Consider the following 141729-nt stretch of genomic DNA (forward strand, 5'->3'; position numbering starts at 1 on the left):
CTCATTAGCTCTAAGCATTATAAATGATGAGTAGGCATACATCAGAAAAAAAAAATCTTTCAGGTTCATTGTGATCAAAATTGATACTACAACATTTAGTTATACTTTTGCAGCATGGCTCTGTGGTGGAGTGCACTGGCCTTCCAGTGGGGCAAAAGGTGGGGTAGACACTGGTCAGATCACCACTCTATCGCAGGGCCCCCAATACTTAGGAATTAGTGATAAACTACACAGATGCATGAAGTAGCCTCAATATTCAACCAATATTCGGGGACCACAGGATCTCATCTCTGCTTTTTGCAGATGATGTCCTGTTGGCTCCTTCGAGCCAGAATCTCCACCGTGCGCTGGGGCGGTTTGCAACCGAGTGTGAAGTGGCTGGGATGAGAATCAGCACCTCCAAGTCCGAGGCCATGGTACTCAACTGGAAAAAGGTGGCTTGCCATCTCCAGGCCAGGGGAAAGATCCTGCCTCAGGTGGAGGAGTTTAAGTATCCTGGGGTCTTGTTCACAAGTGAGGGAAGGACGGAACGTAAGATTGACAGACGGATTGGGGGCATCGGAAGCAATAATGCGGCCAGTGTACCGGTCCATTGTGGTGAAGAAGGAGCTAAGCCGGAAAGCGACGCTCTCGATTTACCGGTCAATCTACGTTCCTACTCTCACCAATGGTCATGGGTCATGACCGAAAGGACAGGACTGCGGATACAAGCGGCTGAAATGAGCTTCCTCCGCAGGGTGGTCGGGCGCTCCCTTTGAGATAGGGTGAGGAGCTCGGAGTAGAGCCGCTGCTCCTCCACATCGAGAGGAGTCAGTTGAAGTGGCTCGGGCATCTGTTTCAGACACCTCCTGGGCGCCTCCCTGGGGAGGTGTTCCGGGCATGTCCCACCGGGAGGAGTCCCCGGGGAAGACCCAGGACACGCTGGAGGAACTATGTCTCCCGGCTGGCCTGGGAACGCCTCGGTGTCCCCCCGGAAGAGCTGGAGGAAGTGTCCAGGGAGAAGGAAGTCTGGGTATTGTTAAATACACACATGATTTACCCAGGTCCGTTGATGAGGAAGTACACAGAGGCGGCTGGAGTGGTTCAGCTGATTACAGGTTTTATTTAAACTATACAGAGCGCTCTGGAGCTCAACCCTCATGGGACACACGGAGAGATCTGAGCTATAGGCGGAATCTATACAATGTATATAACTGTTGGCCACCGCCCAACCATACCAGTACTTTTCCACCAAAAGGAATTTAGTCTATTACCATATATGGAGTTGTTATTCCCTTATGTCTCCCCTATAGTAAAGAGAAGTGACTCTGTCACGTGTCTAAGCCTATAGGATTACACTTTACACACTATGCTCCGATACTAGTCACACAAAGTGTGTCTGCATTCCCACAATTCCCCCTTTTGGGCTCTCCTAAGAGCCCACCCCTAATATGTAAGTATCAAAATTTGATATCCGCCTTTTGATCTCCCCTAGGAGATCACATATCAATAGGCCTTAGTATGGCATCACCACCGTGTACATCATCAGGATCAGTAGCCAATAAAGGCATGAGGACCTTCAGGTCCTGCTTCTCTATGGTGGATGAAATTAGCCGGAGTGCCAGGGATCTCATACAGGGAATGCAGCAACACCCACATGTGACCAGTATGCCTACAAAAACAGAAATTGAACCAAAATCCAAACACCTCCTTTTTATCTCCCCACTTGTTAACTAAACTATCTGGCAATGGCTAAGCATACACTATAGACTAAATAGATCAACAGCTAAAACTACCACTCAAAATCACAACCAACAATCCCTCGACGTTGCCTCCCTCTGCGCTCTGATTCGTCGGCTGGAGGCTTGGCACACCTCTTGTTCGAGAGGGGCGCTGCTTTCACCCCCTCCCTTTAGGCCCGTGTCGGCCGCTGCTCCTCTTATCTTCGGACTGAGGGTAGACTACCTCAGTACCTAGACCCAAACCTCGGGGATTATTCTGCCCCTTCGTGAGGAGGGTCCTTCTCTGTCTCAACTGAGTCAGAGGTATATTCTTGCAGGTCCTTCTGTACCTGGGTCAGTGATCTGGATGGTGGGTCCCCTGGAACACACTGTGACCAGTGATACCAGGTATCGCCTTTTCCCTGCAGCCTCACTGTGTGTGATGTTCTCTCCGTGACCTTATAGGGTCCTGTCCAACGTGGTTCGGACCACTTCCTTTTGATGACCTTCAGAAGCACCCAGTCGGCTTCTGGGACTGTCTGTTGTCCGGAGACCCCCTTGTTTGAGAAAAAGCTGAAACGAGACCTTGCAAAAAATTAAAATAGGCTTTAGCTGACAGACTTTCTCCGCTATCACCTTCCACTGGGCTAGTAGTGTGTGGCACAGGGAAAGCTCTACCTGTCTGAAGTTCAAAGGGAGTAAAGCCTGTAGATTGATTAACTGAACACCTAACTGACATTAAGGCAAGTGGTAATGCATCCACCCAATTCATTTTTGTCTGTGCACAGATTTTAGCCAATTTGGTTTTCACTGTCCTATTCATTCTTTCTACCTTTCCCTGTGACTGAGGATGGTAGACTGTACCAAACCCATGCTTCAATCCCAGAATTGCTTCTACCTTCTGTAGGTCCTGATTTCTGAAGTGAGTCCCATTATCTGATCTGATTTTCTCAGGAAACCCATGTGCAGGAATGTATTGATTAATTAGACACTTAATCACAGTATTACTATCTTCCTTTTTAGCCGGCCAGGCTTCTGGCCACCCTGTGAAAGCATCCACACACATCAACACCTACCTATATCCACGTATCGTGGTCCCCATATCCGTGAAATCAATCACAATCTCTTTCCCTGGTTTAATGACCAAGGGATACTTACCCATTTCTGGTCGCGTTGTGGGTCTTGGGTTGAACTGTGAACAAATGTCACAACCCCTTACCAGTTCCTTCGCCATATCTTGTAAGTAGGGATGCCACCATTGTCCTAAATTTCTCATCATCTGGCTTGCTCCCACATGTCCCAGTCCATGTGCTTCCTGGAGAGCTGGGAGAGCTCCCTCCAGGTCGCCCAATTCCTGGAGGGAGAATTGGGCGACCATCCGGTCCCCTCCATAGGCCGTCTACTTCTGTAGCGCCTCTCTCTCTCCAGAGGGTCCTCTCCTGTGGGGATGCCCCCTTTTGGAGTTTCTTAAGCTCTTCCAGGTTGAGTCGCTGTCTAACTTCTTGTTCCACGTCCAATAACAGAAGTTTGGTCTGATACCCTGCCGCTGCCTTAGCTGCTTGGTCTGCGGCCTGGTTTCCCTTTGCCGTGGTGCTGCTGGACGAGTCGTGTCCTTTACGCTTAATCACTGCCACGGCCAGTGGTTCGAGCAGCGCTTCAGCCAACTCATTCATTTCCGCCTCATGTTTGATGGGCTGATTAGAGGCAGTGACAAATCCAGCTCGAAGCCATTGTCCTAATTCCACATGCACTGCCCCTGCTGCATAGGCGGAATCAGTGTAGATGTTGACTCTTTGTCCCTTTCCTAGTTTCAGGGCTGCTATTATTGCCATCACCTCGGCTCTCTGGGCCGACTGTTGTCCCTCCAGTCTCTCGGCCACTCTTATTTCCAAGCCGTCCCCTGTGTCCTCCACCACCGAGTATGCTGCCTTCAGTCCTTCCTTCTCGTCTCTATAACAGCAGCCATCCGTATAGAGATCTCGGGCCTCCGACAGGGGGGTCGCTTGTAGGTCTGGTCGCACCCTCTCCTCCTTCAGGACCTTTTCCACACACTGATGTGGTTGCCCTGTTCCAAGTCTGTCTGCCATATTGATCCCCTCATGGGTGTACGAAATATGTGGTTCCTCCAGAACCTTGCTCAACCATTGTTGCCTGAGTGGCGACAGAGTGAATGTTTGAGAATTCACGTGAGGACTCGAAGTGCGTGTCCCATCACGATGTGAGCATTTTTTTGGATAATCTTTGCCACCACAGCTGCTGCGTGTTGTGTACAGGTGTGGTGTCTCTTTTCCATTGTATCCAGCATTACACTGATATCAAACGCCCCAGAAAGGAGACTTGTCTTCTGCAGGTTTGGAGTTTCTCTTTACTAACCTTAAAACCCCTCTCTGCCAGAAGCATCAAGACTGTCTTAGTGGCCTGTATGCAGGCAGTTGCAGATGGCGCCGCCAGCAAGAGATCGTCTACATACTGAATAAGGGTGGTCTGGTCCGGCAATTGACAAGTGGAGAGCGCCTGCTTCAGTACCTGATTAAATATGCCGGGTGAGAGAGCAAAGCCCTGAGGTAATCTGGTATACCGCAACTGGGCTCCCTGACACGTGAAGGAAAAGATATCCCTACAACTCTCTGCCAATGGCAGACAAAAGAATGCATTGGCCAGGTCAATTCAGGTGAACCAATTCTGTGCTGGGTTGAGACTGGCCAGAGCAATGTAAGGGTTGGGCACAGGCACCGTAGGTGTGAGCAGAATATCATTTATTGCTCTCAAGTCGTGGGCCATGCGATATTTACCGGTACCTTTCTTCTCAACCGGGAGAATGGGAGTATCCCAATTGGAATAAGAGGGTTCCAAAACACCTGCCTGTAAGAGGCCTTCAATGGTGTCCTGGATCCCCTCTGCTGCCTGCTGTTTATGGGGGTACTGGCGGACCCACAAAGGGGGCCCTTCCCGTACCTGAGAGGTGACTGGCGCACAATCTGTCAACCCCACATCCGTGGGCAACTGCGCCCAAAGTGAGTCCGGCAGAGTGGCAAGCATACTGGCAGCCAAATGGTGATCTGTTTTTTCTCTCCCGTGATACCTAGAAACCTCACAATGCTCCAAAATCGCCATGTCTGTAGTGGAAAGCTGGATGCAAAAAGTCTGTATAATGGGAGCATACAAGACCTGCGGTATTGAGGTGGGCTTCCAGTCAGAGTGAGCCAATGCCCTCTTAACGATACCTCCCAATTCTTTGGCCTCATGACTCGGGTGTAGTGCAAGAGACACATGGGGTGCAGAGTCCTCCTCCATTTGATACCACTGTTGTTGTGCCGGGAGCAGCTTCACCGCTGCTGCCACGCCTTCTGGTGCCACATAAATATTTTCCGTATCGATGCTCCAAGAATCTCCTATGACCTGATCGAACTCTTCCCTGTACCAATTGGTTTGGAGCCTGTCATAGAAGAGGGTGACATGGAGAGGGTTCTGGGGGAGGGACGTAGGGGTCGAGGAGCGAGATCCAGGGGCGCCACCTTTGATATGCTGACCAGATGCCTCCCTGGTCTGGTGGTTCAGGGCAAAGTTTAGCCCAGTAAATGTCTGCTCCCTCTTCCTCAGAGGGTCTAAGTAGGAACTGCGCACATTCCCCGGTAGAATACCAGGTGCAAGGCAAGCATGTGCCATCTGGTAGAGTCACACTCAGTCCTTCAACGGAGCAGAGAATAGTAGCCCCCAGTTTGATCAGTAAATCCCTTCCCAGGAGGTTGACAGGAGTGCCCGGAGAGTAGATGTAGGAGTGGCGGACGCACTGGTGGCCCACTTGTGTGAGTAGTGGCAGTGTCACCGGCAGAGTCTGTTTCTCCCCCGAGAAGCCCATAACTGTGGTAGTCTGCGTCGACAGCGTAGATTTTGAGGTGGTGTTCAACGTGGAGCATGTTGCCCCAGTGTCGACCAGAAACGACAACTTCATGTGATTGACCGTCACGAGCAGCAGTGGATCTGCCGTAGTTTTACTGCTGTCCGGGTCTCTTGGTGGGGTGTATCATCACTCTGTCACGTGTCTAAGCCTATAGGATTACACTTTACACACTATGCTCCGATACTAGTCACACAAAGTGTGTCTGCATTCCCACAGTATCCCAGATTAGGCCACCGCGACCCAGCCCCGGATAAGCAGAAGAAGATGGATTGATGGTTGGAGAGCTAATAGAAAGCCTTAATGCCGAACGACCCACACCCTCATTAGCATTTTGTGCTACTAGTTAACTAGTGAGTATTTTCGCTTTCACTAGTTCAACTAGTGAACATTTTTAAACTTACTAGTTAATTAGTACAACTAGCGAGGTTAAAACCACACTAGTTGTAGTAGTGACAGACATTTTCATGTAACTAGTTAACTAGTATGTATTCATTAGCCTCACTAGTTAACTAGTAAGGCCTAGAGGTCGTAACTAGTTAACTAGTGCACATGTTGGCCCTCACTAGTTAACTAGTGAGGATTTAGTCTCTCACTAGTGAGCTAGTGCAGACAACTGCTGGTCACTAGTTCACTAGCGAGCCAAACTCATGTTTGTTCTTTCAGCACACTAGTTAACTAGTAAGACATTAAGCCTTACTAGTGTTGTCTAGAGGGCCATTAAAAAATTAGTGTTGAATGGAGAAGTACCATAGCACAGGTTTGAAAATTTCACTAAGTGCTGAATGGAGAAGCCCAGGATGTAACTACTATTTAACTACTGCCACTAGTGTGCTGCAGTAGTTAAATTTATCAAATTGAATCTCTGAAAGTAAAAAATGTTACATTTCACTGATAGCTCCTTTTTTATTTCTCACAAATACAGCTCAACTCAATAAGTTTTGTAATAAATACAATGAATTTGATTTTAAAATAACAGCAAACCTAATAACATTGATAGAGGAATATTGTTTTAAATTTACTTTGTGTATTAAATTTACTAATTAAATTGTCATTCCATAATAATACAAAATAAAATTATTCAAACACCTCCTGAAATTCGTTTAGCTAAATCTCAAGTTACTATTCAGAGCAGGGACTTTAACTAGTCAGGAGAACATCATTGTCACTACTCAACTACTTACTCCATCTGGACCTTACCAGCTAACTAGTAACAGATTGTGTGTTTAACTAGTTAACTAGTGGAAGACATTTTGTGTCAGTAGGGAAAGTCTGTATCAGACATGTTCAGACTATGACTGAACATGTCACTAGTGAAATAGTAAGAATTAATAAACCTTGAATTGTTAACTTGTCAGCATTTACGCCTTGACTGTTTAACATGTAAGCTGTGACAGGCATTCACTAGGTAACTAGGTGCAGTTCCTCAGGTCTGCATGTTAACTAGTACGCAACATGCAGATAAAGTGGTCGGGATAATGACAAAATCCTTCATTCTGATTTGTTAGCATTTTTAATTTTGGAATAGAGAGCTAATAGAAAGCCTTAATGCCCACCAGCCCACACCCTCATTAGCATTTTGTTCTACTAGTTAACTAGTGAGTATTTTGGCTTTCACTAGTTCAAGTAGTGAACATTTTGAAACTTACAAGTTAACTAGTTACATGAAAATGTCTGCCAGTATGTATTCTTTAGCCTCACTAGTTAACTAGTAAGGCCTAGAGACCTTAACTAGTTAACTAGTGCACATGTTGGCCCTCACTTACTCTCATATCTCATTTTATTTTGTATTAATTGATTTATTTTTAATGCACATTATTTAATGTTAATGCATTTCTTTGCCTCAGTAAAGCACTTAAAATTGCCTCTGTGTTTGAAATGTGGTATATAAATAAAGTTGTCTTGTCTTGCTGATAAAGAATAAGCTCACATTTTAGCCCAGCATCAATCTAGTGTAAGTGTAGATGGGGGGGATCCACATTTTTTCTTAATAGTCGATTCCAAAGTTTATTTGATGTTAATATGAATTAGTTAATCTGATCAAGAGGGTTCCATCTTTTCTTTGATAGGCAGAGTTTAAACCTGGACTTTGGTGCCTCTACAGTAACATGAAAAATTAATTTAGTTATTTCTACACTGCTACTCTGGAAGAGAGTCACCTGCTTGGTCAAAGTTAAACAGCTGAAGCTGCATATTATCTTTGGGTAAGCATCAGATACCAGTTCACTTCAAACCCACCAACACGCTGAGACAGAGACTGGTTCACCCTAAAGACTGCACACCTAAACAAAAGACGAGCAGTGTAGAAACCAAACAACCACTTAACAGAAGGATGGCCCAACACAGGAGGAGCAGCTCCTCAAGACCACAATCACCTCACTTATTTAACGACACTGATGTACATATTCTGGAAGATATGTGGTTTGAGAGAGGGGTCAGAGAATCTATATATGTTCAAGTGGAAAAACCCTCCCTTAATGGGGGTGGAGGACTCAGACATAACCTGTGTTCAGTCTAAAATGCTGCCCTTTCATCTGTTCCCAGGAAATTAAAGAACATATCAAATGTCTGCCAGGGAGGACACATTCTTGGTGAATCAGAGGGGTCACATGAGCCCACTATTCAGGCTAGGTATGAAGTGAAACCAACTCAGGAGTGTAAGTCCAACGACTCCCACCTCATTTACATAGCTCACCTAATGAGCCTATGGGACTAGAAGTGGAGTGAAACCAACCTGAAGGATAAATTTGAGATTCCATACCAGCTTTCTCTTAGACTGATGAAGCTACTCAGATGAGCAGTGAAAAATTTCAACTTAAAAACTAGAAGTCCAGTTGCCATCACTGAACCTTTAGATATCTTCAGACAAACGTTTTTGCATACTTTTGCACAGAATAAGGACTGTGGGTTTTGTCCCCCATCACTTACATTGTAAGCACATTAGAGAGGAATCTCTGAATGGTCAGTATGAACAGGACAAGTGGTTACAATAAACACATTTCTTATTTGTCCACCAGATGGACCTGTTGTACTGTCAGAAGGCTGGCCTGTGAGCTGGACCAGCTATGGCCAGAGTCCAACATAACTCATAATAGATCACAACAATATTGCCTAAAGCCAGTAGAAGTAGCTCAAAATCTATCTTCATATCTATATTTCTTCTGAACTCAATTTGCCCAACTGCAGAGATCCTGTGCAGCTTTATTCAGGTGGGTCCCTGCTACAGTCCAACAGAGACAGAAACCACCAAGACAGCTGACTGTGAAGAAATGTGACAAATTAGCTCTCTGTTTTTGACCATCTCTCTCCCAAAAGTCCAAACATTCAACCCACAGCTTGTGCCACCCTAATCAGCATAACGAATTCCTCCAGCATGTCGGCCTTAATGGAATCAATTACTTGCAGAAGATGGAAAACATCAGGCAAGAAAACAACCATCCCAGATTTATTTACTTTAAAGATTACAGAGAAAACATTAAGGCAAGCTCATGTAGCATCAAGCAGATCTGTTTGAGTATGTGTACAGAGGAACTATCATTTGCTTGCTTTTTTATTAGAATGAACGACAGCAGTAAGTGACAGAAGAGAGTGGAGGTAAAAGAAGAGCATAATGAAGTGATGTGACAGACCCATCTGTGTTCTGTTCATGTGTGTGCATTTGCATGTGTGTGCAAGCTTTGAATCGTATTTCCCTTCCCTGCACATGTGTATTTATGTGTGTATATTTCTACATTAATGATCAGACTGGAGATTTTCATTAAGGGCCCATTAGTACCTTCTTTTTCCCTCTGGGCCCCATCTCACCACTGTGCTCTTTCTCTTTCCTCTGATGCAATAACCACATAGAGGCACACAGGGACTGGCAGCAGACATAGCTCACTGTCACAGGAATTCGGTGAACTGCTATATAGCTGGCACTACTTTTAGAATAATGTGGCTCTTTTGAACTCAACCAATAAATGAGGATTTTCAGGGTTTTTTGAAAGAAAGGGATCAGCTTGAAATGAGACAGAAAAGCAAAGCGCTGAGAAATAAACTATGAAATATGATTGTTCATGCCCTATGATGGACTGGTGACCTGTCCAGGTTGTACCCCTGCCTTTCACTCAAAGGGAGCTGAGATAGGCTCCAGCAGATCCCTGTGACCCTATATAGGAATAAGCATGTATAGATAATGGATGGATGTTCATTCAATAAACATTTATGTGTTCAGCATTTCAAGTTTATAGCTAAATGTCTGAATTATCCAGAACTAACATAACACCAAATATACATCATATGGGAATGATCCCTTGCTGAAAGGTTTTCTTGACTGGCATACTGTATGTGTAGTAGCTTGGCTATCACTGACACACTGCTGACAAGCATGGCTGGGCAAACCTTTCAAAACCTTTCAAACAGGCATGCTATCAAAGTAGAGCACTCTTCAAACTGTGGAAGTGCAACAACTCTCAAACAAGTCAACTGGCAGCAGATTTTATCTTGGGAAGTATGTTTTCAGTCTTGGGCTTTCCAATTCAGTGCGCATCTCAGACAGAGATGAGCAGTTTGAAAAATTTGGCTGGTATATAAAATCTTTCTTTTGAAGATCACTTCAACACTCCCTGCCATGTGTTTCATCACAAGGGGGTTACAGCTAAGAGTGGAAGTTGCTGTGCTTTCATAACAAAACATTAGAGGGCAGTGGCTTTACATAAAGCACCAAAGCAGATCTAAATCCACCAGAGTACATTGGAGAGATGGACTTAGTAGGTAATGTTAATGACTCTACTGTGTGTCTTACCCTCATGCTGCCCTGACCTTGTTTGGTGCATAATTTTCTCTACTCATCATATGCTCACATACTGCTGAAAACTCTGGGAGAGATTAGAAAATGCAAACAGTATTTCTCTCATGCACTGAGAGTTAAAGAGCAAAGGGAAGATGGACAGGATTTTTCGTATTGTGCAGACTGTTCAAAGTAAAAAGGTCCTTCCCCTCTGCACTGAAGGAGCGGAAACAGTGCATCCACCCAAATAGCAGTGTAGAAATGTCAGTGTTGGTTGACAGATTGTAATGGTGTATTAAGTATCGTTTGAAACAGAATGATGTCTGTTAACATGAAACTGAACACGACACAAAGTTGACCCCAAGGATGTTTGTCATGAAGTACAGTACTTAGTCACACAGCACAAACCCAAATGCCACATCATTAACTAGGATGGAAGGAATCCTGCTGGTTTTCTGTAAACACAAAAAATAAATTGTCTCGGGAATTGGTCTAGACATGGCTTACATTTCGATCAGTGGCTGCTTTCTGTTTAAATTCATCTTCGGTATGAGGATTAAAATAAATCCTGCCACTGGATTTGCATTGTTGTGCATCCGCATTACAGCGTGCCCAAATTCCTGCTGATTCTTGCCGCGTGATGACAGAAAAAATACAAAAGGAAAAAAAATGATAGGATGTGTTTTTAAATCAATTCATTGTTGCCATTTACAGAACATCCTGTGCATGACAGCGATCTGACATGTTAAGGATAATTTAGTTTATTTTGACATGACATAGCCTACTGTATGTCCCAAAAATGTGGCTATTAAAGGGTTGTGCTAACATTGCCCCTATGACCTCCTTTGTAGAGAGCCAGGGAAATGGATCAGCTTTTAGCTTTTTAAATAAAAGTTTTTTTTTATATTAATCATTTCAAACATTCTGAAAAAGTAAAAATTGTCACCTCGAACTGTTAACTGATTATTGTCATGTATATATGGATCTACATGGGCATCTTGTCAGCATTCACACATGCTAGTTTGTTTAATACTAATGAGGCTGATTAAATGAAATCATAATGGCACTTTAAAAATATTCTATGCTGTAGCAGATTGTTTTTCACATTTTGTCTGCTCTTTTTGGTATTAATACTATTATACATTTCAGTAATTCATTAATAATTAATAATTAATAGCGTGCATCTGTTCCAGCACTTTTCTGAAAGGTCAGTGGCCATATGGGCCTATCAGTAAATGGGATTTTCAACAATTTGGCAACCCAAAAGTTATCTTATTAACTTATTACTGGAACGCAATATAAAATATTAATAAATGAATTAAATTAATTGCCCCATAAAGCATTAGTTGGCATAAAGCTTTCAGCTACAACATACAAAGTAAGTTAATACTTTCACTTGCCACTTTAGTCTTTTCTCAGCTGCTTGTAGTACATTTAAAAAGACACTGAGATGTGGGCAAAGCCACTCACACACTATACACCAAAGTCTGTTAGGTCACTTTCTATACTACGACAAACTCTACGGTAGCAGGACACAGTGTGGTGGTTTATCACTCTTTGAGAGCATGGCACTTAGGTGCCAGAAGGGTGAGAGAACACACTCAGAAAAAGGCATGCTAAGTGGCCATGACAGATGAGCTCTCTCAGAGCGCATTCTTCTCTGTCTAGTTTAGACCAATTGAGTGCAGCGCATGTGTGTGCGAACACTACAATGCATAACAACATACATACAAAAAGTTAATTTGTGAATTAGACTTTTAGACTCTTTATAGCAGAGCAGTCATACAATGTGGAACCCATAAAAATACAAAACTAACAAACAAAAAAAACAAAACATTAAGCCACTGGGGTAGAAGAACTCATCCCATGACAAATTATCACACTAGGTCTGAGATCAAAGGTACTGAATCCACTTTGGCTGCTTGACCTCCAGCTGTCAGCTATTGAGAGCCTTTGGAAGGAAAGAGTTATGTGTGTGTTCATGTCTGTAGTTGTCAAACATTTGGACACATTCCGTGTTTTTTCTCAGCAATAGAGAAAAAAGGAAAATCTGTTTTAAATTTCAGATTCTTCAAGAATAAAAAACTGTGTCTAAATATATTAAGCCATACTGTGCATGGGGTAAACAAGGACACGCACGCTCATTAATGTGAAGCACCTGCCTACAAAGTATTGCACAACTAAACAGCAGCAAATCCACAGCTGCCATTTGGAGCTGAGATTTCGGTAAAACCTGGGCCACCTGTCGGCATGAAAAGTAACAGCAGCAGCAATTTGAAAGTGCAGGCCGACGTGAGTAAAATGTCTGACAAACAGCTGCCTCAGTGGAAAGTCTGCTGCCTGCTAATTATGAATTAATGAGTGTTTGAATGACTTCCACATCCAGGTCCACATAATGCTTCTCGTTTCAAAAAAAAAAAAAAAAGAAGTTACAATCTCTATATACTATCACTGAGGGACACCACGCAAAGATATTTTTACAATTCTACAGAAAGCGTTAGCAAACCCACCACCCAGACAGTTCACACTTTAGAAAACTGAAATATGCTAATACATTTTATAGAGTTGAGTGGGTGATAATTTTCTGTGCATTTAACACTGACCTCTACCACATTACACAATCACTGTTAATATAAAAACCTCCATTAGTGGGGTTGTAAATAAACCTATGAGATGAACAATATAAATATTTTAGGCACACCTGCAAAGTGTGCAGCTGAATTTATGTGGATGTAGATGAAAACATAGCACAGCAGTAATACCCAATTATGTACTTAGTGTGTCTGAAAATATACCTGCCAGATTTTTTTCTAAAGTAGTCTTAATTGAATAATATGAATTAGTCTCATCTATGTGGGAAGTTCTCAAAACAGATTATCTGAGTTCCCTGTTATCCATGTCCACATCAGTAGATACTGACTGACAAAGCAAGTGAAGGGCAGTGAAGAGGGCAGTGGCTGATGAAAGGAAATGTCTCTTGAACTGCAGATGAACATACAGGAAGATGCAGAAAAGTAAAATGAGATATTTCTACTAACATGAATTTCAGATGTTTATATAAATCAATGCATTTCTTATGCACTTATTTCAGACTAAATATACCAAAACATAAGAAAGTGGAAAAACCTTGATAATATCATCAGAGAAATCAATCTGTGTACGTGTATGTGTGTGTGTGTGTGTGTGTGTGAGTGTGGACAGTATGGAGACTCACCATAAATATAAAAAGCACACACATAAAGCCACATAAAGCTGGTCTCCACAGGGTAAACCACTGCATATTATTGCTGAACTTTGGTGGTTTGTGATTATATTTATGGTAGTCTATATCTCAAAGAAGTGAATGTAAGTAAATTCAGTGACCTCTCAAGTCAAGGAAACAATTTTGTATGTGTATGTGCTTATAACAACAACATCTTTCATATTGCAAATGCTTCCCATGTTTACACTTAACTAATGTTTTATCACTTAGCCTTGCACACCAAGTAACATGAATTACTGAAATGACTGCAAAGAGCAATAATACACTACCAGTATCATGGACTTACAAAGAACAATGAAACACTGTAGCTATTGTAATGGAATTGCTTTGGACACACTGAAGACATTATTTTACTCCATCCAATTCCCCCTCACTTGCAAAATCAAATAAAAAAAAAAAAAAAAACATCCTGCACTCTGTGTGCCAGTCATGGAATATTGGATAAGCTGGCACTTTTAACTATTTGCCTCTTTTTATCTCGTTTGCTGTCTTCTCTGTTCCTCCCTTTGCTGCCTCATGACTGACACAAGCCTCAGCCTGAAAGCCCCTTTGAGTGACTGAAGTGAGGTTATTATTGTGTGTGTAGCGTATGTTAGTCCTTACCTGTGTGGCTGTGTTTGTGTGGTTGTGTACTTCCGTGCCGAACTGTATGCGAATGTGTGTTTTAGTGCGCTGACAGCAGACTTTGAGCAGAGCTGGGCAGCCCGTCTGTTGCTGATAGGAGAGTTACTCCCCTGACTGTTCCTGAAGGGAGGTGCTGATAGAGCGACCCATTTCAGTGACCTTGATCCAAACCAAAGAACCCTCATACCTTAATTCATCTGAAGACAAAAAAAATACAAAACTCCAACAAAAATACATCTATTGACTTTAATCTCATTAAAGATAACCCTGAAATTATGAAAGACTCGTTTTGCGGAACAGTTTAGTAGTTTTAATGGTGTCTAGGAAGGTGACGTTAAGTGATGAAAGTTTTTTTTTTCTCACTAAATCTTAATGAATCTAATGCCATGGTGCAAATGTTTACCACTACTGTAACTGAATACTGATTCAGTGTGCATGTTGCTATTTGATGCATGATTCTAAATGTGTAACAGGGTTTGTCAAGGGTTTGTTTACTGAAAATTACTTTAAGACCACAAAAGCAATGCAAAGTGCATGTGTTTTGCATAATGGTGTCTGTGTTTGCACAAGTGCTCCTATTCTTGCAACAAAACCTGTTTAAGACCTGTGTCACCCCAGGCACAACGCAATTAAAATCCAATACTCTCCAGGAGTTCATAACATGCTGGGTTTACTGACAGCAAACAGAGCTCAATTGGCCGACAGAAAAGGGTCGAGAGGTTTTATTCAAAGAGTACAGAGGCAGGAAATGAAGGAAAATATGATGACAGAGATTACACTGCAGGCAAATGTGAACATCGTGTGGATGCACTGACAGGCAGCTGCTGTGAAAACTGCTGTCAGCTCAGCTTCACAGATATTCAAACGATATGCACAGAAATAGATGGATTGCCTGAACACAATCTAGCGCTGTTAATAGTGACATCAAGTGGTCTTATCCCTTGCTTCCGCTGAAATGAGGTCATTTATTCTCTGCAGTGATGTACTCCTCCTACTATACTGTTTGCTTTCTTCTCACTTTAATGTGAACTTTCACATTTTAGACCCTACATCCTCAGTTTGCAGAGTTAATTGCTTATACAGGAGTGACCCCGTGGTGAACTTTGGTGTTCAACATTAAAGAAGGCAAAATGAATGTAACGAAGCGGTGGCAAAAAGAAGAAAAAAGTTTTTTATGGGGGTTAGATAGTGAGCCATTTTACTGTACTTAAAACGTGCATAGGTTAATAAACCACTAATGGGATAGAGATACACTGATCATAGAGGAGACAGGGTTTTACTGCAGAAGAACTAAAACCAACATACTGATGGCCTTAAACGCTCACAGTGACAATTGTCTTGGTCTATGGTGTAAATGGAAAAACTAGATGAACACTGATAATGTGGAAGATGCTTTTATGCATGTGCACATGTATTCCAGTGTGAAGCACGACCTGTGGAAAACACAACCTTCCCAACCCTGTTGACACTTAAATAGACATTTAAGAAGAACAAATTGTTCTGCACGTTTGGCTACTTTTATTGTATTGTATTGCATTTGTCAGTTTGTTCACACACCCTGATCATGTTTTTTATGGAGTTGACATGTAAAATATGCATCAACATTGTTGTAGTCAGCATAGCCACTTGATTTACACATAGATCATACAATAAAACAGTGTGTGTGCTTCAATCAGTGATTAAATTGTTAAATGATATAAAATCCCAAGGGGAGGCTAGAAACTCATAGATCCCCACTATAAAAAATAAGCACTTTTATTACTGAGGTACAAATGATCCGTTTTTTTTAAGCTATATTTTACTCACCTTTGACAATAATTTCCCCTATAAAGTCCACTCTTACAAAGTTTACAAATTTTAGGTTTCTACCGCAGATATATGTTGAATATGATTTATAACCACCACTTCTTCAAACGGTCCACCTGAACCTGCGCCCAGGAGCTATTTAGGCACCACTGACAAGTGCCGATGACAGGGTCACTTCGAAACGCCGCCCTGACGTAGGAAGCAACGAGTCAGTGTAGGTGGAACTTCAGAAAGGCTACTCCACTGCCTCACTTTATGCCACCAATTCATTATAGGCTATCTTTATACTTACAGTGCAGTCAATATATATATATATATAGATATATATACATATATGGGATCTTTTTTGTGGATGACACGCTTGATCTATTGCGCCAGGGTGCAAGTCTGACGGATCATTTAAAATATCAACCATCTCTGGATAGATGTGGTACAGTAGCAGAAGGTAGTTGGTGTGTGCATGTGTTTGTGTGAATGTGCACTCCTAGAATAGACAGCCAAAGGAGAGAAGAAGAAGGAGAAGTAGAGAGGCGGGATCGGATCATGCCTTGTTGAAATCAAGGGTAAGCAAATAGATCATTTGGAACAGATCGATCAGCACTTCGCGCTCCGCTCGTGGATTTGATGGATGTTTGATCAGTGGATGTGATGCCCATATATGTCATTGACCGAAAATATCCCGACACATCTGGTAAGTCGCTCACGCACTCCGAGCACTTCTTATAACGCAGTGCCATCTGTGTGCATCTCGGCCTGCGTTTGTGCGCGCATTTGTGTGTGTGCGTGTGTTTGTGCGCGCGCATGTGCGTTATTTCATGTGTGCGTGTGTGCGCGCGTACGGGCTGGGTGACACGGGGCAACGTGCACCAGTTGATTATTCCAAACCGCTTGGAGTTCCCGACGTGCAACAGGAGATGAGGAGCTGGGACGCATTTAGCTGCGTCTTGCTCGGTTGCGAATCACCGCGTGTGCTGCAGCTTAATATTTTTGTCACAGGAGTTAAGATGCATTTCCTATCAGAAAACACTTTAATCCTTTGTCATAGTATTTTTCTTGACTATCCCGTAACGTTACACTTTCTTTTTGGTTTTTTGGTTTTTTGGTTTTTTCGTTCGCTGTATTTAAAGTCATGTTTTACGTTTTGGCGTTATATGCCTTTAAAAGTTATGTTTTATTCTAGTCATACTGCTTCCAAAAAAAAAAAAACATTAGGAAAAGAATTTAAAAGGTAGATTTCATTTCAGCTACAGTAACCTTGGGTATCTAGTCTTATCTCTTCAAAATTAGTTTTAAGTCATTTTAGTCTTCTGTGTGCACCTATAGGCCCAGAGCTAAAAATCATAACCCAGAGAAAGTGCAGTATTTTTAAGTTGAAGTAGGACACATTCCTGTACGTTTCCAAACTCAGGTACATGACATGTTCATGCTCACATGGATGCAGGTTGTAGTAAAGTGACTCTGAGAAAGTTGTCTTTTAATGACTTTCTATGTGTGTGTGTCTGTGTGTGTGTGTGTGTGTGTGTGTGTGTACAGGCGCATGGGTGCTTTCAGGTGTCTCAGTGAGTGATGGGTTTAATTTTGAAGGTAGTTTGTGCAATGTCACAAGAGATGGGGATTGTTAATGCTTTATATATATATATATCCATCCATTTTCTATACCCGGTTATTCCTTTAACCAGGGTCACAGGGATCTGCTGGAGCCTACCCCAGCTCTCTTTCAGGTGGCAGGCAGGGGTACAACCTGGACAGGACACCAGTCCATCACAGGGCCACATACAGTATATATATATATATATATAGATATAGATATATCTATATATATATATATGATGGCTGACACACAAACAGAGGGTTCTGAGTTTTAGGATCCTAGAACCTGCTGTCTAAATGCATTCATGAATAACATCAGAGCGAAAAAACAGTGACTGCATCCTGCAACACCAGCAGAAGGAATGGCAGCTACCTTCCAAATAACATTTTGTTGTCCACAGAGCAAACATGTCAGTGTCATTCAAATGATATGGCGACAGGTTCTTAAACAACCCAGAGGCAATGTTAATGAGTGTTTGAGAATTACCTGACTGTGTAATTCATTATTCCTACTCAGTCTTGTGAAGAAACGCAGCTTTAAACACAGCCTGATATTATGTGAAAGGGACATACAGTAAGAGCTCCTTGAGATTCAAACATCTCAGCGCACTGACAGTGAGTAATTTAAATATGATTTAGGATTTCTTTGCTGCCCCACTCTGTTTCAAGTGTCACTTTCCACCCTTCGGCCTATCTGGCTTTTTTCCGCCTTTACTCTACCTTTATGTCCCTTTTCCTTTTGTGTAGGCATGCAATGTGTGCCGTGGATTAGACGCTCCCTCTACATGCACACGTGATTTTGTAGAAGACCAGATGCATAGTTTTTGTCCCCTACTGCAGCAAGAGAGAGAGTGGAAGGAAGTCCAAATTAACTTGTCAGCTTGTGTTATCCTACTGTCTCATCTCTCCTTTTTACATCATTAGTCACTCATTTCTCTCCCATATTTTCACTTCACTTTAGGTTTTAGAATCTGGTAGCCAGTCGTTTGTTGTAAATCTTATGACCCATAGTGAAGTCATGCATGCTTTAATGTTGCAGCCTGTTGGGAACTGAATGGCCAATTACCAGTCTGGATAATGACTTTAACCTGTGGTGTTTACATTGGTTTATTGCTTAATCATGAAGAGGAATGCTAGGGGATTTGACATTCAGCAGGAGAACTGTGGTTAGGTGTGATACCTGTGGGTTTGTGTGAGTGTATACAGTAGGTGATGCTGTGTGTCTGTCTGTCAACTTGTTCAAAGGAAGCTAAAAGACTTTGTCCTTTAGTCATGCAGTGCTCTCATCTCAGCCTGCATGCAGAGAGACCCACCCATCTGCACAGGCGCCTCATGACACCAGCTTGTAAGAGTGTGTGTGTGTGTGAGCAGGGCTGTAGACGAGTGTGCATGTGTGAAGTCAGTAAGGAATTAAGGATTAATTACCATCTGGGATAGACTTGTTATGTGACTTTATAAAGTTCTCACTAAGCCCCACAGTGGAAAACACTGCTGTTCCATTATATAGTGAATACCAGAGGAAAAGTCTCTCTTGTTTTTTGTTTTCTAGTAGTGTGTTTCTTTCCTTTTTTTTTTTTTGTTTGCTGTGCACTGCCACTACAGGGTAAGGACTTCCATTTTTTCATCTTTTACTCCAAGATTCAGGCTTTTTCATTGATTTTCTGCCATATGTCTTTTATCTCCCTTTTACTCTTTTAATTTCCTGCTGGTCCTCACAGAAACATTTAACATAAAATTTGCTCCCTTAATGTCAAAATACATATAGTGTGATTGAAAATACTGTGCTAAAGTCATTTTTTGCCACCAGCATTTTCACTTGATGATGTCAGAGATTAATTGATTATCAGATTTGGAGCTGTAAGTTATAATAGTATATATAGAATGTGTGTTCAAGACAAATACGTGGATGAATTGCAAATACACATTTTTTTTTTTTTTTTTACAGATTCTCCACAGATTTTTTAGTTCATTGTTGATTTATATATGAATAATACTTTGGATTGCATGTTTTGTCAACAGTCCAAAGCCGAATATTATTTAATGTAACATTTTAACCAGAGAAAAGTTGCTCATCCCTATATCAAATAATCCATCAATTGGTGTGTTTTTTTGATTGAAATTTATTAGCAGCATTGATGCAAATTCATTTACTGACTATAGACCAGTTCAGTTCAGTGCAGCTTCTGTGCTTTAACTCTCTCTCCTCAGGTGAGTTGACAGAGGCAGCAGCTAAAGGAGAAGACTTGATAATGACAGAGAGCAACCCCCCCAAGTCGGTTAAGAAGCCCCGCTGGACCTCTCTCGAGATCAGCCTCATTACCATTGTCTCTTTGCTCTTCATCGTCATTGTCGCCCTCGTCATCCTCTTTGCCACACAGAGGACTGGTGAGTGCAGCATATGAGGGTAGATCACATTTGAGAAAAATCTGAAACCTCGAGTGGCTCTTGGAAAATGAGTTTCACCAGGCTCACACTGATGAAAGTTTGGCAAGCCTGACTGAACCAGTGTGAGCAAAACAAGTGTAACATAATTAATAAAATATTTTTTTTGTCACCACAACATCAAGCGAACCTTTCAGAACTCTTCATGATTGCCTCTTTTTAAACTGTGTACCTGCACCGACCATCATTTGAGTTCATGGTTAATGGTAAGCACGAAATAGCCTGCTGAAGAGCGAGTTTGTATTCAGGAGATACTCAAGCTGTGTGCTTTTAAAGCATAGAGCTAAAGTACAATCACTGAGCCAGAAGAATGCAATGTGCAAAGGTCCTCTGAAGAGTTTCTTTTCACAGGCATTTTTTTATGCATCAGTGTACCTCAAAACATTGTGTCACTTCACATTTCAGACTTTTGTGTAAATGGATGAAGATTCGATTTCTGTAAGGTTTAGTTTACTGTAAATGTCATCAATTCATGTTATGAGAAATGGGTTATTTAAAATGGACACAGTGGAATCGAATGCCTCTGACAACCCAAGTCTCCTTCCGATGCCAGGAAAAAACCAATGGAACCTGCTTCAGATTACTTAGTTTTCTTCTGTTTAATATCCTGATTGTTGCTTTGTTTGCATTTTGTAGTCATTAAACATCTATTAAATATTACAGCCTTTCTTACATAATAGTGAAGTGATGTCTTATTCAGATTAACAACGGTAATTACCAGTGTATTTTTAGATTTTTACATATTAATGATTGACAAATGTAGCAGGTACAGAATGCAAAATCCTGACAGAGAGGTTAGTCTAATTAAGTTTGGTTATGCATAAAACAGTTTGAGTTGCCATAGCATGTGTTGAGGGCTTGGTTTTTACAGTCTTGTGCTTGATAAATATGTAAGCTGCCATGTCAGGGAAATGAGGAGGTTAATGATTTCATGAGTATTTGTCTATGGAGTCACCCATGTGCAGAGGAGATGCATTCACACATAGCACATAACGCAGTGTCTTTAAGGTCATATGTCAGTCTGCTGGTGTGTCAGTACATGTCAGACTTAATTTGACTGACAGTTTAACACCTAAATTATTCATTGCAGAATGAAGGCACATCTTCCAAGTTTAGCATTATATGCATGAGGAGGTTGACAATGAGATAAAAGGAGAGGAGGAGGGAGAGAATGAACATTTGACACAATGACCGATGACTGCAAAACCCACTGAATGATGATTTGTTTTGCATTTTCCTGTAGATGAAATCTGCATCACAGCTGACTGCACGCAGTCAGGTAAGTGTGTGTGTTTGTTTGTGCGTTCTATTTATTGTTTCACTCCAAAGGCTTTGATTTTTCTCCAAGGAGGACAGAATGCAAAAATATAGACTCATGCTAAGGCTTAAGGTTTTCAGATATAGCAAAAATGTTTGTAATGCTTGTAAAACTAAACAGTGATCAAACAGATAGAAACAGACCTGGTTAGCAGAAACCTGTTACTAAAGACTATTTTCATTAGATCACATCTGTGTAAATACTAAGCATAGACACGCAGGTTAAGCCAATCCATTAAGCTATATTATATGTATGTAACACGTCCAGAGGTAATTGAGCATATCCGCATTTTCAAAAAGGCTCCTTAATTAATTTTCTCACTTCAGTAAAAACAGCTTTCATATCCTAACAGGTTTACTTTTCATGAAAGAGCTGCCATAGTAAATTAAATATTTATAACGCTACATCTAGTTTCTAGCACCAGACACCAATTCATTTTTGGAGAACTAATGTCCCAATTCAGTCAGATTTGACAGACAGCAAGATTTCTCTCCTGTTTTCTGTAATTTAATTGTTGTTCAAAAAAGTTAAAACAATTCCAGTACCGAAACAATTTAATACCATTACATTGTTTTGCTTTTGGAAATGTAATGCAATATTATGATTTTTTTTCACAGATAGATATGAATAGATAGATAGACAGAATTGATAGATATGAATTTAGATAGATATGAATTTACATTTACATGAGATGTAAATGTGTTTTTGTGTACCTGCATAAAATGGTATTTCCTGCCATGAGCATGAAACATTATGGCCAGCATCCAAAGGTTGACTTGTTTGATAATCTCACTTGTGCCTCTGCACAGATTGTTCAAAATGCAAACACAGCCCTGAGTATTATTCCCATATCTTCATGTTCTGCCCATATCTGCAAAGGAATATTTCAACATTTTCATTGTTTTGGGAACCTTATTTGCTTTCTTACCTATAGTTATCTGAGAGGATCAATTCCGCTCTCATATCTGTCCATTCATTATGAGGTCAGCTTAGCTTAATTAGCATTAATGCCGGAATCAGGGGGAACTATTGGTCTGGCGTGGCTAGCCTGGTAACAAAAGCTAAAGCTCACTATTCAACATATTATTTATTTCGTTCATTAAAAAAGGGAGGGGTATGTACTCAACTGCCTTTAGCCGGCTGCAGTGACCTCAAGTGGCTTGGGGTCTCTTCTGGTTGCGTATGATAACAAAGCTACCTTTAGCCAAGTAATAGTGCAGCACATGAAGTTTTACATTCATAAAAGCGAGTTACATATAATGTGCTATCAGACTGGTTTTGTTTCCTTCAGACAGCTGGCCAGCTGTTTCCCTCTGTTTCAGTGTTTAAGTTCAGGTTACAAGGCCTTACATTGGACAGGTACATATGCAATTGGCATTGATCTTCTTATCTTATCGACACAAGAAAGGTGTTTGATATTGTTTGTGTCAGTTGATCTCCCATCACGCTGCTGTATCCTAGTAAGTATTTCCTCCAGTTCTTAGGCATTGTTTCCTCTGTACATACAGCATCTCGTCTGATTGAGAGCATGGATGCTACCATTGACCCTTGTGAGGACTTCTTCCAGTTTGCCTGTGGAGGATGGCTTAAAAAGCATGTCATCCCGGAGACCAGCTCTGTATACACCACCTTTGACATCTTACGAGATGAACTGGAGATCATCCTCAAAGGTCAGACATCCCTACCTGAGAAATGTAGTGCCTGCTTTTATTAAAGTAATAACACTGTATTTAACCTATGAGTAAGAGTGGAAATACACCCTAGAACAGCAAGTCTTTTTTGATCTACTGGCTTTGGAGGAAGACTGATAATCTCTTGATTCAGTTGCTTGAGAATACAAGCTAAAGAGGACTCTCCTTCAGGGACTGCAGCTCTATAGATATCACAGATGCCATGGGAGTTTGGCTTCAAGTGCAGCCTACCATGTGAGCTGAGAGTTTGTCAACACAGTTGGTATTAGGAGTGTGTGTGGACATGTGTTCAGGCTCTACTTAAGCATGGGCACATGGGAGTTAAAAAAAAAACAAATGCAAGTGTGTGTGTGTGTGTGTGTGTGTGTGCATGCGTGCGTGTGTGTGTTTGTGTGTCAGGTATTTTGGCAGCATTTGGAGAAACATTAGAGTTATGTCCGTGTCCTTGTGGCAGGGTTGCTACAGAGAGGGTCAAGTTACCCCGTGAATGTGTGTGTGTGTGTGTGTGTGTGTGTGCGCGCATGCACATGTGCACTCGTATCTGCATGTCTACAAAGGCTCATACTTCAAGTTTTCTGCGAGAAGGCCGGTCGATTCCAGAGGAGCAGGTGCTAAATCTTCAAGGGGCACAAACTTTCCATGGACAACCAAAATGCTTCATCTACCATAAATTTACAATTTATATGCCAGTACTTTCCACTATAATAAAGACAGTACAGATTGGCTGCAAGAGGGGTGAGAAAGATTGATCCTTAGTGGGAAAGGAAAACCAGGGTTTAAAGTGCTCTCTTGTGGACTCAAATAATTTGCACCAGCCTCGAGCAATTTATCTGTCCAATCTCAATGGAAAAACACATTGTTTTGTGTTTCAGAACATGTTTTTTTTTTTCTTGCAATCTGCACTTGAGTTGTGCTATTGATGACATGCAGACTATTTTTTTTATGAACACGACAAACCTGAGTGGTAATGGGCGAATTTTGTTATTTAATTTCTGCATGATGTTTTAGAGCAGTTGCTTATAACACATAATTATTGTTTGAAAGGGGCAGGCAATCTAGCATAATTCTTACCAACAAGCCAACGAAACAGGTGTTTGTGTGTGTCTTAAAAAATAAATATCTTAATAAATCTCATTCTTTATGTCCTGTCAGCTCTCACTGTTTTCACTTTCAATTTATTTCTTGACAAACGCATTTATAGATCAATATAACATTCATTATGGTTTAGAGATTGCTTGTAATATAGTCAGGTTTCATTTCTATCATTCATTTCTACTTTTTCTTCAGAGAGTGTCTGGAGTGGTACAGTATAAGTGCATCTTTATTCATTCTGTGAAGTGTAATAATAATAGTATGTTAATGAAATTCTGGGTAAAAAGATTTACTTGGACATGAAATTCTGTATGATTCAGAAATGCTGCTTAGATTGCAAACAAACTTAAACGACCACTAGAAAATGAAGGAAAAATAGGGCAACTTTTTTCAATCATACTTTGCTTTATTAAAATAGTGCAGCCCTTCTGTTCAGGTCTGCTCTGTTTTCCCTCTCTTCACCATTTAACACCCATAAAAATCACATATAGGTGGAAAAAAGGAAGGTAAACATTGCTCAACAAGGGCTCCATTTAGGCATTTTATTACTGCATTTTCATTCACGTACATAGCACATAGTACATATCCGGAAGTGACTAGCACCATTTCATTCTTTGTTCAAAGTTCAAAGAACTGATGTGTAGCAGTCATTGACTTCATTTTTCTTACAGAACTGGTCCTCATCAGTCAACAGCTTACATCCGCTTCATCATCAGCTTTGTGCTTTATAGCTTACCAGTCAGTTTGTAGACGGAGCTGGAATGTCTCAGACTGTACTGCATACACAGACGTCTTCATGTTTACTTTGTGTGTGTGTGTGTGTCAGTGTGAGTTTTAGAGAGAATGGATGCTATGTATTTAAGATTATACTGGATACAAATCGAGGCGTGTGTGCATTCTGTTTTGCACACGTACAGTACCAATTTGGACCACCTAGCTCTTAAGTTAAAGATATTCAGCATGAGGCTTCACTAGAGCTGTGACCTCTACTCTCAAAGGGCCAACAAACGGGTGACCTCTGATCCCTGGGCTGGCTGCTGCCGCCTGCTTAAATACCACCACTGATGGACAGATCCTTTTCCTGTCAACAGCTCCAGGGACCTGGGAACACCTGGACACTGCTGTGCTCTAGTCTGCCTGACAACAGAAAAAAAAAAAAAAACAAAACAATCTATGTGCTGGTGTTTGGGTGTTTGTGGTTGCTTGTAAATGCCTTGGATGTTTCTCAGCTCCTATCAAAAGCCCTAAACGATTCATGATGAGGATCTGTACACTGACTGTTAGGGAAGCAGTGTGTGTAGATATGTGTAAATATTTTTTTGTTGTTGTTGTTTTGTTTGTCCACGTATCCTCCTACTCAGGTGTTGTATACTATGCAACAATGTACCAAATGACCATGAGGATTATAATTTCTAACGGAGAAGAAAAATTTTCACCCAATTTTCACTGAGGTGAAAGAGAAAAGGAGGATGATTAAGAGATATACTGTACATAGCAGTGTGGGGCTTTGAGGCTAAGTGAGAGAAAGCCCTGAAGCCAGAGGATGATAGTATATTGAGGAAGGCTTTGAGGATAAGTCAGGAAATGTGAAGCAGCATGTGGTAGACATCTCCAAGCTAAGCTCTCTGTGCTGTCGTCCATCCGTGCATGAGTGCGTGTGTGTGACACTGCTGTTCTTCTGTACTGCAAGACTGAACCTTAGTGTACAGGATTCTAGCCAGCGGTGTGCAAGACACGAACTGGCTTGTGTTTCTTAGAATCTTAGAATTGGCATAGAGTGTCTGTGAGGTAGATTTGACGTCAGAGAAGTGCTCAGATGTGATGTTTCACATGCATGCTGTTATGATAAACAGTACCAAGGAGACCAAATGTCTGTGTTTTTCCTGCGATAACAATAATTGAAACAGAACTTAGGTTCAAAATACTGAACCACAAGAAAACTTTCAAGATAGCTTCTTGACATGACCTCCCTTATAGCGAAATTCCAGTCAGAGCCACACCATGAATATCATATTTCTTATAAACATATCAAATAAAGTTAGCATATCAAAGGTTTGTGTCCAAGTAAAATAATAAAAATAATAATCAACTAGTACCCGTCCAACAAAAATATAGTGAATAAAAATCTTGAATTCAATATGTTACAGTGCCAGCTACAGTGCCTATGAATAACACAAGCTTAGATCTCCACCAAGGTAATGATCTTCTCTGTTAGCTGCTTCACAGTCATGCTGCTTGGGAAGGCATTACATTCACTGACAATAGGCTTCTAAGTAAATGACGAAATTTATATTTGGTAGGTAGCACTAGTAGAACTGTATGGAGTCATCCAAATGAATGTTTTTCTACTCGTCTGGAGTATATACATTTTCTGTTAAAGAACATTATAAAGCTGGATCACTGTTAAGCAAATATTTATTTAAATATAATATATTTTAATAATATAATTTAAATATTATTCTCAGTTTTCTTCAAAATGGTCTAGTAAATAAGTTAATGATACCATAGGTGTAATTTTTCATCCTCATTTTTAAATTTAAATATAAATGTTTCTGGGGAGAACTGGTGACCTGTCACCCCAAGAGAGCAAATAGGAGTAAGCGGGTATAGATAATGAATGAATGGATGATTCTGGGGAATTTTAAAACTGGATTTCAGATGGCTCTGTCTATGCAGAAAACAGAACTTTTACTTCAGCAGCCATAAATACATCTAAATTGTTCCTCACATTTTGCATTTCCACAATAGCGTATATACAGAACTGCATCTTTAATACAACACCAATATGACTTCAGAATGAAATAAAGAATTAAATCTACAAATGTATTTCAAAGAAAATTTAATATTATAATAGTACCAGAAAATATAAGTATTACAATGAAGCCGTAAACAATTACAAGGAAGTGATAAATAATTTATAGCTTAATTAAGGCAGCTAAGGAAGTTTTAATGGGCTATTGCTGATTTGCATGAAATTTTAAAGGTGATCTATGCTCTTTTGTCAAATATGTTGCCTTGCAGTTAATTTATGGACCGTGCAATCGTTTAACACAATGATTATAGATAAATTAGTCTTAATGTGTTGTCATACCCCAGAAAGAACTATTATTGCTGATTGAGACTCATCAATGTCAAACAGTTTCATTTCAGTTCTCACTATGCAGCTTGTGCTTGTAATGTGTCCTAAATATAATTTTCATAATAAGCAAACTTCTCATTGAAAGCACAGTGCTGCATGGAACAAGAGGCAGTCAAGTATAAAATGGCAAAGCAGAGAAGAAAAACTCAAAATTTGGATTTTGCGTCATGCCGAGTGGTTTGGTTTAAATTGAGAAGATGGTCTCAAACAAGCATCGGGTGGCACAAAATCCATTCTCAAATAAATCCAAACGGGCACACACATGGGGTGGGAGAGAGAGAGTATGTGTGTGTATGTCAGAGGGAAAGTGAGAGGGTAAGCCTTTGCTGTGCTTAAACATTAGCACCAGGCAGTCAGTAATCCAGTCACACACACATGATCTGTGCCCTTTTGCAGGAAGCGCCCTGTGAAGGGTCCCTATCTCAGGATTTCATTAAGATTAAATGAGCACATAAATAGTGCACACATGATAATGAGAAAATGGGAGGATTAGAAAAATGAAAGGAGAGAATGAGGTTGAAGTGAAACGCAGTCATGCAAGACATGAAGCAAACAGAAGTATAGAGAAAGAAATTAATCAAGCACTGAACAAATGAAAATGATTGAAAATGATTTAATATTAAATGCAACTTAGGTTCTGCTAAATTGACAGTAACGCATATTGGATTTTCCATAAATTATGTAATAACAACACAAATGTTTATCAGACAGCTAATATGACATTGGACAAATAAAATTAGAGATTAAAGACAAGGTTAATAATCATGCTTTATGTACCCGTCTTTATTTTGAATGGTCTATCAATAAGTCCCAAAACTAGAGAGAAAGAAAAATAAATCTTTTTTTTTTCATCCTTATCTTGATCCCAATTCACTTTCACGAGTGATGAATCTGAGGAGAGTTTCCTGTCAGTTGCTTGTGTAACTAACCCGATCCATCGTCATTCCTGTATTGATCCTAAGGTTGCATTAGGATCAGTGCACTATATGTATGTGCTTTGTTTATATAAAACTACAAACAAACAGTAATGAGTAATGTATTTCCTATATCTTCATTTGAAAAGGATGTCAGGCAAACACATAAACAATACAATAATAAACATAATGATTATGATACACCTTGCACGTACAAATAATACAAACAACATGGTCTAAATGTACTGTAAATATACACAAATGTGTATATAACAAGCTTTTTGAAAATACTGAAAAAAATATGACCTTTTGTATATCATATAAACTGACTAAGTAATGCACTGGATCGCCTCAAAACAGTTTCTCCATCCATCCATCCATCCATTATCTATACCTGCTTATTCCTATTTAGGTTTACAGGGATCTGCTGGAGCCTATCACAGCTCTCTTCGGGTGAAAGGCAGGGGTACAACCCTGGACAGGTTACCAGTCCATCACAGGGTCACCAGTTTCTCCATACTTTAATAAATATGTGACCAAGTCAGGACTTGAGCTCCCATTTGCTGGTAGGACATGTACTCTGTGAAACGTTCTTTAAAAAATGGTTACCGAGTATTAAACTTTGTTATGTGAGTTTCAGACGCATGAGACCCTTGCAGTTATTGTATGTGGTGCAATAGTGCAGGCACAGTTACATTTTAAATGCTTGCTATTGAATGATAAACCATCAGCTGAAGTTGAGCTTAAGTTTGAGATACACATTGAGTGTGTATGTTCATGTTTCAACGGATGGAGGGCACTCACTGTTTAACACCATCACAAAAATACATTTTATTTCACTGGAGTAGTTTTTAGCAAACAACAAAGTTGCTGTGTGGGTGTTACATTGAACCTTGATGAGCTGAACTTTTGTTTAAGCCCAGTCTCATTTTCGATGCTGCTGAAAGCAACGCACGCCACATTGTGCCTCGAGGCAGCACAGGAAAAGTGTAGAGTGTTGGTCCTCTTCCCTTCCCCCTCAGTTGAACAAGTTTACATCCCAAAACTTTATCACTCATTTTGATTAGTTGTCTACCTAGAAACACTATCTAGCCTAAGGCTGAGTTGACTGGCATCCACATGCTCACAACAGGTGTTAAGGAGGCAATGAACACCGACAGTAAAACAGCAATGGTGTTCACTATTGTTTTCAAATGGTCTTTTACAACCATGTCTTTAGTGTTGCTGCTCTAGGATTTCTTTCTGCCTCTTTAGCCATGACTTTTCTGCAATGAGGTCACAAGCCTCTCCAGTTACCACTGCCGTGCTCAGAGACCAATTCATTGCAACCAGTGAATAAAATATACACTGCTTATTGACACTGTAATTTGTGGTTTATATGACAGTGTTGACCCAACAAACAATGTAAATAACCTTATTTACCAAAATGAAAAGATTAATTGTACCGCATTTAATTAATAGTTTAAATATTTATCCAGTCATTCAAAGCAATGCCATGCATAGCACAAGGGAACGTTTTGTGATTGTATATTGCATATTGATTAACCAATCAATGCAATGTTCCAGTGCATGCAGGGTTATATAAAATGTTTGATCTATTCAAAGTTTAGAAGTGGAGTCAACATGAGGCTACAAAATGATCAGAATAGTGAAAACTCACTAAAATGTGTTCAGAAGTGAGGGAAAGTCAGTGTTAAAGCTGTATTTGTTTTCTGCAAGCCTTTAATATCTTGACAGCAATACTCCATTCAAATACTGGCCATTTTTTATTAAATACAAACTTCATAACTGTTATCTGGAAAATTTACAATTCATCAGATTTTCCGGTAGCTACTGTACAATGTATAGCACTGTATAATGTAAAACAGATTTCATTCGAGAGGATTTGACATTTGTTTTCCATTAGCTTTATAGTTTTTTTTTTGGTTTTTTTTTTTACTGGATGACAGCTTTGAAGTTGATTTTGAGTCTCTTCCTTTTAAATGCATTCATACCATTTTCCTCATTTAAGCAAATTCGCACTGTCATTCTGTCACTGGTTATTCTGAACTGCTAGAATTTGAAGTCATTACTTTATGTTTGTTGGCACGCTGACACAGAAACAGACAACATGCCTTAATTAAATTGATTAAGTGCATCTGGACGACAGCTGGATTCTATTTTGAATCTACAAAGATAAAAAAAAAAAAACACTTCATTGTACCTGAGGTTATTTACACCCCTCTCTTGTTCCCCTTCCCCATGTCCTCATTACCACATGCAGTCTCTTTCCTCCTGTGTTTCCTTTCTTCATGCTTGCTTTGTTTCCCTACTCTATTTGCAGGTGTTCTTGAAAAAACAGTGGAGGGCGAAGCCACCGCTCTCACAAAGGCCAAGACCCTTTACAAGTCCTGCATCAACGAGAGTGCGTCAGAAGGCCTCAGTCATCCATGCAAACTATTTATTTTTTTATCTTCTACAATTAACTTTTTCCCTTATTATTTCTCATTTTGTTTATTGCACAAACTATGAAAGCTATCATAACGTTTCTTATTGTTAGTTTAAAATGAATAAAAGTAATGCAAATGTAAGAATTAGTCACCCAGCTCTACCAAATCAGCTTCTTCAAAAGCATTTTTGCTTTAATGTCCCCAGTTGCACCCAAAATTGCAAAGATAATTACACTTGATATGAAGTACAATATGAAAGTAATAAGAATGTCTCTTTTCTTTTTTTAATGACTTTGCTGAGTTTCGATGTATCTGTTATTAAAAGTAACTTTCCTTGTTTGTGTGTTCATTTAAGGTTTAATTGAGCTCAGGGGAGGGTTTCCTTTGCTCGACATTCTGCCCGATGTGTTTGAGTGGCCCATGGCTGTGGATGACTGGGAAATCAGCTACGGTAGAATATGCTTTTCGACACACAGTAGATGTACAGGCAATCCTGTCTTTACTACCCTTCCTTCCTTCTTTGTTCTTCAGGTAAAAAATGGAGGTTGGAGGATGTCCTTTCCAAGCTGAATGTGAGATATGGAACTGAGCCCTTTATTCACTTTTTTGTTGGCACTGATGACCGGAAATCCAATTCACACGTCATTCATGTAGGTGTACATCATACACATTACTGTTTTTTTGTTAAAACATTTTTAGTATTTCTGTGAGTATTATTGATGTGAGCCAATGCAATTAATATTCATTATAATGTGCGCTGTTTTGCGTATAGTTTGAATGACAATAAATATGTCTACATACATAGTCTATCATTTGGCCACAATCATACACTTATATATTGTATTCATATGTAGCCTGAAAATCACCCACTATCTTCTTTCACCCTGAACACCTCAGCTAATATTTTCTTGTCTTCTACTTTTTCTAGTTTGACCAGCAGTCAGGCCTCGGCCTATTGTCCAAAGCTCACTATTCCTGCACTGGACACTACTCAGAGGTAGGCTTTAAGTTTGCATGTAAACACATAAACACACACGCATACACACACACACACACGCACGCACACACACACACACACACACACACACACACACACACACACACACACACACGTCCTGTAATGCTTGTAATATAAGTAAGCAATTTCAACCAATGCATGCTTATTCGCCACAGGCTCAAATTAACTAATGTTTTCAGATGTGCCACTGAGTCTGGGTTTCAGGTCCCCTAGAGTTTACTCCAGGAAACTCGATGCCCAGCAGATAGTGAGGACATCTCCTAAAACATCAGAACCTAAATTAACTCTTTGTTTATTTATATGCTAACAAGCATTCGTGAGTGGGTGCATGCAGAATAATAATGCGCTCTGAGGCAGTCAGCGATAATTAAAATCAAAGAAGCAAAACAGAACAGAGTTCGTTGTGTCTCAGACCAAGCCAGATGTGTTTCATTAGTGCATCCTGTGCTCTGGTTTTACTTTACTGTTGTACCTTGGACTCTTGATTTATATGTAGAAAGTTGCACTTAACTGCTCCTTGCATGAGGCTGTCTGAGTGTGTGCATCTGTGAGTTAGTCCATGCTGTTAACTCTGGTTGTTGGTCATTGGTTAAATTAAAGTCAGTGACCGCCTGTCCTTCCTGTTGAAGTAAATTCAAGACGTCTGTTTTTGATAGACATGTCAGGCTTACAAGCAGTACATAAGTAACCTGGTTAAGCTGGTCCGCACTGACCGGGGACTGGCCAACAATGAAGCCCACATCACAGAGGAGGTGGCACGAATTATGGACCTGGAGGCTGACATTGCAAACGTAAGCATCATAAATTCATAACTGAGAATGCTCCAGATTAGGGTGCTCTTTCTGAGAACCCGACTGTTTTGCAGCAGTAATGCACGCCTTGTCTTTTGTTTCAGCATCACACAACAGGAGGATTTTGTGAGCAATCGACTTGTGACAATTGACCTCCCACTCCTCCATTTGCCGCCGAAACGTCTTTCTTCTCTGTGTGTTTGTGGCTCCAGACTGGAGCAGCTGCTGTGTAAAAACAAGCTGTTAACCATCCTGCTCGCTAAACAACAACTTTTCTCAGACATCAACAGGTTTTCACAGTTCGTGTTTGTCATTTCGTGCCACTCTCTGCTCACTGTCACGCTTCACTTCACCTCTACTCGACTGCTGGCTTTTACAAGGCAGTCACCTCATGCGAGCCCTGACATTTACAGACCTGAAAACTCCTGGGACTCCAAAGATATTTTCTGCTGATGGACCACTGACACAATTGTATATGTGTGTCGAGAAACAGAAAGGTTATGTTGTGACATGCTTGATTTTCACCCTCTCTGTCGGGTTCTCTCTAAGGCTACTGATACTCCTGAAGAGCGTAACAACCCAGTGTGGCTTTACAACAAGATGGAACTGGGTGATCTGAATGCCAATTTCAGCCTTGAGGTGGAGTCACAGGTGAGATAAAGTCTATGTCTGTTTGAAATAGCTGCTTCTTTTTATCACTGTTTCTCTTCCTAATGTCTCTTTCTCTTTTTTGTCTGTGCTTTCGGAGGTCTTTGATTGGAGTTACTTCACCGCTAAAATAATGGATTCAGTCAACCTCACTGTTACCGATACAGAGAAGGTTGTAAACTACGCCCCCAACTATTTCAGAAGACTCAAACTTGTCTTGGCCCGATACACCAAGAGGTCTGTGTGTGTGTGCTCATGTTTGATAGCCTGTTTGTCGGTGTGTGTTTGTGCAGCTCAATCATTACAGATATATTGTAGCTTTGTGTCAGTAAGAAAGTGTTTAAACCTCTTTCCGCTTTTTCACAGGGATCTGCAGAACTACATTGCGTGGCGTTTTGCTATGAGCATGGTCATGGGGCTGAGCAGACCTTACAGGGACACTGGGAAAGCCTTTCGCAAGGTGAATGGCCAGAACCCTCACACTGACCCTTGTCTGTGGATTAACACAAGAGGTCACAGATAATATTAGCCATGCTCACCAATTTAACACATTAGTTATTAGCACTTGATAATTAGCACTAAACATAGAAGTTGAGGATGATGGGAATGCTTAGGTGTGTAGTTGTGAGCATAATCTATTTAAAATATTTTCCCATCACTTTGGCAATGTGCAGTGCTGAGACCAGTTAATTTCGTTGATGAAATATTTTCGTTATAATTTTCGTCATCAACAAGTTTTCACTGACAAAAACGAGACGATAACTAAATAAAATATAAGTGATGATGACGAAAACTATAGATAAAATATAATGACGTTTTTGTTAACTAATAAAAACGAAAGACAAAAATGTTTTTGGTCTTTTATGGAAAAGCCATATTCCATATATTTAATGAACATTGTTCTTATTTAATTTTAATTTTGAATATTACAATAGTTGAACTAAATTACACTTAAATTAAACCAAATATATTTTAAAACTAAATTAAGATCTGTCAAAATTAACACTGGGTGGGACACCTTCTAGTAGCTGTATATTAAAGGTTTTGTTGACATTTTATTCATGTTTTAAAAAGTGAATCAGAAACACATCAAAAAAATAGTTAAGTCTAAAATCTCAGGTTTATTAAACAGAATGTAGTCAAACACAAGCAGGAAGTCAGAGGAGCAACCAGAACAGACAAGGTTTAGGCAAAGAATCAGAATCCAATATTTCCATTAACATGGTCAAAACTCCCAAACTTAGTGAAAAGGTACCAGCAAAGGAGGAGACAAAAACAGTAGTACAAAATACAGACAAGGACCATTCGTGAGAATTCACAAGAAAAACTTCTAGAGGGTGGAAATCTTGGCTGGAAGTACTTAGAGGACAGTCAGGCAACTAGGACATGAATAGCTGGGCGTTTATATACAGAGGTATGTAATTAACAGATGAGACACTGGTGGGAATGGAACAGTGGGCGGGAGTAAAACTGTCAGATACACAAAAACTTGACATCTATATGGGAATTGTTTGAATTCAATAAGGAAACCACATTTTACGGCAAAGAAAAATATGCATGGAAGATATTTTTTAGTTATGTATTTCAGTGCATACACAGAGTACATACACACGCTTCTACAGAGTCGAAAACAAATATTACTCTGACACTGTAGGTGCCGACTGTAATAGAGTCATTGCAGCCTTTTTAGCAAGAACTCATATTGTACTAGGTATTTAGTAGTATTTAGTCCCTCATCCACAGTTCGCTTAGCTTAGATGTCACATTTGTGCTCTTCAGCCTTTTCTCTCAGTCAAGTAACTCGGTCTTTGTGTCTGTTCTGACTTGTTGCATTCAGGACCCTTCAGGACAAGTCTCTGGAATGCTTTTGCTCCTCACTTGTTTCTTTTAACAGAATAACCCAAAGGCAGAAACAGACAGCTTTCTGCCTTGGAGCAGTAGTCAGGTTCTAAGATGCAGATGCTGGAGGAACAAATCAAAGAAGTCTGAAGGAAAATGGGAGCAAAAGCTGGACTGACTTGGAGACCTCACACATGCAGAAATATGATCCTAGTACAGTCAGACTGGGGTCTTAGCAGTTTTATTTTATGTACAGCTTCAGCCAACATAGAAGTAACAGCAGTACCAAGAACTAAATTTTCATGCTCAGTTCCATCATATTGTTCTTCCATTTTTGAAACTCTCTATAATCCTAACCATCTTTGTAATCTAATCATTTCCCTCCAGCCCTATTTCTTGTGGTCCTAAGTGTAATGGTAATACATAATGAAGGTGGAGATAAAGAACTGCCATGAGCCTATTTGACCAATGTGCTGAGTGGTTTATCCTGCATCTCTAATTGATCTGTGCCTCGTTACTTTCCCTGCAGGCTATGTTTGGCACGTCTTCTGAGTCAGCAGTGTGGCGACAGTGCACACATTACGTCAACAACAACATGAAAAGTGCTATGGGACGACTGTATGTGGAGGAGGCGTTTTCAGAAAAGAGCAAAGAGACGGTCAGTTATTCGATTGCATTTCAATGCAGATATCACAATGAGAAATTTCAAAGAGCGGATTCTGTGCCGTGCATAATACAATTCCATCTTTTCTTGTTTATTGACGCTTGTAACTGGGTATGAAATCACAGAAATGAATCTGCATGGCAAAAATAGCAAAAAGTCTTTATGTATTCAAATATTCAAACATGCACTGTGAGAATATGTCTCATGCACATCCCACTGAATGTATTTTTGTCTTACTCACCTGTGTTTTTGTCACCTTTGTGTCTTGTGTCTCCACCAGAATACTACATTTTTTTTGCTTACACCCATTGAAAGCAGCTGAACAAGGTGTCCTTGTTATCATGCCCACTCCACCCACACTGTAAATCTCATCTCTGTATGTTTTTGTATGTGTGCACTTGGGCACACAGCTGTTTGAGGATGAGTCAGATTGTGTGTGTGACTATGTAGCCCTGTCACAATGCTGAGTGTCTCACACAGTCTAAAGTCTCTGTCATCTTCTGGAGCTTTGCCTACGCTGCATGTGGATCTAACATCACACCCTGTGGAAAATATATGTGTGTGCTGACATGCAGGTGTACTGTGTATTGGCATGCAAGTACACATCAACACAGTATTAATACTCATCCATTTATCTTGGGAGATATTAGTAGATTGAAATATTCAACAGTAAGCTCTGCTTTGACCTGCTGCAATGGTAAAATGTCACTTACGGACATGCAATAGTAATAATAATGATCACAATATATACAGCACTATAAAACACTGAAGCTCACACGTGAACCATGTATTTTAGGTCTTTATCTATTTTGATAACAGAAACCAATCTTTAGTTAATTCTGCTAAACTCAATGATTCTGGAGGATTTAAAAGTAAAGGAGTTGAATTCATATGGACTGTAATGAATGATGCAAAATAACAATACAAACACAAGAAAAGATTAAACTGCTATAGACAAATTTTAAATCACCTGAGTATATTTCAGGCAGTGATTAAAAATGGACATGACTTTATTATTTTGAAGAATAAGGGATCAAGACTAAGTCATTAAATAGAGAAAAAAACTGTCCATAATGGGTCTAAAGCAAACTCTCTTGATATAATCACATTGAGTAGGCTTACATTTATATATATATATATGTGTATGTATATATTTTACCCATGTAAATGTTATTATAAGCTGTAATATTCAAACAAACAAACATGCAACCACAAACATATGCATCCACACAACACAAACTCACATGCGCACACCCATGCAGTATGCCAAAAGGGTTTGAGAAAAGCCTCATCAATATGGTCCCGCTGGTTTGTGGGGGACCACTGCATGCTGTCTGACTGGCAATGCGACGCGTTAGCCAGGGGTCTGCTGATGTAACGAGACATTGGAATGTTTCTTTGTCTCAGAGCACAACTGTGGTTACAGAGCTTTGGAAGGGTGATATTCCTTAGAACTGCAGTTTTTTTATGTTCTTTTATTGAATATCTTGTTTTTTTTTTTACTGTCTCATGACCATGATAAAGTTCATGGTTTGCACAGTATTATGCTATCAGTGTTCTGTTTCAGTGTGTACAGGTGCATGCATGTAAATAGAGCAATACATAATAGATATTTTAAATTTACACCAGGTTTTCCGACAAAAACATGAGCTTCTGATGTGGATCTTGGAGTACCTTGCTGTGTGACTTTGCATATAAAAGTAGAAAGTCTCATTATCTTGAGGCTACTACAGTTCTGCCAATACATTATGTGAAAACATATACTGACATAAAAATTTGATATATGGTTAAATATATTTTATTCAACCCAAAAACTGGTAGATGCATCTATAAGAAACTGTAAATACTGTGTGTAAAACGTAAATCTATAGCATTAACAATGCATCTACCATCAGTATGACAGACAACTACTTTAGAGAATTTTAATACAGTAACATAAGCTTTTTGCAAATAAATAGTAAGAACTTTTCAAAACTTTGAGTTGCTATTTTTAGTCACTAAGCGTGATGTATTTCTGGTTGTGACTGCCTCACTTCCTCACACATAGCACGTAAAAATAGTCGATTCCATATTAATCACACAAATATTGTCATACTGGTAATAATACCAAAGATCATAAGACGCCTATGCAGAGGGAGTGTAGCCCTGAGTTCTTCTACTTTGATATGTGGCTATGCAATGATGAGGCCTCATTCTGGGAAGTGTATTTTTATGACTTTACTGCACAGTATGTTTTAAGATGGTTGGGTGTGCTTTTCACAGCATTCTTTCTGCAGCTCTTAGGAGGAAAATCTCCCACAAAGGACAATTTGTACTGACTGACTGTTAGTTTGAAGTTTTTTCATGATATGCATTTAATAGTTATATATCAGTGACACATTTGTTACTGACATTGTCTGTGTGTGTTGGCATTAGATGTTAGAAATGATCAAAGAAATCCAGGATGTGTTCATTAGTACCCTTGATGAGCTGCCCTGGATGGATGCAGAGACCAAGAAAGCAGCTGAGGAGAAGGTATAGATTCTGAAATGTCTGCACGGTATTGTATTTTCTTTTTAAGGTACTTGCTGACTAAGATATCTTTGTCATATTTTCTCTTCTATTTTTCTGTAGGCCCTAGCTATTCTTAAACTCATCGGTTATCCTGACTACATCATGGATGATGAATATCTCAATGATGAGTACAAAGATGTGAGTGTCTGGAAAGATACGATTATGTGAATGTTTTTCTTCTTTGATCGAGTTCATGTAACAGGAATACAAAGTGGGAACATCGTGGCTACAAATCAGCCCTGTGAAAACATCCCAATGATTCTTGGCTTTTCTGAGCTTTCCTGCAGAATATATGAACGGGTGTTGATAGGTCTCATCATGGCTAATCCTCCTGTTTCTCTGGCTGTGTGTTGGCGTTAGCTGAGCTTCAGTGAAGAGGAGTACTTTGAAAACAACATACAGAACCTGGAGCATTTGCAAAAGAAACGCCTGAAGAAACTCAGAGTCAGAGTCAACAAAGAGGAGTAAGATTTCCCATGGGTTAGGGTTAGGGGGTTAAATCAATGCTCAGCAAAAAAATAAAAGATAAAAAAAATAACTAGATGTATAGTAAATAACTAATATTACATAGCTTATTTGTCAATGGTACATGTGATATGATACACAGTCTTGCATTTAGCACTGTGTATTCACCATCTCCCACATACTTATAAACTCCTACTAAGCCTTTCATTAAATAAAGCAGGAATGTTAACATTAGCTTTGCTATTTTTAACCATAGGTTAAATATTTTTTTACTGCGTTTCAATTGTGCTGGTCTCCTTACTCTACCATTCTTTAATTCTTTAGGTGGATAAGTGGAGCTGCTGTTGTCAATGCTTTCTACTCATCCACCAAAAACCGCATAGGTATTTCTACATGTGCAAACATACATGTGTGCAATTATTCTAAGGCACATTTTGTAAAGAAGTGTAAAGACTTAGGATTTGTGTGTGTGTGTGTTGTTCTCTTGTCAGTATTCCCTGCCGGCATCCTCCGGCCTCCTTTCTTCAGCAAAGGCCAGGCTAAATCTCTTAACTATGGTGGCATTGGCATGGTCATTGGTCACGAGATCACACATGGCTTTGATGACAATGGTATGATTTACCACACTGTTGTGCTGTGTTGCTCCCAGGCAGATTTTGGTAGATTATTGTTCTTTGAAAATATAGAAACCTTTCTGTAACTGGAAAAAAAAAACAAAGTTAGCACTAGCCTGCCATTAAAAATTATACTACACCTCAGTTTTAATGAGAGCCATATATTCCATTACGCAGCTGTGTGTATGCAACACTCTGCTTCCACTCCAGGCAGAGTGGGCATGTCAGCTGTTTTTTTTTTTTTTTTGACATCATCAAAATATTTTTTCTTTATTTTGGGTTTATTAAGTTGCATCTGTCATCTATAAATCCATTATTTTTTCTGATTGGTATAGTTTCAGTTTTGGATTGGTATCAAAGTCATAATTTTGGTGTCTGGATAACACTTTTTTTTTTTTTTTTTCTTTTCTTGATCAATTCTAACTTGCGTTTTCTCCATGCATCTGCCTTCTTTTTCAGGCCGTATCTATAATAAGGATGGTGACCTACAGGACTGGTGGACACTAGACTCCTCTCGGAGGTTCCTGGAGCTGTCAAAGTGCATTGTTGAACAGTATAGCAACTTCTCTTGGGACCTGGCAAATGGATATCATGTAAGTCCTGGTAGAAAATCTCTCTCCATTTGGTTTTATAATTTTTTTAAAATAGTTATTAATAGAAGTTACCCCAAAAATCTTCTCAAAATTATCCCAAAGCTTACTTTTTTCTTGCATATTTGCTTCCCGTTACCATGGTCAGCCTATTAATTTTTCTGTTTCCCTCAGTTTTTCCGCTTCATCTTTTCACTGCTTTAAGTGTCACATATCAATCCCAACTCCTTCCCTTTGTCTCTCCTCCAATGTCTTTTTGCTTTGTACAGTGCTTCTTTTATCCCCTGGGGAAATGATTTCCGGTATCCTGAAGAGTGATATTCATCATTTGCTGAAGTGCAGAGGAAATATACAGTCTCCGTCTGTCATCCTTTCCCTGACAATCTTTGTGTTCTCTCTCCATATGTCCCCTCTCCAGTTAAATGGTAACAACACCCTCGGGGAGAACATTGCTGACAATGGAGGGATACGACAAGCATATAAGGTAACAAGGCTAAAAAAAGGGAAGGTGCTAACAGGAGGGATCTTGGTTTAATAGCCCAGGTTTACAGATGAGAGAGGAACAGATTCAGCCTGTCGTCTGGTGCTGTTGTTGACAAACAGATATCTTAGTCAGCTAGTTTATCATTTATTGCTGAATAATAATGAGTCAGAAATACTATTATGTGGGGCATAAATGACATACAATAAATTAGAAGTATACTAAAGGATGATAACATTTTGTTTTTAAATCAGTACATATATGTGCATTACTATAGTTACATTTGTCTTTTTAATTACAAAGGCTTACAAGAACTATGTTAAGAAGCATGGAGAGGAGCCACCACTCCCTGGCATTGATCTTTCCCATGACCAAATCTTCTTCCTAAACTTTGCTCAGGTAGGCGATGTCTGAATAGATGGCAGGGTTTGCTATTTTTGGTCTAATGCCGCAGACTCAAATCTCTGTCCTTTCTTCCTAAATGTTGCTTATGTAGTGCATGGATGGATGGAAGACTGGATGGATAATTGGATAGATCAATTGTTATGGGAGGATTGGGTAGATGGGTAGAGGGATGAATAAATTGGAAACAATAGTTATTGGTATAATGTAGTTTGTGATAATCTCTTTTTCAGGTGTGGTGTGGAAAATACCGACCAGAGCAAGCTGTTAATTCAGTTAAAGTAAATGTACACAGTCCAGGAAAATTTAGGTAAATTCAAGTCTTGACAAAATGACTTTCTAGCCAGCAACTTTAAGCTTTAACAAATATCTTATCTGTATGTGTCACAGGGTACTGGGCACTCTTCAGAATTTTCCAGAATTTGCCAAAGCATTCAACTGCAACAAGAGCAGCTACATGGTCCCTGACCACATATGTCGCGTGTGGTGATCCACGGACCTCTGGAATGATGTGAGTTTCCCACACCGCCTCTCCCCTGTGACTGTTGGAGCACTCGCAGAGGGCTGCAGGGAAGCGAGCTCTTTACTGGATGGACCAGGGCTGGTGGACTGACACTGCAGTGTGCAGTTTCACAAAGGACAGCAGCATACTCAACCCTCACAGACAGACAGAGAACTGCCTGTCTGACTCTGATACTGTAGTGCATTCAATCAGCCTTATTATTCAGCTCCTCAATGGAAACAGTCACTCCCTTTGTTTTTCTCTTTATTTTCATTTAGTTTAACTCATCATTTCTGAGTCTGCTAATGTGTATGGGAGTGTTTGTGTGAGTGTGTTTCTGTCAAGAGAGGAGCAGACAGACAAATGCGCTCAAACCCACTGGCATATGAATATCCCACACACCCACTCACACTCATACACATGTAACAGGGCTGGACCACTGTGCTGTATGTGGACCTGAGCTGTATGCCTCTCATGAGATCTCAGCTGGTTTCAGCCTTCATCTGCACTCTACAATGAACCTGTAATGTACTCTTTGTTAATACATAGAATCAGATTAGTTAAAATATTATAGAAAATCAGATTTTTTTTTTTTTTGATAGACCAGTACGTATTTAAAAGTGATCATATATTACACACTACCGTCCTATATCTAATGTTAGTGATTTAACTGCAATTTACAGTTGGCTGCTGTTCAGGAGTATGTGAAATAAACCAAAATGAAGTTTCTGCCTTTAAGCTGACAGTTGGTCATAAATCACTGAACTGACAATCAACAGACACCCGATCCTTTTTATATGTTCACTCGACCTCTTGTACTTACTGTATGGATGTATGTCTCTATCTTTTTCACTCTCTGTAAGTCATCATGATCGATGCCTGTTGTTTGTCAAGAAAATTGGTATGCATTATAAGGTCTGTTGTGCTACTTTGTGTGAGAGTGTGTATGTGTAGTCACAGGAGAACAAAGCATAAGAACATTAATCATTAAAGAAATGGTTTAACTATCACAAAAACCATTTGCTCCTTGCTAATAGTAAGATGGGAAGATCAGTGTCTTGTATGTATAAGCCAGTACCCTGTTAGCTTGGCTTAGCATGAAGACTGCAAAACAACAAGCATGGTACTGTCTGAAGCAGGTAAAAATCAGGTGTGTTCAGCCAATCAGAAGCTGGAAGATGCCATCTCAGATGACTGTGGAGTTGGGGAAGACCAAGTGAATTGGAATCTTGCAGCTTTTGAGTGACTGAACATATCTGATCCAGGTAATCATCTGTGGGTAGGGCAGGGATAGTTAGAAAACAAGCAGGGCAGTGGGTTGCCCACTCCTGATCTAAAGAAAATTAATTAAACAAATCCACCAGCACCTCTAAAGCTTGGTCATGAGATTACCTTATTATTACATATTCATGTATTATAGATACCTAAATTTCCCTTTGGTAAACAGTAAAATATATGTAATCTATCTGTTCAGACATGAAAAAATACATTACATTTTTATTGTTCAATCAGTTAAAAAAAAACAGATGTGCAAAAACAAATTTATGGCATATATGTGACAACAAGACTCCAGGACTTGTCTTTACACATCTGACCTTGTATGGATTAAACAAATAAAATATAATGTATTAATTACTGACCTTTAAATATGATGGTGGGTATGTTTTGTTTTTCCTGTGGCAGAGCCAGGCTAGCTGTTTACTAGTGTTTCCAATGTTTATGCCAAATTAAGCTACTGGCTATAGTCTTATAATTAATGGCTACAAGGTTTATTACTATGAGCTTGGTTTAATGCCATGAGGTTTGCTGCATTACCCATTTTCTATTAGGGACTCTTTAACACTTTGAAGCAACAGCCAACCAGACATGTAATAATATCATTAAGCTTCCGAAAGAATGTTAATTTAAAACTAAATAATAATTTAAAACTGAGTTGTTGCTGGAGCCCAATGAAGTTTTCAAAAGTGCATGCATTTTTCTGTCAGAGGTTCGCTATTCTCTGTTTTCTATAGTTTTGTGTTCTGTGTTAAAATGTAGGTGAGGCACTGTCCTTTGCTTTATACAATGTTGTTTTCCCGTCTCTCTATTACTCTCATTCACTGACTCAGGCTTTCTGTGTCTCTCTCACACTCCACCTGTACAAAGACAGATATACCTCAGCTGCCTGTATTTACACATTTTATAATAATGACTAATAATTAACCCGAGAAGCGTTTTTTTTTTTTTTCTTTCAAAATAAATCTTTAAATAACAGGTTGAGTCTGCAGGTGAGTTATTTGCAGGTTTGTGTACTTATTTGTGTGTGTGTAAAGTATTTGTTGTTTTATTATCAGGCTATATAAAACTATATAAAATGTATATTTAAATGTAAGCTCTGATTCAAAGAAAGCTTACCTCGTGTATTTTTGGCAGAGCCTCAAAATGAGAATAGAAATTTAGAAGAATTTCTTATACATAAAGGTTAGAGTATAGAGATATTCCCGAATTTCCTTTCAGTTAACTCATACATTATTCTGGACTTAAGGCGAAGTATTAGGAATATAGGGGTTTTGTTTAATTTTATAATTTCCATAGAGAGGGAAAACAAGTTCTTTTAAATGCAGCATTAGGCCAAACCCTTTTTCCCAACTAATTGGAATATAAGAATTGGGGGAGTAGAGACTAATGTGTTACTCAAAGGTAGGATGCAAACAAATGAATGTGCAATATCTTTATGGCAGCTCCCAAGCTTCCTACTGGTAAATATACCCCATACTGCAATGAGAATTTTTGCAAGCACATTTCTTCACATAGGGATGAGCTGTTCTCAAGCTAAAACTGGGGAGCCAAACAGTATCAGGGATGAACAGAGAATAATAAGAAAACACACTTATGAGGTAATGGTATGAGGGAAAAGAGAGAGACAAACAGAATTATAACACAGGATGTGGGTGCCAAGCAGACATATAAACCTTAAAGTTAATGAACTTTTGTTTTTAATTTTTACTTATTTCCTCATTTTAAAAGGCATTAAACAACTCCTACCTATTAGTAGGTTAAATCACATTGTTTCAATAAACAACTCTAACGTTAATATTCGACCTCTGTCCACATAGTTGGCCCCACTTTTATGCAGTACCTGAAGAAACTGTTTATACCTCACTAAAACATAAAAACATGCCTGTGCGATTACATGTCAACATATTTCCACCTCTCTGAGATCCATATAAGTATTGTTTTCAGCTGAATATCACGAGCAATTGCTTATTTACTGCTTAACTTCCCCCTTTGCTCTTGCTGGCTGGTAGAAATTTGGCAGATAAGTGAAAGTTCACACCACCCACTTTCCTTGTGCTCTCACCCTCCCAGTCATTAGCAGCTATGTTAGCTAACATCACAGATAACATTACAACACCTCAGCATGTTCCCAAGACGCAGAACAGTGTTTTGCACTCTGAACACTAAAGACCACTGACGTTTTATGCTGAAGACTCACGGAACATATTGTAATTATTAAGATTCCTAACAAGAAATAAACCTTGATCGAAAAAAAAAAAATGTCAGAAAAATTACAATTAACATTTGAACACTTTGATCTTGAGGACAGGAAGTCACTCTCACTAGAGTCTCGATACAAAATTCTGGTTTTATGTGGCCTTTGGGCGACCCTAACAGGAGGAGCAGTGGTATGTGTGTGTGTGTGTGTCTGTGGGAAGGGGGGATTGGGCATGCAACCTCAGGAATGCCTTTCTGTGTGTGTGTGTGAATGTGTGTGTGGAAGAGCTTGTGGAAGTGTCTGAGGTGTGTAAAAGGACAGGACAACATAGTCATCCTCATAGTCTTCCCAGACCACACATGAGAGAACACGTGCACAAATGTGCACATCTGCGTACACACATATACATGTGTAAATTTAGTATCAGGATCATAAATGAGAAAGTGCTTCAGGAAGGCAATTAGTGGGCACCATGCTGCTGTATGCTTGATTTGAAAGGAGCTCTTATTGTGAAGTGCATGCTCACTGTGCAGGCTGACGTTTCTGTAAAAAAGTTTTAATTGCATTGACTTTAATATTAATACTCTTTGAAGCACTGGTATAAAAGAAAACAATTATGCTGTCTCTGCCCATTTTAAAGTCTCTCTAATCAAGTGACATCTTCTATTTAAAAACATGTGTTTTTACCTAGTGATGTTATTCCAATTATTGAAATTGCTGGACCGGCAGCAAGAAAAACAGTCACATTTTAATATGTCCTTTTTATGATGTCAAGGATTTTGATATAAATAGCACATTGTTCAGTTGTACAATGCATGTCAGATGTGACAATCTGTATATTGCAAATAATGAAACCAAAAAGGAAACAGAAGCATTAAAGATTAAATCAGTCCATCAAACTTTATTTGCACCTGTTTTACAGGTTAATGTAATTCAAAGAGCTGACAAGATGATAATAAGAAAGAACAAATGTGAAAGGAAAATGCACATTAATGCACATGACAAAAGATAAAATCTAATCTATGTAAAATAAAGAATTAAATATAATAAATACATTTACATAAACTAGATTAACCAGATAAAAGACATTTAATCAGATAAAATATGAGGCAATAAAACATTTTAAACAACAAATACAATAATATCTCTAAAATCAGTTTTAGGTTGTGTTTAAAAACTTCATGTTCAGCTGCTCTCACATTATCAAACAAACCGAACCAATGGCTAAGACAAATTGTAGCTTATAAAGCCAAATGTTTTTGTCCTGCACTTTAAAACAGCTAAAAGATTTTTACAAGAGAACCCAAAAGACTAAGAAGCACATTGCCCGAAAGAAATTTTACCAATACAGAACCTGACAGTCCACCAGTCTGAACATGATATCTGAAATGTGCGATATGGTTATACCTTGGGAAGCGAAGTTAGTCTGAGGGTTATAAAATATATTATTAAAATTTAAACCTTAACCTGCTTGAGCTGCAGTTACAGTATGTCACACTGACTGTGACCATGAGGTTTCCCTTCTCTAAAATACATTTAAAAAAATGTTGACTTATAAAAATCTAGATTTATGGCAATACTCTCAACTACTTTTAACAAGAGTATCTCCTAGTAAACGCATTCTAAATACAAAAACCAGAGGGGCATTTGTATGGAGCCAGAACAGTGACAATTGAACTTTGGTACTAAAAAATAACAGTTGGCACTGAAAACAAAATTGTAACTGAAAAATAAAACATTGGCATTTGTGTTGAAAAGAAAAACACTGGCATTGAAAAAAATCCTGAAAATAATTACATACTCAGTTTTTGTTGATATAAGTTTTTTTTCAGTATTTCACTGTTTCAGTGCCAATGTTTTATTTGTCAGTTCATATTTAGTTTTTAGTGCCAAGTGTTATTTTTCATTGCTAAAGTTCAACTGTCATTGTTCTGGCTCCTTACATTGTGCTGAAAGAAAAGAAAACTATTTAATTTATGAAAAAAAAAATTAGTGTTATTTATAGTTGTCACTGGGATTTCATCAGACAATGAAAAACGGAGGTAGAAATTTTATCAGTGTACATAGAATTTTGTTACAAATTTCCTGATCAGTTTAGCATCAACCTGGTCAGAAATTCTCCTGCGTGGCTTCAGATTGGATGCAGTAACCTCATTTTTGTTAGTTTTAAAAATTTTTACAAAAGCAACAGCATTTAAAGGCTGTAGCCAAGCAGTTGTTACATGCATTTACAAGACTGCTACTTGGATTATTGGCAGTATTTGCTCAAAGTCTGAGGTTACTTCCAGGTTAAGGCAGCATTTGCTGTAAAGGATATGGCAGTGTACATTAAATGATATGTAGGGTCTGAGAGAAGCAGCAACAGGAGAAATGCTGACACCGAGCCCATACAGTATTACCAGATCTACAGTGTGAACTAAATTATAAGTTTGGCTTATACACTATAATAATTTTAAAAAGTCAGCTTTGATGCCATATTATCAAAATCCGCCGTATGTAGTGTTGGGTCTGTGACATATGACAAATCACAGCTACAGAAAACAAAAAAATTAAAAAAGAGCCCATAGCTCAAAATATCTACCTTTTAGCATTTCAACATATATTTCAGCTGTTTCCCCACTTTCTCTTCTTTGTCAATAAGAAAGGGGGAAAGGATAACACACAGACACGTTTCCATTAGAATTATACTGTAAACTCAATCTCATGATCGACAGTGATAAGGTCATTGATAAGACACAAAAAAGATTAGTTTGACAATATCCTACTGTATATTTAAATAGACATATTTTATTAATTGATAACTTAATTAACTGGAATATCTTTTATCTATATTTTCAGGAGATCATTCACTGATTGATACAGTATTATTTATAACAGAGCCACAAAATCAAAACCTCAGGCAAAGTTATATCCATACTACTTTATACATGTATTGATCATAATAAAATTAATTAAAATGATAAATATCCTAAAAATTAAAATTTGTCAGGGAAGTATTTTGCCTTTCAGCTAAGATAACATCAGTCTGTGTGTATCTGTAAAGAGGGTCTGAACACAAAGCTATGGGAATAAGCACACAGCACAGTCTGTACAGAGGCAGGTGTTTTCAATGATCAGTCATTCACATGGAGAATCAGGGAGATATTCAGGATTATAACTACAAATGCTGAAATTTATGTGTTAGCATTCAAAACAGACAGAGAATCAAACACAGACTGAAGACATAAACATTGCAGTCATGACTAATGATGGACCTTTTCAAAATCTTTTCCGTCAATGGACAGTTTGTCTTTATCAATCAATAGTGAAAATCTGGAAACTGCAAATTTTACTTGTCACTTATCTTAAAATATACACATTTTATATATTCTGTTTGAGGCTTCACAGATATACAGTGAATGTAAAGTGCAGGTGTAATAAATATAAAACAGTGACATCCTGTGGTTGTTCAGTGTATCTGTGCTGTCGAGATGAGCCTGCCGTGACTGGCAGACTAACACAAAAGTTTATTTACATACAAATATAGAATGAGCCAATTTATTTTAGGAATTTCAGATGATTTAGTTTTTTTCCAAATACAACATTGAAACCACAGCTTTGTTTCTGCAGGGGCTCTGATGTCTTCTTTTAGTTGCTCTGATTCACTTCAAGACACAGGTTCTGGTAATTGGCTTGAGTAATTTAGCAATGTGGATGAAGTAATTCATGCTTTTTTTCTTCCTTCTCACATTCTGACTGGGCCACTGCAGTGCACCAACCTTCGTTTTCTTTCCATTTTTCATTAATCATACAATAGTTGATTCTATCGCCCCATGACGACCTCAACTTCAAACTATTAGAGGTAAAATCTCATAGTTTTAGAACTAATTTCAAACCAGCAAATAGTTCTACACAACATCTGTGTAGAAACACAATCTTGATTTAGGATATTGTTCACTTGCAGAGACTGCCATTAAAGTAACCCTTGCTCCTCTTCTAGCAGCAGACAGGTGAAAGATCAGTTTCATTAGTTTTACATCTTAGAGCAGTCAATGACACTGTAGACCGTGTAATTCTAATTAACTGCATCAAGTTTGGGACTGGCATGAAGGTCACAGTGGGCTACTTAACTGGTTCAGCGGATAGAGTCCATTTTCTGTCACAATGGGAAATGCCACTTCTTTTTTGGCATGCATTCTCTGTAGGGCATTTCTGGGTTACACGCTTCATTTTACTTTCTATTTTATTGCTGTCATCAGGTCATTATAATTCATCAGCTTATTAGTTCAGTACTTCTTGCACGGTTTCATATTTCTATATCCAGATACAGAAGACTAAAAAGTAACGACATCATAGAGGCAGATGTTTGCAAGAATTCAGCTTTTTCACGGGTGTCATGCAATCTGTTTGGAGAAACTAATTTGCACTTTATTCTCCTGATATCTGTTTGTAATGCTGACATCAACTCTGCATTCATAATCTACAGCCTGTCCAGAGTCTAACAGCTGTGTAGTTGTACAGTTGTGGCTTTGGGTGGCTTTATTTTAGGGTGATGCTGATTTCTTTTAAAGTACATATGGATCTGGCATATAGCTGTTTGTTATAACAAACCTGAGAGAGTTCCAATATCATTAGTCTGTGAACAGCATCATATTCACTTGAGAGACCCTCCTTTAGGTCCTAGAAACAAGTTTAAAGCCAAAGCAGCCCTGGCTCCACCCTCAGCACCCCTGGACTTCAAAACATCCTGCCTCAAGCCAGGTCAAAGGCAGTGTGTGTGCAATGCCACTGGTTGAAGTATTGCAATGTGTTAAATTATTTAAATTATTTTTGTTGATCTAATCTAACTTGATTTAAAAACATACTTAATGAGCATGTTATCAACTGATATAATTAAATTGTTTCTAGTATAACACAGGAAAAGAAAATACTGCATTTATAAAGCACACATTTATGAAACATTTATTATTAAAATTATTAAACAGACTGTAAGTATGCACATTACTACTGTTAATGCTGCTGTCCAGCATGGTTGTTAAATTCTGCCACAGCCATCTTATGATGGACCTTCCTGACCTTTGGGTCCTAATCAAATATTGCATTCCACTGTGCAAGCAGTATGGCAATAAACACATAAATCAATACACACAGAGTTCACGTGCCGTGGATTCTCAATACACAGCAGCATGGTGTACCTGGACAGTGGGGTGGTGGGCTGTTCTTGAAAAATAAAAAGACTAGACACTTTAACCAAACATAATTCTCTGTATTACAAAAAAAGACGAAAAAAACGATGCTAATAAATTGCCTAAGAGTAGTGTGTGCATATTTATTTGTGCAAGGCTTTATGCATGGCGTGTCTGTGTGTGTGTGTGTGTGTGTGTGTGTGTGTGTGTGTGTGTGTGTGTGTGTGTGTGCTAAACCTAAAGCATTGCTGTTATACAGAAAGTTTCCATTTTCAACCTCATTACCCTGTCAGACTGATTTTTGCATTTGGCGCACATGCTCAACATAACAGTTCACAGGCTTATTTGGCTTCTGTAGGCTTATAATGTTTTCACCTCCAGCTTACTGGAAAGTGGATGTGTCACAAACTGCACTAACAACAACACAGTCTAATTCCCTGTTATTAAATACAAACTTTAAATGCACTTTAAAGGTGATGGCACTACTATTACATTATATTGGGAGACTCAGCTATAATGGCAACTTACAAGTTGACATTTCAGGCAAACAAGAGTTGTTTGGTTGCTCCTAGCTTTAACCCAAATGTTAGCTGAATCCTTTAAGGGTCTGTTGAATTCAGCTTCTGAGTTCACTAATGTGCTAAAAGTAAAACAGTTCATCAAGTGCTTCTGTTGCATAAAACAAATTATGAGCAGAAAATCCCCTAAGGCCATCTCAGCAAATAATAATTAAAAGTGTTTAAGAAAATGCAGTTTTCTTTCCATGGTTTTTTTTTTTTTTTTTTTTTCTCATCCATGGCAGTGTGGGATTACTCAAAATAAAAAGACAGACTTGTGGTAGCTATGGTAACGACGTTGCCAGTCCTAGCACTCCATATGTTTGATGCCCAAACTCTGAGGTATAATTGTCATTTCACTACATTTATTTACAAAACCCTGTTTTACTACTTTATATCTGTTCTACTTGAGCCCAGCTGAGCGAGCCACATCAGCCAGAATACACAAGAGCTGAAATATATCAAACCTGACACTGTACATAGAAAAAAGTGGCTGTTCTCATTACGGCATATAGTCGATGGTAGAATTAATGGTTTTCAATTTGTGATGTCTCAAAGACCTATTATTCATAGTTTAGCGACGATTATATGATATATTAGAGTGACAGGGAGAAAACTGCATAAGTATCTTAATATGATTAATATATGACAGGACAGACTGTTACTCATGTCAAAGGAAAAATTCTTCACAGCTGAATATCATTACCTCAGAGATCTTTTGTAATCTAACGCTCACTTTTATACCAGCATTTTTACATCTTCTGCCAGTAGCTGACAGTACACAAAACTGAAGTCTTAAAACAAATTCCAGCATATTGCCAACAACAAAATCACAACATTTGTTTCCACACAATGTGCTAAGATTCTGGCTACAGTTTCATATTGCAAAAATGAGAGCATTAACAGTATGCTCACGCAACTCAAGCAGAAAGAAAATAGGCAGATGTTCAAAACAGGCAAGCTATTTTTTAAAGGCTTCTGTAAGAAGAGGGCAGACAAGAGGAGAGGACTGCTAATTACTGGAGACTTTAAGAGCCACAAAGGCTGAAGGAAAAGAGCAGATAAAAGGGGAGAGGCGGTTAAGAGAGTGGACAGCAGCAGATGAATGAGAGGAGGGAAAGGAAGAGAAATGGTAGAGAGAGGACACTCGTGTAATTGAATGAACACTTGTCACTGACAGGGCCTGGTCTTAGAAATGAGAGCGCTCTTTATCTCCTTTAAACCATTCGCGTCTTTAATAGGATTCTATAATCAATTTCTCCTGCTAATTGTACATCTGCACAAGCACCCCTACAGCCCCATCATCAGCCTGGAGAGATTTGAAAGATATGGGGTCAGACTGATTGCAGAGTCCGATCTCTGAAGTGTGTGGTTGCTCATGGTGATCACCAATTCGAGATTTACTAAAGTACTTTGTTTGATCTTTTAGAGAAATGACAGGGATGCAGTTGTTTGTACCGTAAGCTACAGTATCTCATCTTAAGACAAGAGAAATTCTAGTTGCATCATCTATTTTGAAAGTGTGATCCCGGGCGATCTGAATAAACACACCTGGGTTTTGCTCAATTACTGTGTTAACTCCAGTGTACTGGAGCCAGTATTCTCTCTCTTTCAATAACAAACTAATTTTCTCCTCCTGCTAAGCCAGGGTCTGATTCCCCTCCCATGTGGCAGTGATTTCTCTATATCAGATACATCGTCTTCCTCTTTCTTCCTTTATTGGGGCAAGAAATGACCCACTACTACTGAAAGCAACCATCCCTTTCTATTACTGAGTTGAGGTGAGAGTTTGTGTTTGCTGCAAAGAAAAGAATTTGCAACCATGTTTCATCAACAGAAAATGACATGTCACAGGATTTAGTGGTTCTTTGGGCTGTTGAGCTATTCATCACTTTTATCTGCCTGTATTTAAATGCTCATGTTGTCAGTGCTGCTTATGTTTCTGTCTTTCTCTGGGTTTCCCTCACTCTGCTCCCCTGGTCCAAGTGATGCATATCTGTGTTCTGCTCCTCTGCTGCCTTGCTGTGCAGAGCCAGGGGGTTTATGGAGGGGAGTCCTGCCAGCTGATGATAAAGTCTGTTCCAGGTAGTGTTTATCAGGCTGGAGATGTAGTGATTGGAGGCCTTTTCCCTGTTCATGTCATGGCACCACAGCCTGAGGTGGAATTTCAGAGTGAGAAGGCTAATGCATCTTGTGAAATGTAAGATTCTGCAAAATTCAATATTTTGTTTTCTTCTGAACGTGTTTAGCAGAAAACTTATACATATATTTATTTATGACTTTTAACTTTCCTCCTGTTTCTTTTCCTGCATGGAGCTTTAACCAGAGAGCGTATCGCTGGCTTCGGGCCATGATCTTTGCAGTGGAGGAAATTAACAGTAATCCAGATCTCCTGCCCAACTTCACCCTTGGCTATCTGGTAGCTGACACCTGTTTAGCAGAAAGCACCACTCTATTGGCAGCCATGGCTATGGTAACTGGACAGGAAGCTTATTTGGCAAATTCAGAATGTGGATCTGTGCATACAGTGCCAGTTATTGTTGGTGATTCACGCACTTCAGCCTCCATTATTGTGGCAAACACCCTCGGGGTGTTTGATATACCCATGGTGAGGATAACTGATGTGTTGCAAACATAATGATGATTCATGTGCTTGTTAGTTTTGCTGCAAAGTATTTTGAAGATCATATGTCTTTCTTCTCCTCTTGTGTTTTTCATTTTGGGCTGCACAATGTTACAGTACTGCCTCAAAGGAAGTAGCTCATGATTTCAAACTCCAGTAGGTCTAACTTTGTGTTCAGTTCAATGGGTTAATGAGGATTTCCTCAGGTTTCTCCTGTCTTAGTTCAAATGAAAGACATGAATGACATAAACAAGCCAGTGGCCTCAAAAATGCTCTTAATCTGGAGCATTGCATTGATATGACAAATGCACAGACTAAAGCATTTATTTCAAAACACATTGGGATTGATGTAATTCAGTTTCATATTTTTATACTCATTGTGATGTGCTTTTTAAACTACAGTATGTTGTGCCCCTCATACAAAGAAACTATTGTATTCTTCACAGGTAAGCTACTTAGCCTCCTGTGGGTGTTTGAGTGATAAGAGGAGGTATCCGCTGTTTTTCCGCACAACACCCAGTGATGCTGCAGAGGCGAGGGCCATGGCTGAACTGCTGCGTCTGATGGGGTGGACGTGGGTGGGTCTGGTGTCAGCGGATGATGATTTTGGCAGATTTGGGATTCAGATGTTAATGGAAGCACTCAGGGGAACTGAAGTGTGTGTTGCCTACCATGAAGTAATTCCAAAGGTAATGTAATGGCTCATTTTGACAGTGTTGGGGCATACGTGATTCTCTCCCTTTCTATTTAGTCTTTCTTACTATCTGCAATTCTCCCTTTGATTTTTAATATCTCTCTTTGTCATCCCAAGGACTATCCAAAGATGACAATGCAAAGAATAGTTGAAACCATCCAGAAATCCACTGCCAGAGTTGTGGTAACATTTCTTATAGACCCAGATGCAAAGGTTGATTACTATTCAAATCTTAAACTTTAATTTTCTCATTATCTCATTATTTACACATAATATTTTGAAGATGAGATGATTAACATTTTTCTTCATTCTTCTTCCTATCTCTTTGTCAGGCATTGTTTGAGGAAGTGGCTCACCAAAACATAACAGATAAGCAGTGGATTGCTAATGATGCATGGGCTACTTATGCTGCTATCTCAGGCCCTCATTATATTCCCTCACTGGCTGGGACAATAGGATTTGCTCTGCGGAAAGCCAATATCCCAGGACTGGGAAACTTTCTGACTCACATTCATCCCAGTTCATCCAAGTCAGACCCTTTTGTGAAAGAACTCTGGGAAATACTGTTTGGATGCTCTTTTCATTCTGGCATTGGTCGGCCATTGTGTTCAGGCTCAGAGGTCATAGGTGAACATCACTGATTAAAACTTTCTGTCAAATGAAACAATATTCATAAATTTAGTTTCAATTTCTGATTGAATTTGTTTGCTTATCTAGTTGCTTACTTATTTTTCTTAATGAGTAACTTACAGGAATTGGGGAGAGCTTGTATGCAGATGTGTCCCAGCTAAGAATCACTTATAATGTTTACAAGGCTGTGTATGCTATTGCTCATGCAATCAAAAATATGCTGGCCTGTGAACCTGGAAAAGGTCCCTTCCTGAAAGGCCAGTGTCCTGATGTTGAGAGGCTGCAGCCTTTACAGGTAAATGAAATTCTACATCTGGAGATGCCATAAATGTTATTATTTTCCAAAGTGCTGTGGAATAAAAGTTGTCTCTCTCAGATAGCTCACTACCTGAGAGAAGTGAACTTTACGACACCTTTGAATGAATGGATGAAATTTGACCAAAACGGAGACCCCCCTGCCTCATATGATATCATCAACTGGCACGTTACAGCTCAGGGAACAGGGGATTTTGTCACTGTTGGCCATTTTGTGTCGTCTCAAGAGTCAGGTGGTCAGTTTCACATTGACATGGACAGAGTGATGTGGGGAGCAGGTAGCAGACATGAGGTATCTATTTTTACATTACTTTTCATAATGGATTTCTCTTCTAGTTTATTTACTGTGTTCCCTGTTTCCCTGAAAGTAATTTTATTGTATTACCTAATCCTAGGTTCCTGTGTCTGTGTGTAGTCGACCTTGTCCTCCTGGTACAAGGAGAGCTGTGCAGAAAGGGAGACCTGTGTGCTGCTTTGATTGCCTGCCCTGTGCCGAGGGAGAAATCAGCAACCAAACAGGTACAGGGTTCATTGTATTTGTTTGAATAAATACAGATAAGTTACAGCAGAATACCTCTTCTTGGACTGCATGGAAGTAATCAGTACAAGAATGATATTTAATTAACAGAAGACAATAATTTCAAGAAGAAGAAAAAGAAGAAAACATGTTTAATAAAAAGCTATTTGAACACATTTTGGATTATGACAAAAACCCATAAAAACACATTCTGTCTGCCTTTGTCTCTTAACAGGTTCACTGGAGTGTTTTCGATGTCCAGAGCGGTTCTGGTCCAACTCAAATCGCACTGTTTGCATTCCCCAGCAGGTGGACTTTCTTTCTTATAGCGACACCATGGGAATCATCCTTTCCATAGTGTCAGCTGTTGGGGCAGCGCTAACAGCTGCCACATTTACCACTTTCCTTTACTATCGACACACACCTCTGGTAAGGATGATACCAAATCACATTTTAGATTATGGCATAAATGATAGAATCATAGAGAAAAATGGATATTTTACAATTTCCTGATGTGTTAATTTCAGAATTTTAAAAAAGACAATGGTCTACACCAATCTGTATTTTATCTTACTTCCAAATCCTCCCCTAGGTTCGGGCCAACAACTCAGAGGTGAGCTTCATGCTCCTGCTGTCGCTCAAGTTGTGCTTCTTGTGTGCACTGGCTTTCATTGGACAACCAGTAGCTTGGTCCTGTATGTTGAGACATACACTGTTTGGAATCAGCTTTGTGTTGTGTATCTCCTGTGTGCTGAGCCGCACTATGGTGGTCCTGGTGGCCTTTCGCTCTACGCTGCCCGGGGAAAACCTGATGCGTTACGTTGGGCCTGCTCAGCAGAGGTTGGCCATCTCCATCTGCACCCTGGTACAGGTGATTTCCTTTTTAACAATAGCAGTTCTAGTGATGTTCATTCCTGTAGAACTGGCTCACTTATATAAAGCCATCATCTTCGATCCCCACAGAACACTGTTCAGCATTTGGATTTCCAAATGTGATGCCTGCTTTATATTTCACTTTCTTTGTTTTATAGCCTTTATTTGTATCCTAAAAATATCTCTCTCTCTCCATCCTTTTCCCAGGTGCTGATCTGTGTGCTGTGGCTGACCCTGGCCCCTCCTCAGCCTACAGAAAGAGATATTGTGGACAACTGGGGACCCAGGATCATTCTTGAATGTGCTATGGGCTCTGTAGTTGGCTTCTCACTTGTTCTAGGCTACATAGGCCTGCTGGCCTGTCTCTGCCTCCTCCTGGCTTTCCTGGCTAGAAAACTTCCAGACAACTTTAATGAAGCCAAACTGATCACCTTCAGCATGCTGATCTTTTGTGCTGTTTGGGTGGCCTTTGTTCCCGCCTATGTCAGCTCTCCTGGAAAGTACACTGTCGCAGTAGAGATTTTTGCCATCCTGGCCTCAAGTTATGGTCTTCTGCTCTGTATCTTTGCTCCAAAGTGTTTTATTATTCTTCTGAGGCCTGAGAAAAACACCAAGAAACATATGATGACCAGATAAGTCAGTAGGGTCTAGTTTAGCACCTTTAGCCCTTGACAGGCAAATTAAACATGCACCAATCTGTCACCTGCAATTACCTCCTGGCTTCAGCAGGATACCTGACTCATAATTAAACGCAGAGCTCCTGCTGAACAGCAAAAGCAATAGTTTACTGGCAGGGTGCACAATGGCAAGACATGTGAAATTGATGAAAACAAATAAAAGGTACTGATGGTGCATCCAGAGGAAGTAACACCCTCTATAATTTCACACCTCCCTAAAATATTGCTGACTTTATGTACTGCTGGTCCCTAAATAGTTCAATGAGCCACCAGGATTTAATATTAACTGACCTTTCTAAATATGAACTAGAAAATCGTTTTGTATCTGTTTATAAACTGACAGGGGGGCTGTTTCTTTTTTGTGTGTTGTATGTATGAAGTCTTATATTTTGCACATATTTGTTTGTGGCAGGTTAAAAATATGACTTTCTTGTATACTATTTGTTTGCACAAATTTTAGGCCTGCCAATGGTCAAGCAGTTGTTGCACCAACATATATCATTTTCCTCTTCATGTTGTTGTTATTTCTTTTGAACTTCAGTTTCTTCATGGAGATGGACATTTTTTTCTCAGAGATCTCAGCCTCTTTTCCTCCCAGTCAGCTTTAAAATGGCATGAAAATAACTGATGTGACTGGCCATTGCTTAAGCCTGCCCTTACTAAAACCAGCTGATTTTCTCATCCTCTCTTTCACATTGTGCCTGGCTGCACACTGTACGAGTGAAAGGCAGTAGTCACAAAAATTGCATTATTTTGTTGCATAGACCCATATTATGCAAAATGAAACTGAAAATTGAATTTGTCCAAGTTTTGACTTGAATGACTTTTTGAATTTTATGGCATTTATCACGACAAACCAAAAAAACAAACAATACAAACAAACAAATAAATCTTCCTGAAACAAATGTAATTGTTTTCTTTAAATTCAAATATTTTTTATTCATTTATATATGTTTGCACAATTTGACATAACTTAGAAAAAATAGTGTTAGTTGCCAAAGTTCCAACATCCAGGAGAAGTACCTGCTATCACAACTGGAGATTGACAAGGTACAACACAAATGCTACAGCAAGGGGGAGCCAGTACCACAGATCATCATCAACCCTGACACAAAGCATTTCAGGATCTATGTGTTGATGCTGGTGCCTGTTGCTCTGATGTCTATCACTGTGATGGTTACTGAAACTTGTTCAGGAAGCTTGCTGTGGTCTGTTATTTAGGTCCACTATCGACATTGCATTGTTGTTATGTGATGCTTCCTTCTCCAATGTTTTTCCAGTGTTGTTCCGTGTTCAGCATTTGTGGGTCTGCTTTCACATTGTTATTATCACACCTTTTACTGCAGAAATCTGTGATGAACAAAGGCTTGACAAAGTACAAGCTCTCCATAGCTGAGGTCTTCTAAAGAGGTACACCAGAGAAATAGAAACCAGGACAATGAACCAAATGTTCTTCACTAAGCCATCCAAAGTGTACTCTCACTGGCAGGGTAATAACATGAAAGCAGATCCACAAAGGCTGGCAAACAATACTGGAAGAACATATGGGGGAAGAAAGAATCAGAATGTGTGTGATGGGAGAAGAAAGCATCACAATGTGTGTGTGTTCCGGTTTTCATCATGTTGTGGAGACAAAAAATGTTTACACAGTTACATTATGGGGACCTATGGCATAGTGGGGACCAAAAATCAGGTCGCCATAAGGAAAACCATTTTAAATTAATGCAGTAACTATTCTGAAGCTGCCTGTGCTCTTTTTAGCATTGGCCAATAATGCAACTTTTGAATCAGTGTCTGTGTGGGTGGGTGATTGCTTGCACCTGCTAATGGTTTTAAGTGGTAATGCACTTCCTGCTCTACACACACACTTGATCCAAATATGGTTGAGTAACAACCACTTCCTGGTCCTCATCAGGAAGGATGTGTGCAGCAAAAAGACATGTTCAGAGTTAAATAAAAAAACCTAAGTAAGGTGATTGTTTGCATTATTTACTAGCTAGGGAGACCAGACTTTCTGCATTGGAGCAAAAGTGAGACAAGTTAAGCACATTTATATACCAAACCAGTTGAACAAGTGTTCAATCTTCAAATTGGGCTAATTAGCTCAAGTCTGCAGGATAGCTAGCTAGCTAGCTGTAATTAACTACGGAAGCTGAGAGGTGACCTCAAAGGTTTTACTCTAACAAAGATTTTTTTTAAATGGCCTTGCAATTTAAAATCCAACCTTTGAAGAGACCCCTTAAAAATTTATATTTTCCTTGCCTTTTTTAGAACGCAGTCCGAGCTTACTTGTCCAGGAATGTATGTTATACTATTGATGTTTTAATTTCTCTGAAATCAGGTGTGTGTTGGCATGCATCTCTTAGATTTTTTGACTGGTGATGGTAAGTAGTGTCGCGATGATGCTGTAGTGTCGCAGAATCCAACATAGTGACATGCAGCTAAACAAAGAAATCACCTTAACTTTGCCAACAAAAAAGAAAACAACATTAGATATGTAGGCTTATTATACCTTTTATTATCACCAAGATTGCCACTGTGGAGGAGCTTAAAGAGTACATCAAGGAGTGCTTCCAAGAAGTAGTAGAAGAAAGGAAGTAAAACACTGGCCCCCTCTTTGAAAAGGGCTAGACTCGCCAGGAGCGAGTGCAGATATGAATGATATATTAGAGTCCACCAATAAAAATTTATGCAGCCTAGATGCCAGGTTATTCTTAGTGGAAGCACTCCATAAAGAATTGCCAGGCCTTGTGAGAGTCTCTGAAGTTCAGAGAGAAACAGATGGTTGATCTGTGGGCAGAGAACGAACAGCACCGCCCAAGTGAAAAATAAATATTTTTCATACTTAAATGAACTAGAACTTGGCTAATTGTTGCTGGAAGTGGTTATTGAGTGGTCGCGTTTTACTAGTTGGAATTTTCTGGTGTTTTTGGTCGTTTTTTGGTAATGTTTCTATTCTTTCTATCATACTTAATGCCATTATTTGCTGGATGTCTCAAACTTTTCTGACGATAATTGAATTACTTGTTGGACCAGACTGAACAATATTAGCTATAGCCTAACGCACAAGGACACCTGCCCAGTTCTCCACTCATTCTCCACACCACAGCTCGATTTCTTTCCTGTGCCCATTGTTTCTTATTCTTGGCTGCCCATGCTCTCTCTCTCATTTCTGACAGACTCAAAATAAAAAGCCTTTATGGAAGACCATGAACAAAAAAAAATTATAATGCTCATGAGTTTAATCATTATTCTGAGGAAGAATAATTGTATGACATACATCTTTAATAGAAACAAAAATCCAAAAATCTGGTCCTAAAAATAGGAGTGTAGACTTACAAAAGTAAGGGATGATTCTTGGTTGTCTATTTATAAACTGCAGGTACCAACATCAATAGTTCAAACAGTAGTTCATTAGTACTACTGTTGCGTTGCCCTGCTGCCCCAGGGCAACGCTGTGCTATAGAGGGTTAAGGAATACATTTAATTTATATGCATATTTTCAGCTTTTGCACAGAGTGACAAGGGTCCTCTGTTAGTTTCTATGTACTTATTCAAGTAGATATGTGCGCGCGCGTGTGTGTGTGTGCGTGTGTATGTTGAAAACAATGAAAGCAGTGCAAAAGCTTCTCACACTGAAAATGTGAGGGAGTGACAAATTTTCAGTGTGCACTGTTTGATGAGTGAACATGTATGAATGAATTTATGAAGGTGGCACTACATTAACCAATAATCTAACAGTCTGATGATGAATAGTTCCCTTTAAACATATACTGTATATAATTTCTTCTTCTGCAGCACATGCAACAATGTTATTTCTAAGTAAGATCAAGTTGTACATGCGTACACAGATAAATAAAAAATTGAATTTAAAGAAAAATGAAAATACTTTCATTTCAGGAAGATTTATTTGTTCGTGTTTAATTAGTTTTCCGTGCTTGTCGGGATAAATGCCCTAAAATTCTCAAAAATTTTCAGTTTTATTTTCAGGACTACACATTTATAAAATATGCTGCAGACACAAATGCAATGTTAAGCACATATAGGTCTATGCAACAAAATAATGCAATTTTTTGTGACTACTGCCTTTCACTCACAGTGTGCAGCCTGGCACAATGTGAAAGAGAGGATGAATGTATTACTAGCTTGAGTAATCCATAACGAGCAGCTGGAGCTAAGGGTAGGCTTTCGTAATGGCCAATCACATCAGTTATTTTCATGCCATTTAAAAGCTGACGGGGAGGAAAAGAGGCTGAGTAAAAATGTCCATCTCCATGAAGAAACTGAAGAAATACACAGCATGAACAGGCAAAATGATATATGTTGGTGTAACAAATGCTTGAATATTGTCAGGACTACAATTTGTGCAAACAGTTTAAAAGCAAAGTCATATTTATAAAGTGCAACAAAAAAAAAAAGTTTATGTGCACAATATGAGACATTATACATACAACACACAAAAAGAATATTGCAAGTTCATATTTAGAAAGGTCAGTTAATATTAAATCCTGGTGGCTCATTGAACTATTTAGGGACCAGCAGTACATAAAGTCAGCAATATTTTAGGGAGGTGTGAAATTATAGAGGGTGTTACTTCCTCTGGACGCACGATCAGTACCTTTTATTTGTTTTCATCAATTTCACATGTCTTGCCATTGTGCACCCTGCCAGTAAACTATTGCTTTTGCTGTTCAGCAGGAGCTCTGTGTTTAATTATGAGTCAGGTCTTATATTAATGCTAAGGTCAGGAGGTAATTGCAGGTGACAGATTGGTGCATGTTTAGTTTGCCTGTCAAGGGCTAAAGGTGCTAAACTAGACCCTACTGATTTATCTGGTCATCATATGTTTCTTGGTGTTTTTCTCAGGCCTCAGAAGAATAATAAAACACTTTGGAGCAAAGATACAGAGCAGAAGACCATAACTTGAGGCCAGGATGGCAAAAATCTCTACTGCAACAGTGTACTTTCCAGGAGAGCTGACATAGGCGGGAACAAAGGCCACCCAAACAGCACAAAAGATCAGCATGCTGAAGGTGATCAGTTTGGCTTCATTAAAGTTGTCTGGAAGTTTTCTAGCCAGGAAGGCCAGGAGGAGGCAGAGACAGGCCAGCAGACCTATGTAGCCTAGAACAAATGAGAAGCCAGCTACAGAGCCCATAGCACATTCAAGAATGATCTTGGGTCCCCAGTTGTCCACAATATCTCTTTCTGTAGGCTGAGGAGGGGCCAGGGTCAGCCACAACACACAGATCAGCACCTGGGAAAAGGATGGAGAGAGTAAGATATTTTTAGGATACAAATAAAGAATATAAAACAAAGAAGGTGAAATATAAAGCAGGCATCACATTTGGAAATCCAAATGCTGAACAGTGTTCTGTGGGGATCGAAGATGATGGCTTTATATAAGTGAGCCAGTTCTACAGGAATGAACATCACTAGAACTGCTATTGTTAAAAAGGAAATCACCTGTACCAGGGTGCAGATGGAGATGGCCAACCTCTGCTGAGCAGGCCCAACGTAACGCATCAGGTTTTCCCCGGGCAGCGTAGAGCGAAAGGCCACCAGGACCACCATAGTGCGGCTCAGCACACAGGAGATACACAACACAAAGCTGATTCCAAACAGTGTATGTCTCAACATACAGGACCAAGCTACTGGTTGTCCAATGAAAGCCAGTGCACACAAGAAGCACAACTTGAGCGACAGCAGGAGCATGAAGCTCACCTCTGAGTTGTTGGCCCGAACCTAGGGGAGGATTTGGAAGTAAGATAAAATACAGATTGGTGTAGACCATTGTCTTTTTTAAAATTCTGAAATTAACACATCAGGAAATTGTAAAATAACCATTTTTCTCTATGATTCTATCATTTATGCCATAATCTAAAATGTGATTTGGTATCATCCTTACCAGAGGTGTGTGTCGATAGTAAAGGAAAGTGGTAAATGTGGCAGCTGTTAGCGCTGCCCCAACAGCTGACACTATGGAAAGGATGATTCCCATGGTGTCGCTATAAGAAAGAAAGTCCACCTGCTGGGGAATGCAAACAGTGCGATTTGAGTTGGACCAGAACCGCTCTGGACATCGAAAACACTCCAGTGAACCTGTTAAGAGACAAAGGCAGACAGAATGTGTTTTTATGGGTTTTTGTCATAATCCAAAATGTGTTCAAATAGCTTTTTATTAAACATGTTTTCTTCTTTTTCTTCTTCTTTTTCTTCTTCTTCTTCTGTTAATTAATTATCATTCTTGTACTGATTACTTCCATGCAGTCCAAGAAGAGGTATTCTGCTGTAACTTATCTGTATTTATTCAAACAAATACAATGAACCCTGTACCTGTTTGGTTGCTGATTTCTCCCTCGGCACAGGGCAGGCAATCAAAGCAGCACACAGGTCTCCCTTTCTGCACAGCTCTCCTTGTACCAGGAGGACAAGGTCGACTACACACAGACACAGGAACCTAGGATTAGGTAATACAATAAAATTACTTTCAGGGAAACAGGGAACACAGTAAATAAACTAGAAGAGAAATCCATTATGAAAAGTAATGTAAAAATAGATACCTCATGTCTGCTACCTGCTCCCCACATCACTCTGTCCATGTCAATGTGAAACTGACCACCTGACTCTTGAGACGACACAAAATGGCCAACAGTGACAAAATCCCCTGTTCCCTGAGCTGTAACGTGCCAGTTGATGATATCATATGAGGCAGGGGGGTCTCCGTTTTGGTCAAAGTTCATCCATTCATTCAAAGGTGTTGTAAAGTTCACTTCTCGCAGGTAGTGAGCTATCTGAGAGAGACAACTTTTATTCCACAGCACTTTGGAAAATAATAACATTTATGGCATCTCCAGATTGTAGTATTTCATTTACCTGTAAAGGCTGCAGCCTCTCAACATCAGGACACTGGCCTTTCAGGAAGGGACCTTTTCCAGGTTCACAGGCCAGCATATTTTTGATTGCATGAGCAATAGCATACACAGCCTTGTAAACATTATAAGTGATTCTTAGCTGGGACACATCTGCATACAAGCTCTCCCCAATTCCTGCAAGTGACTCATTAAGGAGAAGTAAGAGAATAAATGTACTTTGCAATTTAAACATTAGGCTATTAAAAATTAAAGTAAATTTGTGAATATTGTTTCATATGACAGAAAGTTTTAATCAGTGAAGCAGTGATCACCTATGACCTCTGAGCCTGAACACAATGGCCGTCCCAGGCCAGAATGAAAAGAGCATCCAAACAGCATTTCCCAGAGTTCTTTCACAAAAGGGTCTGACTTGGATGAACTGGGATGAATGTGAGTCAGAAAAGATCCCAGTCCTGGGATATTGGCTTTCCGCAGAGCAAATCCTATTGTCCCAGCCAGTGAGGGAATATAACGAGGGACTAAGAAAGCAGCATAAGTAGCCCAAGCATCATTAGCAATCCACTGCTTATCTGTTATGTTTTGGTGAGCCACTTCCTCAAACAATGCCTGACAAAGAGATATGAAGATGTTTATCATATGTATAAATAATGAGATGATGAAAAATTTAAAGGTTAAGATTTGAATAGTAATCAACCTTTGCATCTGGACCTATTAGAAATGTTACCACAACTCTGGCAGTGGATTTCTGGATGGTTTCAACTATTCTTTGCATTGTCATCTTTGGATAGTCCTTGGGATGACAAAGAGAGATATTAAAAATCAAAGGGAGAATTGCAGATAGTAAGAAAGACTAAATAGAAAGGGAGAGAATCACGTATGCCCCAACACTGTCAAAATGAGCCATTACATTACCTTTGGAATCACTTCATGGTAGGCAACACACACTTCAGTTCCCCTGAGTGCTTCCATTAACATCTGAATCCCAAATCTGCCAAAATCATCATCCGCTGACACCAGACCCACCCACGTCCACCCCATCAGACGCAGCAGTTCAGCCATGGCCCTCGCCTCTGCAACATCACTGGGTGTTGTGCGGAAAAACAGCGGATACCTCCTCTTATCACTCAAACACCCACAGGATGCAAAGTAGCTTACCTGTGAAGAATACAATACTGTAGTTTAAAAAGCACATCACAATTAGTATAAAAATATGAAACTGAATTACATCAATCCCAATGTGTTTTGAAATAAAAGCTTTAGTCTGTGCATTTGTCATATCTTTACTATTTGTGCAAGGCCCCGATTAAGAGCATTTTTGAGGCCACTGGCTTGTTTATGTCATTCATGTCTTTCATTTGAACTAAGACAGGAGAAACCTGAGGAAATCCTCATTAACCCATTGAACTGAACACAAAGTTAGACCTACTGGAGTTTGAAATCATGAGCTACTTCCTGTGAGGCAGTACTGTAACATTGTGCAGCCCAAAGTGAAAAACACAAGAGGAGAAGAAAGACATATGATCTTCAAAATACTTTGCAGCAAAACTAACAAGCACATGAATCATCATTATGTTTGCAACACATCAGTTATCCTCACCATGGGTATATCAAACACCCCGAGGGTGTTTGCCACAATAATGGAGGCTGAAGTGCGTGAATCACCAACAATAACTGGCACTGTATGCACAGATCCACATTCTGAATTTGCCAAATAAGCTTCCTGTCCAGTTACCATAGCCATGGCTGCCAATAGAGTGGTGCTTTCTGCTAAACAGGTGTCAGCTACCAGATAGCCAAGGGTGAAGTTGGGCAGGAGATCTGGATTACTGTTAATTTCCTCCACTGCAAAGATCATGGCCCGAAGCCAGCGATACGCTCTCTGGTTAAAGCTCCATGCAGGAAAAGAACAGGAGGAAAGATAAAAGTCATAAATAAATATATGTATAAGTTTTCTGCTAAACACGTTCAGAAGAAAAACAAAATATTGAATTTTGCAGAATCTTACATTTCACAGGATGCATTAGCCTTCTCACTCTGAAATTCCACCTCAGGCTGTGGTGCCATGACATGAACAGGGAAAAGGCCTCCAATCACTACATCTCCAGCCTGATAAACACTACCTGGAACAGACTTTATCATCAGCTGGCAGGACTCCCCTCCATAAACCCCCTGGCTCTGCACAGCAAGGCAGCAGAGGAGCAGAACACAGATATGCATCACTTGGACCAGGGGAGCAGAGTGAGGGAAACCCAGAGAAAGACAGAAACATAAGCAGCACTGACAAGACATGAGCATTTAAATACAGGCAGATAAAAGTGATGAATAGCTCAACAGCCCAAAGAACCACTAAATCCTGTGACATGTCATTTTCTGTTGATGAAACATGGTTACAAATTCTCTTCTCTGCAACAAACACAAACTCTCACCTCAACTCAGTAACAGAAAGGGATGGTTGCTTTCAGTAGTAGTGGGTCAGTTCTTGCCCCAATAAAGGAAGAAAGAGGAAGACGATGTATCTGATATAGAGAAATCACTGCCACATGGGAGGGGAATCAGACCCTGGCTTAGCAGGAGGAGAAAATTAGTTTGTTATTGAAAGAGAGAGAATACTGGCTCCAGTAATTTGGAGCTAACACAGTAATGGAGCAAAACCCAGGTGTTTATTCAGATCGCCAGGGATCACTCTTTCAAAATAGATGATGCAACTAGAATTTCTCTTAAGATGATTCTTTAGTTTACGTTACAAACAACTGCTTCACTGTCATTATTTTAAAAGGTCATACAAAACACCTAAGTACATTTTGGATCATTAATCATTAACACTGACCCACCACTGGTTGATATATTTACCTATTCTGTCTCAGCTGAATTACAAATTCTAGTGAATATAAGACTTTAAGACTCTTATTGCTTTACTCACATCTGTTTAAATTCATTTTTCTTTCAGATCATAGCACTATAGCACACAGATAATGTCCATTCAAGGGGTAATAATACATGTGGTTTGAATTAGAAAACATGGTAATTTGTTAAAGACAATGAATGGACTATCAAATTATAGGCACACATGTAAAATACAGCATGTTAAGGCTTTGAATTGTGTGGTAATTTCTTCAAGGCTCAACTTCTTGTATACAGCTACATATTCAATCTTGTCATCAGTGCTTTTTTATAAGACAAAACAAGCAGGGCCCCTGTCAGGAACACAGTCCCTTAACCCCAATAAACTATCCAAAATCTATTCTGGTAAGTGGAGGTCCACCTTGATGTGCTCTAGCTTGCCCCTCAGAAGCCTCAGGTGTAAGGTGTTGAAGGCACCAGAAAAATCAAAGAACATGATTCTCCCAGTGCTCTCAGTGTCCTCCAGATGAGAAAGAATATACAAAATAATAATAAAGGAAGCCGTGGACTAGTGAGCATGAGAGCCACTATCCAAGATGAAATAGCAAAGATACATGAGTATATCAGGAAGATGGCCCCAGTGATGATGTGCTTAGTGAATACCTCAGGCAGCAGAATAGGTGCTGGAAAAGGAAGGACAAGAACCATCATAGGAGGACAAGCCCCTGCATGGTATGTACCACTGTCAAATAAAACAAGTGGCTGATATTGAAAAATCCTACCAGTGTCTGGACAATGCAGGACTGAAAGACAGCACAGAGGGACTAATCATGGCAGCATAGGATCAAGCTCTACTCCTGTACTCAGCCAACGGGAACAACTTGGGACCTCTGTAAGAATGCTCTTTGTTGACTTCAGCTCCACCTTTAACATCATAATCTCTGACATCCGTGTGGACAAGTTAACTGCCCTTTACCACAACCTGTGCCTGCATTAAAAATTTTCTTACAAACCACCCACAGCATGTCAAAACTGTTGCTCACAGGTCCCTCACCCTCATGCTCACCACCAGTTACCCACAGGGCTGTGTACTGAGCACTCTCCTGTACGCCATGTGCATCCATGACTGTACTGCCACCCAAAAGATGTGGAAGGTGAAAGCAACAGTGGTTCCTGTGTTAATTGGAACGTAACCCCCAAACAAGGACAGTGGCTCCATCATATCCCAAAAACAAAAACTGAGATATCTGTTCAAAAGAGTACAGTCCTAGGAGCAGTGACGATTCAGCGCAGGACCTCCAACCTCCCAGACTGCTCGCAGAGGACCCAAGCTTGAGAGAGTGAGAGAGAGAGAATGAGAGAGAGGAAAAAACATCATGATTAAATTTGAGAAAGAAAAGTACTCTTCACTAATCACTAAATATTAATATGGACAGTCACAAGACACCATTATTACCATTTCCTGTCCTCTACATCTGTTGTCTTAAGCAACACTAGTGCATTTACAAAAGGTGAAGACAACAGAAATTTTGTACAATATCTCAACGTAAAATGGAACAGTTCACCAAGTTCAAATAAACAGCTTTTAATGTTCAGCAAATTCAGGGATGTTTCCGTTATTAATTAAACCTTTTGGTTATTTTTCAAGAAGTGTTTGGACTTTTTTATACAAATGTCCAGTTATTTGTATTTTGCCTGATTTTGGCAAATACCTTTCTCTTCAGCAAATATTTCTCTATTATTTTGTATAATTTTTCTCACCTAGAGAAGCCTGGGAGCACTGTAAGAAACATTATTTCTCCACTGCCTTCAACCCTATAAAGCACAGGATTCTAAGTTGGAGCATATCAGAATAGATTGTGGGCAGTATATGAGGCTAAGGGACTGTGTGTCTGAAATGGTAGCTTGCAGCACAGGGGCCCTGAAGGGAACAGTTTTGGCACCTTTTCTCTTCACCCTGTATAATGCATACTTTATGTACAACTCACTGAACTGTTTCCTGCAAAAGTTCTTTGATGACTCTGCAATTGTCAACCTCATTTCAGATGAGGATGACAGGGAGTACACAGGACTGCTCCAGGACTTTGTGGACTGGTCCCTGCAGAATCCCTTCAAAATCAATGTGGGGAAGACCGAAGAGCTGGTGGTGGACCTTTGAAGATGCAGGCACCCCTCAGCAACAACACATCCAGGGCATGGTACATTGAGAGAGTGGACTGATCAGATAACACAGACACACTTTATAAGAAAGGCCAGAGCAGGCTCTACAGGCAGATTAGGGTTATGTGGAGGGCAGGGGACACTCTTGAGGGCCTTTTTTGACATAGTGGTGGCATCATCTATCTCTTATGGTGTAGTCTGCTGGATCTCGACTGCAGACAGGAAGAGACTGGTCAAACTAATATAAAAGGCTGCTGGAAAAAGACTCCCACTCTATGCATGAGACTCTGACAGTACTGGACAGCTCTGTTAGCAACAGATTGCTCCACCCCAAGTGCATGACAGAGTGCTACTGCAGGTCCTTCCTTCCTCCTACTGTCAGATTGCACAACCAGCACTGCTTCTAGTAGACCTCCAGTTGACTTCCCACACCTGTAGACTATAAAAAAACTATTTAAATTTAAATTACTATAGGGCAATGTAATTAAATTTACTTTTCTATTCTACCATTTTTATTATATTTTAAATGTTGACACATTTTCTTTCTATATTTCTGCTATTTTTATCTTGTGCATTACCCTTTGCTGTTCTTAAAATGCGGACTTTCCTGTTATGGGACAAGTAGGGTTAGTCTTATCTTTTCTTATCTTAACTAAAAAACACTTACATAAGCTGCGCTGATATCATTTGTGTTTATCGCTATATCATCACCAACCCTATGTCATCACATCTCAACATATATCACTATTTCTATTAATTCTTTACTTACTGTGTTTTCACTTACTCTTTCAATTAAATTATTTTCAATTCACAGCCTTAACATGTTGTATTTTACATCTGTGTGCCCATAATTTTAGATCTCATTAAAGAAAAAAAAAAATTCGCATTGTGGACAATCTATGATCTCAAGATAAAGAAAAAAACGGCGCAGACATAGATACGAAAAAGCATATCACGATATTTTACTGTTGAATTGGGGAAGCGATATGAATCAGTCCAAGTGGATGCAAAAGATCCAAATACTTTTAAAACGACGGGAATAAGTTGTTTATAACGTAATCTAAATGATCAACTAAGAGAAATTCTAGTTACATCATCTATTTTGAAAGTGTGATCCCGGGCGATCTGAATAAACACCTGGGTTTTGCTCAATTACTGTGTTAACTCCAGTGTACTGGAGCCAGTATTCTCTCTCTTTCAATAACAAACTAATTCTCCTCCTGCTAAGCCAGGTTCTGATTCCCCTCCCATGTGCAGTGATTTCTCTATATCAGATACATCGTCTTCCTCTTTCTTCCTTTATTGGGCAAGAAATGACCACTACTACTGAAAGCAACCATCCCTTTCTGTTACTGAGTTGAGGTGAGAGTTTGTGTTTGTTGCAGAGAAGAGAATTTGTGACCATGTTTCATCAACAGAAAATGACATGTCACAGGATTTAGTGGTTCTTTGGGCTGTTGAGCTATTCATCACTTTTATCTGCCTGTATTTAAATGCTCATGTCTTGTCAGTGCTGCTTATGTTTCTGTCTTTCTCTGGGTTTCCCTCACTCTGCTCCCCTGGTCCAAGTGATGCATATCTGTGTTCTGCTCCTCTGCTGCCTTGCTGTGCAGAGCCAGGGGGTTTATGGAGGGGAGTCCTGCCAGCTGATGATAAAGTCTGTTCCAGGTAGTGTTTATCAGGCTGGAGATGTAGTGATTGGAGGCCTTTTCCCTGTTCATGTCATGGCACCACAGCCTGAGGTGGAATTTCAGAGTGAGAAGGCTAATGCATCCTGTGAAATGTAAGATTCAGCAAAATTCAATATTTTGTTTTCTTCTGAGCATGTTTAGCTGAAAATGTATACATATATTTATTTCTGATGTTTATTTTTCCTGTTATTCTTTTCTTGCATGTAGTTTTCATCAGCGAGCGTATCGCTGGCTTCGGGCCATGATCTTTGCAGTGGAGGAAATTAACAGTAATCCAGATCTCCTGCCCAACTTCACCCTTGGCTATCTGGTAGCTGACACCTGTTTAGCAGAAAGCACCACTCTATTGGCAGCCATGGCTATGGTAACTGGACAGGAAGCTTATTTGGCAAATTCAGAATGTGGATCTGTGCATACAGTGCCAGTTATTGTTGGTGATTCACGCACTTCAGCCTCCATTATTGTGGCAAACACCCTCGGGGTGTTTGATATACCCATGGTGAGGATAACTGATGTGTTGCAAACATAATGATTATTCATGTGCTTGTTAGTTTTGCTGCAAAGTATTTTGAAGATCATATGTCTTTCTTCTCCTCTTGTGTTTTTCACTTTGGGCTGCACAATGTTACAGTACTGCCTCACAGGAAGTAGTTCATGATTTCAAACTCCAGTAGGTCTAACTTTGTGTTCAGTTCAATGGGTTAATGAGGATTTCCTCAGGTTTCTCCTGTCTTAGTTCAAATGAAAGACATGAATGACATAAACAAGCCAGTGGCCTCAAAAATGCTCTTAATCTGGAGCATTGCACAAATAGTAAGATATGACAAATGCACAGACTAAAGCATTTATTTCAAAACACATTGGGAATGATGTAATTCAGTTTCATATTTTTATACTCATTGTGATGTGCTTTTTAAACTACAGTATGTTGTGCCCCTCCAACAAAGAAACTATTGTATTCTTCACAGGTAAGCTACTTAGCCTCCTGTGGGTGTTTGAGTGATAAGAGGAGGTATCCGCTGTTTTTCCGCACAACACCCAGTGATGCTGCAGAGGCGAGGGCCATGGCTGAACTGCTGCGTCTGATGGGGTGGACGTGGGTGGGTCTGGTGTCAGCGGATGATGATTTTGGCAGATTTGGGATTCAGATGTTAATGGAAGCACTCAGGGGAACTGAAGTGTGTGTTGCCTACCATGAAGTAATTCCAAAGGTAATGTAATGGCTCATTTTGACAGTGTTGGGGCATACGTGATTCTCTCCCTTTCTATTTAGTCTTTCTTACTATCTGCAATTCTCCCTTTGATTTTTAATATCTCTCTTTGTCATCCCAAGGACTATCCAAAGATGACAATGCAAAGAATAGTTGAAACCATCCAGAAATCCACTGCCAGAGTTGTGGTGGCATTTCTTATAGACCTGGATGCAAAGGTTTTATAATTACTGAATCTTTAAACCTAATTTTCATTTGGTTTACACATTCATATTTTATAAACACTATATTCATTTATTGATAATATACGTGTTCCTATCTCTTCGTCAGGCATTGTTTGAGGAAGTGGCTCACCAAAACATAACAGATAAGCAGTGGATTGCTAATGATCCTTGGGCTACTTATGCTGCTTTCTTAGTCCCTCGTTATATTCCCTCACTGGCTGGGACAATAGGATTTGCTCTGCGGAAAGCCAATATCCCAGGACTGGGATCTTTTCTGACACACATTCATCCCAGTTCATCCAAGTCAGACCCGTTTGTGAAAGAACTCTGGGAAATGCTGTTTGGATGCTCTTTTCATTCTGGCCTGGGACGGCCATTGTGTTCAGACTCAGAGGTCATAGGTGATCACTGCTTCACTGATTAAAACTTTCTGTCATATGAAACAATATTCACAAATTTAGTTTCAATTTTTACTTTAATTTTTAATATCCTAATGTTTAAATTGCAAAGTACATTTATTCGCTTACTTCTCCTTAATGAGTCACTTGCAGGAATTGGGGAGAGCTTGTATGCAGATGTGTCCCAGCTAAGAATCACTTATAATGTTTACAAGGCTGTGTATGCTATTGCTCATGCAATCAAAAATATGCTGGCCTGTGAACCTGGAAAAGGTCCCTTCCTGAAAGGCCAGTGTCCTGATGTTGAGAGGCTGCAGCCTTTACAGGTAAATGAAATTCTACAATCTGGAGATGCCATAAATGTTATTATTTTCCAAAGTGCTGTGGAATAAAAGTTGTCTCTCTCAGATAGCTCACTACCTGCGAGAAGTGAACTTTACGACACCTTTGAATGAATGGATGAACTTTGACCAAAACGGAGACCCCCCTGCCTCATATGATATCATCAACTGGCACGTTACAGCTCAGGGAACAGGGGATTTTGTCACTGTTGGCCATTTTGTGTCGTCTCAAGAGTCAGGTGGTCAGTTTCACATTGACATGGACAGAGTGATGTGGGGAGCAGGTAGCAGACATGAGGTATCTATTTTTACATTACTTTTCATAATGGATTTCTCTTCTAGTTTATTTACTGTGTTCCCTGTTTCCCTGAAAGTAATTTTATTGTATTACCTAATCCTAGGTTCCTGTGTCTGTGTGTAGTCGACCTTGTCCTCCTGGTACAAGGAGAGCTGTGCAGAAAGGGAGACCTGTGTGCTGCTTTGATTGCCTGCCCTGTGCCGAGGGAGAAATCAGCAACCAAACAGGTACAGGGTTCATTGTATTTGTTTGAATAAATACAGATAAGTTACAGCAGAATACCTCTTCTTGGACTGCATGGAAGTAATCAGTACAAGAATGATATTTAATTAACAGAAGACAATAATTTCAAGAAGAAGAAAAAGAAGAAAACATGTTTAATAAAAAGCTATTTGAACACATTTTGGATTATGACAAAAACCCATAAAAACACATTCTGTCTGCCTTTGTCTCTTAACAGGTTCACTGGAGTGTTTTCGATGTCCAGAGCGGTTCTGGTCCAACTCAAATCGCACTGTTTGCATTCCCCAGCAGGTGGACTTTCTTTCTTATAGCGACACCATGGGAATCATCCTTTCCATAGTGTCAGCTGTTGGGGCAGCGCTAACAGCTGCCACATTTACCACTTTCCTTTACTATCGACACACACCTCTGGTAAGGATGATACCAAATCACATCTTAGATTATGGCATAAATGATAGAACCATAGAGAAAAATGGTTATTTTACAATTTCCTGATGTGTTAATTTCAGAATTTTAAAAAAGACAATGGTCTACACCAATCTGTATTTTATCTTACTTCCAAATCCCTCCCCTAGGTTCGGGCCAACAACTCAGAGGTGAGCTTCATGCTCCTGCTGTCGCTCAAGTTGTGCTTCTTGTGTGCACTGGCTTTCATTGGACAACCAGTAGCTTGGTCCTGTATGTTGAGACATACACTGTTTGGAATCAGCTTTGTGTTGTGTATCTCCTGTGTGCTGAGCCGCACTATGGTGGTCCTGGTGGCCTTTCGCTCGACGCTGCCCGGGGAAAACCTGATGCGTTACGTTGGGCCTGCTCAGCAGAGGTTGGCCATCTCCATCTGCACCCTGGTACAGGTGATTTCCTTTTTAACAATAGCAGTTCTAGTGATGTTCATTCCTGTAGAACTGGCTCACTTATATAAAGCCATCATCGTTTTATAGTCTTTATTTGTATCCTAAAAATATCTCTCTCTCTCCATCCTTTTCCCAGGTGCTGATCTGTGTGCTGTGGCTGACCCTGGCCCCTCCTCAGCCTACAGAAAGAGATATTGTGGACAACTGGGGACCCAAGATCATTCTTGAATGTGCTATGGGCTCTGTAGTTGGCTTCTCATTTGTTCTAGGCTACATAGGCCTGCTGGCCTGTCTCTGCCTCCTCCTGGCTTTCCTGGCTAGAAAACTTCCAGACAACTTTAATGAAGCCAAACTGATCACCTTCAGCATGCTGATCTTTTGTGCTGTTTGGGTGGCCTTTGTTCCCGCCTATGTCAGCTCTCCTGGAAAGTACACTGTCGCAGTAGAGATTTTTGCCATCCTGGCCTCAAGTTATGGTCTTCTGCTCTGTATCTTTGCTCCAAAGTGTTTTATTATTCTTCTGAGGCCTGAGAAAAACACCAAGAAACATATGATGACCAGATAAGTCAGTAGGGTCTAGTTTAGCACCTTTAGCCCTTGACAGGCAAACTAAACATGCACCAATCTGTCACCTGCAATTACCTCCTGACCTTAGCATTAATATAAGACCTGACTCATAATTAAACGCAGAGCTCCTGCTGAACAGCAAAAGCAATAGTTTACTGGCAGGGTGCACAATGGCAAGACATGTTAAATTGATGAAAACAAATAAAAGGTACTGATGGTGCGTCCAGAGGCAGTAACACCCTCTATAATTTCACACCTCCCTAAAATATTGCTGACTTTATGTACTGCTGGTCCCTAAATAGTTCAATGAGCCACCAGGATTTAATATAAACTGACCTTTCTAAATATGAACTTGCAAATCTCTAAACCCTGTTTTGTATCTGTTTATAAGCTGACTGGCAGTTTCATTTTTTTTCCTGTTGTATGTATAATACCTCATATTTTGCACATTTTTTGTTTTTAAAAATAGGACTTTGCTTGCTAACAAATTGTTTGCAGAGATTATAAGTGTGCCAATAATTTATTTGCTGCTCCAAAATGTATCAGTTGCCTATTCATGTTGTTTATTTCTTGAGGAATTTCTCTCAAGCAAATACTGCATTCAGCCTTTCTTTCACATTGCATCTGCCTGCACCCTGTAGGTTTTTTTTATAACCTAACCCTGCTTTAAACTTCTCCACAACTTTATCCTTGACCTCTCTGGCCTGTTCTTTGGACTTCATGATACTGGTTGTCCTCAAATGTTCTCTAACAAACCTCTGAGAGCTTCACAGAACAGCTGCATTTATACTGAGATTAAATTACACACAGGTGGACTCTATTTACTAATTAGGTGATTTCTGAAGGCAATTGGTTCCACTGGATTTTAGTTACGTGTGTCAGAGTAAAGGGGGCTGAATACAAATGCACGCCACACTTTTCAGATATTTATTTGTGAAAAATTTTTCACAACCATTCAACATTTTCCTTCCACTTGATGTTATGTGTCACTTTGTGTTGGTCTATGACATAAAATCCCAATAAAATATGTTTATGTTCGTGGTTGTAATGTGACAAAATGTGGAAAATTTCAAGGTGTATGAATACTTTTGCAAGGCACTCTACTCATGTATATGTTTCAGTGGCAAGGACTATTGTTCATGAAAATATGATCTGATCATTTTATTTTTGAATGGAATCAGTTGAACAGAATAGAATAGAATGCTTTTGTTGTCATTACATGAAGGTGCAATGAGATTAAAAGCGCTATATCTGATCTTAAAACGTTCACATATACACATACACACCACAAAGATTACATGTTTAAATAATATAAATAGCCCTAATAAAAACAATGGAGACTATAGAAAATATAGCACCTTAGAAAGAACAATGGAGACCGATCCTAACAGACTGTTTGTGAGGAAGTTGCCTACCACGGCACAGATGGATGGTGGGAAATCCAGGTCTTGGAAGCTTCACAAGAATACCTGGAATGATTGTATTGAATGCACACTGTTTATATTTTATAGCACCATTTGCCCAGGTAAAACAGATTCACTGATGACCCTCACAATTCATGCAGTCCTACAAAAGCTGACCAGATTGATCTCCAAGACAGTGGGAGGAATGTCACACAGCCTGATATTAACAGTTAGGGTTAATAACAGTTTTACTATTAAATAAATATGATCAGTGTACATCAGTCCTATTTATATAGGTCCATAGGACCCTACTATGCCTAGTGGATGGAATACTAACATACATGTGGTCGAGGAGATTGTGATGACTGAATGTGCATCCACTTTACATAGTGACCTGTGGTGGTTGTAGACAGATGCAATGCAATTCACAGTCTTTTCCTAAACCTAACGAATTAATTTTAAGTCTAACTATAAGCAAGTCTTTTGAGTGCCTAAAATTAACCAACGAGTTTTAATGCCGAAACCTTAGTGTTAATGCCTAAACCTAACCGACACGTTTCAATGCCTAAACCCAATGTCACGTTTTAATGCCTAAACCTAACTGACGCATTTTAATGCCTAAACCTAACGACACATTTTAATGCTTAGACCTAACCGATGCATTTTAATTAGCCAACATCTAAACTTAGCCAACATGTTTACACAATAACAACAGTAATGATCTGTGCGATTATAATGACCTACTGAACCTTCCAGTGGGTAGTAAGTTCCAGTAGGTAAGTAGGGACCTATTGAGCCATAACTATAGTCTTACAAGAATTATATTGAGTATCATGACAACATTGTAACTGTGTGATATTGACATCTAAGGCATAAGATCAAAAACACATAAAAATGCATCTCATCCCTTCAATTTTAAATAAATTGTTTTTCTATTCAGAACACCAGAATAGCAGTTATATTTTAATTTACCAGATGCAGTCCCCCACCTAGCATCCTTAGATTCAGTGAAGCAATTTACGGATTAGAAGCTAGCAACGAAACTAGCAAATGGGAAATAAATAGAAAGTTGTATGACAAACCAAATGCAGATTTTTATTTCAGAAAAAAAGGTAAATGAGTATCATAAAACATGATGAGTATGGAAAGTATGAAAAGGCAGCTCACTTCTGACCCACTTCTGAACATCAAAGCTCAACACAAGTACTACCACCTCCAGCAAAATATACAGTCCATCAATGCAGTCTACAATAGTCCAGTTACCAAATAATGAACTGGAAGTTGCACATAAGCATAAGTCCAAGAAGCATACCCAAATTTTTCTCGAAACTTGGTATGTCTATCCAAGGCTGGACTGAGGCTAAATAGCAGCCCTGGAATATGATCCAGCCAAACGCATTTATGCTGTCGTGACATTTCGCCTTCTATCTATTTTGAGTGTGTAAATACCTTAAAGATGATAAATATAAAAATTATCAGCCTATCAGCCACAGCTTATGCAATATGAAAAGAAGCCAATTAACTGTCAGAGCCACAACAATTGGTAAAGCAGTAGAGAAGGTAGATAGGAGCTAAAAATGTAAAGGGTAATTATAAGTGTAAGTGTGTTAGTGTTAGATATAAATGTAAAGCAGTACAGTGACAATAAAACACTGATTCCCATCTCCCAACACCATTTCCTTCTCCTGTCAGAGACCAGACATCCACCCATGTTCCAATTTACTGCTCTGCCTTGGGAGGAACAACAGATCAATCAGTCGTGGATAATCAATGCTAGTCTACTCGCAACTGTGGAAAGCCAAAATAACATGTCTGAGCCTTTAGTTTGTTATTGTAGGAAACATCCAGCTTTAATATTTAGATGTAAAGGCCTCTAGAGTACGAGGATTTAATTAAGCATTGACAGCTGAGATTTCCACAGAGCATACCTCAGAGACCATGGGCCTCATCATTCTAGCTCTGATCAAATCAGCAAGGACACTGCTGCCAAATCCCATTCAGATCGAGCACTGAGCTGTCCTTCACATTTCCATTTCCACTGATGATGTCACATGAGGGCCATGCAGCAGGAAAAATTAAACCATTTGATTGAAGAAAAGTATGGTTTTACACATTTTCTTTTCTTATTATATAACTGTTGACTATGACTGTTATTGAACTTTAACTGACTTTAAACAGAGTATATTGGGGTTTACATAACTTATAACATATGCACTATTGTTTATATTCTTCTTTACCATTGCTCAGATAAATGAATAAAGTAGTTCTTTATCTAGAATAAAAGAAATAATTTACAATAGAATCAAAGTGGTCTTCAGAAAGATATACAAAGACACTGGGGAAACTTATTTGTGTGTGTGTGTTACTGCGTGCGTTACTGCGTGCTTGTGTATTTCTTAATAGGACATTGTGAATGACATAAGGGACAGCACAGTGGCTTAGTGGTCAGCATTGTTGCCTCCCAGCAAGAAGGTTTCTGGTCTGAAACCCGGCAGGGGCCATTCTGTGTAGAGTTCACATATGCTCTGGCTTTTTCCCACAATCCCAAGACATGCATGTCAGGTTGACTGGTAATGCTAAATTGCCCATACGAGTGAGTGTGAGCGTTTGTTTCTATGTGTGGCCCTGCGATGGACTGGTGACCTGTCCAGGGTGTTACTCCTGCCTTTCATCCAAAGAGAGCTGGAATAGGCTCCAGGAGATCCCTGTGACCCTAGATAGGAATAAGCAGGTATAGATATGAATGACTAAAGGCATCATCAACAGCACACTACTACCATCTGGTGGTAAAGTGTAATTGATCATACCACTTGCATAGATTCTTTCTACTTTAAACCACACTCTAAAGTGAAGGTAATTTATCTCATTATGTTTGAAACAGACAATGTTAAAGAAGTGCATCAAACGTGCATCATTTGAGCAGTATCTCCTAAAAAATGTCAGTGGGAGCTTTAGACATCAGGTGTTTCCTGGTGTTCTTTTCAGGCCTCAGTAGGATTATGAAGCATTTTGGTGCAAAAATGCATCCCAGCAGTCCATAACTGGAGGCCAAGATAGCAAACACCTCTGTGACTATAGAGTACTTCCCTGGAGAGCTCACATAGGCAGGAACAAAGGCTACCCACACGGCACAAAAAATGAGCATACTGAAGGTGATGAGTTTGGCCTCATTGAAGTTGTCCGGGAGTTTCCTGGCCAGGAAGGCCAAAAGAAGGCAAAGGCAAGCCAGGAGACCAATGTAGCCTAAGACCAGAGCGAATGCAATGGGTGAACCCTCATCACACAAGAGAATGACAATAGCACTCTCACGTGGCATCAGTTGACGTGGAGTAGGGGGGGCGACAACCAGCCACACAGTACAGATGATTACCTGCAAGAAAAAATTATATATATGTGTATATATATATATATATATATATATATGTGTGCGTGTGTGTGTGTGTACATGGATATATACATATTTGAGTTTGTGTATGTGTATATAACGTTTGAATAAAAAAGCAGATAAAAAGCCCTAGGTACTTACCTGGACAAGTGTACAAAATGTAATGACTGTCTTCTGGTGCAAAGGCCCAAACCATTTCATCACATTACTGCCTGGAAGTGTAGATCTGAAGGCCATTAACACCACCATAGTTTTCCCCAGAACACAAGAGATACAGAGGACGAAGGTGATGCCGAATGCTGTGTGTCTCAGCATGCAGGACCAGTCAGAGGGCCGGCCGATGAAGGTCAGAGAACACAGGAAACACAGAGTCAAGGAGAAGAGCAGCAGAAAGCTCAGCTCAGAGTTGTTGGCCCTGACAATAGCAGTTGTTCTGTGATAGGATAATATGAAAATTACAACGCAGGTGCAAAAGGAGCCAATGAGGGAACCAGTCATTAGGGTGATGCCAATGGTGTCGCTAAAGGAGAGGAACTCCACCTCTTTGGGGATACAGACTGTCCTCTCAGCATTGGACCAGAACTCTGGGAGGCAGCGAACACACTCTATGGCATCTAAAAGCAAGACAATGCTTTAGTTGTTTTACTGTGGCTTTTCTACTGCAACTATTAATTCAGGCCAGATTTTATAATCTAATGTGAGTAAGTAGCATTTCCTCACCAGTCTGATTGCTAATCTCCCCTGCTGTACAAACCACACAATCATGGCAGCAGATAGGGAAGTTAGGTTTGATTGCCTTTCGGGTACCTGCGGGACAAATGTTGCTGCATACTGACAATGGAGCCTAAGTAGAAAAGGAAACACACTACACAGCTCACAACTCAGTCACACAGTAAACATATTATTGCACAAAATACAGTTCACACAACTTTGTTTTACTCTATTGATATCCCTACTTTGGTTTGGTTGCCATTCCATATAATTCCCTGTTCCTGTATTTGGAGTTTTTGCTTTCCAACTGTGGTTGTGTCATCAAATTTGCCAATAGTGACAAATTCCATTTTTCCATTTGGTCTTAGCTGCCAGTTAACCAGGTCATACATGGCTGCAGGGTCACCATTCTTATCAAACTTAATTTCATCACCAAATGAGTTCAAATATTTCACTTGTTTTATGTAATGAAGTAGCTAAGGAAAAACAGTGCATATGATCACCTTGTTAAATTCTAATCATGTTTTTACATAGGGGTAGTGTTTGTTAACTGAGTTAGTAAACATATGGAAATGTACCTGCCATGGTTGTATAGTGTCTGTATCTGGGCAGGTCTCCTGAGTAAATGGCCCTTTTCCTTTCTCACAACTTCTCATCGATTTGAGTGCGTGTGCAATCGCATACACTGCCTTATAGACATTGTAGGAAATCCTTAGCTGTGACACATCAGAATATACATTCGTCACACTCCCCAATTCTTCTTTGCCAGAGCAGGGAGGTTTACCCTGAACATTATGTTTCTGACCATCAGCCCACAAACCCAGGCTGCACTGAAACAACTCTTCCCAGAAGGGTATCAGGAAGGGATCTCCAAGGGCATCTGGGCTAGAGGGATTCAAGCGAAGCAGAAAATTTTGCAATCCAGGGATGTGTGCACGCCGAATGGCAAATCCCATAGAACCCTCGAGGATGTGGTGGTACTTTCTGGGGATGGAGAGGATGGTAGCTGTGCTCCAAGCTTCACTGGCTAACCACTGTATCCCAGTGAGCCCCTCTCTATATTCAAAACATATATAGATAGCATATGTGCAAATTTAAAGTATTAACATTTGTATCAGTAAAAAAAACACTTCAGTGTAGGTGATGAATAGCTGAAAGCATCATACCTTAGTGCTTCATCAAACAGTGCTGCTGCATCTTGTTCCACAGCAAAAACTAGAATCACCCGAGCTGCAGAGGAACGGATCTTTGAAACAATAGATGAAATGGTGTTCTGAGCTCGGTTTTTAGGGATGATCTCGTGGAGGGCAACGCAAGCACCTAACTTTCCAACCTGAGACAGCAAACGATAGGTGACAACTTACTTCAGTTTATCTTTGCCTGTTCAGCACGTTCTACATTGAAAATTACATGTATTATGATTCAATTCTTAATCTTGGGCTGTGTGACCCACCTCATCAGCAAAGATGTTTGCCCCACCACGGCCATAGGCATCATCCCCTGCAATCACACCCACCCAAGTCCAGCCAAAATGTTTCACAAGTTGTACTAGTGCATCTACCTACAAAGAGACAGGAAAGTGAAACAAGTAGAAGACGATTTATATCATGTTAGAAATAAAAACTTCTCTTGTTTGTGTAGAGCGTGTTGAGTGTCTGCTGTCCCTAACCTGGAAGAAGTCACTTGGCATGGTCCTTAAAAAGGCAGGAAACTCCTTTTTGTCACTAAGACAGGCACAGCTGGAGAAATAACTAACCTGATTGAAAGAAAATGTGGACATTTCATTTTACACTGAAATACTTGCATAAAATATTCTTTACTCAGTTGTATGTAATTGAGTTGTAATATAACTCACAGTACCCAAAGGTGTGTTGAATTTGAGACAATAAGAAAGGCAACACACACTGTTATTCCTACCCTGCCAACAGCTTTAACACACGGCAAATGATTGGTATGAAGTTGTTGATTAGCTATAACAATGTTACCTGTGGCAAATGGAAGACTCCCAGAAAATGGGCCACTACAAGAGACTGAGTAGAGCCTCCGTCACCTATCACCACCGGTACAGTCCCATGACAGGTGACTTTACTGTATGTCTCTTCTTCACCGCCTTCACCCTTTTCACTTGTCATTAACTCCATAGCAGCCTTCAGTGCCTGATGGGGTGCACTACACGAATCATAGATCTTATAGCCCAGTGTGATATTTGGAAGGAGTTTGCCTTCTCTGTTGATCTCCTCGATTGCAAAGATCATAGTTTGCATCCAACGGAAAGTCCGAAAATTGAATCTGAAAAAAGACAGAATGTGTCTTGAGGCAAAATTTGTAGCTGTTTTAAATTTCAACACATGTAGAGCCCTGTACAAAAAAAAAATAAATAATAATTTCACGTATCATTGTTCACAAAACATGGACACGTTGAACTAAAGGAGATTTGTGCCATATTTGGCTATGAGCATACATGTATGTCACAGATTCTTAATCACAGCTTTACATATATTGACAGCTTGCAAAAATGGTTTACCTGGTACACTGGGGAGCAGGTGGCATAGTGGTAAACGACAGACTGGGCTCCAACACCATATCATGAAGGGAGAAGAGACCACCGAGTACAATGTTTCCCTTTTTCTCCAGAACAGGCAAGGACATAGATCCTGGGATTACCTCACATTGTTGGCTCTGGTCTTGGTGGGAGTTATAGGAAAAAATCCCACACCATAGTACACATAAAAGCATAATATGTTCTCCTCTCCATAAAAGACTGCTCTTTGCTTTCCTCATCCAAAAATTTTTCATCCAACTACACTGTTTTAAATAGCAGATATGTGTATGCATACAAAAAATAAATAATGAGTCTGTAAACAAAGCAACAAACTGAACAGAAATTTGTCAGTTGTCTGCAGGAGGTAAGACAGAAAAATGAATATATCACAACCCCAGATGTTAATTTCTACAGAAATTTAAAAGTACAAAAATACCAGTGATATCAGTTGACTCAAACCACTTGATCTCAACAATCTAAGCTTGTATATACATAGCAGTACATATTAACACCACACAGACAGTCTACGAGCTCTTTAGTAAAAAGGCAGAGACGCCACCTAGTAGCCTATTTATGCTACCTTCCTCATATCACAACTGTCAAACTGACCTAATTTCCCCCGAGCTCGGATCAAAGCAAAAAGATCCCCCTGTTTCACAGTGAGCAACTACAATAACAAGAAACTGAACTGAGCGACTGACTATAATAGAGAAAGACAAGAGCTGTTTAATGTCACAGTGTCATGCCTGACTAGGCCTAGCTCATTCTTCAGTGATGTGAATAGGCAGACAGCAGAGCTGTCACAGGGGGCTGCTAAACTAAGTTACCTTGATTTCCACCACACACACACACACACACCCTCACGCACACGCACACACATACACACACTCACACACACACTCTCACACTCACACTTGTACTTCTATGTGTGTAAAGGGCATACACTGACATAATGCATTCCCCAGTTTCATACATAGCCTCAACCATAACAACTACTGTAAATGTCACCCAACATTATTCTAACCGTAACCCTAAAACTAAGTCCTAACCCTCAAACACACAAGTGTGAATGAGAGAATAACTTCACATATGGAAACGTTAAAACCTTCTAAACAATATTGTTCACTGTGACAGGGGTCCATGGGGTCCATTACTTTTTCTTTTGAATGAACATTTAATGTGAGGACATACATTACAGTTTTACTTAATATCCAGTTTCACTTTTTTTTTAAATCTGAAAACCAGCTTCACCAGAATCTAAAACATTTTCAAAAAACATAACTTAATGTTCTAATGGTTTTACAATGACCAGGTAATTGTCTGTTTCCTTTTATTCTTACATGAGAAAATCCTCCTGTGGGGTTAAACAGGTTTAATATGGTGAGATAAATGAGTCATTATAGGGTTATGCACATCATTATTTGGACAAACCCTTCAGGCTACAAAACACAGCACCACACAGAGTGTGAAACAAAGAGAATATTAGATGTGTTATGTTGTGCTGCCTCAGGCCATATAGGTTTCCTTATTTGTTTAATTTATCCCTGTGTGACGCTCAGAAGAGTAAGCACACCTGTACCCTAAGACAGAAACCTCAGTATTATAAAACAGTATTGTTTCCTTTTCTTGTAAAGCAAATCTGTAACAAGGATTTAAAGTTTATGCTCTCAGGGGAAAGGAGTCATACACGTCAGTCAACAAGCGGATTCAAAGTGAAAAATGAGGTATCACAGTTGTCCTCACAGGGATATGCAATTCAAAATAATTGAAGCCCCTGAGTATTGGGTGTTCCACTGTGTTTTATTAAGCATTAGAATGGTGAAAAACTGGCAAAATAACAGAAAGACAACATATTGATGGAGCAGTGAGTAATGGTTTTTTATAGAGAGATACAAACAGCTGTGAGTGAGTCAACAGGAGTGATATGATGAATAAAATAAGGTGTAGAGTAATATTCTTTAGAGACCTGCAAACAGACATATGTGGATGGACAAAGACAAGGAAAATACAGACATACATTGAAAGAAACAGATAAGAGCAGGAAAGACAGAGGAATAGAGAATATCATGAGTAGTTTTTACTGAATAGATTTCCATAATTTAGGGGTTTATTTTTGAATGGATACCAATAGTTCTACTTCTGAATTTCAGTGTCACTGGAAAATGTATGATGGATATTATGTGTATGACAAGATGCCAGATTTTCCATTGCTACATGCTCTGCCTTGATTGAAACAAGACCACAGATAATAAGAAATCTTCAAATAATTGACCTTAATGGGGAGGATGAGGAGGATGTGAATTAGTCAATTTAAAGGTTGACTGATCCTGCTCAAAAGGTCATCTGTATCTATTGTGGTGGCAACTAAAGAACGTGATATCTACCACTGTTAGAGTAAAAGCTATTTTCTCATTCTGTACTGGCATGACAGTGCTGTAAATGTAAAACATTGTCTCCTAGAACCCAGTAGCTTAAAAGCCTTCATAAGGTCTGCCACAACAATTAAATTAGGTAAACAGCTATCATTTAATATAAAGGGATGATGGCACTTTGTGGGAAACTGTTTAGGAGCTAGAGTGGGTTGTCTAATAACCAACGGGGTTAGTGGTTTTATCAGCTTTTCCAGTCTGTAGGTTGAAGCCCCTTTCTTTTCTTCAGCTAGCAAGCACATAGAACTGATGTCTTCTCAGCCTGACAGCAGCAATAATCAGATTTGCTGGGAATGCAGTCTGGGGTACATCTGTGGGCACGACTTTCACCCTCACTGTGAGGGGTGCCTGGGAGCCAAGAATGCAAGTCTTTCCCTTAGGTTGTGTTTTTTACTATCACTGATGATGTTTCCCTCCTCTGCCACCACACCACTGACCAGAGCACCCACTGTATTAGGCAGAGATGAAGAGTCTGTCCTGGAACTATCGTTGCACCCAGATTCAAATGACTCTGCCTCTCCAGGTGCCTTTCAGGCCCCCGTTGTTTCTTTGCTGGGTCAGCGAGCTCTGCTGGACTCTGGTATGGGCTTACATGCACTTTCTATCAGTCAGAGGAATGAATATCCTAGGAAGCCCAACACTGTTGCAATCATTATATTACACAGGGCCCTTGCCAGGTGACTGGTGTCTTCAGGTTTGGTCAGGTAGAGGTAGATCTATTCATGTTGCACAGTAATGCACACTGGTTTTTGCTCAAAGCACAAGACAGTCGCCTCTACTGGTAGATGCGTTTGCACCTCATTCGTGACGCAGGTGTGTTCACCTCTGAATATTCTCACTGTTTATGTGGTACTCTTATTCAGACTCATTGCGCATCTGGGAGGGAGCCACTAGCCACATGCCAATGAAAATGAAAAGTAAGACTGTCCGTCTTATTTTCTGTTGCTCTACTGTGTAGAACATCGCTGTAGAATGTGTGTTTGGCGACTTCATGTGCCTTTTATTGTACTTTTATTGACTTTTATTTGCAGGACAAAAGTCCCTCACCTATGGATGCTTCCCAGTAGTGTGATGGTAAGGCAGGGATGCCTGCCTGTTTTTTTTCCATACACTCACTGATGGTTATAGGATTGTGTTTTTGCTTTGTTCCAGGCTGTTGCTTGACTGTTATGATGTGCACTGTTGTGCCCTGCCTGGTGTTCTTCAGTGTGGGTCAGAACATGGCTGGATGTTGTGCCCCCATGGTTAATCTAAAAAGAAATGGGCCCAATGGGTTGCAGACCATTTCCAGTTATCGCTTTGATCCATAAGCAATAGCCCTGTGGGCTGCACACCAATAACATAATATTGGTTATGTAGCGTAAACCAAGATACTGTGAATTGTGAAAAGTTAAAAGTTGACGTCCTACAGCGACTTCCTTCCTCATGTTTCTAGTAATGTCTATGTACTGCAAAAAAACACACATTTGAAGTTGTTGATTAAACTTGCTTTGCCCTTTTGGAGTTGTGTATTTGTATTTTCATTAATTAAATTATGAATTCATTTGTACTTTGTGTGCTCTGTGGAAGTTAGCAGTGCCCCACAACACAATAGCTCAACTCAAGTTTGACAAATGCATCTGTATATTGTTATGAACTGTCTTTAAAGTCCAGTTTGAAAAATACCTACATCACTCTTTTATTGCATATGACAAAACACACAAAGATTCTGTGGAAGAATGTCCTGGATTTAAGGCTGTACTTTCCAATGTCCACATACAATAAGTTCTTTGAATGTTTACTATTGTATCTGCAAACAGAAAAGGTCTAAAGCCTATTATCAATGTGGTTTTAAATGGAGAAATCAAAGAGAATTTAAGTCAAAAAGAAAAAATGAACTATTGTGATGACCCACTTTCTTAAAACTCAGTGGAAAAAGTGGAATACCTTTGGTAATTTGGGAGATATTCTGAACATCTTTCAGAAAGGATATTTATTTTTCTTTTAATATCAATTATATAATAAATATCCTGTAGAAAATGACTGTTAGTCACATCATAATCTAGGCCTAATTTTAATACATTTTATGATTTAAAAATAAGAAAAGACCTGATTGCATGTTTGGAACACGCACCATATGTGTGTGTGTTGGGGATTGTGGGGTTTTACTTGTTTGTGGACGTGTAAATCAGGAAACAAGTTTGAACATAAAGTGTTGTTTTAATTATGATCAGTCATGAATAACAAAATGCACTAAAGCATAACACACTCACCTGGGAAGCACTTAAACTTGTTATTGTGTGTATTATGAAAGGGAGGTGGCATCATGGCATCATGCTAAACCTGCCAATTTATCTTTTACCCACAGGGCTACAGGAGAAACAAGGGGCTAGCTGGGCAAGCGAAGACAAGCAAGTGTTAGACAGAACTGATGACATCTGGGCCTGAGGCTATGGAACAGGAGCTCGGCAGGTGTTGTGTAGGAAATTAATTAGTTTTGAGTTTTAATGAAAGATGAGCGCTTGTCTTTCAAAACAAGCAGCACACATTAATTAGCAAAACTACTACAGAATTATTATTCAGTACCCATCACACTAATTAGTCTGATATTGGAGAGAATATCTGTAGGATAAATGTGACAAATCTGGCATGTCAAAACGTGTTTGATACATCTATTGGGGTTTCCTTTTGTCTCTACATGCAACACTATGATTCTCAATCATAAGTGCTCATTGAAAACACAAGAGTGAGAAATAAAAAAAAAACTTATATATATATATATATAATATATAAACTTTAAAGTAAAGTCCTAAACACGTGACTAAATTTTTAATTTTTACTAAATTAAACACACACACACACACACACACAAACCCCCAAAAATAAATAATTACTTTATTACTTTTCTACATACAAGTTAATTACTTTATTACTTTATTAATTTCTATTAATTTATATAATTTAAATAATATTAAATTGAATAACTTTAAATGAGAATAACTGCTGTTACAATTGAATTTCCCCTTGGGGATTAATAAAGCACTTCTTTTTCTTCTTCTTCTTTGAAATATGTTATGTTTGAAATATGTCATAATATTTTAGTAATGACATAAAAATGTATAAACTTCAATCAAGAAACTAACTTGTATAAGTAAATAAATTACAATTCATAAGCTTAGCATGAGCTATATTTTTGGTTGACATGATCATCACATTTTGGCCTTCTCTCCAACCACAGTCACAACCAAATGCACGTCTCTGGTTAACTTTCTCACTTTACTGTGCAATCAAGTATTGATAACTGATGAGTTTCAGTGGGGTTAATATGTGAGCCTGTCCATGATCTAGATGTTCACATTTTGGATATAGCTTAATATGACTTTGTGGCATGCGTATGATCAAGTCTTGCCATCGAGTTGGAAATGGAATGTATCATCACATGTGATGCAGAAAGGCCCCAAGGTTACAAAGGATTTAAATCCAGAACCTTTTTGCTGTGAGACAACAGTACTAACCATCACACAGCTGTGCTGCCCAATGTCATATTTTTGAACATTTTAATTCAATTTTAAGGCTGTGTGAAGATTGGAAATTATCTGTGTTCAGGCACAGTGACCTGGTATTTAGCATGTTGTCTGTGAAACCACTCAGTCTAAAAAAACAACCATTAAAGCTGAATGAACAGAACCAATTCAGGGTTTTCTCTAAGTCTACTATACTCAAGATTGAGGGGACAGGTCCAAACACAGATGTGGACCAACTTCCACTTCCACTTATCAGTTGTAACATCATTGTTATCATTATTACAGTTTTTAAGCAATTGCACAATATTGCCAGGTGATGGCAACATTGTCCATGGTATGCCTATACTCCACACAAGGCAAAAAACAAGTGTGTGATTGTGTGTTTTTGTGTGATACTTTAGTATTTTAATGACTTTATGAGGACTATATTGTTCACACAGCTACTCATTGGACTTTATTTCTTTTTTTTTTTGATAGGTTTGGTCAAATTTGCATCATACAACCACCACTACAGGTGCAGAAGACTGCCATGTATCCACTATTTTAAAATATATTTTTTGACTTTTCTGCTCACTAGTTTGACCATAATGTAAGTCTCAAAATATGGTTGTCCTGTGTAGTCACACCCATTTAACTTTTTAATGGGTATTGTGGCCCATATAAATCTACTAATAATTAGCCTCAAACGTATATACATTAATCTTCATATTTGCCCCATAAGTCCCAAACACACACATTGATGTATTTTTTTCTAATCCAATCTATATCATTACTTTCTTTTTTTTTTCAAATTAGCTGAGCTTCTTGATATTCTGTATTTCCTGTAACTTGCGGTAGTACCCCACATGCTACTATTATCCCTAGTTGGGAATCCCTGTTTTAAACAAAACTGTTTGGTAAAGGCCCTTCCTTATGTCACGTTGTCCTCCATAAAACCCTGTCAAGTAGACAGAATGATTGATTCTTATTAATAATATGTTAATGTACTGGGTAGAACAGGAAAAGTTTGGTAAAGTTTTTAATGAAAAGGAAGCAGAATCTTCAAGTTTGTTGAGTTCAAAAGACAACAAACATCACAATCAACTAAAGTGTCAGATATTGGGCTCCTGGGTATAATCTTAACAAAGGCCTCAGACCTTGCAGCAGAGATCTTAAGGGGTTCATGATGCAACAGCCCTGAAGGTAAGTTTCTAGTGTAAGCTGAGAGGAAACATGTAAAGGCAGGCTGGAGACACTGTGAACTCTAGAGGGAGTTCCATGTTTTGTTAGCATGTTTGTGAGAGGGAAAAACCTGAGGTGTAAATCACGATCAGGCCCAAGGCACTTGCACTTCAACACATGTGTTCCTATTACATCAGCCCCCAAAAGGCAAACCCTTTGGTGAGCTCTAAAATGTTTCATAAAGTAACAGTTCATTTCAAACACTCAAACAACAATTTCTTTTTAATTAAAATGGACCTGAGAGGCTTATCAGCTCACTATTTATCATCCCTTTGAATGAAAATAACAATAACACCAAATTAAAAAACACATGGCCCAATGCATTGTTAAGTCAAGTGTGTTGAATAGGTTATTTTGATTAGTTGTCAAGAGTGAAACTTTAATCCCCTTATCCAATTGAAGAATTCCCTCAACATGATGTGACATATGTGGCAAAATAATTGCAAAACATTTTGTAATCATTTATGGCTCAAGATCATTTGTATGAACTTCTATCTCAATATCGCAAAAGACCATTTGCTAATTACACCAAAAATGCATAAAGTAGTGCAAGGTGTAATAAATGCTATATAGTGAAATTATACAATAAAAAAAAAATCTATGATTAAAGAACACATTGTGCAAAACAGCATTATATTTCCAGAAGTCTATGAAATCAACACGGTTTTCAAATAGGCCTAAGTGAAGTGGGGACATTTTTTTTATTCAATTGAATGAAAAAGTGTGTCCATAAAAAAGAAATGAGCGAGCACATGATGTCACATGAACAGCCTGTATTCAAAACTTTTATAATTCTTCTTTTAATACATCTTCACTCTTTGCACAGAACAACATGTGTTCTGTATTTTATTAGTTCATTTTTAATTTTATTAACATAGGGCATTGATTGGGCAAACTCTTGCTTTTGATGACTAAATCTCTTCTATGGGTAAATAAATAGGACAGTATGTTGTTATTTATTGAATCCATTTTTATAGCTGTTTTCAAAAGATGATTTGAGTGCGAGATTCTTTTGCTATGTAATAATTCCATGTCAAGGCCCAATCCAGACTCTCCAGCCTCACAAACATTTGATTGGTTAATAAGAGGCCACTGAGGCTTGCCATGAGCTAACATTATAAATCGACACCTTTAAACATGCTTTGACCCCGTCCTGGTGACTCTGCCCCATCAGGACCCGGGAGCAAGAAATGTCACCACTGATAACAGGAACATTTTTCTTCCAGATTCTGTCGGCATTTGGAGCAGTGGTGGTAGAAGCTTCTCCTTGTCAAATACTGGGCAGCCCAGAGTTTCCTCTGCTGTCTAAAGAAGGAGATGTGACGATTGGTGGAGCCTTTTCCATCCACAGCAAAATCACACAACCTACACTTTCCTTTACAGAAAAACCAACACGTCTCACATGTTACAGGTAATTATGAGAACTGTAAAAATAATAATAATTATAATAATAAAAAAAAAACTTTGTTGTTGTTACAGTGAATTCAAGATGACATTTTACTCTTTTTATCTCAGTGTCAACCTCAGGGAGTTTCGATTTGCTCAGACTATGATCTTTGCAATTGAAGAAATAAACAAGAGTGCCTTTCTCCTTCCCAATGTTTCTATTGGATACCGTATATATGACAACTGTGGCTCAACGTTATCCTCAATGCGTGCAGTGATGGCACTAATTAATGGTGATGACTGGGCTGTGGAAAACATTTGTTTTGGTCAATCAGCTGTTCATGCTATTATCGGGGAATCTGAATCCTCCTCGACCATTGTTCTGTCACGCACTACAGGACCATTCAAAATACCAGTGGTAAGCAAGCTGTCTATGTGCACTGTATCAATGTGTATATTATCTCATTATTACCTCCTTATTCTGTCTCATTCTTTGTGAATTCTCAGATAAGTCATTCAGCTACTTGTGAATGTTTGAGTAGCAGAAAGGAGTATCCATCTTTCTTTCGAACCATTGCCAGTGATCTCTACCAAAGCCAAGCTCTCGCCCAGCTGGTCAAGCACTTTGGCTGGACCTGGGTCGGAGCAGTCAACAGCGACAGTGACTACGGTAACAACGGCATGGCCATCTTCCTTGCTGCTGCTGAAGAGGAAGGAGTGTGTGTGGAGTATACAGAGAAATTTCACAGGGCAGATCCGGGAAAACTCATGAAAGTGATAGAAGTGATCCAAAAGAGCACTGCACAGGTTATTGTTGGTTTCCTGGCTCATGTAGAGATGAACAACCTTCTAGAGCAGTTGAGCCTACACAACATAACAGGACGACAGTTCATTGGTGTGGAGGCCTGGATCACTGCTGACAGCCTTGTCACTCCCACCAGCTTTAGTGTGCTGGGAGGTTCATTGGGCTTTGCTGTGCAAAAGGCCAATATCAGTGGCTTGGATAATTTTTTAACCAAAGATTTCTGGGAGACAGTGTTTAAGTGCAAGGAGACAAAGGGGAATAACATGACAGGCACAGCAAATTGTAAAGAAAACCAAGATCTTACGGAGCTAAAAGATTATGATGATGACGTGGCAGAGCTGAGATACTCCAGTAATATATACAAAGCTGTCTATGCTGTGGCCTATTCTCTGCACAGCATGCTAAAATGCTCAAACAGTCAGGGATGTGACAAGACAATGAAGGTTATGCCCTGGCAGGTAAAATAAACTAATCACTAAACTGGTTATGTTTTTAGCTTTGTAAATCAATATATGACAATACACTGACATTCAGTACTGTCTTACTGCTTTTAAGGTAGTGGAGTCTCTAAAGCGGGTGAATTTTACTGTTAAGAATGAAGATCAGGTGTGGTTTGACAGCACTGGAGCAACTGTGGCCCGATATGATGTGGTGAATTGGCAGCGCGGATCAGATGGATCAGTCCAGTTTAAACCTGTCGGATATTATGACGCCTCCCTGCCTCCAGGAAAAAAGTTTGTCCTCAAGACTGAAGCCATAGTGTGGCCAGGAGAAAACACGGAGGTAAGTATTTTAACTGAGAGTAAAACACTCATTTAAGTATATGATTGCCCATAGCCATTTTCCACCCTGTAATGACGTTTTTAACATTTTTTACATTGTTTCTTTTATTCAAAGGTGCCCATGTCAGTGTGCAGTGAGAGCTGTCGTCCAGGGACTCATAAAGTCCTTCGGAAAGGAAAACCTGTCTGCTGTTATGATTGTATACCATGTGCAGAGGGAGAAATCAGCAACACCACAGGTACCACAGGCCTGACATGTAGCAGTCTGCACACAATGTTTGTTTGTCACACTCTCTGCATCATGTTAAAATTTGTGATGGTACATTCTCTTCTTTACAATTTTAGGTTTTATTAAATTTTATTAAATTACAATAACAGTAAAACTATTTGCATTACAGATTCTAATGGATGCAAAAAGTGTCCTGAGGAGTTTTGGTCCAATCAAAACAGAGATGCATGTATACTGAAAAATGCTGAGTACCTCTCCTTCACTGAGGTTATGGGACAAATACTTGTGTTTTTTACTTTCTTTGGTGTGCTGCTTACTGTAATCGTGGCCACTCTATTTCTAATCAATAAGGACACTCCCTTAGTCAGGGCCAATAACTCTGAGCTGAGCTTCCTGCTGCTCTTCTCCTTGACTCTGTGTTTCCTGTGTTCTCTGACCTTCATCGGCCGGCCCTCTGACTGGTCCTGCATGCTGAGACACACAGCATTCGGCATCACCTTTGTCCTCTGTATTTCTTGTATTCTCGGAAAAACAATAGTTGTGTTAATGGCCTTCAAAGCTACACTTCCAGGTAGTAATGTGATGAAATGGTTTGGGCCTGTACAACAGAGACTCAGTGTCCTGGCTTTCACTCTCATACAAATTTTAATTTGCATACTTTGGCTGGCAATCAACCCTCCCTTTCCTTATAAAAATATTAACCTCTATAAGGATAAGATTATTCTTGAGTGTGCCCTGGGATCACCTGTGTGGTTCTGGGCTGTGTTAGGATACATTGGACTGTTAGCTGTCCTGTGTTTTGTACTGGCTTTCCTGGCCCGGAAACTACCTGATAATTTTAACGAAGCCAAGTTTATCACCTTCAGCATGCTGATATTCTGTGCAGTCTGGATCACTTTTATCCCAGCATATGTCAGCTCTCCTGGGAAGTTTACTGTGGCTGTGGAGATATTTGCCATTCTGGCTTCGAGTTATGGGATACTTTTATGTATATTTGCACCAAAATGCTTCATTATTGTACTCAAACCTGAGCTTAACACAAAAAAACATCTAATGGGGAAATAATTATTGTATAAAATCTAGATATTAAGGACACTTTACTATATATTTTCCTACATTTCTTGGCTTGGCTTGGATGTTGACACGACTTGGGCACACTATTCATTTGATAATAAATGCTATTTAGCTTCATTTTTTAATCTGTACTAAAATATACACAAAGTTTACATAACAACAATAGGTATTTTTCAGTCAATTTAACATTGTTAACTGGCAGTTAACAAGTATCTTAGATGCTATGATGTACTGAATCCTGCCTTCTGTATATGATAGTACAGAAAGTAATAAAAAAGATTCAATTAAAAGGCCTTGCTAAGGGCTTACTGAAGCTCTGAGGATTGAATCCGTATTCTATATATATATATATAGAAGGGTCTATATGATAAAAGGTATAATAAAATTAATTGTATTAATCCCAGAGCAGGGAAAATCATCTGTTATATAAGCACACAGGTAGAAAAAAACTGTAAATAAGAGTAAAAATATAGAGATAGATAAGAATACCAAAAAATACCAGACACTTGCTACTTAAAAAAGTGAATATGCCACAAAATTCGCAGGATTTGACCTTGTAGCTTTACTTTCATTCAAATGCATTACTATATAATGGCAATCTCTTAACATAGTAAAGTAAATGGACTGATTTTGACTTTCAGTCATTGTTTTTCAGTAGTTTAACCTTTCCGTTCTAACCCAGAAAGTGACTAAACAACCTCTAAACTATCAAACAGCTAACAGACATTATTATTATTTGTATGTTATACTCTTCTACTGGCCTGCTAGGGATTTTAATGTTGCAAATTATCTTTAAAATTGTTCAAACATTATATGAACTTTTTTTCACATTTTTTCAAATAATAAAATAAATAATAAAAAATAGGCCAGAGTTTTCATTAGAAACAAGACAGTGAGTGAGTTTGAAAAATTAGGTTATAAATTCAGAGCAATTGCCAAAAAACTGTCAATAGGTGCAGTTCAAAGGCCCCTCACTAGTCCTAAAACAGGACGAAGTCTGCCACAAACTGGGAGGTGCAAGCATGAGTCTTCCATGTGTTACCCCAGGAGTGAAAATGGGCAGGATCTGTGATGGTCTGGGGCTGTTTTGCTGCAGGACCAGTTGGAGATCTCCAGAAAATCCAGGCACTACTCAACCAGCATGGTTGTCATTCCCTCTCACAGCGTTGTGCTATATCTTCAGAAAGTGGACTGATTAATACTATTTTTGTCCTGCAGCAAAACAAAAAAACCCCAAACACGTGGGTTCTGTACAAATGAATTACAAAAAAAAAGGATTGTGTGCTATCAGTAATAATATGACCTCATTGGTTATCTGTAATGTTAAAATTCATGTTTTGTCTTGTTATCCTAGGAAATAAAGTTGTTGCATTCCAAATAGTACAGTACGTCAATAAACTTGAATGAAACCAAACCTACATAGTAAAAATTTCAAGGCATATACAGCATATATGGTGTATTTTTTATAGAGGTTGATATAAAACTGCCCATAAAACATTTAAAAATAATTTCTCAACTGTACAGTGCTTGATTGTGGTGGTCTGTTGCTGTTGCTTTTGTTTAATCAATCCCTGTCACACACTAACCAGAAAGCTAGAAAAAGAAAATTACAAAATAAGAGTTTGCACAGGTAAATGGATGTTATCTGTTGTCACACACAGAAAAGGGAAAAGGGAGAACCTTCTAGTAGGCCATAAGGTGCATAGGATGACAAATCACTGGGCCGATGAAGAGGAGACAGCTGTTGCTAGTTTAAAAAATGATAATCAGCATTATTACTTTAGTTAAATCTTATTTTAATCCCAGCTATTGTTCCCTAAATATAATCATGTTGTTGTTTTTACCTTAACCCTATCCACGTTGTTTTTAAAGGCAAAGCCAGTAATTTCTTGCTTAAAGAAAAGTATGCTCAGATTTATTTCTGTAATCACAGTGATGCAGATACAGCACTTGATAAGGACATGTTGAGCTAAGTACATGGTGGAGTCACAACTATTGACCTACATCTTTGGTCCAAATGACCACTAACACTCATTTGAAGAGGTGATAACTATTGAAGCTGGCATGTAGACAACAGCTCCACCTTCTATGCATTGTTGCACTAAACTAAAGCATTGTTGCACCCTTATTTAATGCACCTACAATTTAACCCATTACCAGCTACCATTAATTTTTGTGCACAAGCTCAAAAGTAAAGTAAAAAAAAATGCTACTGTTTTTCAGCTCTATTTTTTTCTAAACAAAGTCAGACTAAGTATAAGAGACGCTTAACCAAGGTTACAGAGATGCAAATGTGGTAGAAATGTAAGTTTTTCTCGTCAACTCTTTTGTTTGAGTAGACAGAGAATATCGGGCAACATAACATGGCACAACATATCTGAACACATTCTGAATATTGGTTGATGATGATTCCACTAAAACAAGCTTTGTTTAGAAGAATAAATAAAATCAGGAGACTTTTCAAACAACATAGAATTTTTCCAGGTTGTTTGAAAACTGAATCTGGTACAGATAAAAGCACACATTGTGCCCCATCTCACAGGCAGGATGGTGTAGTTTAATAACTTGTAATGCAATATAAAATAATGTAATGATAACAATGTTCTTAAAACAGATCATAATGTCTGAAACAGGTACAGCAGCAGTCTGACATCCCATTTGATTTGATATGAGGAACTCAGTCATCTACAGAAGTATAAAGCTCTGCCCATTACAGGAAGAGACATGTACTTATAATAGAGTACAGGTCTGTATGTACAAGTGTGTGCTGCTGTGAACCAGATGAGTGACTCAGTCCATGTAATGTTACTGTTGTTACTGCTTTTTATGGGGACTTATGGAACAGAGGAAGACACTGCACAGTGTAAGATGCTGGGGAGCCCAGAGTTTCCTCTGTTATCTAAAAAAGGAGATTTCACTATTGGAGGAACATTTTCCATCCATAGCCAAATCTCAAAGCCTCCGCTGTCCTTCACAGACACTCCAGAGCCTCTGATATGCTCTAGGTATTGTTTGTTGTCTCCTTTTCTTATTTATAGTGTAAAAGAGTTATGTAAATTCTGATCTGTTCTTTTGCCTTTCAGGATAAATTTCAGAGAATTTCGTTTTGCCCAGACAATGATTTTTGCTATTGAGGAGATCAACAACAGCAGCTCTCTACTGCCTAATATCTCAATTGGTTATAAAGTATTTGACACCTGTGGTTCAACTCTGCCTTCAACACGCGCAGTGATGGGTGCGATGAATGGGCACGAAAGGACTGTGGGAAAAACCTGCTCCGGCCAGTCATCTGTTCATGCCATCATAGGAGCCTCTGAGTCCTCTTCGACCATTGTGATGCTACAAATTTTGGGGATTTTCCAAATACCAGTGGTAAATATTTGTAATATTTATTTTTTTGAAATGTTTTTCCCTTTAAAAAAAAAAAATACTGAAACAGAACAATTTGTTAATATTTTGGTGTTTAGGTGATTAATTTTTATGATAGGACAGTGTAATGTAATTACAATAATATAATAATATAATACTTTTTAAGTTCAAAATATTATTCAGCTTCACTTAACTTCTATTCTTAACTTCTTGTCATCAAGATCTGTCTGTTACCTCTTTCCTAATATCGTTACCTGTCCCTGTCTGTATCTGTTGTGGCAGGACGGTTTAGACAGGTAATTATTGAACTCAGTGCTAACCTATGTGCAATGCTGAGGTTTATATATGTACAAAATGACCACTTGCTTGCTGTCATATATTTATATAATACTGTTTATTTTAATTATGTGGTTTAGCGGGTCACTGAAAACACAGTGCTTTCAGTGTTTAACAGTGAGGTGTTGTTCTTAGAGCCCAATGCATGCAATATATTCCGGAGTGTTTATTATTATTTACCTTAATTTCAGGGTAGAGGAATGACAGCACTCCAGCAGTTACCCAAGTGTGGATCACATTTTGAAGTTTGGATATAATATAAATAACTTATTACTCTTTTACACCAATATGTGATTCTTAGACAAACAAAGTACAAATTGCTGTATAGTAAAAACAAAAAAGAAACAAAACTTAAAAAACTAAATTACTTAAAAACTTAAAAATGTATAATTTCAAACTTAAAATGTATAAACACAATAAAATGAAACTAGATACAAAATAAAATATACAAATTAAGATCATCAGTGAAAGGAAAGCATTAGACACAGCACCTGGTGCAGACTTTATCAATTAAATGTTATTAATGTATTTTTGTTTTTCTCCCTTTATTGTTTATAAGATCAGCCACTTCGCCACATGTGCTTGCCTGAGTAACAGAAAAGACTATCCCTCCTTCTTCAGAACTATACCCAGTGACTACTATCAGAGCAGAGCCCTGGCAAAGCTGGTAAAGCACTTTGGCTGGACATGGGTTGGGGCCATTAGAAGCGACAATGACTACGGTAATGATGGCATGGCAACATTTATCAGAGCTGCAAATCAGGAGGGGGTTTGTGTTGAGTATTCAGAAGCCATTTCAAGAACTGACTCAAGTGAGGAGGTTGCCAGGGTGGTCCGATTGATCCGTAGCAGCAGTGCAAGAGTTTTGGTAGCTTTCCTTGCCCAGAGTGAGTTGGACATTCTGCTTGAGGAAGCTTTGAACCAGAACCTGACTGGACTGCAGTGGGTGGGCAGTGAGTCTTGGATTACAGCAGGTCATTTGGCCAATAGGAGGTACTCTGGCATTCTGTCAGGGTCTCTGGGTTTCACCATTAGAAAAGCAAAAATCTCAGGCCTGAGAGACTTTCTTTTACAAGTTAATCCAAGTCAGGACCCTCAGAATAACCTGCTGAGAGAGTTTTGGGAAGCAGCATTTGAATGCAAATTTCAATCTAGTGCACTTGGTCAGACCCAGTGCACTGGCTCTGAGAGACTTCAAGATATCAACAATACTTTCACAGATGTGTCACAGTTAAGGATCTCTAACTGTGTGTATAAGGCTGTGTATGCTGTGGCTCATGCCATACATAACATATTAAAATGTGGACAAAGTGGTGATAGGATGAATCAGACATGTATTTGGGAGGAAAATTTTGAGGCAAAACAGGTAAAAGGTCATTTTCATGAGTTATGTAAATATATATTCAAATAATACACAGTTTTTTGTAGTTTAAGTACACCACTTTTCTCTGTTGGTAGATTGCAAAACATCTCCAAGATGTGAATTTCACCCTTCAGTCAGGAGAAAGGGTGTATTTTGATGGAAATGGAGACCCTGCAGCAGTTTATGACCTGGTGAACTGGCAGAGAAATCAAGCAGGCGATACTGTGTTTGTGACTGTAGGTAATTACAATGCTTCCGAACCAAATGGAAAAGAGTTTACCATGAATGGAATAAACATAACATGGGCTGCTGAGTCCCTGGAGGTATCTAACATCTTAATGTATGAAATATTCAGTGTGCAGTTTGATGTGTGTCACTTGTGTGTGCAGGATGCAAAAACATATAGAGTATAACAGTGGCCAACAGCACTAATTTGAAAATTTATTTAAAACTTTTTTACATTACGTGCTGTGCATTTTCAAAGTGTTTATCATTTCTGACTAATCAGTAAAAGTGTCCCATTAAACATAGCTTTGGAAGTTATATGGAGCTTTAGAATATTTTGCAATTAATAATGAATAATAATAATAATGGAATAATAACAGAGGTTTAACTGTCATTTCCCATCACATTGTTTATCATGTTTGCGTGTCACAAAACAGAGGCTGTAGGGTTATTGTAATTGTAATTGTATTGTGAATTGGTCGCAGTCCTCTGGGCTATTACTACTGGTCTTATCCCATTACTCATACTAAGCACTGAAGAGAAAATTGTCTACCCCCTCCATCGGAACTGAGTAATCTCCTGTCCAAGCTACCCATATATAAGTGGTGGTTTGGGTGGGATCAGTTAGATGGTTGTTTTTCGGAAGAGGACAAAAACATGGCTTGACCCGCTGCTAGGGCTCAATAGGAGCCCCACCAAATGCGCTCAAAAACGAGATGTCATTATGGTGCCAGGGAGCAAGCAACTAAGCTCTGACTGCATACTCTTCTCAAAAACGCTTCGTGACGCAATGACTGACCACTGACCTGTCGCTGGATTCTTGTAACAGAAGGAAATTGTCCAGTGTATGGGGGGAAAGAAACAAAACCAGAGGGGGTGGGTACATGGACGAAGAGATGCCCTTCTCTGTAGCCATGTTGAAAATGCATGAGAAAGAGCATATGAAGCAGTAGTACAAGTCGTGTTAATGAATGGTGGCTAACGACACCAGGGGGAAAAAAACCTGAGCTCTCTCCCACATAGGCAGTTCTAATACCAGGGCTACTCCTAAGCAATTGCTGCAGGACTGGAGAACGTGATGCTGTGGTCTGCTCCAGAGACATCAAAATCACTCCCCAGTACTCCCCCTGAATTGGAACCTCCAGAGGGGGATTGTCCCGCGCCCACAAAGAAAAGCACATTGCCAGCACATTGCCATGGGCTGTGGAGCAAGCCGCTGCCATTTGCTCAGACCTGGCCCATCTAAGCGGTTGGGTTGCGAGGGACTAATGCAAATCATGATTTCTTGTGGTGGGTGAGCACCCTTTGTGACTGACAGGAGATGTGCATGACATTGAACACTGTATTGGAGATGAGCGCACTCCAGCTTGACTATTTATATGTGCTGCTGCTGTCATGTTGTCTCTACCAATCAGGACATGACAGTCACTCCAAAATGGATGAAAATGTTGAAACACTTTCCACACCATGAGCAGATCCATCCTGTTTATGCGTGCCGCTCATCGGGTGGTCATAGCACCCTCAAGGCTCGGTGAGGGAGGCGTCAAGGACGGGGGGGAACAGGGAGACCACACCGGTTAACCACTGTCTGTGAACCACTATGAACCATAGCCCGTAAACAAAGTGGAGGTGGAGGCCGTCGTAACATTAGCTCTGTCACCTAGCATGCTAGCTAACATGCTTCTGCTCCAGCCCTCTAGACATAAGGGGTGCAGCAGGTAGGCCTCTGGTGAGGGACCAGGGATGGAGACGAAATCATCCGATTGCAGGTCCGAAGCAAGCTTGACTACCGAGTCTGACTCTTCTCCCGGGATGGAGGCAGAAGGGCTTTGGTGGTGGGGGCACTAGAGGGAGCAAAAAGAGATGATAGCTCCTGGGCCTGCTAGCACTTCTCAGAGGCGAGTGAGAGACACTGTTGTAGGCTAACTTTAGCTCATCCGGGGACAACAGCTTGAAGAAGCATTGGCTGCTGAGGCTAAAGGGCCCAACCAGTGTGCTGTGTCCCCATGTGCCAGCGGGGATGATCTGCAGCTGGACCCACAATCGCTGCAGAACCTGGAACCACTACTGTCACACAAAAACCATCTTACAGGAACGAAAAATACTTCGGGCAGAATACTTACATTTAGTGCCATAGCTGACGAAAAGAAAAGGAATATCCTGCATGAACCGTTGCTTATATATGGGTAGCGTGGATGTGATGAAGTCACTCGAGTCAGATGGGCATAGACAATTTTCTCTTCAGTGTTTAGCATAAGGAATTGGATAAGACCCATAGCAATAGCCTAGAGGGCTGCACACCAATTTGTTTATTTACAGTTTTCTAGCTAGATTTTATTAATTGTAACAGTGTTAACAGCATCTGATCAGTACAAGATCAAGGTTTAAAGCTTAAATGTGAATCTTTGAAAAAAAAATTAAAGCTTATTTCTATTGTACTAAATGCTAAAATCAATTAAATTCATTATTTGGATTACATAAGCAGCAAACTATGAGTGACTGTTGAGTTTTGGTGTTGTTACAGAGGCCACAGTCTGTCTGCAGTGAGAGCTGTCTGCCAGGTTTCCGGCAGGCTGCGATAAAAGGCAAACCTATCTGCTGTTTCTCCTGCATTGCCTGTGCTGCTGGAGAGATCAGCAACTCCAGCAGTGAGTAGAAGCTTTGCTAATTATTTATAACAAATCAGTGCTCCCCAGTATCTCACCTTCTGTGTAACTGCAGTGCTTATTTTGATATCAGCTTTGTCATGAAACTTGCAGCTTACAGCATGAACACATTTAAGTGTTTTACATTTCACATTCAGATTCTGCAGAGTGTTCACGGTGTCCATTGGAGTACTGGTCAAATGATGATCGCAGCCAGTGTGTTCCGAAGGTGATCGAGTTCCTATCTTTTGGAGAAACCATGGGGGTCCTCCTCACTATTTTCTCATTATTCGGAGCAGGTTTAACATTGGTGGTGTCATGTGTCTTCTTTCGGTTTCGTCACACACCTCTTGTCAAAGCCAGTAACTCTGAGCTGAGCTTCCTGCTTCTCTTCTCTTTGAGTCTGTGTTTCCTGTGTTCTCTGACCTTCATGGGTCAACCCACTAACTGGTCCTGCATGCTGCGCCACACAACCTTTGGCATTGCATTTGCCTTGTGCATGTCATGCATCTTAGCTAAAACCATAGCAGTGGTGATAGCCTTTAAGGCTAAAAGGCCAGCAAACACAGTTCCTCAGTGTTCGGCACCACTTCAGAGAACAAGTGTGCTCAGCTGTACTTTAATGCAGGTATTGGTTTGTTCGCTGTGGTTAACTCTTGCCCCACCCTACCCCAACAAAAATACAGCTCATGCCACTGAAAGGATTATTCTGGAGTGTGATTTAGGTTCCCCTGTAGGGTTCTGGGCTGTGTTGGGGTATATAGGACTCCTTGCTGGACTATGCTTCATGCTTGCTTTTCTGGCTCGAAAGTTGCCTGATAATTTTAATGAAGCCAAGTTTATCACTTTCAGCATGCTGATATTCTGTGCAGTCTGGATCACTTTTATCCCAGCATATGTCAGCTCTCCTGGGAAGTTCACTGTGGCTGTGGAGATATTTGCAATTCTGTCCTCCAGTTTTGGACTGCTTTTCTGTATATTTATTCCAAAATGTTACATTTTACTACTGAAACCAGAGAGAAATACTAAAAAACATATGATGGGAAGGAACTAATCAAAATCACTATAAATTAAGAACAGTTAAGAACAGTGATACTTAAATGTCTGCATTAAATATCAAATAAAGAGATTTTTGCCTCATAGAAAGATACAGATTACTTGCTTAATCACATGTAGTTCTTAAATGGAAACAATTTTCACATTAAGAGCCTTGAAAAGAAAAAAAACAAATGTCAGTGGGACTTACCTCATTGAAAAAATACAAGGAATTACACTAAGGCCTGATGTGCAATTCTTCACTGAGCAGTTCTGCAGACAAAATGCAAACAAGAGGTCCATTGCTAACTCTGTAGCAAAATTTTAAATCTAATGTTTTAAGTTTTACTGAATTAAATGACAAGGAGTTCAAGTAAACATTTTACATTGCATTTACATTTACACATTTACACTGTGTAAAGTCAAATGGTACATTTGAAAGGGAAGCAGATGCATGCATTAAAATATCACCATCTTACTGTATAATATGGTTAAATCAAAATGTGTCATATTTAATGTGGAAAATAAAGTTATCCTCCTTGTTGAATGTAACATGTTGGATTTTAGTTAACGTGGAATTATGGGATTTTAAGAGAACAAAGAACATTTTTTTCCTGTTCAACTTGTTTAATTATATAATTTCACAACAACACTTCAGCTGTTGCGCCCCAAAGACAGGCTCAGGTTTTTGAAATGCTACTGTAAGAAATTAGTTATGCAAAAAACCAAAGATGACATACAAATGTAGTTGGCTCTCTAACAGGGCCATCCATCTGTCCGTCATATCACAGGTACTGTCATTGGAGAGAAACAAAATATTCACATACACTGCATGTAACACTAGAGGCTTTGTGGTAGTTATAAAATGCTCACACTTTTGGGATTTTAGCTTTGGGCTTTGGGTGGTGTGTGAGCAAATATGCTGCTGATAGCAAATCTGCTACTACTTGCCCTTCTGGTTGTCAGAGGAGGGAAGCCTGTATGTCAAACATATGGGACAAAAGAACTCTCTCAGTTTTCTAAGGAGGGAGAAATCAATATTGGAGGCATTTTTTCATTCCATCAGAGCCCAGTCAGTGTCAGTCCAGCGCCCCATGTCAGCCCAGGAACAATCCAGTGTGAAGGGTAAGAAAGGGATGACACTGTGAACGGTTTTAAAATTTGAAATAATTCCATTCATTTTTTTATTGCAAATACTTGTGTAGTCATATATCTTGCAAATTGTTGTACATTTTGTTCCTCTGGCTTTTTCAGACTGGACCCAGGTGAGCTTCAGTATGCATATACTATGATGTTTGCCATAGAGGAGATCAACAATAGCTCAAAGCTGCTGCCAGGAGTGACACTGGGCTACAGGATTTTTGACTCCTGCCCCAGTATCCCTCTGTCCATCAGGGCATCACTAAACCTGATAAATAGGGATGAGAGTGGGGAAGACAGCTGTAACAAACTCTCCAATGTGCATGCTGTAATAGGGGACACTACATCCACCTCTACAATAGGCATTGCTCGTACCCTGGGACCCTTCCATATACCTGTGGTGAGTGCTGACGAGATGCACATTCTCTGCACACATGAACTTTCAAGTAAATTTGTGTTGCTAAGTAATACAATATGTGAACATGTTTTATCACGTTGATACATATTCATTATTGAAGATTTCCATTTGTTAATAAATAGCAGTAGCATGATGTAATTCAGAAATCAGCTATTTCTGTCTATTACTTGTGTTTCAGATCAGTCATTCAGCTACTTGTTCATGTCTTAGCAACAGAAGAGATTATCCTTCTTTCTTCAGAACCATACCTAGTGACCTTTACCAAAGCAAAGCACTGGCAAAGCTTGTAAAACACTTGGGCTGGACGTGGGTAGGAGCTATTAGAACTAACAGTGAATATGGTAATAGTGGGATGGCCACTTTCCTGCAAGCAGCAGAAAAGGAAGGCGTGTGCGTTGAGTACTCATTGGCTATTTATAGGACTGATCCCAGGAAATGGTTCTTAGAGGTGGTGAATATTATAAAGACTGCCACTTCTAAGGTAATAGTGGCATTTGCTGATGGTACTGACCTTGACATTCTTATCAAAGAGCTTCATGCGCAGAAAGTGATGGGTCTGCAGTGGGTGGGGAGTGAGGGCTGGATCACTTATCGCTATATTGCTTCTCTAGCAAACTATGCTGTGGTCCAGGGGGCAGTGGGATTTGCAGCACTCAATGCCCATATCCCTGGACTGCAGCAGTTCCTGACTAACAGCAGGCCTTCCACCATACCAGGGGACCATGGACTGATGGAGTTGTGGGAGACAGTGTTCAACTGTACTTTGACTTCCCCTGCAGAAACTAAAGCTCAAAGTTCAATCACAGCCTGCACTGGGAAAGAGTCTTTGTGGGACACAAATACACGCTTCACAGATGTTTCAGATGCCAGTCTACTGAATAATGTATACAAGGCCACATATGCTGTAGGTCATGCACTGGACATGCTATTTGCTTGCAAAGATGGAAAAGGGCCTTTTGAGAACAATACTTGTGCAGATAGGGAAAAAGTGCAACCATGGCAGGTAAACATAGAGATCGACTATTGTGTATGTTAACGTTGTGTTCAGTACAGTAAAATTAACATCACTTTTTCCTTGCAGGTTTTGCATTATCTGGCCCAGGTCAATTTCACCACTAAACTTGGTGATAATATATACTTTGATGAGGTAGGTGACCCTGTGGCACGCTATGCACTAGTAAATTGGCAGATGGATGACAAGGGTTATATCCTTTTTGAGACCATTGGTTACTATGATGCATCCCGACCTGAGGGTCAGCAGTTTCAGATGAAAGCAGATGTGAAAGCCATCTGGGCAGGCAAGAATCTTGAGGTAACAACACCTTATCCAAATGATTTTTTTAATGCATTCTAGATTCTAGAATTAATTTATATATTAATATAATTCTGAGCTTTCATAATTTAATTGCAATATTATCCCTGTAATGCAGGTGCCAAGGTCTGTTTGCAGTGAAAGCTGTCTGGCAGGGACCCGCCAGGCTTTTGTGAAGGGGAAGCCTATCTGCTGTTTTGATTGCATCACCTGTGCTGATGGGGAGTTCAGCAACAGGACAAGTGAGACAGGAGGATTCCTACCCTTTACTCTTGCTCTAATTGTGGTTCTGTTGGGCAAAATCACTGCCAGCACTTTACTGGCCTATCTTAGAATGTGTGTACTGCACAGCCTAAATATATTTATGCTTTCAGATGCAGTGAAATGTGAAAAATGTCCTGCTGAGTACAAGTCCAACAGGGAAAGGAATAACTGTGACTTCAAAGCTATTGAATTCCTCACCTTCAGTGAATTGATGGGTATACTGTTGGTCACTTTTTCTATCATTGGTGCTTGCCTGGCAACGATTATTGCTGTGATATTTTTCCACTACAGGCAAACTCCTATTGTCAGGGCCAACAATTCTGAGCTGAGCTTCCTGCTGCTCTTCTCCTTGACTCTGTGTTTCCTGTGTTCTCTGACCTTCATCGGCCAGCCCTCTGAGTGGTCCTGCATGCTGAGACACACAGCATTTGGGATCACCTTTGTCCTCTGTATCTCTTGTGTTCTCGGAAAAACAATAGTTGTGTTAATGGCCTTCAAAGCTACACTTCCAGGTAGTAATGTGATGAAATTGTTTGGTCCTCTACAGCAGAGACTCAGTGTTATGGCTTTCACTCTCATACAAATTTTAATTTGCATACTTTGGCTGGCAATCAACCCTCCCTTTCCTTACAAAAACATGAACCATTATAAGGATAAGATTATTCTTGAGTGTGCCCTGGGATCACCTGTGTGGTTCTGGGCTGTGTTAGGATACATTGGACTGTTAGCTGTCTTGTGTTTTGTACTGGCGTTTCTAGCCCGGAAACTGCCTGATAATTTTAATGAAGCCAAGTTTATCACCTTCAGCATGCTGATATTCTGTGCAGTCTGGATCACTTTTATCCCAGCATATGTCAGCTCTCCTGGGAAGTTTACTGTGGCTGTGGAGATATTTGCTATTCTGGCCTCTAGTTATGGAATGCTGTTTTGTATTTTTTTGCCCAAGTGCTATATCATTTTATTAAAGCCAGAGAACAATACAAAAAAGCATTTGATGGGTAAGGTGCCCCCAAGAGCACTTTGAGCTTTTAAATCACAATAGATTTACCATTATATATTTTCTTTCTGTTTTATATATAATTTCGTAAAGTACAGTAATTGAAGAGAAATAGGAATTTTGGTCACACTGTAACAACATTACATATTTGATGAAAAAATGGTTGGAATGGTTTAAAATGTGTATAGTGTCCTGACTTGAAGATGGACTTGATAAATAATCTACATGAATACAAAGAAAATATGAGTTTTTCATGTAATTCACATGGTTCAAGCTCTATTTGGAATGATTTCAATGGATCCAGTTTTGCATTGACTGTGTTTTAATAAAAATGTTTTCACTCCAGCATGAAGACACACATGTAGCATACATTACAATATGACGAAAACAGAATCCAGTGAATGTGGCGGTTGTAGCAATTACAATGTACTACAACCATATAAGTGAGTGAAATGTACCTTAGATCAATCAGCGATTACAATAGTGCTAACACACACACACAAACACACACACACCTATAGGCGGATTAGAGTCATCAGTTCATGTTTTTGGACTGTGGCAGGAAGCTGGAGAACCCAGAGAAAACCCATGCAGACAAAGGTAGAACAAATCACATAGAAAGACCTTGGGTTGAGCGGATTCTGAACATGGGACTTTCTTGCTATGAGTTGGCAGTGGTAACCACCTGTCTACTTTGCTTGTGTAATTCTATACAGTTCATAGAATTTAATAATTACATATTACATAGGCAATATGCAAACTATGGAATTTTTAAAAAATCCACTATCTATACCCACTTATTTCTATTTAGGGTAACAAGGATCTGCTGGAAACTATCTCAGCTCTCTTTGGGTGAAAATCAGGCATACACCCTGAAGAGGTTTATAGTCCATCACAGGGCCACACATATAAACAAACAACCACACAATTTCACATTCACTCCTATGGGCAATTTGGGCAAGCACAGGGAGAACAAACAAACTCCACACAAACACAAACCAAGATCCTTCTTACTGTGAAGCAAAGTCCTAACCACTACAATGTTACATGTATAAAATTGGCTTTAGAAGAAACTTTTTCTATTTTGCCACCGCCCATCTGTCACCCCATAGTGTGGGTCCACGGAGATAATACATCACTTCTGTTCTATTGTTATTATATTCTACATTTTTTTTATGCTGATCCAAAAAATATAAATACATGTGCAATCTTTTGGACTGAGGTAAATGTGATGCCACCCAGTAGTTTAGCTCTCTCAGACAGGATGATGTCCACACAGAGGTGGCCAGAGCAGGGCTTGGCACTTTTACAGCTGCTGCTAGTAATGTCTTTTTCTCAGGCTGAGGAGCCAGTGTGCAGGCAGAGAGGAGATCCTGAGAATCCCCAGATTTGTAAAGATGGGAACATTATTTTGGGGGGAATCTTCTCTTTCCATAGCAGCTGGAAAGAAAGACAGGATACCTTCAGACACAAACCACTGCCACTGAAGTGTACCAGGTAAATGAAAACATTTTGTTCCATATTGAATATATAAGATATATCTAGTTGTACAGATAAAAAGCATATACAATTTATCAAACTGAGTTTTTAGAATTTATTCCCTGTGTGTATTAATACTGTCAGGAAATATGAATTACTGTTCTGCTGCTTCTGTTTCAAGTAGAACTACTAGCACAATTTTGTAAAAATAAATGTCTGTAAAGTTTAAATTTCAGAGATTTCCAGTTTGCCCAGGCTATGATTTTTGCCATTGAGGAGATTAATAACAGCACAGACCTACTACCCGGCATCTCTCTGGGCTATAAGATGTATGATGCTTGTGGCTCTGTTGCCAGAAGTGTGAGGGCTGCACTGGCCTTGGCTAATGGTAATGAGGCTGTTTCTGCACCAACTGAGGAACAATGTACTAAACCTGCACAAGTACAGGCCATCATGGGGGATACCTCTTCCTCTCCTTGCATGGCCATAGCTACTGTCATTGGACCCTTTTATATCCCAATGGTGGGTAAGGTTGGTAAATTATGTAATAATTTTTAAGAGTTACTAATAATCTACCAGTTTTGAGGTGGTCAGAACAAATGTGACTGTGAATAATATATTGTTTTAGGATCTTAGGATATACTTTCTTTGTCTTTCAGATCAGCCACTTTGCCACCTGTGCTTGTCTCAGTGACAAAACCAAGTACCCATCCTTCCTCAGAACAATACCCAGTGACTACTATCAGAGCAGAGCCCTGGCCCAGTTGGTCAAGCACTTTGGGTGGACTTGGGTTGGAGCCATTAGAACTAATGATGATTATGGTAATAATGGCATGGCTACATTCACAGAAACTGCACAGCAGCTGGGCATCTGTCTGGAGTATTCTGTACCTTTCTTTAGAACAGATTCACCAGATAAAATAAGAAAGATAATTGACATTATCAAAGCTTCATCCTCCAAGGTGATTGTAGCTTTTCTCTCACACATGGATATGGATGTGCTAATACATGAGTTAGCTAAAAACAATATGACTGGATACCAGTGGGTAGGAAGCGAGGGATGGATCCTTGATTCCCAAACAGCAGAAATGGACAGGCATCACATTCTGGATGGTGCCATAGGACTGTCCATCCCCAAAGCACATGTCAGTGGCATGAGGGAGTTTATATTAAATGTGAAGCCACTCAATTCATCTGGTCATGAAATATTTACTGAGTTCTGGGAGACATTATTTAGCTGTAAGTTTAAGCAATCAGAGTCATCAACAGGAAGTGAGAGAGAATGTACTGGACATGAAGATCTGACTGGAGTGCAAAATGGCTTCACTGATATGTCACTGATGCCTATATTTAACAATGTCTATAAAGGAGTTTATGCTGTGGCCCATGCACTTCATAGTATTCTTGGCTGTAATAAAACATGTCAGTACAAAGGGCAGCTAGATCCATTAACGGTGAGTTCTACAATAAATACTCAAGATCTACCTTTTACATTAATAAAAAAAGCACAGAAAAATAAATTTCCACCATGCTGATCAACCAACAGGTCAACTTTAATACCTATCTTCTCAGATTTTACAACATATAAGAACAATTCATTTCAAAACCAAGGAAGGAGATGAGGTTTACTTTAATCAGAATGGAGATCCAGCAGCAAAGTATGAAATTATAAATTGGCAGCCAACAGAAAATGGCATTGTGGACTTTGTCACAGTTGGTCTTCACAAAGCGTCTTTACCTGCAGACAAACAGCTGAAGGTGCAAAATAATTCCTTAGTGTGGACACAGAACTCTAAACAGGTAAAGTCAATATGATGATTGTAATACTTTATTACAGAATAATGATCCTAATTGTATTATTGTTACTGTATCATACAGGTGCCTGTGTCAGTTTGCAGTGAGAAATGTCCCCCAGGAACTCGCAAGGTTCTGCAGAAAGGAAAACCTGTCTGCTGCTATGACTGTATAAGATGTGCAGAGGGAGAAATAAGCAACACCACAGGTCCAGTAAAAGTTATTGTGAGGTTTTTCACTTTAGTGTGTACATGACATAATACTAATTTGCATTAATTTTTATGACAAAAACAAAGTTTGGAGTGAGTCAGCATTCAGCCATCTGAGAGAGGAGGAAAAAATTAGTTAAATAATATTATGAAATATTTTAAGTCAGTAAAACAAAACTTCTTACATTATATACTTACTGTCTGTCTTTGTGATAATCCATTACTGAGTATGCCATGAATATGTATAAGTACAAAGCAAAAAACAGAACAGAAACTGGCCTTCTGAGCAAGTCTGACTCCTGCTTTCTTGTCATGTTTCAGACTCTATCACCTGTGTGAGATGTCAACCTGAATTCTGGTCAAATGAGAGAAGAGATGCCTGTGTGAAGAAGGAGGCAGAGTTTCTATCATATGAAGAAATTATGGGAGTGTTGCTCACTGCAACATCCTTATTTGGGACATTCATGACTGTTGGTGTTGCAGTCATTTTCTTTAGACACAGAAAATCTCCTATTGTCAGGGCCAACAACTCTGAGCTGAGCTTCCTGCTACTCTTCTCCTTGACTCTGTGTTTCCTGTGTTCTCTGACCTTCATCGGCCGGCCCTCTGACTGGTCCTGCATGCTGAGACACACAGCATTCGGCATCACCTTCGTCCTCTGTATCTCTTGTGTTCTGGGGAAAACTATGGTGGTGTTAATGGCCTTCAGGGCTACACTTCCAGGTAGTAATGTGATGAAATGGTTTGGGCCTGTACAACAGAGACTCAGTGTCCTGGCCTTCACTCTCATACAGGTTGTTATTTGTATTCTCTGGTTATCAATTTCTCCTCCTTTTCCATTAAAGAATTTTATGGGATTCAAGGACAAAATCATCTTAGAGTGTGCCCTGGGCTCAGCTCTAGGCTTTTGGGCTGTACTTGGGTATATAGGTCTTCTGGCCATCTTTTGTTTTATTCTTGCTTTTCTGGCCCGGAAATTGCCTGATAACTTTAATGAGGCCAAGTTTATCACCTTCAGCATGCTGATATTCTGTGCAGTTTGGATCACTTTTATTCCAGCGTATGTCAGCTCTCCTGGGAAGTTCAGTGTTGCTGTAGAGATATTTGCTATTCTGGCCTCCAGTTTTGGACTTCTCATTTGTATTTTTATTCCAAAATGTTATATTATCTTACTGAAACCTGAGAAAAATACAAAAAAGAACATGATGGGAAAGGTGGCACAAAAATAATCTTGAAAATAAAATATGGCCACGAGGTAAATTAGTGACATTACAATTTTCACTTCATCATTTTTGATATTTTCAAGGAGAGATTTACATGCATATTTATTTTATTGACTTGTATTGTGCTACTGTTGTATTTTCCTTCTGCATATTATTTACTTTTTGATAAAGGATATGGAGGTGACAGCATTTATTACAAACAATGTCAACCAATTATGCACACATAAATACAGAAAGTTAATCTAACTGTTGAGTCATGGCAACTGGCCTTTCACTTTTTAGGTCAAAAAGTTTCACCACCCATCCAAATGGCTTCATCAGTCTTAGAAAAATCTGCTATGGAACCTCCAATTTATCTTGCAGGTTGGTTTCACTCCAGCCCCTCGTCTCATAAGCTCACTAGGTGAGCAATGTAAATCAGGTGAGAGTCGTTAGACCCACACTCCTGAATTGGTTTCAATTCACACCTGGCCTGAATAGGCTCCTTGGGTGAACACAAGAATTGTTCACTTAATGAGCATAACAAAGTTTATGTTTAATGTATTTTGATACAGTTTATAAAAGAAAAAATAATTCCACAGGTCCATAGCAAAAAAAAAATTGTTATTTGTCATTTTTCTGGTTAAATAATTAATTGCATGACTTCCATACTACGATAATTACGAAACTAATATACAAATATACCAGCTTTACACAATCATAATTAGCTTACAGAATAATCTCAGGGATAGTTACTGCAAGATCACAAATACATCCTGAAAAATATGTCTGGTGTCTGAAAAATACGTCTGGCCATGAAAAATACGTCTGGTCATAAAAAAATGTCAGGTCTCTGAAAAATACACATGGTCCTGAAAAATACATCTGGTTTTCTGCATTCACTTTGCATAAATGTGAAAATATGAATAACAAACTTTATTGATCACACCCATTAAATTATACTGGAGGAAAAAGTAAGTGAACCCTTGCAGTTGACAGCTGGTCTCCTTGACTATAGTTGTCTGCTGGTCTCCTTTAGTAGCAATGACTTCAACAGAGAGTTTTCAGTATCTCTGGATCAGCATTGCACAGCGTTCAGGAGGAATTTTGGACCATTCGACTTTACAGAACGTTGATTACATACTGCAACCCAATATTCTATGAATTATGCATTAAAACAAATTGGTTACGGTAAGGAAATAAAACAAATAAATACATACATATATATATATATAGAGAGAGAGACAGAGAGTGAGAGAGAGAGAATGAGAGAGAGAGCGAGAGAAAGAGAGAGAGAGAGAGAAAGAGAGAGTATGTTTTTGTTTGTGTGTATATATATATATATATATATATATATATATATATATATATGTGTGTGTGTGTGTGTGTGTGTGTATTTTTTACACTGATCCAGCATGTATAAATAGCTGTGCAATTTCTTAAATTCTGATGCAAATGATGCCACCCAGTGGTTTAGCTTTCTAAGACATTATGACGTCCACACAGAGGTGGCCAGATTGGGGCTGGGAACTTCTGCAACTATTGCTGATTGTATCTTTCTCTCAGGCTGAAGAGCTGGTTTGCAGGCAGAGAGAGGATCTTAAGAATCCCCAGCTTTCTAATGATGGGGACATTATTCTGGGGGGAATCTTCTCTTTCCACAGCAGCTGGAAAAACAGACAGGATTCCTACATGTACAAACCACTGCCACTGGAATGTACCAGGTAAACTACAATGTAAAAATTCTTAAACATTCAAGAGAAACCGGAAACAGACAAGAACTGAGCTAAAATTAAACTATTCTATGTTGTATTAATACAATGAAATATTTTAATTTACTGTTGCATTGTTTCTACTTCAAGTTTCTACTAGTACAACTATGTAAATCTGTTTGCATTAAGTTTAAATTTCAGAGAGTTCCAGTTTGCTCAGGCTATGATTTTTGCCATTGAAGAGATTAATAACAGCACAGACCTACTACCTGGCATCTCTCTGGGCTATAAGATGTATGATACATGTGGCTCTGTTGCCAGAAGTGTGAGGGTTGGACTGGCCTTGGCTAATGGTAATGAGGCTGTTTCTGCACCATCTGAGGAACAATGTACTAAACCTGCACAAGTACAGGCCATTATAGGAGAGACCACTTCCTCTGTGTCCAGGGCTGTAATTACTGTCATTGGACCCTTTTATATCCCACTGGTGGGTAAGAGTGGTAAATATACATACGATTCAAACTGTTTATTGTCATATGTATAGTAAAGAAAACATGTTTCGCTGTACAATGAAATTCTTTCTTTGCTGTCCACAGTGAATGCCAAATACATATAATAAATAAATATGTAATTGTCAAAATCATTATTCTGCAATTCTTTTAGCTGCTCAGAACAAATTTTACTCTATCAAAATATTTCATCTTTGTATTGGAGGTTAAACTCTTTTTCTTTTAGATCAGCCACTTTGCCACCTGTGCCTGTCTCAGTGACAAAACCAAGTACCCATCCTTCCTCAGAACAATACCCAGTGACTACTATCAGAGCAGAGCCCTGGCCCAGTTGGTCAAGCACTTTGGGTGGACTTGGGTTGGAGCCATTAGAGGTAATGATGATTATGGTAATAATGGCATGGCTACATTCACAGAAACTGCACAGCAGCTGGGCATCTGTCTGGAGTATTCTGTACCTTTCTTTAGAACAGATCCACCAGATAAAATAGGAAAAATAATTGACATTATCAAGGCTTCAACCTCCAAGGTGATTGTAGCTTTTCTCACACAAATGGATATGGATGTGCTAATACATGAGCTGTCGAAACACAATTTGACTGGATACCAGTGGGTAGGAAGTGAGGGATGGATCCTTGATTCCCAAACAGCAGAAACAGACAGACATCACCTTCTGGATGGTGCCATAGGACTGTCCATCCCCAAAGCACATGTCAGTGGCATGAGAGAGTTTATATTAAATGTGAAGTCACTCAATTCATCTGGTCATGAAATATTTACTGAGTTCTGGGAGACATTATTTAGCTGTAAGTTTAAGCAATCAGAGTCATCAACAGGAAATGAGAGAGAATGTACTGGACATGAAGATCTGACTGGAGTGCAAAATGGCTTCACTGATATGTCACTGATGCCTATATTTAACAATGTCTATAAAGCAGTTTATGCTGTGGCTCATGCACTTCATAGTATTCTTGGCTGTAATCAAACATGTCAGTACAAGGTGCAGCTAGATCCATTAACGGTGAGTTCTACAATAAATACTCAAGTTCTAAAAAAACAAAAAAAAAATTCAAAAATAAATTTCCACCATGCTGATCAGCCAACAGGTCAACAGCGGTATGATTAACTACATTAATACCTATTTTCTTAGATTCTACAAGAAATAAAAACAATTAATTTCAAAACCAAGGAAGGAGATGAGGTTTACTTTAATCAGAATGGAGACCCAGCAGCAAAGTATGAAATCATAAACTGGCAGCCAACAGAAAATGGCATTGTGGACTTTGTCACAGTTGGTCTTTATGATACATCTTTATCTGCAGACAAACAGCTTAAGGTGCAAAATAATTCCTTAGTGTGGGCACAGAACTCTAAACAGGTAAAGTCAATATGATGATTGTTATACTTTATTACAGAATAATGATCCTAATTGTATTATTGTTACTGTATCATACAGGTGCCTGTGTCAGTTTGCAGTGAGAAATGTCCCCCAGGAACTCGCAAGGTTCTGCAGAAAGGAAAACCTGTCTGCTGCTATGACTGTATAAGATGTGCAGAGGGAGAAATAAGCAACACCACAGGTCCAGTAAAAGTTATTGTGAGATTTTTCACTTTAGTGTGTACATGACATAATACTAATTTGCATTAATTTTTATGACAAAAACAAAGTTTGGAGTGAGTCAGCATTCAGCCACCTGAGAGAGGAGGAAAAAATTAGTTAAATAATATTATGAAATATTTTAAGTCAGTAAAACAAAACTTCTTACATTATATACTTACTGTCTGTCTTTGTGATAATCCATTACTGAGTATGCCATGAATATGTATAACTGCAAAGCAAAAAACAGAACAGAAACTGGCCTTCTGAGCAAGTCTGACTCCTGCTTTCTTGTCATGTTTCAGACTCTATCACCTGTGTGAGATGTCAACCTGAATTCTGGTCAAATGAGAGAAGAGATGCCTGTGTGAAGAAGGAGGCAGAGTTTCTATCATATGAAGAAATTATGGGAGTGTTGCTCACTGCAGCATCCTTATTTGGGACATTCATGACTGTTGGTGTTGCAGTCATTTTCTTTAGTCACAGAAAATCTCCTATTGTCAGGGCCAACAACTCTGAGCTGAGCTTCCTGCTGCTCTTCTCCTTGACTCTGTGCTTCCTGTGTTCTCTGACCTTCATCGGCCGGCCCTCTGACTGGTCCTGCATGCTGAGACACACAGCATTCGGCATCACCTTCGTCCTCTGTATCTCTTGTGTTCTGGGGAAAACTATGGTGGTGTTAATGGCCTTCCGGGCTACACTTCCAGGTAGTAATGTAATGAAATGGTTTGGGCCTGTACAACAGAGACTCAGTGTCCTGGCCTTCACTCTCATACAGGTTGTTATTTGTATTCTCTGGTTATCAATTTCTCCTCCTTTTCCATTTAAGAATTTTATGGGATTCAAGGACAAAATCATCTTAGAGTGTGCCCTGGGCTCAGCTCTAGGCTTTTGGGCTGTACTTGGGTACATAGGTCTTCTGGCCATCTTATGTTTTATTCTTGCTTTTCTAGCCCGGAAATTGCCTGATAACTTTAATGAGGCCAAGTTTATCACCTTCAGCATGCTGATATTCTGTGCAGTTTGGATCACTTTTATTCCAGCGTATGTCAGCTCTCCTGGGAAGTTCAGTGTTGCTGTAGAGATATTTGCTATTCTGGCCTCCAGTTTTGGACTGCTCATTTGTATTTTTATTCCAAAATGTTATATTATCTTACTGAAACCTGAGAAAAATACAAAAAAGAATATGATGGGCAAGGTGGCACAAAAATAATCTTGAAAATAAAATATGGCCACGAGGTAAATTAGTGACATTATAATTTTCACTTCATAATTTTTGGGATTTTCAAGGAGAGATTTACATGCATATTAAACTTATTGACTTTTATTGTGCTACTGTTGCATTTTCCCTCTTTATATTATTAAATTTTTGATCAAGGATATGGAGGTGACAGCATTTAATACAAACAATGTCAACCAATTATGGACACATAAATACACAAAGTTAATCTAACTGTTGCGTCATGGCAACTGGCCTTTCACTTTTTAGGTCAAAAAGTTTCACCACCCATCCAAATGGCTTCATCAGTCTTAGAAAAATCTGCTATGGAGCCTCCAATTTATCTTGCAGGTTGGTTTCACTCCAGCCCTCGTCTCATAAGCTCACTAGGTGAGCAATGTAAATCAGGTGAGAGTCGTTAGACCCACACTCCTGAATTGGTTTCAATTCACACCTGGCCTGAATAGGCTCCTTGGGTGAACACAAGAATTGTTCACTTAATGAGCATAACAAAGTTTATGTTTAATGTATTCTGATACAGTTTATAAAAGAAAAAATAATTCCACAGGTCCATAGCAAAAAAAAAATTATTTGTCATTTTTTTGGTTAAATAAGTAATTGCATGACTTCCATACTACGATAATTACGAAACTAATATACAAATATACCAGCTTTACACAATCATAATTAGCTTACAGAATAATCTCAGGGATAGTTACTGCAAGATCACAAATACATCCTGAAAAATATGTCTGGTGTCTGAAAAATACGTCTGGCCATGAAAAATACGTCTGGTCATAAAGAAATGTCAGGTCTCTGAAAAATACACATGGTCCTGAAAAATACATCTGGTTTTCTGCATTCACTTTGCATAAATGTGAAAATATGGATAACAAACTTTATTGATCACACCCATTAAATTATACTGGAGGAAAAAGTAAGTGAACCCTTGCAGTTGACAGCTGGTCTCCTTTAGTAGCAATGACTTCAACAGAGAGTTTTCAGTATCTCTGGATCAGCATTGCACAGCGTTCAGGAGGAATTTTGGACCATTCGACTTTACAGAACGTTGATTACATACTGCAACCCAATATTCTATGAATTCGGCATTAAAACAAATTGGTCACGGTTAGAAAATAAAACAAACAAAAACATACATATATATATATATAGAGAGAGAGAGAGAGAGTGAGAGAGAGAATGAGAGAGCGAGAGAGAGAGAGAGAAAGAGAGAGTATGTTTTTGTTTGTATATGTGTGTGTGTGTGTGTGTGTGTGTGTTTTTTTTACACTGATCCAACATGTATAAATAGCTGTGCAATTTCTTAAATTCTGATGCAAATGATGCCACCCAGTGGTTTAGCTTTCTAAGACATTATGACGTCCACACAGAGGTGGCCAGATTGGGGCTGGGAACTTCTGCAACTATTGCTGATTGTATCTTTCTCTCAGGCTGAAGAGCTGGTTTGCAGGCAGAGAGAGGATCTTAAGAATCCCCAGCTTTCTAATGATGGGGATATTATTCTGGGGGGAATCTTCTCTTTCCACAGCAGCTGGAAAAACAGACAGGATTCCTACATGTACAAACCACTGCCACTGGAATGTACCAGGTAAACTACAACGTATAAATTCTTAAAAATTCAAGAGAAACCGGAAACAGACAAAAACTGAGTTAAAATTAAACACTATTCTATGTTGTATTAATACAATCAAATATTTTAATTTACTGTTGTATTATTTCTACTTCAAGTACTACTACTAGTACAAGTAGGTAAATCTGTTTGCATTAAGTTTAAATTTCAGAGAGTTCCAGTGTGCTCAGGCTATGATTTTTGCCATTGAAGAGATTAATAACAGCACAGACCTACTACCCGGCATCTCTCTGGGCTATAAGATGTATGATACATGTGGCTCTGTTGCCAGAAGTGTGAGGGTTGGACTGGCCTTTGGCTAATGGTAATGAGGCTGTTTCTGCACCATCTGAGGAACAATGTACTAAACCTGCACAAGTACAGGCCATTATAGGAGAGACCACTTCCTCTGTGTCCATGGCTATAACTACTGTCATTGGACCCTTTTATATCCCACTGGTGGGTAAGAGTGGTAAATATACATACGATTCAAACTGTTTATTGTCATATGTATAGTAAGGAAAACATGTTTCGCTGTACAATGAAATTCTTTCTTTGCTGTCCACAGTGAATGCCAAATACATATAATAAATAAATATGTAATTGTCAAAATCATTATTCTGCAATTCTTTTAGCTGCTCAGAACAAATTTTACTCTATCAAAATATTTCATCTTTGTATTGGAAGTTAAACTCTTTTTCTTTTAGATCAGTTACTTTGCCACCTGTGCTTGTCTCAGTGACAAAACCAAGTACCCATCCTTCCTCAGAACAATACCCAGTGACTACTATCAGAGCAGGGCCCTGGCCCAGTTGGTCAAGCACTTTGGGTGGACTTGGGTTGGAGCCATTAGAACTAATGATGATTATGGTAATAATGGCATGGCTACATTCACAGAAACTGCACAGCAGCTGGGCATCTGTCTGGAGTATTCTGTATCCTTCTTTAGAACAGATCCACCAGATAAAATAGGAAAGATAATTGACATTATCAAAGCTTCAACCTCCAAGGTGATTGTAGCTTTTCTCACACACATGGATATGGATGTGCTAACACATGAGCTGTCTAATCACAATTTGACTGGATACCAGTGGGTAGGAAGTGAGGGATGGATCCTTGATTCCCAAACAGCAGAAACAGACAGACATCACATTCTGGATGGTGCCATAGGACTGTCCATGCCCAAAGCACATGTCAGTGGCATGAGAGAGTTTATATTAAATGTGAAGCCACTCAATTCATCTGGTCATGAAATATTTACTGAGTTCTGGGAGACATTATTTAGCTGTAAGTTTAAGCAATCAGAGTCATCAACAGGAAATGAGAGAGAATGTACTGGACATGAAGATCTGACTGGAGTGCAAAATGGCTTCACTGATATGTCACTGATGCCTATATTTAACAATGTCTATAAAGCAGTTTATGCTGTGGCTCATGCACTTCATAGTATTTTTGGCTGTAATAAAACATGTCAGTACAAGGTGCAGCTAGATCCATTAACGGTGAGTTTCACAATAAATACTCGAGTTCTAAAAAAACAAACAAAAACTGCAAAAATAAATTTTCATCATGCTGATCAGTCAACAGGTCAACAGCGTTACAATTAACTACATTAATACCTTTTTTCTTAGATTCTACAAGAAATAAAAAAGATTCATTTCAAAACCAAGGAAGGAGATGAGGTTTACTTTAATCAGAATGGAGACCCAGCAGCAAAGTATGACATTATAAACTGGCAGCCAACAGAAAATGGCATTGTGGACTTTGTCACAGTTGGTCTTTATGAAGCGTCTTTACCTGCAGACAAACAGCTGAAGCTGGAAAATAATTCCTTAGTGTGGGCACAGAACTCTAAACAGGTAAAGTCAATATGATGATTGTTATACTTTATTACAGAATAATGATCCTAATTGTATTATTGTTACTGTATCATACAGGTGCCTGTGTCAGTTTGCAGTGAGAAATGTCCCCCAGGAACTCGCAAGGTTCTCCAGAAAGGAAAACCTGTCTGCTGCTATGACTGTATAAGATGTGCAGAGGGAGAAATAAGCAACACCACAGGTCTGGTAACATTTAGTGCAAAGTTTGGATTTTCATTGTGTAACTATCAGTAATTTGCATTATTACCCATGATGTATTTACATGTGTACTGTACGTGCATTTACATATAACCAATTTTTTTCAAAAATAAGGTTGAAAAAAATTAGGTCAATCTGCATCTAGATTTAGCATTGGTATTTGCAAGCTTCTTTCACTTTCAGCTCTAACTTCAAATGATTGAGTTTCTGTACTCAGAGCTTTGACAAAAACAGGAAAACTGATGTAAACAGAATATTATAAAATATTTTAATAAACAGCTAAACATCCTACATAATACAATATACATATGATGATAATTCATTAATGAGAATGCCATTATTTGGTAATCATTTAGTGTCATTCTAAGAATAATAAACGCTAGTCATAAAAAAGAAAAGAAACCATTCTACTAAGCAAGTCTGATAACGGCTTTCTTATCATGTTTCAGACTCTATCACCTGTGTGAGATGTCAACCTGAATTCTGGTCAAATGAGAGAAGAGATGCCTGTGTGAAGAAGGAGGCAGAGTTTCTATCATATGAAGAAATTATGGGAGTGTTGCTCACTGCAACATCCTTATTTGGGACATTCATGACTGTTGGTGTTGCAGTCATTTTCTTTAGACACAGAAAATCTCCTATTGTCAGGGCCAACAACTCTGAGCTGAGCTTCCTGCTGCTCTTCTCCTTGATTCTGTGCTTCCTGTGTTCTCTGACCTTCATCGGCCGGCCCTCTGACTGGTCCTGCATGCTGAGACACACAGCATTCGGCATCACCTTCGTCCTCTGTATCTCTTGTGTTCTGGGGAAAACTATGGTGGTGTTAATGGCCTTCAGGGCTACACTTCCAGGTAGTAATGTCATGAAATGGTTTGGGCCTGTGCAACAGAGACTCAGTGTCCTGGCCTTCACTCTCATACAGGTTGTTATTTGTATCCTCTGGTTATCAATTTCTCCTCCTTTTCCATTTAAGAATTTTATGGGATTCAAGGACAAAATCATCTTAGAGTGTGCCCTGGGCTCAGCTCTAGGCTTTTGGGCTGTACTTGGGTACATAGGTCTTCTGGCCATCTTATGTTTTATTCTTGCTTTTCTTGCCCGGAAATTGCCTGATAACTTTAATGAGGCCAAGTTTATCACCTTCAGCATGCTGATATTCTGTGCAGTTTGGATCACTTTTATTCCAGCGTATGTCAGCTCTCCTGGGAAGTTCAGTGTTGCTGTAGAGATATTTGCTATTCTGGCCTCCAGTTTTGGACTGCTCATTTGTATTTTTATTCCAAAATGTTATATTATCTTACTGAAACCTGAGAAAAATACAAAAAAGAATATGATGGGCAAGGTGGCACAAAAATAATCTTGAAAATAAAATATGGCCACAAGGGCAAATTAGTGACATTACAATTTTCACTTCATAATTTTTGGGATTTTCAAGGAGAGACTTACACGCATATTAAAATTATTGACTTTTATTGTGCTACTGTTGCATTTTCCCCTCTTTATATTATTAAATTTTTGATCAAGGATATGGAGGTGACAGCATTTAATACAAACAATGTCAACCAATCATGGACACATAAATACACAAAGTTAATGTTTAATGCATTTTGATACAGTTCATAAAAGAAATAAATCCACAGGTTCATAGAAAAAAAAAAGGTTTAATTTTTTTATCTTTCTTTTAGTCAGATAATTAATTGCATCACTTCCATAGTAATGATTTTTAGGAAATGAATGGACAAATATTCCAGTTTTACACAATCATAATTGGTTTACAGAATAATCTCAAGGATACTTACTGCAAGATCAAAAAAGTAACTGGTTTTCTGCATTCATTTCTCATAGGTGTGTTCTCATCAATATTAGGATAATAAGACAAAGAATTCTAATTTTTTGTGTCTTTACTGATCACAATCATTAAACATTCACAATACTGGAGGAAAAAGTAAGTCAACCCTTAAAGTTAACAGCTGGTTGAAACTCCTTTAGCAGCAATGTCTTCAACCATGCGTTTTCAGTATCTCTTGATCAGCACTGCGCAACTTTCAGGAGGAATTTTGCATTATTCCTCTTCACAAAACGTTGGTTACATACTGTAACCCAAAATTTGGTGAATTGTATGCAGCCCTCTGAGTTGTCGTTAACGGGTCATATTTCTTCTTCGTGCCTGCACAATGAAGAGAAATTCGTGTAAGCCCACATATTGTGCGTCCCTTCACTCGAACCGAGTTTCTCAATCACGTTTGCAACTCTCAGATGTAAGTGGAAGTTCAGGCAATCTGTTCCCTAAGAACTGAACCGGTCTTTTCTTCAACCAGCTTAAGGGACCAATGGGGCTCACAGCCCAGAGGGTGGCGCTCAATTCACAGAATCTTGAGTTACAATATGAAACCAATATTCTGTCTCATTGGAGCACAGCCCCTAATAATCCTCATCACATAGGAGAAAACCCAGAAAAGAAGAAAGAGTTGCAACAGACCACCCACCCAAAGCAAAGCGAGTGCCAGGTGGAATGCATAAACACCAGCATAATAAAGATTTGAGCCCTGAGTTTGGCCGCAGGTTTTCCCAGTCAAACCGGGCATCCTGGGGTGGCTGGGCCAGCTCGGTGGGTGGACAGGGAGCTTACAATCATTAGCCGCCATTGTGATGATGTCAGGAAGCTCCTGTAGGAGCTGGCCCATTGGGGGTAGAGGAGACATGCAAGAAGGCAGAGTTGTCTGAACTACCGCTCATGTCTGAGAGCTGCAGATGTGATTAAGACACTGGATTCAGGCAAGGGGGGGCCCACAGCAGCTGGGCATAGACAAATTTCTCTTCAGTGCTTCATCTCAGACACATTTGTAGGATGTCTAGTGTGAACGACTTTCTTGAGGTCATTCCACAGTATCTCTGTGGGGTTAATGTTTGGCCTATGACTGGGCTACTCCCAAAAGGTGCATTTTCTTTTTCTGAAACTATTCCATGGTGGATTTACCGTGAAGCTTAGGATCCTGCTGCATCACCACACTTCTACTAAGCTTCAACTGGTGGTGAGCCACACTGACATTATGCTATTATTATTTTTCTATCAGTTATGGGATGTGGTCCACGCCCTAAGGCAGCAAAGCAAGATTCCTCACAAACAATACATCCTAAAACATTTTCCCAGTAAAATTGCTGACTGTCAAAGTTCTCTTTGGCAATCTTCAGGTCAACAGCAATGTTTTATCAATTTACTTTTTTTGGAGAGCAGAAGCTTCCTCCACGATATTTTGCCATGAATTACCTTCCGCAGAGTTACAGAAGTGGCTTGATTGCAGTTATTGCCTCAGAAGATTGTGCAACAAAATATTGAGTTAAGGGTACGATCATTTCGTCCAGACCAGTTTCATTAGTTTTTTTTAATGCTTCTATTTAACCACAATTCAAAAGCAATGTCTTAATTTCATCATTTAATTTTTACTTATTCATTCTATCATTATCTATACCTGCTTATTCCTATTTAGGGTTATGGGGATCTGCTGGAGCCCTTCAGAGATAGAAAGAGTACAAAAATATTTGATTAAATTTGATTTGATTTGATTTGATTTAATTTAAATTTGATGAAATTTGACTTAACTACAAGTAAAATTATTGTAAAAATCTAATCAGGTAAAACTAAGTAGCCCTTTTAAAATTTACTAAAAGTAAAAGTTACTTAGTTACTTTGCAGTGCATATAACTATTTCTATTGAATACTACTATTACTATTGATTAGGCATTATCAGCATAGGTCACTCGTATTTATATAAGTCAGTAGGGCCCTACTCACCTACTTGAACCTACTGGTAGGTTCAGAAGGTCATTACAGATCTTTATTATTGTAATTACATACATTACTTAAGTTACATCCTTCAGTTTAAGCACGACAGTTACTCAGATATATTTAGGCATTAAAACATATTGGTTAGGTTTAGGAAATGAAACGAACAAAAACATACAGTATGTATATATATTTATATATATATATGTGTGTGTGTGTGTGTGTGTGTGTGTGTGAGGGTGTGCGTGTGCGTGTGTGTGTGTGTGTGGGTGTGTGCATTTTACACTGATCTAACATGTATAAATAGCTGTGCAATTTCTTAACTTCTATTCAGATACACATGATGCCACCCAATAGTTTAGCTTTTTCAGACATTATGACGTCCACACAGAGGTGGCCAGATTGGGGCTGGGCACTTCTGCAACTGTTGCTGATTGTAACTTTCTCTCAGGCTGAAGAGCTGGTTTGCAGGCAGAGAGAGGATCTTAAGAATCCCCAGCTATCTAATGATGGGGATATTATTCTGGGGGGAATCTTCTCTTTCCACAGCAGCTGGAAAAACAGACAGGATTCCTACATTTACAAACCACTGCCACTGGAATGTACCAGGTAAAATAAAATCGAAATATCTTTAATATTTAAGAGAAACCGGACAGAGACAAAAACTGAGTTGAAATTTAATTATTTCCTGTTTTTCCTGTTGTATTATTAACATAAAATGCTTTAATTTACTATTGCATTGTTTCTGATTTAAGTATTTCTATTAGTACAACTATATAAAACTGTCTGCATCAAGTTTAAATTTCAGAGAGTTCCAGTTTGCTCAGGCTATGATTTTTGCCATTGAAGAGATTAATAACAGCACAGACCTACTACCTGGCATCTCTCTGGGCTATAAGATGTATGATACATGTGGCTCTGTTGCCAGAAGTGTGAGGGCTGCACTGGCCTTGGCTAATGGTAATGAGGCTATTTCTGCACCATCTGAGGAACAATGTACTAAACCTGCACAAGTACAGGCCATTATAGGAGAGACCACTTCCTCTGTGTCCAGGGCTATAATTACAGTCATTGGACCCTTTTATATCCCACTGGTGGGTAAGACTTTTAAACATGCAATTGTAATTATTAAAACTTATTAAAAATCTACAATTATTCTAGCTGCTCAGAGCAAAGGTGAGTGTTAATGTTTTATTGCTTTATTTTCGGAAATGATTTCTTTTTCTTTTAGATCAGCCACTTTGCCACCTGTGCTTGTCTCAGTGACAAAACCAAGTACCCATCCTTCCTCAGAACAATACCCAGTGACTACTATCAGAGCAGAGCCCTGGCCCAGATGGTCAAGCACTTTGGGTGGACTTGGGTTGGAGCCATTAGAGGTAATGATGATTATGGTAATAATGGCATGGCTACATTCACAGAAACTGCACAGCAGCTGGGCATCTGTCTGGAGTATTCTGTACCTTTCTTTAGAACAGATCCACCAGATAAAATAAGAAAAATAATTGACATTATCAAAGCTTCAACCTCCAAGGTGATTGTAGCTTTTCTCACACACATGGATATGGATGTGCTAACACATGAGCTGTCTAATCACAATTTGACTGGATACCAGTGGGTTGGCAGTGAGAGCTGGATCCTTGATTCCCAAACAGTAGAAACAGACAGACATCACATTCTGGATGGTGCCATAGGACTGTCCATCCCCAAAGCACATGTCAGTGGCGTGAGAGAGTTTATATTAAATGTGAAGCCACTCAATTCATCTGGTCATGAAATATTTACTGAGCTCTGGGAGACATTATTTAGCTGTAAGTTTAAGCAATCAGAGTCATCAACAGGAAATGAGAGAGAATGTACTGGACATGAAGATCTGACTGGAGTGAAAAATGGCTTCACTGATATGTCACTGATGCCTATATTTAACAATGTCTATAAAGCAGTTTATGCTGTGGCCCATGCACTTCATAGTATTCTTGGCTGTAATCAAACATGTCAGAAGGTCCAGCTAGATCCATTAATGGTGAGTTCTAGTCTTCACAAAATAAATAAAAAAATAAATGCAGTAAAAATAAATTTTCATCATGCTGTTCAGCCAACAGGTCAACACAGTGTTATAATTAACTACATTAATACCTATTTGTTTAGATTCTACAAGAAATAAAAACAATTAATTTCAAAACCAAGGAAGGAGATGAGGTTTACTTTAATCAGAATGGAGACCCAGCAGCAAAGTATGAAATTATAAACTGGCAGCCAACAGAAAATGGCATTGTGGACTTTGTCACAGTTGGTCTTTATGATACATCTTTACCTGCAGACAAACAGCTGAAGCTGCAAAATAATTCCTTAGTGTGGGCACAGAACTCTAAACAGGTAAAGTCAATATGATGATTGTAATACGTTATTACAGAATAATGATCCTAATTGTATTCTTGTTACTGTATCATACAGGTGCCTGTGTCAGTTTGCAGTGAGAAATGTCCCCCAGGAACTCGCAAGGTTCTGCAGAAAGGAAAACCTGTCTGCTGCTATGACTGTATAAGATGTGCAGAGGGAGAAATAAGCAACTCCACAGGTCTAGTAAACTTTAATGTGAGGTTCAGAGAAGTGTTTCTATTATTTAGTCTGTCTTTCAAAATAAATTATATACACAAATTATTTTTAATTAATTATAAATTAATTATTTACACAAAATATCACAAACCCCTTTTGCAACACAGTTCAAGTGCATCGGAAATATACAATTTTCACTACAAGATCTAAATGTCATGTAGTTTGTCTCAAAGTAAAGCTACTGAGCACCTGATCTGACTCCTGCTTTCTTGTCATGTTTCAAACTCTAGGATATTTTTATGTTGGCAATACTTTTTTAGCCCACTAATTCAGTGGACCTCAGATTCATTACAGGATTAGTAACTGTATGCCCAATTAAATAAAAGATCATTGATGGAGTGCGAATAGAAGTGAATTCTTGTTACCAGAGCTCTGACAAAAACAGAAATTTATGAAATATTTTTAGACAGAAAAATAAATAAATACCAAAACTTCCAACACTACAATGTATACTTATAATGATATCCATTAATGAGTATGTCATCATCATGTAGTGTCATTCTACTGGGCATGTCTGATAAATGCTTCAATGTCATGTTTCAGACTCTGTCACCTGTGTGAGATGTCAACCTGAATTCTGGTCAAATGAGAGAAGAGATTCCTGTGTGAAGAAGGAGGCAGAGTTTCTATCATATGAAGAAATTATGGGAGTGTTGCTCACTGCAGCATCCTTATTTGGGACATGCATGACTGTTGGTGTTGCAGTCATTTTCTTTAGGCACAGAAAATCTCCTATTGTCAGGGCCAACAACTCTGAGCTGAGCTTCCTGCTGCTCTTCTCCTTGACTCTGTGTTTCCTGTGTTCTCTGACCTTCATCGGCCAGCCTTCTGACTGGTCCTGCATGCTGAGACACACAGCATTCGGCATCACCTTCGTCCTCTGTATCTCTTGTGTTCTGGGGAAAACTATGGTGGTGTTAATGGCCTTCCGGGCTACACTTCCAGGTAGTAATGTCATGAAATGGTTTGGGCCTGTACAACAGAGACTCAGTGTCCTGGCCTTCACTCTCATACAGGTTGTTATTTGTGTCCTCTGGTTATCAATTTCTCCTCCTTTTCCATTTAAGAATTTTAGGGGATTCAAGGACAAAATCATCTTAGAGTGTGCCCTGGGCTCAGCTCTAGGCTTTTGGGCTGTACTTGGGTACATAGGTCTTCTGGCCATCTTATGTTTTATTCTCGCTTTTCTGGCCCGGAAATTGCCTGATAACTTTAATGAGGCCAAGTTTATCACCTTCAGCATGCTGATATTCTGTGCAGTCTGGATCAGTTTTATTCCAGCGTATGTCAGCTCTCCTGGGAAGTTCAGTGTTGCTGTAGAGATATTTGCTATTCTGGCCTCCAGTTTTGCACTGCTCATTTGTATTTTTATTCCAAAATGTTATATTATCTTACTGAAACCTGAGAAAAATACAAAAAAGAATATGATGGGCAAGGTGGCACAAAAATAATCTTGAAAATAAAATATGGCCACGAGGTAAATTAGTGACATTATAATTTTCACTTCATAATTTTTGGGATTTTCAAGGAGAGACTTATATGCATATTTATTTTATTGACTTTTATTGACTTGTGTTGTGCTTAAAACTTAAAAATGGCCAAAATACGGACACAAATTAGTGCCATTACAATGTTCACATCATATTTTCTTCAGACTGTCAAGTACAGATCTACTTGCATGTTATTTTTATTGACTTCTATTGTGCAACTGTAGTATTTTCCCTTCATATATTATTTAATTTTTAGATTCAGGACATGGAAGTGACAGCATTTAAAACAATGTCAACCAATTATGAGCACATAAATACACAAATTTAATGTTTAATTCATTTTGATACAGTTCATAACAGAATCAATCAATTCAAATGTTCATAGACAAAAAACAGGTTTAAATTGTTTTTTTTTTCTCTTCAGGTCAGACAGTTATTTGCATCATCTCCAAACCCACAATTAATTGCAAATCAATCACAAGTTTCTTTTAAATGCAGGTTAAATCTTTGACAATGTGCTTATGTTTTGTTTTTGCTTTTGTTTTTGCTGTAAAACTACTACTCCAAACTGCTAATATTCTTTTTGTCTGTTGGAACAGTTGATCCACAATCTGTGTACAACTTCAGGTTTCAGTTACATAGTTAATTACATAGAATTAAGTATTGTGATGCAGACCACCAACAATGTGATATCCCTGTATGTGGACGGCAGGTCGTGGGAGGTTAAAGGGATATGTTTCTAATACTCTTACCAACATAGGAGTGGACAAATTTGCTTGCTTTATGCATTTAGAATTATTCTCCAGAATAAGGGAAAAAGTACTCACTATTTGCTCAAAAAAGCACAGTGGCAAGAAAAAATAGGTGAACCCCTAGGAATTAATTGGTTTTTTGCATTAGTTTAAGATATGAAAAAAAAAAATCACCCAAACATGGCATGGATACATCCAAGTTTTTCATGAAAATTTAATTTTACATCACAGTAGTGTGTTAATGTCACAGGCTGATGATCTGTTAATGTGTTCAATTCAATTCAATTCAATTCAATTCAATTCAATTCAGTTCAGTCTTATTTGTATAGCGCCAAATGACAATACAAATCATCTCAAGGCACTTTACAAAAAAAAACAAAAAAACAAATCCCTTATGAGCAAGGACTTGGCGACAGTGGAGAGGAAAAACTGGTTGGAGTGAGAGGAGAGAGAAAAGAACAGCAACAATAAACAACAAATAGACACTGCAGGTTGGTGGGGCTAGTAACTGCACATCAGCAATATACAGCTCCAGTTCCAGCTCAGTGCACTGATGGTCCTTGGGCAGTCTAGGCCTATAGCAGCATAACTAAGGGATTGTTCAGGGTTACTTGAAGCCAGCCCTAACTATAAGCTTTGTCAAAAAGGAAGGTTTTAAGTCTAGCCTTAAAAGTACAGAGAGTGTCTGCCTCCTGAACTCAGACTGGGAGCTGGTTCCACAGGAGAGGAGCTTGAGGCTCTGCCTCCCATTCTACTTTTGGAAACTATGGGAACCACAAGTAGACCTGCACTCTGAGAGCGAAGTGCTCTATTAGGATAATATTGTACTATGAGGTCTTTAAGGTATGAATGAGCTTGATCATGAAGAGATTTATATGTGAGAAGAAGGATTTTAAATTATGTTCTGTATTTTACAGGGAGCCAATGAAAAGAAGCTAATATAGGAGAAATATGATCTCTCTTGCTAGTTCCTGTCAGGACTCTGGCTGCAGCATTTTGGATTAACTGGAGGCTTTTTATGGAGATTCTGGGACATCCTGATAGTAATGAGTTACAGTAATCTAGCCTTTAGGTAACAAATGCATGGACTAGTTTTTCTTCATCATTTTGAGACAGGATGTTTCTAATTTTGGCAATGTTGCGCAAGTGAAAGAAGGCAGTTCTAGAGATTTGTTTTATGTGTGAGTTAAAGGACATGTCCTGGTCAAAAATATCTCCAAGGTTTTTCACAGTAGTGCTGGAGGCCAGGGCTAGGCGATCTAAAGTAGCTATAATTTTAGAAAAGTTATTTCTGAGGTTTTTAGGCCCAAATACAATAACGTATGTTTTCTCTGAATTTAAAAATAGAAAGTTACTGGTCATCCAGGCCTTTATGTCAGACACGCCTGAAGTCTGGTTAACTGGTTTGTGTTAACAGGTTTCATGGATAGATACAGTTGAGTGTCATCTGCATAGCAATGGTAATTAATAGAGTGCTTCCTAATAAAATTGCCTAAGGGAAGCATGTACAGGGTGAACAGAATTGGTCCTAGCACAGAACCTTGTGGAACTCCATAACTAACTTTTGTGCGTGTGGAAGGTTCATCATGGACATGAACAAACTGGAATCTGTCCGACAAATAAGATTGAAACCATTTTAATGCTGTTCCTCTGATATCAATCACATGCTCCAGTCTCTGTAATAAGTACAGTGCTGTTTCTGTACTATGATGTACTCTAAATCCTGATTGAAAATCTTCAAAGTTTATTTCTGTGTAAGTGGTCTGATAGCTACTTAGCAACAGCTTTTTAGGATTTTAGATGGTAGGTTAAATGGTAAATTGGATATTGGTCTAAAATTAGCCAAGACTCCTGGATCAAGACTAGACTTTTTGAGAAAGGTTTGATTACTGCAGTCTTAAAGGCTTGTGGTACGTAGCCTGATACTAGAGATAAATTTACCAAGTCTAATAAAGATGAGTTAATTAATGGCAGGGTGTCTTTAAGCAGTCTAATCGGGATGGGGTCTAAGAGACACGTTGATTTAGATGAGGAAACCACTGATGCGAATTCAGAGAGATCTATGGGAGAGAAGCAGTCTAAACATAACTGAGGTCTTACAGATGATTCAAGAGCTGCTGTAGTAAAATATTAATTTATGGCAGGTATAGAAAGCATCTGCTTTAAGGTACGAATATGTAAACTGTACCATGGAGCTATTCTCCTCTGATTCACTAATGTCTTTTTCAGAGGGGCCACAGTATCAAGAGTTTCACACAGTGAGGCTACAGCACTGTCAACAACATGATCAATTTGGTAGGGAGTAGGATTGAGGCAGCTGCCCCTCCACTGTGTTGGCACATGGCATAGATTTAAATAAATATGGAATCATTTTCTTAAATGTATTAACAGCATTGTCAGATAAACATCGCTGTAGTGGAACTTTCTTCCAAATGCTGCATGACCCATTATCTTAAATTCAAAAGTTATTTAAGAATGGTCTGACAAAATAGGATTTTGGGAAAAAACTATTAAATGTTCAATTTTGATGCCGGATCGGGGCATCGGCAGCAGTAATGCGGTCGGTGTACCGGTCCGTTGTGGTGAAGAAGGAGCTGAGCCGGAAGGTGAAGCTCTCGATTTACCGGTCAATCTACATTCCTACTCTCACCTATGGTCATGAGCTCTGGGTCATGACCGAAAGAACGAGATCGCGGATACAAGCGGCTGAAATGAGCTTCCTCCGCAAGGTGGCCGGGCGCTCCCTTAGAGATAGGGTGAGGAGCTCGGTCACCCGGGAGGAGCTCGGAGTAGAGCCGCTGCTCCTCCACATCGAGAGGAGTCAGTTGAGGTGGCTCGGGCATCTGTTTCAGATGCCTCCTGGGCGCCTTCCTCGGGAGGTGTTCCGGGCATGTACCACCGGGAGGAGGCCCCGGGGAAGACCCAGGACACGCTGGAGGGACTATGTCTCCCTGCTGGCCTGGGAATGCTTCGGTGTCTCCCCGGAAGAGCTGGAGGAAGTGTCCAGGGAGAAGGAAGTCTGGGTATCCCTGATTCGGCTACTGCCCCCGCGACCCGGCCCCGGATAAGCAGTAGAAGATGGATGGATGGATGGATTTTGATACCATAGGTCAGAACAAGATCAAGGGTGTGACTGAAACAGTGGGTGGGTTTATTAACATTTTGAGTGAAACCAATTAAATCTAATATTGAATTAAATGCAGTGCTGAGACTATTATTTTCAACATCGACATGAATGTTAAAATCTCCCACTATAATGACTTTATCTGAACTAAGCACTAAATCAGACAGGAAGTCTGGAAATTCAGTTTAAAACTCTGAGTAAGGGACAGGTGGACGGTACACAATGACAAGTAGAACTGATTTTTTTGTTTTCCAGTTTGGATGTGAGAGACTAAGAGTGAGGCTCTCAAATGAGTTGTAACTGTTCTGAGGATGAAAGTTCAATAATGGATTTGAGTGGAAGATTTCAGCTACTCCTCCACCTCGACCTGTGCTTCGAGGAACATGATAATTTTTATGTCTGAGGGGGGTTGATTCATTCAGACTGACATATTCATCCTGCTGCAGCCAGGTTTCAGTAAGACAGAGTAAGTCAATTTAATGATCAGTTATCAAATCATTTACCAAGAGATTTAGATGAAAGAGACCTAATATTTAATAATCCACACGGACTGTTCTGTTTTTCTGTTCAATAAGAGGAGTGGTCTTAATTTTTATTAGATTTTTAAGAATATCTCCTCTTGTGTTAATTTCTGACTTATTTGATTTATATGTCCAAGGAGCAGACACAACCGCTATGTGGTTTGAGGGTGGTGACGACTCTAAGGAAACTGCAGAGAGGCATTTTAGACTGACTCTCTGCGTCCCGGTCCCCTCTCTGGATTGTCAGACTTTAGGTTGGCTAATAAACTCGGCCAGATTTCTAGAGATGAGAGCATTAACCAAAGTGGGATGGATGCTGTCCCTCTCTACCAGACCAGGTTTTCCCCAGAAAGTGGCTCAATTGTCTATGAAGCCCACATCGTTTGCTGGACACCACCTAGACAGCCAGCGATGGAACGACGACCTGCAGCTAAACATGTCATTGCTGGTCAGATTGGGGAGGGGTCCAGAGAAAACTACGGCGTTACACACAGGCTCAACATTAATTTTAGTGACCTCCGATTGGCGTAATCGGGTGTCATTGCTGCCGACGTGAATAACAATTTTACCATATTTACAATTAGCCTTAGCCAGCAGCTTCAGATTTGACTCTATGTCGCCCGCTCTGTCCCCAGGAATATATTTGACTATGGTCGCTGGTGTCTCAAGATTCACTTTTCGCCAATTATCAGTCGGTTTCTCAATGGGTGTGTCGCTGAGTGGCAAAAATCTGTTAGAAACGTGAACAGGCTGTCATGAGTTGGTGTCGGAGTGGAGAAAAGGAGAGGCGGTAGGACCCAAATGCTGGACAACGAAAGCTTTATTGCTCCTGGAACTTTCAGGACAAACACATACAAAAACACACGAGAACAGGGTGAGACGATAACTTACTAAGACTGGATGAGACGATAAGGGACCGAGTGAGACGGTCGTCATAAAAACACACTTATCTTGGCTAGGGATGAACACGACTCAGGTAACAAACTATACCATAACTAATGCTTCGGTAGGGGACAAAGGAAAGAGGTAGGTATAAATAGGGAGAAACACAAAGATCACAACACACAGATGAAAGGGATAAACATGAAACCAATAAACACAAATAGCAAACGTGAAGCTGCTGGGGACCAGTGCAAGGGGAAAAGGAAGTCTCTAAACAATAAAGGTCCCCGGCAGGAAGTCCCAAATGGGGACGCATGACATAGGCAGGTGATGAGCCGTGGGCTTCTGCTTAGGAGTATGTTTCCGTCGGACCGTCACCCAGGCTAATTCTCCGGGCTGCTCCAGAGCTGCCCTTGGACCGGTAACAGACCCTGAGCTCGGCTCCACACCTGCTAACAGGGCTAAGCTAGCTGGCTTTTGTTCAAAGGTGCGGAGCCACGCTTCCAATTCAGTGATCCTCACCTCCAAAGCTAGCAGAACCTTAGCTTATTACAAGTATCATTATCACTAAAGGAGGCAGAGGAATAACTAAACATGTGGCACACAGAGCAGGAGAGAAAGAGAGAGGGAGAAGCCATGTTAGGCTGCCGCGCTGGGAGGAAGATCCGGGAAAAGAAGAGGTGTTTTAGACTTCTCCTCCCCTCCATGATCATGGGGAATGTGAGGTCCATTCCCAACAAAACAGACGAGCACGCCGCACTCATAAGACATCAGCGGGAATACAGAAAGAGCAGCATCATTGTGTTCACGGAGACGTGGTTGACCCTTCACATCCCTGACTCAGCCGTTTCTTTGGATAACTTTTATCTGCTGCGCGCTGACAGGACAGGGGGCAGTGGGAAGAGGAAAGGAGGAGGTCTGGCTTTTTTTTTTTTAATGTCAGATGGTACAAACCAGGACACTGTACAGTGAGGGGGCAACTGTGCAGCAGAGACATTGAACTGCTAGCAGTTAGCATGCGGCCATACTACCTGCCACGGGAGTTTACGCACGTCACTGTGATAGCAGTGTACGTGCCTCCCTCTGCTAACGCAGACACAGCCTGTGACACGCTGGTCTCCATCACCAGCAGGCTCCAGACACATCACTCACAGGCCCTCTTCCTCATCTCTGGAGACTTCAACCACATGTTTTCCACATCTGCTCTGCCCACATACATACAGTATGTCACCTGCCCCACCAGAGACAATAAAATACTGGACTTGTTCTATGCCAACACCAAGGAGGCATATTCTTCATCCTCCCTCCCTCCCCTGGGGAGAGCTGACCACAACATTGTCTATCTGCAGCCTGTGTATAAACCTGTTGTGCACAGGCAGCCTGTGGTGCCACGTGTGGTGAAGAGGTGGACTACTGAGAGCGAGGAGGCTCTGATGGACTGCTTTAACACCACTGTATGGACAGAGCTCTACGACCCACGTGGGGAGGATGTCAACGCCATCACAAACTGCATCACAGAATATATAAACTTTTGCTTTGAAAACACTCTGCCCTCCCAGACGGTACGGTGTTTTCCGAACAGCAAGCCATGGATTACCCCTGATATAAAAGCTCTACTGAAGGAGAAGAAGAGAGCTTTCAGATCAGGGAACAAGGAGGAGCTGAGGACTGTACAGAAGGAGCTGAGGAGGAAGATCAGAGAGGGGAAGGCCAACTACAGGAGGAAGATGGAGGAGCAGCTGCAGCAGCAGAACACCAGTGGGGTGTGGCAGAGCCTGAAGACCATCTCAGGCTTCAAAGCACCTCATGCCCAGGCTGAGGGGGATCTGCAGTGGGTTAACGATCTAAATCTGCATTTCCTTAGGTTTGATCAACCACCCTCTCCTCCCCCCACGCAGCTGCAGGCCTTCTCCCCGGCACCTGGATCAGTGCCCCACTCCTTCAGCCTTTCACACCTCAGGCCCACCCCATCACCCCACCACTTCACAGCTCCATGGACTCACCCACCCCCCCAGCACACTGCCCTCCTGCCCACCCCTGTCCCTTACACCAGCCCAGGTGAGAAGTGAACTGAGGAGGATCAAGGCTAGGAAGGCAGCTGGACCAGATGGCATCAGCTCCAGGCTCCTTAAGTCCTGCGCAGATGAACTGTGTGGAGTTATGGAGCATGTCTTCAACCTGAGCCTCAAGCTGAGGGTGGTACCACAGCTCTGGAAAACTTCCTGTGTGGTACCAGTGCCCAAGACACCGCACGCTAAAGACCTCAACAGCTTCAGGCCAGTGGCTCTCACATCCCATCTGATGAAGACACTGGAGAGACTGGTCCTGGGCCACCTCCGCTCCGTGGTGAGCTCAGCGATGGACCCGCTGCAGTTCGCCTACTGACCCGGCATCGGAGTGGAGGACGCCATCATCTTCCTGCTTCACCGTGCTCTGGCACACCTGGAGAAGCCCGGGAGTGCTGTGAGAATTCTGTTCTTTGACTTCTCCAGCACGTTCAGCACCATACAGCCAGTGCTTTTAAGGGACAAACTGGAGAAGGCTGGCGTGGACTTTGACCTTGCGGAGTGGATCCTGGACTACCTGACAAACCGACCCCAGTTTGTGAGAGCCCGGGACAGTGTGTCCGACATCCTGACCTGCAGTGTGGGGGCCTCCCAGGGGACCGTCCTGGCAGACTTCAGACACAACACGGACGGCTGTGTTCTGCAGAAATTCTCTGACGACTCTGTGATTGTCGGGCTCATCACGGACGACGATGACGCAGAGTACAGAAGACTGACGCAGGACTTCGTGGACTGGTGTCAGCAGAACCACCTCCTCATCAACGCGGGGAAGACCAAGGAGATGGTGGTGGATTTCCGTAGACGTTGGTCTACTCTTTCCTCGTCAATGAACATCCAGGGAGTAGACATTAACAGAGTGGACTCTTATAAGTACCTGGGTGTTCATCTGAACAACAAACTGGACTGGATTCATAACACAGATGCACTGTACAGGAAGAGCCAGAGCCGACTCTACCTCCTGAGGAGGTCTTTTGGAGTGAAGGGGGCACTCCTGAGAACCTTCTATGAGTCTGTGGTGGCATCAGCCATCCTGTACGGTGTGGTCTGCTGGAGCAGCAGCATCACAGAGAGGGAAAGGAAGAAGCTGGACAAGGTCATCAAGAAGTCCAGCTCTGTCCTAGGCTGTCCTCTGGACTCAGTGAGCTAGGTGGGGGACAGAACGGTCCTGGCAAAACTAACATCTATGCTGGACCATGAGTCTCACCCCCTGCAGGACGTCCTGTTTGCCCTGGAGAACGGCTTCAGTGATAGACTGATTCACCCTCGCTGTGTGAAGGAGAGATTCCGCAGGTCTTTCCTTCCTCCTGCTGTCAGACTCTACAGTGATCACTGCTAACTGTACATTTGTCATCCATCTACTGTAATCATGTACAATAGTGTAGTATAATGTAAATCACATCAGTGCAATATACTGTAGTCACTTTACCTGGTATTTATTTATATATCCAATGATGTCCATATACTGTACATACCCATAGGCACATATTGTATATACTTATAGTTTTTGTATCTTCATAGTTGTTAGGCCCCGAGCCTTGTTTTCCTGTTTGCATTTTATTTTGGTCAGTTTCCTGTGTTCCGGTTCTGTTTGTTAGTTCCAGGTAGCTTTGTGTTTTCGTTGCTCATTAGTTAGATTACGTTCACCTGTGTCTTGAGTTGTGTGTGTATATAGATCCCCTGTGTTCCTTTGTTCCCCGCCAGAACATTAGATACGTTTATTAATGTTTGCCGAAAAAGAGCCTTTCTGTTTCCCTGTCTGCCTGCCTGCCGAACGGCAGAGAACTTTGTGTTTGCCTGAGCCCTGGACGATCCAGGGGAATAAAACCTGCCTGTGTTCTGCACTTGGGTCCTCACCTCATTCTTTTCCTCCACCACCACGATACCCTAACAATTGTTTTATTCCACTTAGTACTTTTTAAATATTTTTAACTTCTTATTTATCTCACATCTTGGTACTTCTGGCTCTCTGCTGTGTACCTTACTGTTGCAACAATGCAATTTCCCCATTGCGTGACAAATAAAGGTTTTCTTATTCTTACTCTTATTCTTATGTTACTAGCTAGCTAAGCTAACTGGTAGGCTAATGAGCGCTAAGTCAGGAAATAGCAGTAAATACCGGTCAAAATAGAAAGGTACTTGACTAGTAGGCTACCTGAATGTGTAGCGGTTAATGAATTGTTTAGAGAGTTTAGTTAGTTTTTAGGTGTGTTAGCTAGTCTGTTGCTAATTGGTAGACGAACTATACAGCACAACACGCTTGCAATAGTAAGTGGAATCGCTTATCCAGATGTAGTCAATCAGTGCTCAGTGTCTCATTAGTGCTCAGTGTTTAGGAGAGAGGATGATTGTTCAAAACATATTTAAATAAATAACAATTGATTTGATTGTTCAGACTAGGCCACGTTCTATTTTTTCAATGTCTAATTTTGATGCTCATGCACCAATTTTTGACACTTCTTGTAGTGATCAGGGGTCAGTATCAGCACCCTCATCAGTCTGCACCCATACAGCCCCATACACAGTAACTGTAACATTTTTTATTTCTATGTTACTAATGATCCCACTATAGTATAGTATAGTGTCTATAGTATCTCTAAGTAGTCTCAAATTACCTTGACTGCATTACTGTTCCACTGGTTTTATGCTCTGTAGCATCTGGGTGTAACTGTAGTAAAAAGCAGAATCTCCTTCATTGAAAAGTTGTTTTATAATATCTGGTGTGATTTCTTGTGTTTTGTTAGGACTGAAAAAATACTGCTGTTGAGCTAAAAGACAAGCTGCCATTTGCTTAACTTTCTGTTCTCGTTTCTACCGTTTAAGTCCTCACCACAATGAACCTTAAACACACAAGGGCAGCTACAGTCATGTCCACTATGTAGGAAAGATTAGTCAGAAATCACTTCTTCACTACCTGACACCCTGGACCCGCTTTGATTTGCATACCATCCCAACTGCCCACACAGACCTGATCCATCTGGACAGGGGCTTCTATAAGTCACAAGCTAGAGTGGTAAAAAAAGTTTGGAAAACATATATATAAGACTACAGACTATAAGTCCAATAAGTCCACAGAGATGAAACATGACTGTTATATTTTTTATACTGATCCAAAACGTATAAATAGCTGTGCAGTGTTTTAATTTACACTCAGATGCTCATGATGCCACCCAATGGTTTAGCTTTCTAAGACATTATGACGTCTACACAGAGGTGGCCAGAGTTGGGCTGGGCACTTCTGCAACTGTTATTGGTGGCATCTCTCTCTCAGGCCGACGAGCTGGTTTGCAGGCAGAGAGAGGATCTTAAGAATCCCCAGCTATCTAATGATGGGGATATTATTCTGGGGGGAATATTCTCTTTACACAGCAGCTGGAAAAACAGAGAGGATTCCTACATTTACAAACCACTGCCACTGGAATGTACCAGGTAAACTAAAATCGAAATATCTTTAATATTTAAGAGAAACCGGACAAAGAAAAAAACGAGACAAAAAAAGAGACAAAAACTGAGTTGAAATTCAATTATTTCCTGTTATATTATTACCATCAGATGCTTTAATTTACTGTTGCATTGTTTCTGTTTCAAGTATTTCTACAAGTACATCTATATAAAATTGTCTGCATCAAGTTTAAATTTCAGAGAGTTCCAGTGTGCTCAGGCTATGATTTTTGCCATTGAGGAGATTAATAACAGCACAGACCTACTACCTGGCATCTCTCTGGGCTATAAGATATATGATGCTTGTGGCTCTGTTGCCAGAAGTGTGAGGGCTGCACTGGCCTTGGCTAATGGTAATGAGGCTGTTTCTATACCATCTGAGGAACAATGTACTAAACCTGCACAAGTACAGGCCATTATAGGAGAGACCACTTCCTCTGTGTCCATGGCTATAACTACTGTCATTGGACCCTTTTATATCCCACTGGTGGGTAAGACTTTTAAACATGAAATTGTAATTATTAAAAGTTAATAATATGCAATTATTCTAGCTGCTCAGAGCAAATGTGTTAATGTTTTATTGCTTTATTTTAGGATGTAATGTCTTTTTCGTTTCAGATCAGCCACTTTGCCACCTGTGCTTGTCTCAGTGACAAAACCAAGTACCCATCCTTCCTCAGAACAATACCCAGTGACTACTATCAGAGCAGAGCCCTGGCCCAGTTGGTCAAGCACTTTGGGTGGACTTGGGTTGGAGCCATTAGAACTAATGATGATTATGGTAATAATGGCATGGCTACATTCACAGAAACTGCACAGCAGCTGGGCATCTGTCTGGAGTATTCTGTACCTTTCTTTAGAACAGATCCACCAGATAAAATAAGAAAGATAATTGACATTATCAAGGCTTCAACCTCCAAGGTGATTGTAGCTTTTCTCTCACACATGGAGATGGATGTGCTAATACATGAGCTGTCTAAAAACAATTTGACAGGATACCAGTGGGTTGGAAGTGAGGGATGGGTCCTTCATTCCCAAACAGCAGAAACAGACAGACATCACATTCTGGATGGTGCCATAGGACTGTCCGTGCCCAAAGCACATGTCAGTGGCATGAGAGAGTTTATAATAAATGTGAAGCCACTCAATTCATCTGGTCATGAAATATTTACTGAGTTCTGGGAGACATTATTTAGCTGTAAGTTTAAGCAATCAGAGTCATCAACAGGAAATGAGAGAGAATGTACTGGACATGAAGATCTGACTGGAGTGCAAAATGGCTTCACTGATATGTCACTGATGCCTATATTTAACAATATCTATAAAGCAGTTTATGCTGTGGCTCATGCACTTCATAGTATTCTTGGCTGTAATCAAACATGTCAGTACAAGGGGCAGCTAGATCCATTAACGGTGAGTTCTACAATAAATACTCAAGTTCTAAAAAAACAAACAAAAACTGCAAAAATAAATTTCCATCATGCTGTTCAGCCAATAGGTCAACACGGTGTTATAAACTACATTAGTATTGTTATTAACTACATTAATAACTATTTGTTTAGATTCTACAAGAAATAAAAACAATTCATTTCAAAACCAAGGAAGGAGATGAGGTTTACTTTAATCAGAACGGAGACCCAGCAGCAAAGTATGACATTATAAATTGGCAGCCAACAGAAAATGGCATTGTGGACTTTGTCACAGTTGGTCTTTATGATGCATCTTTACCTGCAGACAAACAGCTGAAGCTGCAAAATAATTCCTTAGTGTGGGCACAGAACTCTAAACAGGTAAATTCAATATGATGATTGTTATACTTTATTACAGAATAATGATCCTAATTATTTTATTGTTACTGTATCATACAGGTGCCTGTGTCAGTTTGCAGTGAGAAATGTCCCCCAGGAACTCGCAAGGTTCTCCAGAAAGGAAAACCTGTCTGCTGCTATGACTGTATAAGATGTGCAGAGGGAGAAATAAGTAACACCACAGGTCTGGTAAAATTTAATACGAAGTGTGGAACTTCATTGTGTAACTATCAGTAATTAGCATTATTACCTGTGATGTATTTACATATTCATATGCATATCAAAATTAAGGTTAAATAAATGAGGTCAATCTTCATCTAATCTTACCATTGCTATTTCCAGGCTGCTTTCACTTTCAGCCCTAATTGCAAAAGCTGGCATTATGTTGGCAATAATATTTTAGCCCACTAATGCAGTGAACCTCAGATTCAAAACAGGATTAGTAACTGTATGCCCATTTAATAAAAGAGAGAGAGTTATTGTACTCAGAGCTCTAACAAAACCTGGAAAACTTGCACAGAAATTTATGAAATATTTTCAGACAGAAAAAAAAATAAATACCAAAACTTCCAACACTACAATGTATACTTCTAATGATAATCCATTGATGAGTATGTTGTCATCATCATGTAGTGTCATTTTACTGGGCATGTCTGATAAATACTTTAATGTCATGTTTCAGACTCTATCACGTGTGTGAGATGTCAACCTGAATTCTGGTCAAATGGGAGAAGAGATGCCTGTGTGAAGAAGGAGGCAGAGTTTCTATCATATGA

At 39.6% G+C, this 141729-nt stretch overlaps 11 protein-coding genes and 2 pseudogenes across 13 annotated transcripts in view; 11 read left to right on the top strand and 2 right to left on the bottom strand.

Annotated features, from left to right (window-relative positions):
• Positions 1-16290: 16290 nt before the first annotated feature.
• LOC113137556 (neprilysin) lies at positions 16291-43493 on the top strand. 3 transcript variants are annotated; one of them, XM_026319288.1, is made up of 23 exons: positions 16291-16749; positions 19857-20033; positions 21334-21369; positions 22917-23078; positions 30568-30648; positions 31029-31124; positions 31205-31323; positions 31602-31670; positions 32348-32482; positions 33032-33133; positions 33231-33367; positions 33497-33590; positions 35499-35627; positions 38049-38147; positions 38247-38324; positions 38547-38650; positions 38976-39034; positions 39143-39262; positions 39725-39858; positions 40274-40339; positions 40640-40735; positions 40972-41048; positions 41129-43493. In XM_026319288.1, the coding sequence occupies exons 1-23, from the start codon at positions 16707-16709 to the stop codon at positions 41226-41228; spliced, it is 2313 nt and encodes a 770-aa protein (XP_026175073.1). In that variant the 5' UTR covers positions 16291-16706; the 3' UTR covers positions 41229-43493. The 3 variants fall into 3 exon arrangements, with proteins under 3 accessions (XP_026175073.1, XP_026175085.1, XP_026175079.1); XM_026319300.2 differs by having other exon boundaries at positions 16291-16621; XM_026319294.2 differs by lacking the exon at positions 16291-16749 and adding an exon at positions 17988-19251.
• Positions 43494-52563: 9070 nt separating this feature from the next.
• LOC113122912 (extracellular calcium-sensing receptor-like) lies at positions 52564-56968 on the top strand. The gene is made up of 11 exons (XM_026294578.1): positions 52564-52637; positions 52754-53045; positions 53507-53749; positions 53872-53967; positions 54087-54381; positions 54507-54679; positions 54761-54991; positions 55095-55218; positions 55452-55645; positions 55809-56087; positions 56297-56968. The coding sequence occupies exons 1-11, from the start codon at positions 52579-52581 to the stop codon at positions 56723-56725; spliced, it is 2415 nt and encodes an 804-aa protein (XP_026150363.1). The 5' UTR covers positions 52564-52578; the 3' UTR covers positions 56726-56968.
• A 4626-nt stretch (positions 56969-61594) lies between these two features.
• LOC113122651 (extracellular calcium-sensing receptor-like) lies at positions 61595-66113 on the bottom strand. The gene is made up of 12 exons (XM_026294138.1): positions 66068-66113; positions 65647-65860; positions 65239-65530; positions 64554-64796; positions 64336-64431; positions 63953-64247; positions 63643-63815; positions 63330-63560; positions 63103-63226; positions 62675-62868; positions 62233-62511; positions 61595-62023 (listed from the first exon to the last, which is right to left on the bottom strand). The coding sequence occupies exons 2-12, from the start codon at positions 65856-65858 to the stop codon at positions 61595-61597; spliced, it is 2568 nt and encodes an 855-aa protein (XP_026149923.1). The 5' UTR covers positions 65859-65860; positions 66068-66113.
• A 3850-nt stretch (positions 66114-69963) lies between these two features.
• LOC113122644 (extracellular calcium-sensing receptor-like) lies at positions 69964-74776 on the top strand. The gene is made up of 12 exons (XM_026294130.1): positions 69964-70004; positions 70212-70425; positions 70541-70832; positions 71302-71544; positions 71667-71744; positions 71854-72169; positions 72320-72492; positions 72575-72805; positions 72909-73032; positions 73266-73459; positions 73624-73902; positions 74039-74776. Exons 2-12 carry the CDS (start codon positions 70214-70216, stop codon positions 74465-74467), a joined length of 2571 nt encoding a protein of 856 aa, XP_026149915.1. The 5' UTR covers positions 69964-70004; positions 70212-70213; the 3' UTR covers positions 74468-74776.
• Positions 74777-78801: 4025 nt separating this feature from the next.
• LOC113134265 (extracellular calcium-sensing receptor-like) lies at positions 78802-82704 on the bottom strand. Its single transcript, XM_026313539.1, has 10 exons — positions 82493-82704; positions 81954-82257; positions 81638-81724; positions 81422-81529; positions 81135-81301; positions 80547-81024; positions 80214-80444; positions 79978-80101; positions 79399-79871; positions 78802-79242 (listed from the first exon to the last, which is right to left on the bottom strand). The coding sequence occupies exons 1-10, from the start codon at positions 82702-82704 to the stop codon at positions 78802-78804; spliced, it is 2625 nt and encodes an 874-aa protein (XP_026169324.1).
• An 8149-nt stretch (positions 82705-90853) lies between these two features.
• On the top strand, positions 90854-93930 carry LOC113134270 (extracellular calcium-sensing receptor-like). Its single transcript, XM_026313552.1, has 6 exons — positions 90854-91074; positions 91179-91467; positions 91557-92312; positions 92410-92637; positions 92752-92875; positions 93035-93930. Exons 1-6 carry the CDS (start codon positions 90854-90856, stop codon positions 93928-93930), a joined length of 2514 nt encoding a protein of 837 aa, XP_026169337.1.
• A 2820-nt stretch (positions 93931-96750) lies between these two features.
• Positions 96751-102931, top strand: LOC113122099 (extracellular calcium-sensing receptor-like). The gene is made up of 6 exons (XM_026293071.1): positions 96751-96944; positions 97023-97311; positions 98204-99010; positions 99103-99330; positions 101757-101880; positions 102036-102931. Exons 1-6 carry the CDS (start codon positions 96766-96768, stop codon positions 102929-102931), a joined length of 2523 nt encoding a protein of 840 aa, XP_026148856.1. The 5' UTR covers positions 96751-96765.
• Positions 102932-103933: 1002 nt separating this feature from the next.
• LOC113143528 (extracellular calcium-sensing receptor-like) lies at positions 103934-107070 on the top strand (annotated as a pseudogene).
• A 1276-nt stretch (positions 107071-108346) lies between these two features.
• Positions 108347-111754, top strand: LOC113143522 (extracellular calcium-sensing receptor-like). Its single transcript, XM_026329199.1, has 6 exons — positions 108347-108540; positions 108747-109044; positions 109182-109976; positions 110095-110322; positions 110401-110524; positions 110847-111754. The coding sequence occupies exons 1-6, from the start codon at positions 108368-108370 to the stop codon at positions 111752-111754; spliced, it is 2526 nt and encodes an 841-aa protein (XP_026184984.1). The 5' UTR covers positions 108347-108367.
• A 1527-nt stretch (positions 111755-113281) lies between these two features.
• On the top strand, positions 113282-116758 carry LOC113121688 (extracellular calcium-sensing receptor-like). The gene is made up of 6 exons (XM_026292397.1): positions 113282-113451; positions 113629-113926; positions 114175-114969; positions 115099-115326; positions 115405-115528; positions 115851-116758. Exons 1-6 carry the CDS (start codon positions 113420-113422, stop codon positions 116756-116758), a joined length of 2385 nt encoding a protein of 794 aa, XP_026148182.1. The 5' UTR covers positions 113282-113419.
• A 1445-nt stretch (positions 116759-118203) lies between these two features.
• On the top strand, positions 118204-121829 carry LOC113121313 (extracellular calcium-sensing receptor-like; annotated as a pseudogene).
• A 2845-nt stretch (positions 121830-124674) lies between these two features.
• Positions 124675-128323, top strand: LOC113145173 (extracellular calcium-sensing receptor-like). The gene is made up of 6 exons (XM_026331604.1): positions 124675-124865; positions 125053-125350; positions 125488-126279; positions 126405-126632; positions 126711-126834; positions 127416-128323. The coding sequence occupies exons 2-6, from the start codon at positions 125087-125089 to the stop codon at positions 128321-128323; spliced, it is 2316 nt and encodes a 771-aa protein (XP_026187389.1). The 5' UTR covers positions 124675-124865; positions 125053-125086.
• A 10619-nt stretch (positions 128324-138942) lies between these two features.
• LOC113145453 (extracellular calcium-sensing receptor-like) overlaps positions 138943-141729 on the top strand; it is a 3595-nt gene continuing 808 nt past the window's right edge. Inside the window, exons 1-6 of the mRNA XM_026332198.1 lie at positions 138943-139133; positions 139335-139632; positions 139764-140558; positions 140708-140935; positions 141014-141137; positions 141636-141729. The exon at positions 141636-141729 is cut by the window's right edge and continues 808 nt beyond it. Of these exons, the coding sequence (XP_026187983.1) occupies positions 139369-139632; positions 139764-140558; positions 140708-140935; positions 141014-141137; positions 141636-141729 (1505 nt within the window). The 5' untranslated portion in view covers positions 138943-139133; positions 139335-139368. The remainder of the gene's footprint in view (positions 139134-139334; positions 139633-139763; positions 140559-140707; positions 140936-141013; positions 141138-141635) is intronic.

The sequence above is a fragment of the Mastacembelus armatus genome, chromosome 13 (assembly GCF_900324485.2).
Source record: "Mastacembelus armatus chromosome 13, fMasArm1.2, whole genome shotgun sequence".
Lineage (NCBI taxonomy): Eukaryota > Metazoa > Chordata > Actinopteri > Synbranchiformes > Mastacembelidae > Mastacembelus > Mastacembelus armatus.

What these genes read in the sequence shown, in the direction of transcription:
- LOC113121688 (XM_026292397.1), top strand. Translation starts at nt 113,420, where the DNA reads ATGTACAAACCACTGCCACTGGAATGTACCAG. An exon ending in CTGCCACTGGAATGTACCAG is followed by an intron (nt 113,452 to 113,628) that starts GTAAACTACAAT and finishes GTTTGCATTAAG; the next exon opens with TTTAAATTTCAGAGAGTTCC. An exon ending in GACCCTTTTATATCCCACTG is followed by an intron (nt 113,927 to 114,174) that starts GTGGGTAAGAGT and finishes TTTTTCTTTTAG; the next exon opens with ATCAGCCACTTTGCCACCTG.
- LOC113143522 (XM_026329199.1), top strand. Translation starts at nt 108,368, where the DNA reads ATGTCTTTTTCTCAGGCTGAGGAGCCAGTGTGCAGGCAGAGAGGAGAT. An exon ending in GGACACAGAACTCTAAACAG is followed by an intron (nt 110,323 to 110,400) that starts GTAAAGTCAATA and finishes TGTATCATACAG; the next exon opens with GTGCCTGTGTCAGTTTGCAG. An exon ending in AGAAATAAGCAACACCACAG is followed by an intron (nt 110,525 to 110,846) that starts GTCCAGTAAAAG and finishes GTCATGTTTCAG; the next exon opens with ACTCTATCACCTGTGTGAGA.
- LOC113145173 (XM_026331604.1), top strand. Translation starts at nt 125,087, where the DNA reads ATGATTTTTGCCATTGAAGAGATTAATAACAGCACAGACCTACTACCT. An exon ending in TCCAGCTAGATCCATTAATG is followed by an intron (nt 126,280 to 126,404) that starts GTGAGTTCTAGT and finishes CTATTTGTTTAG; the next exon opens with ATTCTACAAGAAATAAAAAC. An exon ending in AGAAATAAGCAACTCCACAG is followed by an intron (nt 126,835 to 127,415) that starts GTCTAGTAAACT and finishes GTCATGTTTCAG; the next exon opens with ACTCTGTCACCTGTGTGAGA.
- LOC113134270 (XM_026313552.1), top strand. Translation starts at nt 90,854, where the DNA reads ATGTCACCACTGATAACAGGAACATTTTTCTTCCAGATTCTGTCGGCA. An exon ending in GACCATTCAAAATACCAGTG is followed by an intron (nt 91,468 to 91,556) that starts GTAAGCAAGCTG and finishes GTGAATTCTCAG; the next exon opens with ATAAGTCATTCAGCTACTTG. An exon ending in GGCCAGGAGAAAACACGGAG is followed by an intron (nt 92,638 to 92,751) that starts GTAAGTATTTTA and finishes TTTTATTCAAAG; the next exon opens with GTGCCCATGTCAGTGTGCAG.
- LOC113122912 (XM_026294578.1), top strand. Translation starts at nt 52,579, where the DNA reads ATGGCACCACAGCCTGAGGTGGAATTTCAGAGTGAGAAGGCTAATGCA. An exon ending in GCTAATGCATCTTGTGAAAT is followed by an intron (nt 52,638 to 52,753) that starts GTAAGATTCTGC and finishes TCCTGCATGGAG; the next exon opens with CTTTAACCAGAGAGCGTATC. An exon ending in TTATAGACCCAGATGCAAAG is followed by an intron (nt 53,968 to 54,086) that starts GTTGATTACTAT and finishes TCTCTTTGTCAG; the next exon opens with GCATTGTTTGAGGAAGTGGC.
- LOC113122099 (XM_026293071.1), top strand. Translation starts at nt 96,766, where the DNA reads ATGGGGACTTATGGAACAGAGGAAGACACTGCACAGTGTAAGATGCTG. An exon ending in GAGCCTCTGATATGCTCTAG is followed by an intron (nt 96,945 to 97,022) that starts GTATTGTTTGTT and finishes TTTGCCTTTCAG; the next exon opens with GATAAATTTCAGAGAATTTC. An exon ending in GGATTTTCCAAATACCAGTG is followed by an intron (nt 97,312 to 98,203) that starts GTAAATATTTGT and finishes ATTGTTTATAAG; the next exon opens with ATCAGCCACTTCGCCACATG.
- LOC113122644 (XM_026294130.1), top strand. Translation starts at nt 70,214, where the DNA reads ATGCATATCTGTGTTCTGCTCCTCTGCTGCCTTGCTGTGCAGAGCCAG. An exon ending in GGGTGTTTGATATACCCATG is followed by an intron (nt 70,833 to 71,301) that starts GTGAGGATAACT and finishes TATTCTTCACAG; the next exon opens with GTAAGCTACTTAGCCTCCTG. An exon ending in GAGCAGGTAGCAGACATGAG is followed by an intron (nt 72,806 to 72,908) that starts GTATCTATTTTT and finishes ACCTAATCCTAG; the next exon opens with GTTCCTGTGTCTGTGTGTAG.
- LOC113122651 (XM_026294138.1), bottom strand. Translation starts at nt 65,858, where the DNA reads ATGCATATCTGTGTTCTGCTCCTCTGCTGCCTTGCTGTGCAGAGCCAG. An exon ending in ACCATGAAGTGATTCCAAAG is followed by an intron (nt 64,432 to 64,553) that starts GTAATGTAATGG and finishes TGTCATCCCAAG; the next exon opens with GACTATCCAAAGATGACAAT. An exon ending in TTCAGGCTCAGAGGTCATAG is followed by an intron (nt 63,816 to 63,952) that starts GTGATCACTGCT and finishes AGTCACTTGCAG; the next exon opens with GAATTGGGGAGAGCTTGTAT.
- LOC113137556 (XM_026319288.1), top strand. Translation starts at nt 16,707, where the DNA reads ATGCCCATATATGTCATTGACCGAAAATATCCCGACACATCTG. An exon ending in AGAAAGCAGCTGAGGAGAAG is followed by an intron (nt 38,148 to 38,246) that starts GTATAGATTCTG and finishes ATTTTTCTGTAG; the next exon opens with GCCCTAGCTATTCTTAAACT. An exon ending in TCTTCCTAAACTTTGCTCAG is followed by an intron (nt 40,736 to 40,971) that starts GTAGGCGATGTC and finishes TCTCTTTTTCAG; the next exon opens with GTGTGGTGTGGAAAATACCG.
- LOC113134265 (XM_026313539.1), bottom strand. Translation starts at nt 82,704, where the DNA reads ATGCTTTTATGTGTACTATGGTGTGGGATTTTTTCCTATAACTCCCAC. An exon ending in CCTGCTCCCCAGTGTACCAG is followed by an intron (nt 82,258 to 82,492) that starts GTAAACCATTTT and finishes GTCTTTTTTCAG; the next exon opens with ATTCAATTTTCGGACTTTCC. An exon ending in ACACTATACAACCATGGCAG is followed by an intron (nt 80,445 to 80,546) that starts GTACATTTCCAT and finishes GTTTTTCCTTAG; the next exon opens with CTACTTCATTACATAAAACA.